The 144,179-nt window shown below is 37.8% G+C and overlaps 3 protein-coding genes across 3 annotated transcripts in view; 1 reads left to right on the forward strand and 2 right to left on the reverse strand.

The window, feature by feature from the left end:
• Window positions 1-15,690: 15,690 nt before the first annotated feature.
• Window positions 15,691-101,873, reverse strand: APLF (aprataxin and PNKP like factor). The gene is made up of 9 exons (XM_065891656.1): window positions 101,778-101,873; window positions 75,440-75,612; window positions 65,999-66,143; window positions 65,333-65,465; window positions 56,712-56,896; window positions 44,388-44,743; window positions 39,415-39,540; window positions 24,606-24,652; window positions 15,691-15,893 (listed from the first exon to the last, which is right to left on the reverse strand). The coding sequence occupies exons 1-9, from the start codon at window positions 101,871-101,873 to the stop codon at window positions 15,691-15,693; spliced, it is 1,464 nt and encodes a 487-aa protein (XP_065747728.1).
• Window positions 101,874-104,673: 2,800 nt separating this feature from the next.
• Window positions 104,674-105,581, forward strand: FBXO48 (F-box protein 48). Its single transcript, XM_065891680.1, has 2 exons — window positions 104,674-104,979; window positions 105,420-105,581. Exons 1-2 carry the CDS (start codon window positions 104,674-104,676, stop codon window positions 105,579-105,581), a joined length of 468 nt encoding a protein of 155 aa, XP_065747752.1.
• Window positions 105,582-144,075: 38,494 nt separating this feature from the next.
• PLEK (pleckstrin) overlaps window positions 144,076-144,179 on the reverse strand; it is a 23,139-nt gene continuing 23,035 nt past the window's right edge. Inside the window, exon 9 of the mRNA XM_065891269.1 lies at window positions 144,076-144,179. This exon is cut by the window's right edge and continues 181 nt beyond it. The gene's annotated coding sequence lies outside the window, so the exon portion shown is untranslated.

A 144,179-nucleotide genomic window follows, 5' to 3' on the forward strand; every position in this document is an offset into this window, starting at 1 on the left:
ATACATATTCTCCAGTCATTATGATGAGACAGAAATGCTTTCCTAGGCTAATGTCTGACAAGGAGTTAATGAGGTCTATAGAAAAGTTCAGGAATGTTCGCTAACCTGTCATCAATTCGAGAAACTACTTAAATGGCATGATTAGTCACATTTTCAATAGTTTTTCATTTTTTTCAGCATAATGATGGCCACAGAGAAGAAATGACATTTTTGAGTTAGATGGAATTAGATAAAAATGATATAACCTTAAAAAGTTTCAAATACACACCTAACACCAAATAAGGTTTTATTTTTCAGTATCTCTTACACATATGTATAATTAAAACATATTTCATTAATATGCATACAAGGTCCTCATTATTTTCATTTGAAGTTTTTTAACTTTTAATATTTCGGGTGTTATTGACGGTTATAGTAGAAATGTTTCTAAGGTTTCTTGTGTTATGGATTTCTCTTCCTCTCAGCTGACATGGCTTTGGATTCTGTTAGCTATAGTGTAAGTCAGTTTCTCTTCTAGAGCATTCATCTTCTCAAAGCCACAAGATCTAGATTCAATTCGCTGGGAAAAAAACGTATACAGCACAGGGCTAAGAACTGTGTGAGAAAAAGAGAACACAGGCCTCACCCTCAAGGAAACTGGACCCACATGACCCTCCTAGGATGACCGCCCTTCCCTGCTGGGACAGGGGCTTCAGTTAGAAATAACGAAACCCCAAAGGGTTCTGAACGCCCTGGTAACGCTTCCTCTCCCCTTCCTCAGGACATCACAAGCCTCAGCTGCCCATACTCCATGCCCTGTAACTGGAGACTGCAATTAGCCGCAATTGTCTTCCATCAGATGCATCTCACCGTGCCTCGCACCCGTTTGCCTCAGTCAAGTCTAAGGTCATTCCGCACCTAGTATCTCATACCTATGTGCTCAATACGTATACAAACTTGACTCGGTTTCTTACTCCTCCCCAGCCCCCAAACTTACCCTCTGTAAGTCACACTCTGTCATCTCCCAAGTCTGCTAGATGCTCACCTCTTCTCTGAACATCCCCATGAGCTGGCCCTCCGTGGTCTGGCTCCTGCCTCCCTCTACGAAAGGGAGAAGTCTCTTATCCCTCCTGACCTCCGACTCCTCTCAGCCTTTCTCGTTCTACCCTAAGCACTCAGGTTTTCTTGATGTTGCCGGAACTCTCTAAGCTCCTTCCTGCCTCATGGCCTTTGTACTTGTTACTTCTGTTGAGAATACTCTTCTCCCAGATCTACACGTGGCCACTGCCTTGCTTCACTTGTGTCTCTACTCAAATATCACTCCTCAGGGACACCTTCTCCTACCACTGATCTAAATTAGCCACCACCCCTCACACCCACCACAAGTCCCCACCTCACCACTCCCTATCTCTTTTTTTTATTTTTATAGCACTTATTACATTGCTATCAGCGTCTCTGTTTTGCTGGCTTATTTGCCGTTATCCTGCTAGAGAATACGCTACGTTTGGGAAAGAACATTGTGCCAAGAACAATGTCTGACTCAGTTATAGTTACTCAATAAGTATTTGTTGAATGAAGGAGTGAATGAATATTCTAGAATTTCTAGAATGCTCCAGGAAAAAAGTCATGGTTACACAGGTTTCATAAACAGTAAATACTATAAACACAATTTTGAAGATTCACAGAACAAATTCCCTTATGCAAGGCTATGACATGTCTCAGAGTGAGAGACCCTTTTAATCCAGCATTTCACAAACTTACTTCATCACTGTATTCCTTTCTGAGCTTCACCTATAAACACCCTATAGGATCAGAGCTCCACTTGGGAAAAGCTGTCGTTGGCTATGGAAATCCATTGAGGATATTTTAGAAGGGGAATGACATCTTCTGACCTTCAAGTAATCCCCTTCCTTCCAGCTCCAATTTTCTAAAGTCTCTCCTAGACCAAGAACAGAACCTCGGTCTCAGTAGTCCAGGCTCTTGCAATCTGGGACTCACATGAGAGAACAAAGAGTCTATCTGCTGGTGGCCACTTGGGAGATTTTCTTACCGAAAGAGCCACATGGAGACAAGCAGTGTGACACCCAAGCTTGTCTCACACAGGTCGCAGGAACCTTCCGTACGGCAGCATCCAATCTTGCCCAATTCCTGCTTCCTCCCAACACTGAACCACTCTCCTCGTTGGTAAGACGTGTGGGTTGAGTGACATTGTTAGGAGAATGAAGATAAATCTACTTGCCATTGCAACTTGCTACTTTCCCCAAGAAGATCATTGTATTGTCTTCCCATGAGCCTTAGTTCCAGGAAGTACTGCAGCCAGAGCCTTCGGGAGCCTTCCATAGGAAATATCTGGATCATGTTACATGCCCCCAAATTTCCATGGGGGCAAAGCGAGTGGCTGAAGACAGAGAAACACAGTCTAGAATGCTCTCTTCAACTTAATTCTAACTTCTGATGCTTAAGTGAGACCCCACCCCCAAAAAACCCTCCCAATCTTGATTGAAGCCCCCTAACAAATTCTTCCTAATTGATTACTCTTCTTACTTTCTGTCTGCTCTACAAACCCACAACCAGGTTATTCTATCTGCCTTGGTAGCAGTTTAAAAGTTCACCCGGAAATATGAGAAATTTTAAGCATGAAAGTGGTCTCCAAATGTTTTTGATCGCACACTGCATGAACAAGAAACTTTGAGCATGTGTATATTTTTTTATAAATTTTGAGCAAGCATTCATATAAATACTGGACATAAAGTATTTATATGCACCACCATATTAATATATGCACTACAAAACACACAAAAATTTTTTAATTTTAAAGGATGAGGTCAAATTGAAATAATATTTTTAACAGGATTCTTTTGTCTTCAAGTTAACTAGTATAGAGCTATGCATCACTTTCTTTTGTATTTAAGAAATCACCCCCATGTTTTATTTTCTTTGTTCTAAGACTTTTAAAGAAAGTTTTTTCAGACACACAGAAAAGTTAAAATAATAGTATAATGAACATGTGGATACTCACCACCTAAATTCAACATTAATTAACATTTTTGCCACATTATCCGTGTGTGTATATGTGTATAATGGAACCATTCGAAAATAAGCTAAATATATTATGCCACTTCAGCCATAAATACCTCAGCTTGTTATCTCCTCCAATTAAGAACATTCTTCTCCAGCATCAAAATGCTATTATTGCAGCCAAAGGAATTAACAATAATTTCCTAATATCATCTAATATTCGGTTCATATTCAAATTTCTTTGACAGTCCTAAAAATATCTATTTTTTCCAAAGAAAGATCAAATCAAGATTTATGTATTACGTGTGGTGGTTATAATTTTTTATTCTCTTTAAGTCCAGACTGGTCCCCCTACAATCTTTTTAGAACATTGTCTTTTTTTAAGAGATCAGGTAGAACATCCCACATTTTGTTTATCTGATTATTTTATTGTGGTGTCATTTACCATGTTCCTCTGCCCACTATATTTCCTGTACCCTGAGAGTTAGGTTCAAAGGCTTAATTAGATTCAATAAAATATTGTGGTCATGAACATCACTTCAGGAAGCACATAAGGTCATATTGGTGGGTGACAACTTCTCTCTCCATTGTAAAGCTACATTTTCTCATCTGTAAATTATCTGCAGGATGACACTTTTCAGGATGTGTTTGTTGATGGCCCTGGTCTGAATTCATGGGTACATTGGGGGGTTAGAAAATGGTGATTTCCTAGTTCTCTCATTTCTCCTCCTTTTATTAGCTGGCATTCTACTGTGAAAAAGAGATTTCTCTCATCTACAGGGGATGAAATACAGTTTTTCCCCAAAGGCAGGATAAATGTTTCTTCAAATTTGCAGAGTAAGAAGTTAATGAGTTTTTTCCTTCTTTTACTTTGTAAGAAATATTATTAATAGTAGTAACAGTAGTATTCTATATACTCACAAATTTGTATGTATTTAATATTTTGTTATGAATTAGAGTCACTAGTTTTTTGTTTCACTTACAACTTTGGTAGTTAAAGCTATACTTAAATCTCTAATCAGCTAAATAAATGCTGGCGCACTGGGATCTGAAGATCTGCAAGATTTTTTTTCCTTTAAGAAGACCCTGTACATATTTGAGCTTAAGAAGCATTGAAATAGTACCTGTATAAAAGAATAAACTTTGAGACTCATTACTTGACAAAATGCCAAGAAGTTCACCTTAAAGCGTTATATCAGATGTTTTAAAAGACAAACAGTATCTTTTCAACATTTCTACCTCAGTCTGCTTCCTTAAGTACTGACTTTTGGAGAAAACAGGAAAGGAAAGATCATAACAAATATTGATGGCTAAAATTCCCTTAATTAAAAAAAATTCCCTTAATTGAAAACTATAGTGTTGATTATATAGCTTAATCATAGTGTAATAATTAAAAGGGGTTTTGTTTTTTCCTTTTTTCCGGATGCAGCAGACATCAATTTTGGCTAGCTTAAGGAAAATAAAAAAGACCCTGTGGCACTTCAGACAAAGGTCTGGGGATACGCTCTCTAGACGGCCACAGTGCAATTGCCCCAGCTCCAACTCCTCCCTTCTGTTCTTATCCAGGACAAATTCTCTGGAAAGAACACCTGATGGGCCTGTGGGGTCTGGGCTCACCCTGCATCAGTGGCTGAGGTCAGAGAGGCAGGATCCTGAAGCTGGGACATGGTCCCCAGAGCCACTCTTGGGCATGTTCTCAGAGACAGCAGATCATCACCAGCGGGCAGCCTCTACTAAGGAAACTTCAGATGTTCTTTACAATGAACTGAGAGTGGCTGCCATTGGTGAGATGGTGTGTTGAGTGAAGACGTGGGAATTTCATTAACTTTGTCATTCTGATTGTGTCGATAGCTCTGTTTTGTTAAAACAACTTAGGTGATTGTGATTTTTACCGTTTAGAGGGACTATAGGTAAGGTGCCAGCTTGGAAAACAAAGTTTGGGGGAACAAACATGTATCCTTGATTAGGAAAATTTTACCTGAATATCCAGCCTGCTACTTCCAGACATTTGTTTATTTCACAGACCAGTAAACCTGCTAAGTCACAAAAGTGTCATCTCTTTATCAGGTGGCAAGGTTAATATTTAGGCATAGATGATTTGTGCCATCTTGAGATGGCAACCATTAATCAGAAATAACAAGTGTTATATCTAAGAAGAAAACAATAGGCAGATTGATCTGTGGCTATTAATTAGACACACCAAGCAACGTGATTTTATCTCCTGTCCGTTAGCACTTAGATAGCACTGTCCAAAGAATGTAAATCCCTCCAGCATGTAATCAAGGGTGTTGGAAACACAGTTTGCTTAATCTCAGTTTTGGAAGAACAAATTTCTCTTTCAAAAAAGAAGGGATGAATTCCAATTATATGCTGTCATTAAGCTAGCATTAACACAATTAGGGGATATTCTGGACTTCTCATGTAAGCACTGGGATGGGGTGGGGGTTGTTTGGAGTCTTAATTCGCTCACATTCTTCAACCTGCATTTTCTTATCCAGTGGTACCAGTAGGTGAAAACCCCCCTGGCTTTTCACCTTGCCCTGTTATAATACACAGAATAACAACGATCATGGGTGGGTGCTTGCTGACCTAATGATGCTGACACAGTGGAGGAGTCCAAGCATCAAGACATCTAGAAGAACCCGGTCACTCAGTATTTATGACAGATGTTAAACACCATGGAATGTCAAGAGATTTCCAGGAGGAGGGGTGAAGACTCCTTCCAGAATAAAGGATGAGGATGCAGCACTGAGTGGGTTCATCCCGTTTTACCTTATGATGCTCCTTCTCCAGCTTCCCCGAACTCCTCACCCAGGAGTTACATTGATAAGTGCTTGGAATTTGGAGGGAACTGGGGAAATTTAGCTGAAATTTTTTTTCTAAATCTATCAGATTTTCTAAAATCTATCAGATTTGGCATGGGGAATGCCTTGAATCCATAAAATCTCTTACATTTCTACTAGTTAAATTGTTTTTGTTTGAATTTATGTTTTGGCAAAACCCCAGGAGCCATGGGCATAGGGGGATTCGTCCTGGTCACTAAAATAGTTTTCATTGACAGAAATGTTATTGACAGCAGCAGAAATAATGCATGTGTCTGAGGGCTTTATCTTGAGACTACTGCTTATCTCTTTCACTGCCAGCCTCGATTGGGATCCTCAGCAATGATTTTTTTTGGACACAAGTGGTACTTAAATATGTTCTTGTTATAATATAATAATATACTCTGGGAATACATTAGTACATGGGCTGAATTTGACAGTCCACCCTTACTCCCCTCCCCCTCCCACATCCATTCCCATTCTCACAGGTAAGTACTATTAACAGTTACCTATACCCTGCTTTTTTTCTATTCAAATGTACATAAATACACACAGGTACTTCTTCTTTGCATAAATGCAGTCATACTGGTCTAATTATTCAATGACTTCTTTTTTTTTACAAACAGCATTTCTTGGAGAGCTCTTCATATTTGTACATAAGTCAAACACATTCTTCTTAATGGCTGCATAATACTCCACAATATGGCAGCTTCATAATTTATTCAACTATTTCCCTATTGATAGATGGAAATTTAGGTTCTTTTCTTTTTTGTTTTTCTTTCTTATTAGAGACAAGGCTACAATGGACTTTTTGGAATATTCATCTTTACACTTGGACACAAAGTTTTTTGTAGGACTGTTTCCTCAAATAGGAACCTGAGTCAAAGGGCTTGCACTTTAAATATTTGTAACTATGGCAAAATTGTCTTCCAGAAAGGCTTGACCATTGAACACTTCCTTGTTATCACTGAAAGCTGTCAATATTTGAGATTAAAACTTGGCAGTCAAGAACTCTTTCATCATGTTAATTTGTACCCATGTACAGTGAGGCTGAACGCATTTTCACATACACACTGGCAAACTGCTTATCTTCTATGAATCACCTGTTCATGTCTCTTGTCCATTTTTCTTTTACATTGTTCATAGATTTTTATGTGTATACGTTGCATATACTGCAAATATTTTCCCTCAGTCTGTTGCTCTATTAAAACAAAATTTCTTTATTTTTGAGTGACATGTGTCGTGTTTTTTCTTTATAGATTCTGAAGCGTGGGTTTTGCTTAGAAGGGCTTTCCTTAACATTAGGTTAGGGAACTATTTTACATTTCCTCCCAATATTTTATTTCCCCCATGTTTTTTCTTTAATCCATCTGAATTTTATTTTTCAGAATCTGAGGCGAGTATAATTTCATTATTTTTCAACTTGGCCCAATTGGTTTAAAATTGCACTTTTATCATAAGTTAAATTCCTATATACACATGGGTCTGTTTCTAGAATCTCTATGCTGTTTCATTCATCTGTTTGTCTCTTCCTGTATTGATAACAATTTTTTAAAAGCACGTATACCTCTATTGTTTAGATATAGACAATTTGACTAGGTGGTTGAGTCTTCTCATTGTTCTTGTTCAAAAATTATTGATTTGTGAAGTATATTTTTCTTCAAAATGAACTTTAAAATTGCAAACTTGTCAAAACTTTAGGTTGTAAAACTCTATAAAAAATACATTCAGGGCTTCCCTGGTGGCGCAGTGGTTGAGAGTCCGCCTGCCGATGCAGGGGACACGGGTTTGTGCCCCGGTCCGGGAAGATCCCACATGCCGCCAAGCGGTTGGTCCCGTGAGCCATGGCCGCTGAACCTGTGCGTCCGGAGCCTGTGCTCCGCAACGGGAGAGGCCATAACAGTGAGAGGCCCGCGTACCACAAAAAAAACATTCAAAATTTTACTTGAGATTTCATTGAATTTACTGATTAGAGAGATTTATATAGTTTTCCACTTCATTGAGGTATGATAAATAAAAATTGAATATAAGATATACAACCTGATGTTTTGACATAATATATATTGTGAAATGATTACCACATCAAATTAATTAAGGTGTCTTTCAACATTGCATTTTTAATCTAGAAATATAGTCTACATTTCCATCTATGTCAGTCTCTCATGCCCTATAAAGTTTTTAATATCTAATTCTATAGGTCTTACACATTTGTGTTAGGTTTATTACCAGGCATTTTCGACTTTGTTACTCTTCTGAATAAGATACTCATTCATTACATTTTCTAACTTGTTCCTGCAGATGTATAGGGAAGCTGTTAATTTTTGGTGATCTTGTATCTAGCCAATTTAAAAAATATCCTTGTTAGTTTTAATAATTTTTCAGTTCATGTGTTTCCTACGTAGCCAAACATGTTGCAGATAGTAACAGGTTTTGGTGGGGTTTTTTTCCTATCCAATATGGAAAACTCTTATTTCTCTTCATTTCTATTACCTGGGGAGGAAGACTCAGAAGACCATGAAACTGTAAAGGTGATCGTGGAGACCCTTGTCTTGTTTCAAACTCCTTCTCTGGGAACACTTCTAAAGTTTCCCTATGAACTGCAATGTTTGCTGTAAATTTCAAATAAACACTTTCATCAACTTAAAGTAGTTTAATTCTACTCCTAGCTTACCAAGCGTTTTCTTCTTGCTATTTTGTTTTTTGAAAAACAATGTTGAATTATCCAGTACCATTTTTGGCTTTTCAGGAGATCATGAGAAGCTGTTCCTTCTTTAACCTGTTAGTGTGATGAATCACATTAATAGATTTACTGACACTGAACTACCCTTATACGCTCAGCATAAATCCTGGTGCATCATGATATCTTAATGCACTGTTGGAGACAAGTGAGTCATTATTTAGGATATTTATGTCTATGTTCAAACTGAGGTAAGTCTGTAAGTTTTTCAGTGCTGTCTTTGGCTGATTTGAAGAATTGGAGAGTTTTCCATGTTTTTCTATACTCTGTAATAGTTCTTATAACAGGAGGACTGTATGTTGAATAAAGGTTTAATAGACTTCACTTGTAATCCCCAGCATTTAGTACCACAGTAGGGGCAGATCTTCGAATACTTTCCATTTCCTCTATAGCTATTGATCTATTCAGATTTTTAAATCTATTTTAAAGTAAATGTTGATTAAATTATATTTTTATAGAAAGTCATACATTTATCTAGATTTACAAACTTACTGACAAGAAGTTGTACATATTATCTTACAAAAATTTTACAACATTCATATGTATAGTTCTAACCATTTTTGTTTCTAATGTCTTTTTTTGCCACGTGTCTATTTTATCAGTCATTTCAAAGAATCTATTTTTGTGTATTATTGATCAAGTCTACTGCTTTTTCAAATCTTTTATTTCAAGTTTTCACTTTACTAATTCTGTCCTATTTTCCTCGGGTTTATTTTGATGCTTTTATCTTGCTTCTTGAGAAAACTTAGTTCATTTATTTGTATTCTTTTTTCCTAATATATACATTTAAGGCTATATATAACTGTAGAGGCCAAAGATTGAAGCAGGGAGCCCAAGCTGATAGCAGTGGAAGTTCAGAGATAGAGTCAGATTCTGGATATATTCTGAAAGTAGAACCATCAAGATTCTGCTGAGTGTGGGAGAAAATGGAAGGTCAAGAATAATATCAAGTTGTTTAGTCTGATCAGGAGAGGAAGGTTTGGGGGGTAGCAAGGAGGGCAGTTAGAATTCAGTATTGAACATGTAAAGTTTGAGATGTCTATCATACATTCAAGCGGAGATGTTGAGTAGACAATTGGGTATGTAAGTCTGGAATTTAGTTAGGGAAGAGGTCAGGTCTTGAGATACAAATTAAGGAGTTATCCATACATAGAAAAAACAATGAAACAAAACAGAAGATTGCATGAAATCACCAAGCAAATGAATGTAAATAGGAAAATGAAGACCAAGGACTGCTGCAGGGTACCCAGCATTAAGAGCTCATGGAAAAACTAAATACCCAGCAATGGACACTGGGAGTAAGGCAGAAAAATCTCAAGATACTCTAATTTCCTAGAAGTCAAATCAAGGAAGTGTCTCAAGGAGGTAGGAGTGACTTATTGTCTCAAATGTTGCAGAAAGTCCCAAGAAGAATGAGGGCTGAGAATTGATCACAGGATTTAGAAGCGTGATCATTGATGCTCTTGACCAAAGCAGTTGCAATGGAGAGGTGATAAGGAAAGCTTGAGTTTCAAAGGAGTAGAGGCATTGGTGACAACAAGTATAGGCAACACTCTTGGGGAATATTTCTGTTAAGGGGAGAAGAGAAATGGAGTAGTAAAGCTGTGGGGAAAAGTGATGTCAGAGGAAGATTTTCATTTGTTTTCAGGATGGAAGAAATATTCTTTATATGGTGATGGGAATGGTTCAGTATATAGGCAAAAACTGATGAGATAAGAGCAAAAGGGAGGAATTACCAGTGTGATATCCACGAGCATGAAAGAGGTGACTGAATATGGGGGACTGGCTTTAAATAGGAACACAGACAATTCAACTGTAATATCAGGAAAGACAACAGAGAATATGGGAATAGCTGGGAGATAGGTAGATAGAGGTGAGAGTCTGTAAGTTCTCATCTAATGGCTTCAATTATCTCCATGAAGTAGGAAGTCAAATGTAATCTCAGTACTTAGGCTTGTATCCATTCTGTAGCAACTGACATTGTTCGCTACTTTCTCTTTTAATAGTCCCTCAAATTTTTGCTTCTGCAACACAGCAAGTTCCCAACATCTCTCTTCTCCAATTCCTTTGAAGTCTTCTCTATCTTCCTACTCCTTAAATGCTGACACACAAGATCTTGTCTTCAACTCTCTTCTCCCTATTTATCACTCACCTTCAGTGATTGTGGACATTCCTAGTGTTCACTCCATCTTGTTCTCATCTTTTCTGGGCACCCAAACTGTACTTTCCAGGCCCCTTTCAGTGGGCAAGGCGATGTGACTACTTCTGGCCAATGGGCTGTGAGCATGAATGACACTTCCAGCATGAAGCATTTAATTAACAGGGTACAACCCTCCACTTTCTTTGTTCCCCTTGCAGTCATGATTGATAAGTTTTCATGTTCCGGTGGTGCAACTACAAGATGACAGAGGTTCTGAAAGCCTGGAATTATGAGTTGCCACATGAAAGACACTGGCCTGGAGAGTCACCCAACACAAAAAATCTTGGCTGATGAAAACTTTCCTTGTGTTCAGGCACTGTGATTTGGGGGTTATCCCACCATAACTAGCCTAGTTGAATGGCACAGTGATCTGAGTGGTTCTCAAAACATTGAGGCTTAAGACTCCTTTAACTCGTGAAAATTATTGAGGACCCTAAAGATCTTTTGTTTATGAGGGTCCTATCTATACTTACCTGTTTTGAAATTATAATTGAGAAATTTAAAATATTTACTTGCTAATGCTTTTAAAAATAATAAATCCATTATACATAAACACAAATAATATATTTTATGGAAAATAATATTTTAATTTAGTGAAATGAGTGGCATTGTTTCACATTTTTGTAATCTCTCATTTTGTAAATCTCTTTAATGCCTGTCTTAATAAAAGACAGATTCTCATGTTTGCTCTCGTTTGTTGTTTTGCTCAAAGTATATAGAGAAAATTAGGCCTTATACAGATATATACTTAGAAAAGGAAGTATTTTAATAGCCTTTTCAGATAATTGTGAATATTATTTTCAAAATGTCACCCAAAATAGACAGACAGCAGCTTCTGAGATGTTAGGTGCAATGTGTAACCTGAAATCATATTAATGAACTTTACAGACTCTGTTACACTAAGTTTCATTGGTCTATCTTATGCCTTGAATGTATCTTTTATCCATGCCTGATTTTATAACATACATTGGTCATTCGTAAAATAATGGCTTGCTCAGTTTTGTAGATCTCCTAAATGTGGACACATTTCATTGTATTATATCACCATCAATATCATCAGAAGAGTTTTAAAAGTTCTGGGAAGCTATCAAGCTCACAGCAACATACACAAGTTTTCTAAAATTCTAATTTTTTCTTTGAAAGCTCAATTTTTACAATTACAACATATACTGTTGGTTGCTTTCCTTGAAAAAATAGGCTAAGTTCATTTTTGAGGAACTGTCTGCCACATACCCAAATCTGAATAACCACAGTATGTCTGCCAGTCACTCTTGAAGATAAAAATTGTATTCCATGAAAAAAATTTGCTAGTTCAGATTGTAACTCACATCAGACAAGGGCTCTTCCTCAAGAATGAGACTGTATTTCAATATGCAGCAAGACAGGACATTTAAATTATACTCCAGCATTCCTTTCTTGGACTATTTCATTTCTACCCATTATGCTATTTGCATACTTGCCTCACTGCCTTTGTGAGCTCTCTGACTGTAGACCCCATGTCCTTTTCTTCCTTGTATTCTCCACAGTGTTCGGTAGTCACCGTTACTGAATGAATAAATATCCTATCTTCCCCAATAGACTGTAAGGACACTGAAAACAGAAACTCTGCGTTATTCTTCTTTGAATCACCAGCACCTAAGACAGGGTCTTGGGCACAACAGAGTACAACTGTGGTTGTTTATGATAATCAAGTTTATTATGTATATTATATCAAGATGGCCGGTAACAATCTCAGCAATAATTACTCTTTATCATTTTTCTTTCAATACCTACTGTAGAGGAGCAGCTTCATAAGTTAGGTTTGCAGACTGGCAGGAAGAAACCAAACACACATACACACACATGAAAGAGAAATTAATTGGAACAAGGTGGTCACACAGAGCAGGGTTGGATATAGCATGCTGGTGTGTGGTTTCTGCCTCCATGGGGTGTGTTGGTGACACTGAACTCTGCATAGATAAATCAGAAGAAAGTCACTATCCATTTATTGTCAGCTTTATATCACCATTCTGGAAAAATTATGCTCACAATCTATTTGCTTTCATTACGATGAATGTTTACAACCACTAGGATCGTCTAGTTCTAGAAACCAACAGTATCAACAAGGCCATCCTCAACCTGGGAGAAAAGCAGAATCAGCGCCCATGTGTCACTGAAAAATCTTCATCTCTCCAGCTTCCCAAGGTCCCAGAAAACCCACCTCCCTTCAAGAAGTGAACAAAAAATATCTGCTTTTAGAATTAAACATGTAGGTGAGAAATGTATATGTGATCATTTTTAGCTTGAAGGAGGAGGCTGGGATATAGTTTAAATTCCATGAACATCACGATAGGGAGAGTTGGCTCTTTTCCACGTTCAGGACAGCAATTAATTAAAGAATCAAGTTTTTGTTAATATTGCTTTTGAGCCCACAAATGTCATCAGTTTTCCCTCTATTTTGAGAATCACAGACTTAAATATAGTCCAATTACAAGTGGCAAATTTTTCTTACACTTTAGTCAACTGAGTTACATATTTATACGTTTGTTATACTCAAAAGTGTCTTCAGGATGATTATGAAAGGCACATCAAACTATCCTTAAAAAACAGCTACCATGAGTTATCATATTACTCTACTTCCAGGAAGAATATATTCTGATATTGAATGCTTTTTTTCTTTCTAAAAGACGAGTGTCACCTTTTGCATTCTTTTTTTTATAATACCCTTATTGAGATATGTAATTCATATGCCATAAAATTCCCCCTTAGAAAGTGTATAATTCAGTGGGTTTTAGTAAATTTACAGAATTTTGCATCATCACCACTAATTTTAGGATATTTTTATCAATTCATAAAGAAAGTCTCCTATGCATTAGGAGTCACGCCCTAGCCCCCTCCCTCCTCTAGACCCTGGCAACCACTGATCTACTTTCTGGCTCTATGGATTTGCCTATTTTGGATATTTCATATAAAAGAGTTTATACAATCTGTGGCCCTTTGTGTCTGTCTTCTTTCACTTACCATAAGGTTTCCAAGGTTTATCCATGCCGTAGCATGTTTCAATCCTTCAGTTCTTTTTTATGGCCAAAAACTATTTGATTGTAGAGGAAGACCACATTTTGTTTATCCATTCATCAGCTAATGGATATTTAGGTGTCTCCACTTTTTGACTATTACGAATAATGCGTCTATGGACATTGTGTACAAGTTTTTACGTGGACACGTTTTTAATTCCTTTGGGATAGATCTGTAAGTGGATCAAGAAACACTTTGAGGATTAAGTTAGTGCAAAATGAGAATAAGTTCAAAGAATTTTTTTCACAGGTTTTTCAAGCCCCCAAGACTAAAGGGACATTAGGAAAGAACATTAGTTCCTAAATAACAACAGAGAGAAAATCAGAATAATAGACAATAGAGAAATACTTACCTTTTCCTTGCTGTAATTTAAGTAAATTTTAATATTATACAATTTCTTGAAAACAAATTTAAAGACACTAAGAAAACAATTATAAATCTGTCTTGCTCTTTCTAGATATACATTTTTAGGTTCTTTTGGAATAGAAAATATTAGTGTTTAACAAGAAAACTTTTGGTTTATGATTTATGATTTCAATACTGTATCTACTGCGTTGTGTACATACCCAAATTAAAGATTCTAAACTATATTTCAAAGATTCTAAGTCATCTAAAATGAAGAGTATTACAGAGCCTAAAGTAGTTTAACAACAGAGATACAGGGAGTTCCCTGGTGGCACAATGGTTGGGAATCCTTCTGCCAGTGTGGGGGACGTGGGTTTGATCCCGGGTCCGGGAAGATCCCACATGCCACGGAGCAACTGGGCCCGTGCGCCACAACTACTGAGCCTGCTCTCTAGAGCCCGCATGCCACAACTACTGAAGCCTGCACACCTAGAGCCTGTGCTCTGCAACAAGAGAAGCCACCTCAATAAGAAGCCTGTGCACCGCAACAGAGTAGCCCCCGCTCACCACATCTAACGCAGCCAAAATTAATTAATTTAAAAAAAAAAGATACACTACATAAAATTGGAGAAGAAGAAGTTTCTTCTTGAAATAAAAGGCCAGCATCTTGAATGCTGGCAGACAACTTGCTACTTTCATCTGAGGATAAAAGAACAAATATCGTTTGAGAAAATTATGGTTAAAAATACTGTCTTTATTCTTAATATAAGGACAGCACATTGAGAGCTAAAATAATCAGGCAGGACTTCAGTTTGTAAAAGAAATGGTCAAATTCTTTGAGTTTTCCTAAAAACTTTTAAACTCAGACATACAGTAAATTACAGAATTGGGACACAAAATAACATCCCCAACATGGTGGACATTTCTCTTCTACAGTCTAGTTGAATCTATTTGCAGTATCCATTTGGTACTGATTTCCCTGTTTCAAAGAATAAAAGTGCTAAATGAAATTGCAAAGCTCACATCTAGGGTTCTAGAAAAAATAACAGCCATTATATGATGGCTGTTATTTTTTAAAGCCTGGTTCTGCTTGAAGAATTACTTTAATAGGAATGAAAGAAGCATGCTTTCCCACTAATTATGCAATCTGCCTGGTTATACTGGCGTAAGTATTCTATATAAAGACAGAATCTTTGGAAAAAAGAAAAGAGACCAATGTTTTGTGCAACCTATGGCTTTTAGTTTTATTATAAACACAAAAAGTGCATGAAAAATATCAATTATTTCTTTTTAACTCTCTGTCTGCTTATTATTTCCAGATGCTTTAAATAGGACAGAAAAGCAAAGCAACAAAACAAATTCCATCCACTACACTGAAGGTTGACATTTCAGTGTTTCACTTGTAAAGAGTCAATAGTAAAGTCATAACTATAAAAAGAAGGAAAACAATTATCACTTAAGTGCTTCCGTGGTTCCTGAATTATTTTTCCACAAAGAAATGGTAAATATGAGCCATATATTACTGCAGAGAAGAGTTACTTTTTTCTTTTCATAAACCTTTTCGCTTCTTTCAAAAGCCCTTCCACATCTTCCTTTTCTAGGTCTTCCTTTCCTGGTTCCCAGTCGGAATCTTCATCTGTTGGCTCATATCCTTCTCCCTCATCATCTGTAACGCTGTCATGCAGGTTGTACTCACTGGGTTGGCCAACACTGTCATCTTCATCTGAAATGTTTCTCACTGAAAAACAGTTTAGTACATGACACAACAATTGCCACTCAACCTGGGATTAGAAACATCTAACTGTAAAATATCCTTTTCTGCCAAGAAGAATTAATTTTACTTAACACAAAGCTAACTACTACAAATTTCTAGAAAGGGGGCTAAAGCTCTCATTTGTTATAATTCTAACTTTTTTTTTTAACATCTGCTTAATTCTCACTTTTCCTACCATGAGGCTCCCAAGACTAAAATGTCCTCTGAGATTCATAATGGTTCCTTAATAATATCATAATCATATTCATGCTACCCTACCTTCCACTGTGGTAGAATGTATTTTTGTCCCAGTTATTCACTGTCGCTCCCTGTGATGTGATTCTATATACCCATCCCCACTGACATCAGACTTGGCCAAAGAAAAGTGAGTGGAAGTAACAGCTTCCATGGAGAAGCCTTAAGGGCCTTTCTGTGGTTCTGCTATTGCCATTTCCCCTCTGCTAGGAGAACAGTGTGTCCCAGACAGAGGTTGATCCTTCAGCCTGGAGTTAGGATGAGAACACACATGAGACAGAGCCACAGCCAACATGCAGCTGCATGCATGTAACATGAAGGAGAAATACACCTATTTATCGTTGTAAAGCACTAAAATTTGAGGACTGTTTGTTATCGCTGCAAACCTAGCACAATCTGATTGACACACCAGGGTTGTGACCAAATGAGGAAATATAAGCTTACAAACTTTGGAAAATTTAGCTCATGCTTCAATAAGACTAGGATTACTATGGTAACAGCCATTAGACTTTACAGATTTCTAAATAACATTATAATAGTAGAATTACAATTCTAGAATTCTTTTGTCTCAAAACTCATTTCTTCCCTCATCCCACTCTGTTTTATTTTCTTTCCACAGTGAGCAACAGAGTGGGTTTAAAATGAGGCAGTAAGAGACTCTAGGATGATGTAGAGCATTTAAGAAACAGGTAGGAAGATTCTATCTGGAAGTCTTCTGAATGGCAGACAATCCCTGTGATGCAGAGCAAATGTATAGGTTAAAAATGTTTGTACTTTTGTATATGCTTTAGCTAACTTCTTCCTAAAATGTTCATATATAATAGATATAATGTAAATGAAAGTTAAGAAATTTGACGGGGAAAAAATTTGATGGGAGAAATGATGACAAAAGAAGTAATTTATCTGTCTTCTTAACTTCCATAGCCCAGACGATTATATTTTTCTTAATAATCACTAGTCATTCCAAGAGGATTTGAGATAGCTTATAACAGTAATAATGAGACAATAAAAATACAAATAAAAGTAGAAACTAAGAACAAAGAAAGCAGAATATAAGTATGTCAACCTCAATTTTTAACGTAATTCATATAAATTGAGCATCAAATTTCTCCCCGAGTTTCTTGGTAGCCAAGGCTAAAAAGGCTACAGAGTAATTCACACAATTCTCATTGGCATAAGCAGCACACCAGTTCCTTAAGGGAAGTCTGGCGTTATATTTATTTTTGTACACTTATCATCTCCTGTAAGCATCCTGAGGGCATGTTTTATGTCTAACTAATCTCGACTCCCCATATAACTTTTATGATAGAATACAATTAAAAAAACATTTAGAGGGTAGTCTGCAGATGGGGAAGGGAGTTAGGAGGGAAGAACAGCAGTATTTCTGTTCTTGTCCATTTTACTCTTGGAAGTATGTCGTATATATAACTAATGACATCTCAATAAAGAGCTTCCTTTCAAATTCTGAAATTATCTTAGCAGATTTATAAGAAAAAAATATATAAAGCTGAAACAACGTCAGGTTCTCCTACTTTATTGGCTGTTCCTTCTCCATTTCCTTTGCTGTATCTTCCTCATCTTTCCAACCACTAAATTTTGGAGTGCCCAAATTTCAGGTTGGGATCTCTTCTCTAACATACTCCTTAGATGATTTCACCTAGTTATATATCCTACATTCCCGAATTTGTTATACCTTAAGCTCTGACCATTGCCGAAATTCCAGACTCATTTATCTCACTGCCTATGTATTATCTCTACTTGGTGACTAACAGAAATCTGAAACCCAACATTTCCAGAACAAAACTCTTGAGGTACTTCACCCAAATCTGGTCATTCTCTTATCAATCCTGAATGATGACTCCTCCAACTTTCTAACCTTCCAGCTGCTTTGGCAAGAAACCTTGGAGTCACCCTTGAATATCCTCTGTAATATTTAATATGTCAAAAGATCCTATTGGCTGTACTGTCAAAATACATCCACCACTTCTCACATCACTCCAATACCCTGGTCCCTATACCACCATTTTCTTCCTGGTCTAATCCAATATCCTCCTAACTGGGTTCCCTACTTCCACTCTTATCTGTTCTCCACAAAGAAGCCAGAAAACCTTCCTATAGCTTTTTATCTCACTCTAAATAAGATCTGAAGTCCTCATCTGTAGCTCTTGGCCTCCAAGACCCTACAAAACTGGTTCACTTCTGGCTTTTCTGATCTCATCTACCATTCTTCACTTACACTTCATTCCAATCCTACCCTCTCTTCGTTGCTCCTTGAATAGTCCAAGCAGGATCATCTCCAGGGCTTTTGAAGCACCATTCCCATTGCCTGGCATACTCCTCCCTCAGAGAATCACCTGCTTGCTCTCTCCTTCAGCCTTCTGCTCTGATGTCAAATTAACAGTCTTTCTTTTACTGTTCTATCTGAAATGGGACCTGCCCCCACCCCCATGCACACCCTTGCCATTCTGTCCTCTTACAAAGCTTTATTTTTCTTCTTAGCAATTATCACTACATGACATCATATAATTGTTAACATGTGCACTGTCCACTTTTGTGAAATACTACAAAAGCAAGGCTTCGTCTCTATTGTATCCTCAGCTCCTACAACAGTGCCTAACACGTATAAGGTACTTTATATACATATGTTTGTTAAATATATGAATGAACAAATGAACCATTTGTGAATCAACTGCTGAACAGCTTTAGTTTACAGAAACCCTTCTTATTTCAATCTACACTTTTAATCACGAGCCTGCCTGTTAACACAATGTATTACATTAAAGACTTTTATTTAAACCCTGCTAATTGAAGGAGCTTTAAGCCTCCATGAACACTGGAAATCTTTAGCAACTTAACTGGGTAGGCTCATTTGTTCAAGTGATAAGGATGTATTTATCAGAAGACTTACACTTGTTTCATCAAAAATTTGTTTTTCTCTATCAAATCTTCATTACACTTGATGTTTACATAAACATCACATTTATGTTCTTTTAACAGGAGGTTCAGAATCTGAAAAAACCATAGGTAACAGAACTCAATGTAGCTGGTAGTCAAATTCCAGAACGGGTACTTTGTGCTTTAAGTGAAAGCACCTAAAGAGCCAAAGTCATGAGAAGGGCAAGTCAGTTCCGGAACTCAGCTCTGTGTCCTTTGTTAGTGGTCCCAGGTCGACATTTCAGGATTTTGAATGCTGACATCTTTGTGGAATCTTAATAAATGGGCCCTCTTGTAGCAAATTCTGTAGTAGTGACTTTAAATATCCCACAATACAAATGCCACCTAGGTGGGAGGGTTTGTTTGTTTTTAAGTGCTGAAGGTATTTTTAGAGAAATAAGTTTCTGCCTTTCAGTGTAACTGGGCCATAGAGATAACGAAACTTTCCTTACTTGGAAAATGCTCTGAATCAGCGCACCTGTTGATCTGAATTATTTCATCATTTCCTGAATCGTGGGAATAATCTCAGGAGGCATGGTTCTGAAATAAATGTGACTAGCACCTAACCTAGGAATAAAATACCTGTCTTTACCATAACAATTAATACGTTTTTATGCAAAGGGAATTCAGAGAAACCAAGAAAAAACACCCATGCAAGTATTTTCTGAGCAAGCTGAAGCATGGTATCTGAATACCTGGATTTAAAGTGATGAAGCCAGTAAAGTTCATATAAACCCTCCTGTTTGCTACACAAAAACTTCAAAGAAAGTCTCTCACACAAGGAAGCTTGTTGGTTAGAAAATCAGACAACTCAGTCATGGGAGTCACATCATAGAAGATCCCAAGCCCAGACCCCAAAACTGTACACAGGACACCACGGTTAGTGAAAAGCTTATTGAAGTACAAAACTAACAGGAGAGGGAGTAGTAACTGTTTAATATTTTTAATCAATAGCAAAAAATAATTTTTGTAGTTTTATTTTTTGTAGTTGTAACTTCCAATAGATTTCCATACAATTAAATAGCGTAATACCGTTTTTGAAAAAATAAGAGCCTACATTTAGCATTTTCTTACACTGCAGCTACCTTATTTGAAATATAATTGTTGAGCATGTCTAAGAAATCAGAAGTGAGCTTGTTTCTTCCAAATCAAGGTGAGCTTGGAAGGAATAATTTTTCCTCTATCTTCACATAAGTCACTTTTAAGTTTCTAGCTGCTAGTTTTTGCTGTTTTTATGTGGTGTTCCATTCCCCTCACCCAACAAGAAGTCTCTTTAAAAAATAGCATGGTTTAAGAAAAAGAGACTAGGAGGGTAGAAGTATAAAGATCTGCGTCATGAAGCCCATGACAATGAACAAGGGATTTAATGGAATTTATCTTTTTATCTGTGAATCAAAGGATGTTGATTAAATGACCTCAAAGATCCTTTCCAACTCCAAAGTTCTAATTTTAAGGACAAAACAGGAATTTTCATTTTCTCTACAGGAATATGAAATGCAGAGACAGGCTGACAGCTTGACTACTTGAAAGCAGCACAAGAGAAATAAGCTGTCACTTTTTTAAAAAAACTGATGGGTAACACTGTTCTACCATAATAATGAAAAATAACAACCTCTAGAAAAAGTAACAAACTCTTTAACATATTTGAAACAACATGCTATTAACTATTTGGTATTAGGATATGGTAATTTCTGACTTTTCTACTTATGCAGAGGAATTTATAATAACAGAATGACAACTCTGAAGTTTGTATCCAATATTTCCTGTACAATTTAAAATTTCACCATCAAAGTCTTATCCCAAGAACCAAGTCTGCAGAGCTACTGAAGAGTATACTGTGTCACATACATGCTGGAAGATTTTTACATGGAGAAAAAAATCTTTCCAAATTGCTGATTTTCTCCAAATAGTTTTCTGGTAATAGGCAATAATAAGACAGATGTCTCGTTACAGCTTAACATCAATAATTCTTCAGGTTTTATTTTCCTTTCTTTTCCAGTATATCTTAGGACTAGTTAGGATATTAATTTTCATTTAAGTGAAAAAATACTTTAGCCCAGCATCTCTAAAGATGAAAGCTTACTACATACTATAAGAATATACATTTTTAAATGCCTCATTTTACTACTAAAGACCAAGCTACTAGTTGGGTATTCATATTTTTAACTTTGGGAAAGCAGTTTGTGCAGGTCTGATCCACTTTAGTATACGTTAAGTTTATTTCTTTTTTAAAACACCATTGCGTTAGCCTTTTATATGTTCCAAAATCTCTCAGGTTTCTTCACAGTAAGCAGCAGTTTAAAGAATCTCATTTAAGTTTCACCAACCTTCCTTAATAGCTTTCTTTCTAGATCTTTTAATTTCTACTTCTGAAAAGAAAAAAGTCTACATAAGCACATGTGTGCATACAACTGCAGAACTAGAGAAATATGAAAATAGCTATCAGTAGGACATTCTAAATTTTGAGTCATGAATGGTACTGATCACCTAGAATCATGACTAGCGCATAATAATCAAAGCCAGAAAGAATGACTCCAATAATCAGGTAATAAAATGCTGACGACAATTTCTTTCAAATGCTGTCAACAAGCAAGGCAGCTAAGAAAGTTTAAAATAAAATTTTCCTGGCATTAATTACTCTTGTATTCAATATGTTGTGCTAAAACTGCAGCACTATGAAAAAGTGTGGAAAGTTAGTGAAATTTTAAACCAATTAGATATACAAGAAGCTTAACAGATGATAGCAGTCAAACCTACAAAAATTGGAATACACTGCATAAACTGTTACATGTGTGGAAGAACTTTACAAACTGAAGTGTTCTAGGAGTGCTACAAATCAGAAATTAAATAAGGATTTCATGTAGTTATTCTGTATTATAAAATTCTATAGTATTTGGTATATAGTATATGGGTCTATATTAACTTTTACTGTTTTATTATGTATTTATGATACCCCCACCTCAAATTTAACATGTGTTAAAAAAAAAAAACCCACAAACTACCTAGTTCTTCCTCCTGATCTCTATTATCATCTCCAGCCTCCTGATAATCTGTACTTTAATTTTCAGTCATTCCTATTTCCTTTACCTCATCCCACCCCCCACACCACAACCAATCAGTTGGCAAATCCTACTGACGCTTAGTTCAAAATCTCACTTGTATCCAATCTTATCTTCCTACTCTCATGGTAGCCTAGTTCTGGTCCTTTATTCAACTACCTAACTGATCTCCTGAAGGCTTCCCCTACTCTAATTCAGACTGCTCATCATCAGGGGTAAAATACTGGCTCACCATTGTTTGTCAGTGCACAATACCTCTTTGGTCTAGCTTTCAAGAGCTTCTATAATCTGACTTCAATACATCCCTTTAGTATCATTCACAGTAACTATAGAGACTCTCCCTGTCAGTTAAAATGATCCACCTTCTAACTCCAAACGCAACTTTCCATTTTCTACTCAATGTCCTTGACTCATCTATTATTCACTTTGTCTGGGATGTCCTATACCCACCCACGCAAAGCTAAGAAACAAAGATAATTGAAATCCTACCATTGTAAAGAACAACTTAAAATTCCCTTATCAAGTCCACCCTGATAAACCCTGGCAAAAAGTGCTCCATCCCTTTCCTCCAAGATTTTAGAGCATCTCACCCCAAGCATGTAGAGCCAGAGCTGGTTCTCACGTATCTCTGTAACTCTGCTCACTTGGAAGACACATAATAAATGAATAAATGAGTGAATGAGTGTTACATAAATCAGATTAAGATCTTGGGTAATGTTAAACTTTAAATATTTGGGAAATAAGAAAAACAAGTATGTTAGCATTTTATTTTAGATATCTCTAAATTAAGAAATATGAGACCTCAACATTTAATACTTAAATACCCCAGACACCTTAATTTATAGGTTTTTAGAGTAGGAAGAGATATTCTGACTATATTGCCACATAACAACTCTTGAAAGTACATTAAATATATAAGGCTAAACTGTTACATTAAAATATCATACTTAAAAAAAAACCACAACTGTCTTTCCAACAAAATAAACAGTTTTTTTTAAGAAAAGTTAATTGTTCTAAAAATACGTTCTTCATTCAGAAGACACTTCAATGATAATTCAAAGAGATTTTTCAAAGAAAATTCAGATACTTTTAACTATGCCATATGATGCATATTGTCGGTTTTAGGAAAATGGTTCCTAGTTCTGTAAAGATATACAAATGTGTCAAATGCTCTTTCATGGGGCAGTGCTGAAATCTGTCAATAAAATAGAGTTTTAATCAAATATTATTACATTATTGTTCAAAGGAAAGTTAATTTAACAACCATAAAAGCTATAGCTTGAGATACAGCCCCAATAAAGAAAAGGATAACATATAAACTCCATACCATATTAGCTCAGAGAAAGTGATTAAATCTGTATCCACAGTATTAAAGCACTGAAGTGTGTTTCAATAAGAAATAGCAAATAGAATTCCCTTGTGGTGAAATTAATTATTTTTATCACTTGGTTACAAGTTGGCTGTGTTTATACATATACAAAGGCAAGTGGGCATAGCCTGGATAGTACATTTTATTCTCTCACTCTGTGGGCAGAAATACTGGATGCTGAATTGGCCTCTGCATTATATAAATGATACGAAGAAGCCAGAATTTGTTAACGGGAAAAAATATTAGAGTTCAGAAGCAGGGGAAACAGAAGGTAAAACAGACTGATGTAAACAGGAATGACGGTCATTCGATAGTTGCATCTCTGGTGTCTATCTCCCCTTCTCCTTCCCCAAAGCTAGCTTCTACTGGGGATCTCTGTGGTTCTGAAGAAAGGGACTCTGCCTTGGTTCCAAGCATGGAACAAACTAATCAGTGGTCACAGTGATTAATTCAAGAATAAGAATGTAACCTAAGCCAGTTTCAAAAAAGTTAATTTTATGATTTTTCCTAGGAATAGCAAGAGTCAAAGTTGTTCTCTCTCTCTCCTTACATATAAACATGGGGAGTTTACCATGTTAAATGGAGTCTAGCCAGTTGAATAAGGATGCATACAGTTCCTTGGTGGGGAGAGGAGCCAGTCTTAGGATAAAAATCACCCCTCTAAAGACAGGATGATGGAAGGAAATTGGGTGTTGGTAACATTATTGACATTATTAATGAGCCAAAGCAACAAATCTTGTCCAATCTAGCCTTGCTTCTGGACTTTTCAGTTATAGAAGACAACATGATCTCTTTATTGTTCAGGCCAGTTTGAGATTTTGTTTTAAGGTACCTGCAAACAAAAGAATCATAACAGATACCAAGGCAAATATATACTGTTGGACAATGATTGTAGAAAACATCTGCTATATAAAAACTCATCAGTTATTAAATCTAAGAAAATTATTAAAATCAGCAATTCAACAAATTCACAGAAGCAGAGATTTTAAAAATTCACAATAACTGGAAACTGTATCTAGGTTTAACAGGAGAATCCATTTGAAGGTTTCATTTGGAGTTTCCTGAAGGAAAATTACTTACCTGGAAATGTACTATGTCTATATTCTATCTTGTGCTGGGGATTCTTCCTTAAAAAAAAAAAAAAGGGAAAAAAAAAGAAAGAAAGCAAATATAAGGTCTAGTTTGACAATCACTGAAAAGGAATAGGACTGTTTAAATTAAACTAGAGCACTCACTAACCTATGAATAAAATTAGCAGTAAACCTCTCACTGAAAAGCATTTGCTTTGTTATTGTTGTTGCTGTTAACTATAGTCACCATGCTGTACAAAGCATTTGCTTTTTAATTACATTTACTGAGTGCCTACTCCATGCCAGGCATACTTCTAGATGCAAAGACAGAGTGATGAACCAGATAAAGTGCTACCCTCATGACTGACATCCTACAGAAAAGCAGTATGAGACAAATAAAATATAATACAATATACTGTATTTCTAAACTGTCAATGCCACATATCACATATATAAAGATGTGAGGTAAATTAGTATATAAAGTATATAACACAAAATATCAAATTGTGTGTGTAATATCTAAAAGGATACTTCTAAGGCTCTTCTAGAATCCAAAGACAAAAGCATGTAAGTCATGTCTCTCCAAAGAATACCAATCAACTGTTATGAGAAAACAAGAAAGTCAGTTTGCATCGAGAAATTTATAATAACATATCTCAAAGTCAAACAGAAACTACTGTTTGAATATCTACTTTTGATTATATATATTGATGAGCGCTTCTATCATTTCATTAAACAAATGTTTGGGTACACTGTGTATACAACACATTCTCCACAAAGTACAAAACTACCCAGGCAGCAGAACCCCAAAGCAGCAACTGGTTTATCATGATCCACTTGGTGGGTACCTTTCTCTTAGGGCACTGACAAAGGAGAGCTGGGGAGCGCTGACAGAAGACATGTGCTGAGGTATACAGTTCACATGAAGCTGTTGTGAGGATCCAGGAGTAATACACAATAAGTCCTCAGTTTAAGGGCGCAGTAGGTGGTAAGTAATTAATCTTAGCCATTGATTCATTCATCAGTGGTCCAACTAATAGGCATGAGCCACTTATTACATGCCAGGCTCTGTGTCAGGTGTCAGCGATGTTTCTTATATCTCTAATATCTCTCCTTTTGGGGTAACTTCTCCTACGATATGAGCATTAAACACAGTACAAGAGTGCAACCACACAATTAACTGGGGTCATAACTCAATAGTTTTGAAAACTGGAAAAAAGATTGTGTGTTTGGGGTAATTAACCCAAATTTGACCTTTTGATGGAAAAGAAACTTCAAAGTTGAAAGAAATAAACTGGATAACTTAAACGTGATGAAGGGAGCTGCAAATGAACAAAGCTGCCATGATGCTTCGTGGGAAGATCTTTCCTCACTGAACATGCTGGCACAGGTAATTAACTTGTTTAATTCAGTCTTTATTAAAGTACAATTAATGTTGGACATCAGGGGAGGAAGAACAGAAAAATGGGGGACATTAATACCAAAGGTATTTTCATCAATAATCTGGATAAAATTGCTGATCCTTTGAGATTGTTTTTGGTAACCATTTTAAAATCTTTTTTTTTTTATTGTGGTAAAATATACTAGTAAGTTTTTATTTTGAAAAAATGTCAAACTACTGAAAAGTGGCAAGATTCGTACACAGAAATTCCATATATCTTCATCAAGATCCTTCAAGTGTTAACATTCTACACAGATGCCTCATTATTATTATTATCTATCTATCTACAGTCATTTGAGATTTAAAGGCTTTTTCCTCCTTCCTTTTAATACATGTTTGCTTCAGGTACCTAGAAGTCCTAACCTTTTCCTGTTTTGCCCTTAACAGAGCAGGATTATTGAAAAGTTCAATATGGTCTTAATTGTTTGCTACTGGAGCCTCCTTCAAAAGCTGCTTTAGAAACTCTCAAGTAACTAAATGTCAGACTTTAAAAACAAGTATAGAGGGCTTCCCTGGTGGCGCAGTGGTTGAGAGTCCGCCTGCCGATGCAGGGGACACGGGTTCGTGCCCCGGTCCGGGAAGATCCCACATGCCGCCAAGCGGCTGGGCCCGTGAGCCATGGCCACTGAGCCTGCGCATCCTGAGCCTGTGCTCCGCAACGGGAGAAGCCACAACAGTGAGAGGCCCGCGTACCGCAAAAAAAAAAAAAAAAAAAAGTATAGAAATGAAACTAAGTGAGTTAATGGAGACAAGTACAGTTTGTGTACCAAACACCAGTTAAAAGACTGTGGACATCCACTGTCAGGCTAGCAAGACTGAAAGGAAGAGTAACTTTTTTAAAAGGCCAAATGAAGACACAGTATCAGGATTGACATATATGTATTAATATGTATAAAATAGATAACCATTGAGAACATGCTGTATAGCACAGGGAACTCTACTTCACTGTACAGTAGAAACTAACACAACATTGTAAAACAAATATACCCCAATTGAAAAAAAAAAAAGAAACCACAGTGGGGATGGAGGTAATGGTTCAATCCCAAAGTTGCAGAAGGTAAGGTTCCCCATCATCTTGGAACACATACACAGTTGCACTCACATACTCCATTTACATTATCTAACCTCACACACTACCTAGGAAAAGGCAAGCCATTTCAGAATAAACGAATAGGGAAAAAAGTTTACCCTGGTATATTACAAAAAGGAAGAGCAGAAATATGTGTTATGAAATTCTGTGCTCAGAAAATTTCAGCTCCATGTGCAGATTCTCATCTGCCTTAGAGGGGAAAAAGCTGTTTCTCTGAGGTTCTGCTAATAGTTTCCATCCTTTCCTAGGAGAACTTGCTATTTTTATTAAAAGGCAGGTGTTAAGACTGCAATGTAGACCAGAAGAAACTAGCTGGGTTGGTACTTTTCCACATTTAACTTAGAGATCAAACTTCCCATTTAAAACAAAAGTATTAATTAATTAATATCAATAGAGATTCTGCTAGTTAATTCATTGAAAATGAAGAAAAAATATCCTCTGGGACAGGTTCAAAAGTTTCCTGTTTTGGGGTATTTTCAAAAATACTTTATTCTTTCTTGATGCTGTAACTCACAGAATAGATAGACTTCAATATGAAAATGAGCCAAAGCAGAAACAAAAATGTATCATCACATTTATGCGCAAAAGCACACACTCAAAAACAAATTTTAGGCATGTTTTGTTTACAGAGCAATTTAAATGTAAAGAAGTTAAGTATTCTGAATGTTAAATTATCCTCTCCTTCAAGGTCCCTCCACCTTTATTTGCAGCCCAATCCTTCATTTCTACGTCGGGGGAAAAAAGGTTTTGATTTTTTGCCATTGATAGGCACTTGCTCACCGCCTTTTTTTTTTTTTTAACATCTTTATTGGAGTATAATTGCTTTACAATGGTGTGTTAGTTTCTGCTTTATAACAAAGTGAATCAGTTATACATACACAAATATCCCCATATCTCTTCCCTCTCGCTTCTCCCTCTCTCTCACTCTCCCTATCCCACCCCTCTAGGTGGTCACAAAGCACCAAGCTGATCTCCCTGTGCTATGCGGCTGCTTCCCACTAGCTATCTATTTTACATTTGGTAGTGTATATATGTCCATGTCACTCTCTCTCACTTTGTCCCAGCTTACCCTTTCCCCTCCCCGTGTCCTCAAGTCCATTCTCCAGTAGGTCTGTGTCTTTATTCCCATCTTGCCCCTAGGTTCTTCCTGGCCTTTTTTTTTAGATTCCATATATATGTTAGCATACGGTATTTGTTTTTCTCTTTCTGACTTACTTCACTCTGCATGACAGACTCTAGGTCCATCCACCTCTCTACAAATAACTCAATTCCGTTTCTTTTTATGACTAATATTCCATTGTATATATGTGCCACATCTTCTTTATCCATTCATCTGTTGATGGACACTTAGGTTGCTTCCATGTCGTGGCTATTGTAAATAGAGCTGCAGTGAACATTGTGGTACATGACTCTTTTTGAATTATGGTTTTCTCGGGGTATATGCCAGGTAGTGGGACTGCTGGGTCGTATAGTAGTTCTATTTTTAGTTTTTTAAGGAATCTCCATACTGCTCACAGCCTTTTTGCCAAGAATATTCTTCTAACTCTACACTGCTTGTCTAAGTACCTTGCGCAGGAAAACAACTCTGATAATTACTGGGAAATATCTCCAGAACATCTTGTCCATATCCACCATTTGGTACTTATCACATAATTTCTTATACTGTCATCTAAATTTTCAACACAAATGTTTGTGTTTGTGTGTGTGTGTGTGTGTGTGTGTGTGTGTGTGTGTATTATCATCTGTCAAATGAGCTGCTGGAGGTCATGAGTTTTTCTTACATTTTTAAATATCTTTTATAGCACTTACAAGAGTACCTTTTACAAGGTGGCATTCAACTATATTTTTCATAAATTATCTACCTACTACAATATAATCAACTCTTTTCCTTCAAAAAGAGGTTTTTTTAAAATTGGGCTTTACATGAGTTTCCAAAATGATGAAATCTTTTCTATTTTCCTATTTAAGAGGAAAAAAGGCCCTTGTTTTTGCTACCTATACTATTATTTCTTAAGAAAATGATTGTTGAAAAGAGCTTGAAAGAATCATTTGTGGGACTTCCTTGGTGGCGCAGTGGTTAAGAATCCACCTGCCAATGCAAGGGACACGGGTTTGATCCCTGGTCTGGGAAGATTCCACATGCCGCAGAGCAACTAGGCCCGTGTACTATAACTACCGAGCCAGCGCTCTAGAGCCCACATGCCACAACTACTGAGCCTTCGCTCTAGAGCCTGTGCTCCGCAACAAGAGAAGCTGCCGCAATGAGAAGCCCGCGCACCACAATGAAGAGTAGTAGGCCCCGTTCCTAGAGTAGGCCCCGCAACTAGAGATCAATAAGGATCATACAGGATCAATTAAGTAGTAGGCCCCGCAACTAGAGAAAGCCCGCGCACAGCAAAGAAGACCCAACGGAGCCAAATAAATAAAATAAAATAAAAATGCCAATCTTTTAAAAAAAAAAAAAACATTTGCAATAAAATTCTCATTGGCTGGTACAAAACACGATTTCTAATAACTTCTAGACTGATGAGTTTTCTTACATTAATGTTAATTTTTTTTTTGGAAATTGTAATCCATGGATCGTGATGTTTTCAGAAGTCTATCCTTTGAAAGGCAGTTTTTCTGTTGGATATAAGCCAAAGAATGCCTATTCTCATTAGGCTGAAAAGAATGTCAATGTGCTGAAATTGCTCTGCATTCACACCTACAAAGTTAATAATCAAAGTGCTCACGGAAGCTTTTTACACAAACCTAGGACTGAAATATGTTAGAATTTCCTGCCATTAACAATTCATATTACTTCCCCAGGAAACAATGAAAATCCGACAACCATATTAAGCAGACACCACTGCAATCAGGTTCCTGAGATACTGACTGCTCAGCATCATAGGACACTTAGCTCTAGTCAATCAGTCACTCCAGTTAACAGGAACACAGAGTGTGTCCCTCACAAACGCTTAAGAGGCAGATGCCACTGTGACTTGGACCAGTCCTCATCTGGCTTGTTAAACTTTAGATCACCAGCATTATGTTGTGGAAGGGGTTCAGGTTTCGAGAGCAGAAGAACCGAGTCTGAATTCAAACTACAGTTTACTGGTTATGTGATTCAGGGCAAGTCCTGTGACCAAGTCTCCACTTCCTCATCTGTAAAGCAGGGAAAATACTGCTTGCCTCACACAGCGTTGTTTGAAGCATTAAATGAAGTGATGTGCATAAACATTTGTAGGCCATTAAGCATTTTACAGGTGTCAACTATTTTTATAGAAACAGAAATCAATTTTACTTTAAGATAGCCAACAGGGCTTCCCTGGTGGCGCAGTGGTTGAGAATCTGCCTGCCGATGCAGGGGACACGGGTTCGAGCCCTGGTCTGGGAAGGTCCCACATGCTGCGGAGCAACTAGGCCCGTGAGCCACAACTACTGAGCCTGCACGTCTGGAGCTTGTGCTCTGCAACAAGAGAGGCCCCGACAGTGAGAGGCCTGCGCACCGCAATGGAGAGCGGCCCCCGCTCGCCGCAACTAGAGAAAGCCCGCGTGCAGAAATGAAGACCCAACACAGCCATAAATAAATTAAAAAAAAAAAGATAGCCAACAATGTCTAAAAATTCTATATGCCAGTAAAAGTAACTGCCAACTAACACTAGAAAGCTGAATTTTTCCTTCAATAATACATATAATTATTATTGTTGAATATTTCCCCAATTGCATTTCACATATTTATAGAATATTTTATAACATTTGCCCGTGCATATCCTATTTTTAAAAATCAGTTATTAATAATAAAGCAGAAAGTCTTTTTCATATAACCCTGGGTTAACGCTAAGTGGCAATACTGTACAGCTCTTTGGGGACATATGAACATCTGAAATAACTTTCAAGGACAATGCAAAATTCCACCCAGGACTTTTTCCTAATAATGAATGGAAATACTTAGAATTCATTCATAAAAGATTTACATCAACCTTTTCCACAAATAGCATTTTCTGTAACTCAGCAGGCCTCAAAATCCTGTTTTTGGACTTTTTTTAAATCTTTGGGTTCTAAAGGTAGACGTATACACCCATAACTACACCAGGTTTTTATGAGCTGTTACATTTTAAAATATACGTTTTCAAAAGCATTTCTGGTGTTAATGACATAGACACATGAATAACAAATACATATCTGAAGGAAGAACACTCAGTAAGAGAAAATTAAAAATGTCTTCAAATTTGCCATGGCCATAGGGTATTTGGAAAAATAAAGATTTGTATAGCTCAAGGAGAATGAGGGAGAAGGAAAAGAAGTCCTGAATGAAGTCAGAGAAGAACCTGTAAGCCATGGGAAAGAGTTTTGTGGGAGGCTATCGGATGATTCTGAGTAAGAAATCAACATGATATGACTTATTTTTAGAGAACCGCTCTCGTTGCTGTGTGGAAAATGAACTATTAAGGGGCAAGAAAAGAAACAAGGATATCAGTTAAGAAGCTACTGCAGTACACCAGGTCAGAGATGACGGTGGTTATGACTAAGACGACTGAAGTAGAGGAAGTAGGAAATGGTCAGGTTCTTAATGTATTTAAAGGTTGAAATGGCAAGAACTGCTGATGGATTGAATGCGTGATGTGAAGAAAAGAGAAGAATCAAGGGCATGTCTTGGTTTGGGGCCTAAACACTATGTGAATGGTGAAGTCATTTACAAAGGTGGAGAACACTTGGGAAAGAGTTGTTTTCATGACCAAAATCAAGAGGTCTGTTTCTGATACAAGTTTGACCTATTTTACAACCAAGTGCAGGCATTTAAACATTTGAGTCTGAAGCCATTACCCTGAATTAGCTCACCTAGGGAATAAACAGAACAGAGAAGGGAAAGGATCAAAGAACTGAACCCTAAGGCTCAGCAATAATTACAGCTGGGAAAAAGGAGACAGCAAAGGCGGCTAAGGAAGAGTAGCCATGAATGTAACTGATCTGACTTTATGAATATGACTATATTTCTCTCTGTTCTAGATTTCCCCACTATTGAATGGAGGCCCCCAGAGCACAAATGATCCAACCTTCTTGTTTTCATGAGGAGCTGAAGCCGACGACATTGAAAGTTTTGTCGTTTGAATCAAACGACATTGAAAGTTTTGCTACAGAATTGGCATAACCATAACTAGAACCTAAGTCTGCTGATTTCAAAACCCATTCTCTCTCCATCATAAAGAGCTACCTGAAAGAGCTACCTGAAGATTAACTAGGCAGTAACAAGAACAGAATAATTTTTATTTTTGTTTACTTCTGAAAAGTGGATAACTTAATACCAAACCTACCACTCAAAATTTAAAAATGAACCTAAAGTACTGTTTTACATCAACTTCTACAAAACTGACTAGTACGTCAGATGCTCAACATTCACTCAATGAATAAATGATCATACTATATGTTTTCATTCCAAAATAATTTATCCTGCACTTCTGAAATTCAACACTTATTTTAAAACCTAAAGCAAAAACATGAATCCTATGTTTTCAAATATCTAAGTCTCAAATTTAGGAGAAAAAGGAAAATTAACAAATATGGTCTTTATCAAATACTGAAAGAGTAAGCCAGCATAAAATAAGAGAAAGTAGTCAATCTGCTAATTGAAAATCGTTACAATTTACTATCTCTGCCAAGAGAGCTCTGAAAATTTGTATACATGTGCAATTAACACTAAATATAACAAAGAAAAACAAACATTAATATGAAAGGGAACGTATATTCAAATGAAGGAGAAAGAAAAACAAAACCACAGAAGACACTCCAGCACATTTTGTCAAGGCTATATGACACATTACATGTCAAGTAGCAATGTTGTTACTGCTACTTCTTTTTTGTTGCTGTTACTGCTATTTCTAAATGAAGTTAAACAAAAATGTATAGCCAAGTCTCAGGTAAAACTGTGCAGCCAGTGATTAACATTTACTTTAAGATACTTTCTTCTAAGATTGTATTCTTACATATGATTAAAGAACCGTAAGCGTGGCAAGTGATGACAGGTTACTTCCTATATATGCAGATCCTATAAAAATGTGATCAACTTTGATTATTCTTAACTACAAATAAAATAATCGACAGCCTCACATGACTGCTTCTGGGAATCTCAACTACGAGGCAATTAGAGTTTCCCTATTAAAACCTATTTATTTTGCCTCAAATAATATAATATGAATTTACACTAAACACACACATTCCTATTTTTTTAATTAAGCAGCTTCTAAAGATCAGTATCTTGTAGTTTAAGGTGTACATTTGCATACAGGATCAATTAAGATAATACTGCAATAACTTGGAACACTTTGAAAATAAAAGAGAAAATAGGAAAAGACTAGATCATAGCTATAAATCTGGATCAACAAATAAAAACAGATAGTAATTTTAATATCAACGAATTATGCCTGCGGCAAAAACACTTATGTTTTTTCACACTATACAGATCATATTGCAGATTCACTACAATGAGAGCACTTATAGTTGATGACTGATACACTTCCTTATGTCATCCCTCTTAGAAGGTATTATAATTAATATTAAAAAAAATGGGGCATTGGCTTCTAGAAAACATGAAGGCAACAACACTTTCATTTGTATAATACATGCCTGCCTAAGGTTTTGTAAATCTAAGACAATATACGTGTTTGACTTGACATTTTTACACTAAGCTGGTTGAAGATGGATTCTGTTTATTTTAGTGTATATATATCTTAAGTTTAGTGCTTAATTTAACAAATAAGAACAGGAGTAATGCACTGAATAAAATCCTATTATGCACCAGAGGAGGTGGGTCAGAGGCAAGCACAGCAATCACTGGATTATCCTGGACATTAAGTATCTAATGTTCTAATTTAGACAAGTACCTTAAGCTAATCAAATGCATTAAACAGAACGAGTCTTCTGACAGGCTGCAGTGTATAGCGCAAAGGGAAGAAAACTGGTTAAATGAGTGAGATACTGAAAATGATAACAACTAGTTCTTTCAAATTATCATTTTTCAAGTTGATTTAACTTTGTTAGAGTTTTAAAAGTATAATGTCAGAGAAAATATTAATAATGCCTGTAGTTTTAGAAGAAATAAAATTTAATAATTAAAGGTCCTTTTTTCAACATCAACCTCCTATATTATATGGGCTATGGGAATCTTTATTTTACTATAGATTCAGATTCAGAACTTAAGTCTCTCAGACCTCCCAGGAACTCAGCAAATATTTCTTGGGAAAAATCAGCCTTGTGTTTGGGGTTCCTTTAGTTTCTAGACTGTTGTGACAACACCATGAGATCATGATAAGTTGTACTAGCTGATAGAGTATAAGATTAAGATTATTTAATGTTTTATACAACATTTGAGATCACCTAGATTTATCAAAACGAGAAACTGACTTGGACACGTTCAAGGGATTAGAAGGTAAGATTGGGAAGCAAACAAATTAAAAGCCAACCTAGTATTTCACTTGAGAGAATACTTGTTTTAACTTGAGAATAATTCTTATCCTGTTTTGTGAAGGCAAATTTTTAAAGATAAAAAGCAAACAAAGATGTTTTATCCCATGAATTTCATCTCTCTTCCAAATGTGTCAACCATCATGGAATACAGGCTTATCACAACTCTACTTTTAAAACATATATATCTTTACTTTTCTAAATATATTAATTTCTGGGTGATTTCGTGGGTTATTTTATGATCCGTGAGGCTTCAATACTTTTCTTCTATGGCTACAGGGAAAACCTGACATGCATTTACCTAAAAACTTGCTTTTAAGCAAGCTAATTTAGAACATTTTATCATTCTGATACAGTAGGCTTATATTCTAGCGCTACTGAAACAAACATCTAGGACCAAGATGGAGCCTGCCTAGGGTGCCATGTCAGCAAACTGAAACTTAAGATAACTTTCAGGTCCCTGTAAATGCTCTGCTTGACCAGAGACACCGTGTATCCAGTCAGCCAATCCCCACAGGCCAAACCAATTCTCGGCTCTATACTTATTTCTTTGTTCCTTCTCACCCCAAACAAGGTTGACTATGGGGCCCCAGCCAATCAGACATTTTCTATTTTTCTCTTCCTTGTTCTTTATTCTTCATCCTATAAAAACTTCCTGTCTTCTGCCCCATGTTGCACTTCTCCAAATGGAGACTGTTTCATAAAGTGTTAAAGTTAATTTGTATCACCCAAACTGTCTTCTTTAAATCATTTTCTAACAGCACTAAACAGTATATGGCTAAAAAAATAATTTATTCTTGCAAATCAATATTGTTAAAGAAAAAACAGCTCATGACATTATATCAATTTAGTTATAGAAATGATACAACATAAATTTACTAGATCTGTTTTTTTGCCTAACTAAAAATGATAATGTGACAAGAAAGGACATATAAATATATATCATGCTTCTACAATCTAGTTTCTAGTATCTTGTTGATTTGAAAAATTCACGATTTCTTTAAGGTACTTTATCTGGGTCTGGTTTTTTTTTTTTAACTCCAAAATATTATTTTGCTATGTAGCTAAAAAGACAAGCACTATCAATACTTTAGAAGCGCTAACAATGGTGGAATCAGGCCACAACACAGAGAAATGCTGGACTGGAGGAGAGAGGAGACTTGGTTTTGAGCTCACTAGCTTTGGAGTCTTAGGCAACTCAATCTTTCTTTGTTTCCATTCCCTTATTTGCAAAACAGTAGTCAGAGTAAGCAATCATATCTAACATTCTCCAAGAGTCTCTCTAAACTGTAATTAAAATTAATGAGGGAGAAAAAAATCTTACGATTTTATCTTCAAGTGGAAACAGTGACACCAAGCAGCTCAACAGATGAAAAAGAAAAATACAATATACATACATATAAATATATTTAGATATAGATATGAAAGTTTCTACTAGTACATGTGAGTCACTGGCCTTTGAGTAATTTCTCTTGACTACTCCCTACTCTGCCCCCATTTAAAGAGACTGACGAAATAACGGCAGCAATTTTTGACATCATTATTCTTAGCAAGGCTTTGCATTTTGTTTTTATTCTCCTCGAGAATAGGCATATTTGTATTTTGCTTCTGAAAAGGGTGCAGGACATCATGGCAGACAGATACTCTTGTTTTAACAACTAGAAAAAAAACCCTTGATAAATGGTTAAAAATATATTTATGAGAGAATTGTGGGAGCAACGAGAATTTTATATTATCTAAAATTCCAAAGAGGAAAAAGTCCTTCCTAGGTGAGCTGACAGTAACTGGCTTCTTTCTTCCGCAGAAGCCTTTGACAATTCTTAGTGTGGGCTAAGGATAAGATTTGGACCAAGTGGAGGCCCACTATCTTAGGAAAGAGAAATTAGTACAGCTTATCATGATCTCACGGTGTTGTCACAACAGTCTAGAAACTAAAGGATCCCCAAACACAAGGCTGATTTTTCCCAAGAAATATTTGCTGAGTTCCTGGGAGGTCTGAGAGACTTAAGTTCTGAATCTGAATCTTCAAAAAGGCAGAGTGAGATCTCTAACTCAGGTAGTGTTTCAGAGACAAAGTACTACTAGAAGTAAGAGATCTGTAACAAACACATAACTAGCTTCTAACAATCAATTATGAGGAAATACAAGGGAACATAATGAATGACAATTTCGTAATGCAATCAGCAAAATACAGACTAAGGGATACTCCTCAGTACAAATGGTCAGCTTTCTTACACAAATATATTGCAAGGGAAAAAACAAAGAGGAACCTATTGATTAAATAACTTAATAAACATGGCCACTTTTTATCATACATGGACCTTAACTGGATCTGAATGCAAAGATACAAAAGGAAAAAAAAATATTATGAGACTGTAAGGGAACAGGGATATCTGACAGAATATTGAGATATTAAAGATTTATTTAATAATGGTATCATAGTATTGGGTTGGCCAAAAAGCTCCTTCGGTGTTTAAAGTAAAACTAAAAGACGATTTTTCATTTTCACCAGGAACCTTACTGAACAACATATTCACCGTTTTGTTCCACTACCATCTGCCATTTTCCAGGCAACTTCATAATTCTACCTTCTCAAAACCTTTTATCTTTTTGAGCAAAGAACTGTTCCAGGTGCCTTTTACAGTCTTCCAGGGAACTGAAATTTTTTCCATTAAGAGAATTTTGTAAAGACCGAAATGAATGGAAATCTGAAGGTGCAATGTCTGGTGAATATGGCAGATGAATCAGAACTTCCCAGCCAAGCTCTAACAGTTCTTGCCTGGTCATCAAAGAAACGTGCAGTCATGTATTATCCTGAAGGAAGATTATGTGTTTTCTGTTGACTAATTCCGGATGCTTTTTGTCGAGTGCTGTTTTCAGTTGGTCTAATTGGGAGCAGTACTTGTTTGAATTAATCATTTGGTTTTCCGGAAGGTGCTCATAATAGAGGACTCTCATCATATACACAACATCACCTTCTTTGGATGAAGACCAGCCTTTGGTGTGGTTGGTGGTGGTTCATTTCACTTGACCCACGATTTCTTCCGTCCCACATTATCGTACAGTATCCACTGTACAAAAAAAAAGTGTACAGTGTACACTTTTCATTGCCCGTCACAATTTGTTTTAAAAATGAAACGTTTTTGTTACGTTTAAGTAGAGAATTGCACGCGGAAATATGGTCAAGGATTTTTTCGCTTAACTTACGTGGAACCCGAATAAGGTGACATATGGCCACCTTATCTTTGATAAAGGAGGCAAGAATACACAATGGAGCTCAATATCAAAAAAAAAAAAACTACCCAATCAAAAAATGGGCAGAAGATCTAAATAGGCATTTCAGCAAAGAAGACATACAGATGGCCAAGAGGCACATGAAAAGATGTTCAACATCACTAATTATTAGAGAAATGCAAAGCAAAACTACAATGAGGTATCTATCACCTCGCACCAGCCAGAATAGCCGTCACCAAAACATCTACAAACAATAAGTGCTGGAGAGGGTGTGAAGAAAAGGGAACCCTTCTGCACTGTTGGTGGGAATGTAAATTCAGCCACTATGGAGAACAGTATGGAGTATGGAGGTTCCTTAAAAAACTAAAAATAGAGCTACCATATGACCCAGCAATCCCACTACTGGGCATATACCCTGCCTTCTTATTGAAAACCAAATCATAGAAATAGCAACAATTTCAAAAACGGCAGTAGGCTCAGTAACCTGTATTCCAAAATTATCTAAGAAAGACAGTTGTCTAGAATTAAAGCTCTCTAAGAATGGAATCCTACTTCTTTCTTTGGTAGTTTGATTTATTTCAAGTTCATTTATTCATTCAACAAAGTTGCAGATAAAATAGTCCTTACTGGAGGGCCTTCCCTGGTGGTCCAGTGGTAAAGAATCTGCCTTCTAATGCAGGGTTCAATCCCTGGTCAGGGAACTAAGATCCTACATGCCACGGGGCAACTAAGCCCACATGCCATGACTACTGAGCTTGCGCTCCTCAATGAGAGCCCACGTACTGCAAACTACAGAGCCCATGCGCTCTGTACCCTGCGTGCCACAACTACAGAGCCCACATACCCTGGAGCCTGAGCGCCACAACTAGAGAGAGAAAACCCGTACTCTACAACTAGAGAAGCCCGCGCGCCACGACGAAGAGCCCACACCGCAACAGAAGATCCCGTACGCCTCAACAAATACCCCAATGCTGCAACTAAAACCCAATGCAGCCAAAAAAATAAAGAAAATAAATAAATAAAAAGGAAATAAATTAAAAAAGAAATAAAGATGCTTAAAAAAAGAAGTCCTTACTGTCAAGGAACTTACTCTCTGGAGGGGAAGCCAATCCAGGAAAGAATTAAACACAATCTCATGAGATAAATTCTACTGTGCATGATACAGACAAGTACAAGATGCTATGGAAGGAGAGAGGGGAGGTACCGTTTCCTTTTAGGATTGAGTTTCATGTGCTGGCAAGAATGGTGGCCTGGTAGGCGTTGAGGGAAGCAGAGATAACATCCTGAATTGATTTATGTCAAACTAAGGAGTCTGGATAGAAGGTATAATGGGGTAGCACTGACAGCTTTTCAATTACCTGATTTACACTTTAGAAAGTTAGAAATGAGGAAAAATTTTAGGCATTTATAATGTTAATAACTTCAACAATTTAGAATTATCTAAAAGAAACATTACAATCCTACCTATTAACAAAATGAAAACCTATTATCTATGGAAGTTTAAAAACTAAAAGTTAAAGGCTTGAGATGAGAAACTTGCCTGCAGTTTCTCCTGAATAAGTAACAGAGATTAAGCAGAAAAGGAGTATAACCAAACACTTCAGGTTTACGTACCTATAACAAGATGCTCCATAGGGACATTCGGGCCGGTCATCAGCCTCACCTTGACACGTGATGTGTACACCTCCATAATCACTATCACCAGGGTGACTGAAGTGTTGAAAATGGACAGGATTCTTCCTATGAGAGTGATAAACATACTGTCAGAAAAAAGAATTAATAGGATATAGCAGACTTCTAGATAAACTAGAAAAAAATAATTAATAGGATATAGCAGGAAACCAAACAATACACATGTGATTATTCTAGAACGTGGACCAACATGCTACATGACATTTAGTCAGTGCGGAACTCTCATGGTAGCAAATTAAATTTCTGGTGACATGGGGAAGACCATGAATGTCAACGGACAATCTGAAAACAGTACTTTATATAGGCTATATACAACAGAATATACAGGATAATATAAATAGTATAAGCATACAGAGCTTTTAAAGACTTTTAATAAAGTGAACACATCTACACTCCCTCTGCTAAGATAAAAAACAATATTACCAACATTCTAGAAGCCCTGCATGTCCCCTTCGAATCATTAAACCCATTTTACTACCCAAAGCTAACCACTATCCTGTCATCCGCAACAGTGTTTCCCAAACTTTTCAGTCTCAGGAAAAAAACTATTAAAACTCCAGAGGACTTTTATTTATGTGGGTTATTTAACCTATTAGAAATTAAAAATGAGAAATTTAAAAAATAAGTTTACTTTATAATAGTAATAAACCCTTTACATATTATGATAAATAGCACATCTTAATGTAAATACCTATTTTCCAAACAAATTCGTGGAGACATTGTTTTATACTTTGGAAATTTCTTTAATGTCTGGCTTAAAAGAGGGCATCCGAATTCTCCTCCTATCTGCTTCTGCATTCAATCATTAACACAAATCATGTAGCCTCTGGGAATACTGTACACTTGTGAGTGAGAGAATCAGAGTGAAAAAGGCACACACACACAAAGTATTACTATGAAAATGGTTTTGGCCCAACAGGTTTCCTAAAAGCATCTTGGGGACCAGGACCTGCAAGGGCCTCTGGAACATACTTTCAGAAGCAATGTTACAAACAACATATTAGTTTTTCCTGTATTTGAATTAAAATGGAAATATGTAGTATGTACTTCTTTGAGAATGACTTTTTATGTTTGTATGATTACTCCACATTACTGCATGTAACAGTAGTATACTTTTATTACTGTGTAACATTCCACTGTATGAAAGTGCTATAATTTATTTGTCCATTCTACTATTAATAGACTTTTGGATTCATTCTAGTTATTGGTTTTTATAAATAATACTGCTGTGAACATTCTACTTTTGGCGTACTGTTAGAAGTAATAAACTAATTCAGCAAAGTTGGAGGATACAAAAATCAACACCCAAAAACCAGTTGTGTTCCTATATACTTGCAATGAACAATCCCGAAAGGAAATTAAGAAAACAATTCAATTTAAAAAAACATTTAAAAATAAAATAGTTAGGAAATAAGCTTAAGGAGGTGAAAGACATACACAGGTTTAATTTCTATTAAAGAAGACACAAATACATGGAAAGACATCCCATGTTCATGGAATGGAAGACTTAATATTGTTAAGATGTAAATACTACCCAAGGCAATCTACAGATTTAAAGCAATCCCTATTAAAATCCCAATGACATTTTTTTGCAGAAATAGAAAACTCCATCCTAAAATTCATGTGAAATCTCAAGGAACCTCAAATGGACAAAACAATCCTGAAAAAGTTGAAGGTTTCACACTTCCTGATTTCAAAACTTATTACAAAACTACAGTTATCAAAACAGTGTTGTACTAACATAAAGACAGTCATATAATATAGACACATGGAAGAGAACAGACAGCCCAAAATAAACTCTTGCTTATATGGTCAAATGATTTTTCAACAAAGTTGCCAAGACCATTCCAAAAGGAAAGAATACTCTTTTCAACAAATGGTGCTGGAAAAAGAGGATATTCACTTGCAAAAGAATGAAGTTGGACCCTTCCCTTACACCATAAACAAAATTAACTCAAAATGTATCCAAGACATAAAAGTAAGACCTAAAATATAAAACTTCTAGAAGAAAACAGGGGGAAAGCTTCATGACATTGGATTTGTCAAAGATTTCTTGCCAAATGCAAAGGCAAGAAATGTAAAAGTTGCCTAAGTTCCATGAGACTGCCCCAAACTCTGCCTGTCCTCTTAGCCCTCAGTCTGAAACACTAAAAAATTGGCAAATGTCACAAGAGAAAAAGAAGCCTCAAGGTCCTGACTGCCTCTAATGTTCTCAAGCATGAGTGTTCCGCTTTGCTAGTTGTTTTCAGTGGGAGCTTTGGTCCTCAATAAGACACATCACCTTTACTAGAGATAAAACGCTTATTTTATAGATTATTAACTCATAATTTATATGACCTTATGGAGATAAAATCTACAAGTTTTAATTAAGGTATAAATTTCTTACAAGTTAATAAGAGACATTTCAATTTCTATCCAATTTTTAAAAGCAGTTTACTAATGGAATCATATGCTATTAAACAGAAAAACTATATGGCCCCAAAAGAACAAAATTTTCAAAAAGAATTTTTTGGAAGCAACAGTTTCTATAAAGTTAAATGCTATTTTGTTGTTTTTTTGTTTCACAAAGGATTGAAATAAGATGTGACTGCTTTAGACAGGTTGAATTTGAAGTGCCTGTGATTTAAGTGGTGATTATCTGGACCTAAAATTTAGTACAGAAATCTGTGTTGGAGATACAGACTTGGGAGTTAATACCATAACATCAAGGGAGTGAATAAGACTACCCCTGAGTAATAATTTTCTATTAAGACGGAACATGTAAATAAAGAATTAGAAATCAATGATTAGATAGTAAATATCAGATCTAATATCAAATATTAGAAAGCGTATGAGGAAATGTTGTGTAGAATAGAAGATGAGCAATTTAGGGAAGAATGAACATGTTAAAAAAGGGCTAAGAAAGGAACTGAATGTGTCTTTAAGCAGGACAGGAGACAGGAGAAGGGAACAACACATCCAAAGGACCTAACAACGGCATGACAGCATGGTGCATCCAAAGAATTACTGGGAGTTCAGGGTCTTCTAGACTATGCTAAGAAATCTGGCCTTTAGCCACTGAAGGATTCTGTAAAGGAGAGTAATATTGTCAGATTTTTTTCTCTCTCTTCTTTTTTACCTTTGTTTTTATTTTCTTAGCCAGATCATTCAGGCAACAATGAGGAAGGAATATGAACCTGACGGAAAGTTTGGAGACTTAGGAGATTATTCACTTGTCCCAGAGAGATCACTGCATGAGCTAAAGCAGTAGCATTGAGGCTGCAGAAAAGATACATTTAACTAATTGTTAAGATGCACGTATATAACAAGAACTCAATATAGGTTATTTTCCCCCTTTGTTACAAATATAAACATTTTGTTTTCAAGATTTCAGTGGCAAATATTTCTCAGGTATTAATTATGTGTATCAAAATTAGTGAAGAAGTAAAATAAACTATTCATAAGCTATGACTGGTTAAAACTAACGTGTATCATCATCAAATATGTATGAATTCATTATGATCTTGATAAAAGATTCAATCACATTTAACAAAGACAAGTACCAGCCAAACACCGTTATGGACTGAATTGTGTTCCCTACCCCCAAATTTATATGTTCAAGCCCTAACCCCTAATGTGACTATATTTGGAGACAGAGCCTTTAAAGAGATAATTCAGATTAAATAAGGTCATGAGGGTAGGGCTTTAATCCAAAATGACTGATGTCCTTATAAGATGAGGAAGAGACGCCAAAGATGTGCATGTACAGAGAAAAGGCCATGTGAGGACGCCATGAGAAGGCACTGTCTGCAAGCCAAGGAGAGAGCCTGCAGGAGAAACCCAACCTGCCAACACCTTGATCATAGGCTTTCAGCCTCCAGAACTGTGAGATAATAAATTTCTGCTGTTTAAACCACCCAATCTGTGGCATTTTGTTATAGCAGCTCTAGTGAACTGATACAGATACCAAACAGGATTTTTCAAAAATCCAAAATAATAGAAGGTTTATATACTTCCATTTCACAAGTTTATAAATTATGTTCCATATGCAGGACTAAGGCCATTGCAAATAGACAAAATTGTGAATAAACGCATAAATTATAATGGTTGAAATTGAAAAATATAATTATTCAGGTGTTATAATGGCACTGCATTTTAAAGAGAGATACAATGAATGAGAAATTAACAGAATATGTGATATAAATATGCTATCGAATAGAAGACAAACTGTACTAGAATGTACTGATAAGATACTTGGTTTGATAAGTTGGAATGGCAAAGAAATACTTCTGAAATAGGGCTAGGTAATTATAAGCATGCTAGAATAAACAGAGAGAAACTATAGCCTAAAACTAATTCACAAAGCATGAAATTAGAAAATATGGTACAGTGTTATCAAATGAAGTAAGTATAGGAGTAACCAATCAATCCAGAAAATATATATTTAGTTGTTTTAGAAGGCATCACGGTGACTCAGAAGCACCATTAGAAAAATATAAAGGAAAATGCACAAATATCAGATGCTTAAGCACAACTTAGAATTCTCTTGAGAGTTATACTGTATACAGCAACTATTTATGAAGGCATCTTTCCAACAGCTAAATAAGACATTACATAAGCAGGTATTTTGATCTGAGTGATTCTGTTTTCAAGTCTGGATTCCCCAGTTCAGATCCCTGTATTAATCAGCATATCTACAATGAAACATTTAATCCCCCACAATATTTTAAAAGCCTCTAGCAGGATTTGCTAGAATGCATACTGAGAAAGTGCAAACCAGGAGAAACATGAAAAATCTCCTAACCTTTAGGCCAATGGGTTTTATTAGGCTTTTAACACACTATAGCATGTATCTACATAGCTATTATGCTGTTGAAATAATGGAATTATATGCTAGCTGTAATTTCACTTCATACCTGTAGCAGTTTGCCCCATACATGCAGGATGTCCTCTTGACCTTGTTTTCTTCAGAACCCTGTGGAACTGAATCAGCTGCCTTTGCATGCAAAGTTTCAGGATTGGAGGGATCAGAGCCAGACTCAGGATGAGATCTTTCAGGCTCGTCATGGAAGGACTTGCCTTGGGCACTCAAACAACTCTCAGAACCACTCCTCGCCTTGCTGTCTTTATCTGGTGTTCCCTTAGTGGTGATTTTATGTTCAGGAACCTTACCAAGTTCCTCTACTGGGATTTCATTTCTCTGTGCATTAGTCTTCATGTTATTTACCTCTGTGTTATCTAACGTGATTGCAGAAAATGACTGTGACATTTCCTATAACACAAATCAGAAAGTAAATAATAAAACATGTTTCAAAAGAAATATGTAAATTTAAGCATAAAAGCGTGAAACTACAAGATTCATGCAATATGTATATTTTAAAACTTTAAGATTCACATTTTAAAGTTATTAAAAATACCATTATCTCTGTCTCTAATTTAATAACTTTGAAATGGTCTACCGTTATCAGAAAAGGAACTTATAGCTGTATCAAACCTTTACAATTGTGTCAAACATTCAGTGACAAATAACCAGAAAAATACAAACGAAACATAAGAGAACACAACAGCTGCTTTCGTTTGAATATAATCTTTCCCAAAAAACCTACTAGGCTCTTAAATTTCCTGTTCAAGAATGTGTCACACTTTTATGCCCTGTTCTGTTAATTTCTTAGAAGTTACTGTAATACTTTATTTCTACCCTCTAAATATAATCATGATTTTTTTTTCCTACAGCTGCATGATGAAATTGCTCCTCCTTCACAGAAAAATTTGCATTAAGTTATGAGCAACTTAGAAAATAAATGATTCCTTTGAAGTGGTAGGAATAACAGTTTCAGTTTAACCAATTAAAGGCATCTTGAATCAAGTAAATATTCTCATTAGCACTACAGAACCTTTTTTAATGTGTACTTACCACCAGTAAGTACAACGAATAAGCCTAGTCTTATCCTATTAAAAATGACCTATTAATTACTTATACTTCCTGTGGAGTGAAAACATTGCTCAGATAAACCCCAGTCCTCCTGGTAAGGATGTGATGACCACGTTCTAGATACACGTGAATGTTCACTCCCATGTATAACTAAGAACTCATGTATGCTGGCTGTCTTCTGGGAAAAGCTGGTTTTAATGTTATGTGATATCCAACAGCTCAAATTTCTTGAGAAGGTATTAGCATGACTTTTTTTTAGACTAATTACTTAGGTGTTTTGATAGTTTTTTCTTTTCTAGCACAGTATGCCAACCTTAAAATGTTATCCAAACTGACTAAAGACCTTGCAAAAAGAACCTAGAACTAATCATGGCTCTCGTATAGTAGGTAATAGATAACCAATCATGTGACTACCTCTTGGAGCTGGCCCTCAGGTAGTGGCATTCATGCCACATCCCGCTAACATATACACTATTTCCTCCGAAGCTGCTCAAGTACACCCCAATCTCATCTCCCTCTGCTATAAGACCAACTAACACATGCCAGGATCTGGACCTGGGGGTGGGTGGGGTAACAGAGCAATTCTGATCCACCTCCCCACTTGGCAGTCCACACACTGGGTCAACTCTCACCAGTTTTCTTTTTTTCTGTTCGGACAGTAATGGGGTAAGTCAGCAAATCCACTGGCTAAGCAGGTCCAATAAAATGTCAGTCTCTTCTTCCTGTTGGCATCTCGAAATGCTACAATAAATTCTCTTAGAGCACATCTCTTCTCTTGATTTTAGAAAGGGAGAAAATAACTTCTTCCCCCAAACACAGCCTTCTCCCAGATCTTAAAACCTCCTTGTCTCTCAGTTCTCTTTGTATAAAGCCTGAGGGTGGAACAGTGAATACTTCTCACCCCTTTCAATAAGCCCCACAGGGAAAGTCTAGCTCTCACTGCTGGGGTGCTCCTTTCAAACATGAGATACTTAACAGTACTTCTGTCCTCAGTGTTGGGCCTCAGCAACAGTTTTGTTGACAATAGGGAAAAATATCCCATTCAACGTCCTGTCACATTTAGTATAGGGGAAAAAATACAACACAACTAGGGAAATGGTTAAATAAAGTAGAACACATTCTTACCATGAAACACTGTGCAGAGGTTGAGAAGAATGAGGTAGATCTATATATATATCTAACGATTTTTTAAATTAAACAATATATATATACTATGATTCCATCTAGCTTGTAAAAAAAAATTCCCTATATATCTATGTGAGTACTTACTTGTGTAAATCCACATGAAAAGATTTAGAAGGATGCAAACCGAAATACCAGTAGGCAATAGGACTGAAGGATGAGGCAAATCAAGATTTCCATTTTACTTCACATGTGTCTGAATAGTCTAATTTTTGACAATAAGCATCTACTATACTACCACTTAAAATATGAAAAGCAAACCAAAGAAATGAAATAAAAGATATAAAGTGTAAAGCATCATATTTCAACTCCCTCTACTTCCATGAAATGTAAAGAAGGATTTGTTTTTTTAATATCTTCACAAGGAATATGTTGAACATGTTAATTTATTCCAAAAGAGAAAGGAGTAATAAAGTCACAGATATCAATACTATGGATCAGGGGTTCTCAAATATTTTAAGAGGCATAAAAACTGGAATTCATAATGTTCTTTATGGAACTCCATGAAATATTGATATTCAGTAGGCCCCTGGCCTTTAACATTCGTGGTTTCAATTATTCATAAACGGTCTCAAAAATCTATTACATGCAGTATTTTGTAAGTTTGCTGAGACATAAATTCGTACTGTGCCAATTATAAAACTCATGAGCCAGAGCAAGTCACTGAACTGGCAAATGAGAGAAGAGGAAAGATGGAGGGTGCTCTGTACTTGGAAGAAGTAGGGGAAGGCAGAGCTCCACATTTTATGGCACCCACATGGCTTATGTCCTAGATGAGATGAAAATGTGAAGAATGAAGTGTGGCAGGCTAGAGATTCATGACAGAAGAGGCAGATCTACACTTTGTAAAAATACATGCTAGAGACCTCAGGGATCGGGGAGCATGGAGCTAATGGAAGGTGGCCCTGGTGCTTGAAGGTGGCTAAAATGTACCATATTAAGGCTATTAAAGTAGCCTGTTAACTTGCCCAATAAGCCCTCCCTCGTCCCTCAACCATCTGAAGTTGTTTTTTTTTTTTTGGCCCCGCCATGCAGCCTGTAGGATCTTAGCTCCCCAACCAGGGACTGAACCAGTGCCCATGGCAATGAAAGCACAGACTCTTAACCACTGGACTGCCAGGGAATTCCCCATCTGAAGTTTTAATACACTACAAGGGATAGGATAAAGAACTTTCCCCGATACAAGTTCAATGAAGTAATTTGTTGTTGTTTCCAAGCTGCCCTTGGAAAGAATGTCTGTGCTGATAAATTGGCTTAAAAGTCCTGCATCAATCCCATTAGCACCCACATGCTAAGGACTAAAAAATCCTAAACTCCAGCCCCAGCCTCACTCTTGAGCTTCAAACTCATATATTCAACCACTAGCTAGACATTCCTTCCTCAATATTCTATGCAACTCAAACTCAAAATGTCAAAATTGAAATCCTCCCTCTGTATTCTGGCCATAGTTTTGGCCAACATAATTTATCTATTCATTCTAGCCAGAACCTTGGAAGTCTATCTTTCATTTCTTCTTTCCTTCACTTTCCCCAGATCTAAGCAACAAGTGCTGCAGTTTGTTTCTTAAATATTTCTCTAATCCAGTGCCTTTGCATCATCCTTAATGTCAGTGCCTTGGGTCAGATTCTCGTCATTTCATGACACTGTCAGTGCCCTTATCCCCCGTTTTTATCTTATTCTCTTCCAATCTCTCCTCTGAAGAGCTGGCTTATGTAGTCCTCCTCAAGGCTCCCATAAAAATCAATGTGCTGTCACTTTATTTTAGGATTTGAATCATGTCCCCCATAAGACTATTTGCTTCTTATCAACTATATCTTATTCATCTTTATTCATTGAATTCCATATTCTAGCATACTGCCTTGCATATAACAGAAAGACTGCTTTAGTGTAATGATTATTAGAATGGTCTTTGAAATAAAAGAATCAGATTTTGAATATCAGCTTTGCTATTTCCTAACCTTTGACCTTGAACAAGTTGATTTAAACTTTCAGACTCCCCTGGTCTGTAAACCAGGGATATTATCAACCAACTTTACAGGATTTTCTAAAAATTAAATGAAATAAGTATATCTTAGTACTGGCTATAGCCGATAAAAAAGGCTCAATAAATGACTGTGGGTGTTTTTTCAGTTGTTGTTGTTAATAGCATTATTAATGCCACCATATTACTACTATTTGCTTAGTGAGCGCTTGTTAAATGAATGAATGATTAAATGAATGAAAAGGTGCTTCTGTGGGACTGATCAGAGACATGCTATAAATGGTACAACCTAAATGGCCGATCAGGAGCAAAGGATATAGGATTCTTTGATGCAGTAAACAAACACTAAGAAGCTCTGGGGGATACAGTCTTACTTAAGAGATAGCTACGTAAGTAAGAGTTACACTCTTCACCTCTCCTGTTATTTTGGTCAGCCAAGCCAAGAATCTAGTGTACTCAAGACAAATGAAGATACTCTTAAAATATCACCTCCCTACCAGCTTTCAGGAATAAACAACCTATTTTTGGTAATGTTTCAAAGATTTTATTGAACATCTAGATCTTTTGATATTCCTGATAACTTAAAATGTTTTCTTTCTGAATAACCTTGATTGCAGTCCTTACAGTTGGCAGAAAAGGTCTGACCTTTCTTAAAGGTTCACTTGTGATTATCAAACTTTATGGGTTGGTATAAACATAGGAAAACGTGTAGACTACAGATTTTTCTCTGAAAAAAAATTTCTCTTCTTGGAAAAAAAAAGGGTAGTTATATTGATATTGTAAAAAATCAATAAAAAGAAACCTCAATTAAATAGAGTCAGGATACCAGAAGATGGAGCTCTCATGCCCTGTGATGAGAGCAAAGCCCAACAGAAAGAAGACTCCTCTTCTTTCCTGGCAATGATTCAGCCAATAAAAAGCCATGGAATCTTAGTTTACTATAGTCCGCCAACCTCCTTTTCCTCTCTATAAAAGAGTTCTCCTTCCCTTGTAAAGCGAGAACTTGCAGCACATGGCTTGCCATGGTTATAGACCTCGAATTGCTGATCACAAATAAAACCATTTGTTTTAGGTCAACATTTTGGTGGCCTGTATGGGGATCACAGAAGACCCCCAATAGCTCCAGGGCTGGTGAGCAAACAGGTGCAGTCCCCACAATTGAGTCCACTGTGCTCACTGATTTTTCTCGCAGACCCTGGAGTTCGCAGACTCATGTTTCTCCAGGATCCGAGCTCATATCCTCTTTGCATTTGAAGCTCTCCAGGCTTTATCTGGAATCTATTTTAAGGTTCTGTCTTCCAGGTTAAGGCCTTGTTCTGCATGAGGGTACTCATTTGGCACTTTGGTCCGACTGTGAGATCAGATTGTTTTAACTGAAGCTGGCTGAGAAGCCTCTAGCCTGGCTTCTCCAGGACCAAACTGTTTCCTTAGAACTGTCTGGTATTAGACCTGCGAGCTGTTTGAGTTGCGAGCTGTTTGAATTGAGCTGTTTAAGCTGTTTGAAAATTGTTCTTTTATTATAGAGAAAAACCTCTGAGAACTGGGACCCAGTTATCTAAATATTTTGAGGGCAACCCACCCCCACAACAGGTACTTCAGCTGATTTTGTGTTTAAAAACCACAGTCCTTCCTCACGGGCATTTCCAACTAAATGGACCAACCTGACCAAAGGCAATTTAGAATATCAATGGCCATTATGGGAAACTTTTGAAATCCCCAAATTAATTTTCTTAAAACCAAGCTGGATTACAATAGCTCAAAAACTTCCAGAACTGAACGGAATGACTATTTTGATTTGAAATTTTGAGGCTTCCCAACGTTATCAGAAATCTAAAATTGCCTCTCTGCAAAATAAGATTTTAAGATTAACTGAGGCAAATGATTAAAGAAAAACAAAATAGCTTCTGAAGCTTCAGGCTCGTCTTCCTTAGCTTCTTCATCTCAGGTTCCACCTCAGGTGCCATCTTGTCTTTCTCCCTCAGCTCCTATGGTCAGACTCTGCCTCTGGCACAAACCTCCTCCTTCCTTTTATACTGTCTATACCTCCTCTGTACCCTCAGTGCCCCCATACTAATTTTCTTGCTAAACTTCCCCTTTTGTCTGAAACTCTCCCTACTCCCTCTTCCTTTGAAATTGCCAGAACCTGTTGCTTTAAAATTAAGCCTTCTGAGGAGCCAGAGGCTAAACCCTTAATTTCTTATATTCCCTGGACTAAAGCTGACTGTGAGCAATAGTCAAAGGTTTTCCCAAAGTAACAGAAGATCTTCATAGATTTGCTGAGGAATTTAATACAGTCATTCAAACTTGACAACCTGGTTTCTCTGACTTACATCACCTAGTTCATATATTTGTCAGTGAAGGCCAGGCCCAGCATTGGATAAAAACTACTAATTGGGAAAATCTTGAAAGGTCTCTAGCATTACAAGTGGGAGACCAGCCCAGTAACTTATTATATGATCACACTTAAGCAATCATGAGGCGACTTCATCAGGTAATTCCTACGGCTTTTCCAAAGCCTGTTGATTGGAACAAAATGCAGGCTTGCACACAAAAATCTGATAATCCTGTTTATGACTATTACAATCAACTTCAGATTGTTTTAAAAGAAAATTCTGCTCTTCTTTCAGATGTGGATTCCACCTGGGTAACTGTTAACTCTATGTTTATTACTGGGCTGAACTGGGTCCTTTCCTTTCTAGTAAAAAGGAGCAGGATAGAATGGAAAACAATGTCCACTCCAGATTTAGCTAACCTGGCAAACCAGCTCTCTCCAACTCTAGGTGGGTAACCCTGCCCCACCCCCCAAAAAAAAGACTACTAAAATTCTTAATCTTCAAATCCAGCAACTAAAAGACTCCTAAACAAAAACAAAACCCTCCTAGTTTCTGCTATTATTGTGAAGAGCCAGGACATTGGAAAGAGACTGTTAACAAGTATAAGTACTTCAGGCCTTCAGCCCTCTAACCAGCCTTTCCAACATCTGCCCAATTCTCAATGACAGGACTCTGATAAACTACAGGGGCTCTTCCCAATCCTCCCTCTCAATCGACTTGGAGAAACATTTCTCCAGATTGAGGATGAATCTCTTCTAGTCTTAACTGACCCTGGAGCCATACTCTCAATGCTCAACCCCGCTACTATAAAGCAGTCCCTAAAACAGCTCAAATAGTGGGACTTCTAAACAGCCTCAAGAGTTTCCTCTCCCTGAGCCTATTCCCTTTTGTTTAGACCCTTTGAGAGATGCACACCCTTTTCTCCTTAGTTCCTCTGCCCCTATTCATTTATTAGGCTGAGACTTCTTAAAGAAGTATCATGCTGGAATTTCTTTCTCCCAAAAGGGGGAAATAATTCTAGAATTTGACAATAGTCATCAAAGTAACCAATCAGGTGAATTAAGTGATCCTTTGACATCTTTTATTTGTTTTGCCTCTGATGGCACTAGAGCTAATTCTGGAAACACTGATCATTTGTCCCTAGTGAATCAGCTCCCACCCTCCTTATGGGCAAAAACTCCAACTGATACTGGCAAAATTCACAGCGCACCTCCCATCAAGATTCAAATAGAGCCCTCAAAACCACTTCCAGAATTAATATTCCATAAGAAAAGAAGGACTTAAAGGCATAAAGCCATAAAAGAACATTACAAGGCTCAAGGTCTCATTATCCCTTACACCAGTCTGGTAAGAAAACCTAACGGCTGAGGGTGGAGGTTCATCCAGAATCTCTGAGCAGTAAACAACATTGTTATCCCTTGACACCCTGCTGTTCCTAATCCCCGTACATTACTAACATCCATTCTTACTGGAAGTAAATTCTCTACTGTTACTGATTTATGTAGTCCATTCTTTAATATTCCAGTTGATGAAGCTGGCCAATACCTTTTTGCTCTCACTTGGGAAGAAAAACAATTCCCCTGGACAGTAATGTCCCAGGGTTTTGCTGAGGGTCCTTCTTATTTCTCACAAATCCCAAAGGCTGATCTGGATTATATAAAGTTCCCTAGAGGTTCTACTATGTGGATGATTTGCTTCTTTGCTCTACTTCTCAATCATCCTCACAGGAAGACAGTATTCACTTGCCAAAGTTTTTAGCCTGAAAGGGACATAAGGTTGTCAAAGAAAATCTGCAGTTTGCCCAAACCTGGGTTCGATATTTAGGGCATCTGATATCAGAACAAAAGCTACATGTAGATCCAGATACACTTCATGATGCCCTAAGTTTTCCCAAACTCCAAACTAACCGCCAACTGCAAAGTTTTCTCAGGATAGTTGGTTACTGCCAAAATTGAATTCCAAATTTCTCTCTTACGGCCAAACCTCTGTATGCCTTAGTAAACAATAACAACCATGACTCAAACTTATGGGAAGAACCAAACAATATAGCCTTTAAGGCCTTAAAGTTGAGTCTGATGAACCCGCCTGCCCTTGAGAATCCCAATTATCAAATTCCCTCTTTTCCTTTTTGTATATGAAAAAGAAGAGAATGTCCTTGGCGTACTCACCCAAAACCACGGGGTCCACCATCAACCCACACTGCATTATCGCCAATAACCGGACCCTGTGGCACAGGGATATCCTGCTTGCCTTAAAGCCATTATGGCCACTGCCCTTTGGGTTAAGGCCCCCAAGAAAACTGTGGGATCCCCTCTAACTATTTTTGTACTTCATGCAGTAGAAGCCCGCCTGAATTCTCATCACCCTCAATATTCCTCAGCCAGCTGCCTGACCTCCTATGAAGGGAGTCCTTTTGTTGACTGCTCCTCGCGTAACTCTTTTACGCTATAACCCTAACCCTGCCCCCCCCCCCCCGTCACGAAAGAAGTCCCCCTTGACTGCTTAACACTGACTGATCACCTCCCGACTCCTCGTGGTGACTACAGGAAAGATCTCTCAGTAACACTGACTTCTCGTGGTTCACTGATGTTCTTATTTAAAGGGTAACAATGGCAAATATTATGTTGGGTGTGCTTTGCAACTCCTTTTCATGTTGCTGAGGCAGCAGCTGTATCAATGGTTACTTTGGCCCAACAGGCTGAATTATACACTCTCAAATGGGCTTGTACTTCAGCTAAGGGCAAAACTGCCAATATTTATACTGATGGTACACACTTTAAGAGTAGCTCATGATTTTGGAATACTGTGGAAGCAACGTGGCTTCCTTACTTCCAGCAGAAATAAAATTTTAAATGGCTCTTACGTTCAGGAATGCAATAGTTTTATCTGCCACTTTAGCTATTACTAATATTCCAGGGCATTCTAAACTTTACTCTCTGGAAGCTAAGGGAAATCACTTTGCTGACATTTTTGCAGGGAATGCTGCCCTGAAAGGGGCTAACAGCCTTCTGTTGGTCCAAAGGAACATTTCCCCAGATGATAACTTAGAAAAACTGGCTAAAGAAGGCCAACAACTGGCCTCAGAAAAGGAAAAACAAGATTAGAAATTCAAAAATTGTTGGTTTGATAAAAAGAGAAAGCTCTGGTTTAGACTAACTAACAACCCAGTCCTACTGGAGACTCTAAAATCCCCATTCATCACCCCTGTACAGGCATCAGACCACTGGTCTACTGACAAAATGACAGCATTCATGAATCAGTATTGATGGGGAAACACTGACAAATCCACCAAAAGTATCTACCTCACTTGTCCCACTTGCCTGAAATACAACCCAAAGAAGTCTGTTTGTACTGCTCCTAAACAACTTAAACTGTCCAATGGACCACTCAAGGTCTGACAACTTGCTCTGGCTCACGGATATAAATGTTTTAGCAATGGTCTATGTGTTTTCACATACAGACAGGCCTCCCTTGCAGACAGGCTACTGCTTCTTCTGTGGTTAAGGTCCTTTTAGAAAAGAGTATCCCTACCTGGGGAATTCCTCTCAAATTTCATGGTGATCAAGGAACACATTTTACTGATCAGGCCCTTCAAGTCTGCTATTTAGCCAGTTTTATAACACTTTCACGGTGCTTTCCACTCTCAATTCTCCTTTAGGTGAATGCACTAATGGCATTATTATGACTCAATTGGCAAAATTTGTAAAGGCCCTCCAGATACCTCGCCACTGGTCCTTCTAAATCTCAGATCCACCCCTTTTGGAACTCAGAAAGCTCTCACCCTTTAAGACAGCCACAGGATGCTCAATGCACTTGGCTCTTGCTTCTTCTGACTCACAACTGATACGAGGAGAGATCCTCCAATATTGCAAAGGCCTAATTGCTTCTATTAAAAATAACCATGTTTTGGTAGAGCAATCTTTTCATAGTGTACTTGTGGGAGATGATGACCTTAAACATCACCTGGCAACCTGGATATTTTGTCTATTGGAAAGAAACACCTCCAGAAGAACTCTCTTCAACCTCACTGGAAAGGCCCCTATCAGGTACTGCAAACCAGCCCTTGTGCTGCCAAACTCCAAGGAGTGGACTCTTGGATTAATGTGACACACTAAAAACTGCACTGAACCCTGACTGGCCCTGCACATCATCTGATGACCTGAAGGTAAAGATTTCCCGTAATTGAAGCCACATCTGATGAGACAGCTTTCCCTAGATATCCAGACCAGGCCCGTTGGAACCTTGTCTGCCAAACCTTTGATGATGACATAACACTTCAGATGCTCTCCAATCTCTATGATCTTTATAACATAGAGACTTTAGATTAAAAGTGCCTGAAAGTTCTTCCTCCTACCTCTCCTTGATACTTGAATGTGACTTCAATAGGTTTCCAATCTGTACTTTCTCTCCAATGTGAGACACCACACCCAGCAAAGGCCCCTCCTGGCATTAAGGGACAAAAAGCCACTGAAACCAGAAAACCTGATTCTTGATCAGCAGTGCTTTCAGAGAAAGACCGTGATCAAAAGGGGTAACACGTAAAATATTAACAAACAGAAACTTCAATTAAATAGAGTTGGGAGACCAGAAGGCAGAGCTCTCGCGCCCTGTGATGATAGCAGAGCACAACATGAAAAAGAAATACTCCTCTTCCTTCCTGGCAAGGACTCAGCCAATGAAAAACCATGGACTCTGTTTACTATAGCCCTCCCAACTTCCTTTTCCCCTCTCTAAAAGCATTCTCCTTCCCTTGCTGTGCAGGAACTTGCACGTGGCTCATCCATGGCTGCAGACCCCAAACTGCACTGATGACCTTATTAAGTCTTTATAGCCAATATATGAGTCAGAACACATTTTGTTTTCATTTATTAAACTTGACTCCATAAGTAAGCAAAGGAGTTGAGCCTATAGTGATTATACCCCACTTCTCTAGCTTGAGGAAAGGATCCAGTGAGAAGCAGGATCTCCTCTAATGGGAGAGGAGGCAAGAGTGAGGGGAGAACTATAAAAGGTCTGACTCTCTGGGATAACTGCTGTAATTTCCATCAATCCAGTGCATGCTATTCTAAAACCAATCCTACTCCTATGGCTCTCAATGAGACTAAATAGATGGGGACCCACAAAGCTTAGCCATCGGTCTACAAGGATCATGAAAACTGTCATCTAAAGCCACCCTACTCCGGAAAGGAAGAATACCTGATCTTTTTGTCCTAGGGCCATCTCTCTCTCTTTTTTTCCCCCTTCTCTCTCTCTTCTTAAATTCATCCAATAAATAGACCTCATTTTCTTAGAGTATCCAGTACCAAAGAATGCTTCAGTCAGCCAAACAATTCTAGTGACTTAGCAAAAACTGAAAGAGGAAAGAAGAGATTTATAAATACTGCAAGTTAGTCCAGAAGTAATCCTGCAACAGGCTGTTAAGAACTACTCATTTGTTGTTCCTCTCTTCACACTTATCAAAAAGAAGGTAGTTACAGGCAGTCTGAGAATGACCAATAGAATAGAAGAAACCAGATTTTCAAAATGGAGGTACCAAACTATGACCAAAGTCAAGTGGTCTCCACCTTTTTTTCAGTCTGAAAATGTCTAAATTAAATAGCTTTGTTTTCTACATTGCAAGTGCTATATTAAAGATTAGTTTCAGCAAGCCAAAAACAAACAAAAGAAAAACTAGGCCTAGTTTTTATCTTGATAAACTCAATATAAAAAGCATTTTTGGTTTTTCCTTGATATATACAGCATATAACTATTCCTAACTAGAACACCTGATGAAGAAAATAAACAATCAAATTATGAATTTTTAAAAAATCACCTTGGATGAAATGATAGACTCTTCCTGGTCAGCATTTTTGCACTTTTTTCCTGTGTCTTGCTCTGCTGATATACTTTCTGTACTTCCTGATGAAATTAATCGCTTTCTTCCTTGCTGTGTGATGTTTACTTGGGTTTTGTCTTTGCAGATTCCTTCTTTTCCACTTTCTCGGATTACATTATTATCTTAATCACACACAAGTACATAAATACAAAGAAAAAGAAGAAGAAAATTATCTCCTGTACCTTCAAATGTCAATAATCCATGCCAAAAAAAAAAAAAAAAGACAGAAGGAAAGAAAAAGGATAAAAGAGCAAGTAAATTTAAAGTTCTATTTATATTAAGGCCAATCTCCAATCTGAAAATGCATATTTGCAAATCTCAAAAAGTATTAAGCAGCACCATGGCCAAGAGCTCCAGCCCTGAAGTCACCCTGGCCAAGATGCTAATGTGGGCAGGCTCCATCCTTTAACTGTTTCACCTCACCTCTCTCAACTTTGGTTTCATCATCTGGAAAAAGGGAGTTATAATAATAACTGATGGAGTTATTAGGAGGAGTAAATGAGGTAAGATATATAAACTCTCAGAGTACCACATGTATGTTAGTTATCGTATACATTTTTTAAAATTTTGGCATTGAATTTCTCTAACAGAAAATCTGACATATAGCTATCCAATGAATTTTACATATACTTACTGAGCCTCTATCATCCACAGTGAGGAATACAACTTAAGTTACCTTAAATACAGATTAAGTACCTAAAATAACTGAAAAGGAAGAGCAACCTCTACAAACTTCACTGATAAAGAAAACAAGTCTCAACAACAATGGACACTGCATTGTCATAATACTTATTCAAGGTTCAATGTAGTGGGGAAACTTAAATCAGCATCATATTTTGTTAACAAATTCATGAATTGTCTAATCAGAAAAGAAAAAAGATCTGCTTATTTTAAGAGGAAAATCTTCATGGTTAGTTGTCTTTCTCCTCTACTTCATGAGGGCAGAGACTTTCTGTGCCTTGTTCATTGTCCCCCATTTTGTGTCTCTAGTATCTAGACCTATACCTAACACAAAACTGATACTCAATGAATATGTCTGAGTAATTGAATTGTTAGCACACACAGAAATTGTCCAAAGATCCTTTGAGAGACTGGATACAGGTATGTAAGGCAATCTGTAGTCACTATTTTAATGTTCTAAAGCAAAGGTTAGCCAACTTCTGTAAAAAGCCAGAGAATAAATATTTTAAGCACTGTGAACCATATAATATTTGTCACAACTATCCAACTCTGCCTTGTAGTGTGAAACCAGCCATAGACAATACATACATGGATGAGTATGGCTATGTTCCAATAAAACTTTCTTTACAGAGACAGGCAGTGGGCTGAATTTGGCTCATGGGCTGTAGTTTGCTCAGAGCTGTTCTAAAGGATATTCAAATGCCCTGAAATGACACACCCTCATTAAATTCAGAAAAGAAATACTAATAGAATATTGTCCATATTATTGAACAGGAAAATCACTGAACCAATATAAAAGTAATGTATTTATCAAAGGAAACTTATGAAAAAACTATCTAATAACTAAACTCAGCCTCAATTATTTAAATCTTTGTTTTGAATCTAAATTAGGGAACATTTCACATCATTTTAGAAACTGGCAGAAATAGGACTAAATAAAACTGACTATACAGTTTGGTGAAGCAAATGACCAAATATTATAACAGTTATGAATTAGTGAAACCAAGGGAAATAATCAACTGTGATACTGTTTACTATGCTAGGAACTAAAAAACTGTATATTAAATAAGGCACAGCTTTTCCACAAATGAGAGTTCACCACATTCCAAGTGTCACAGATGTATATAAAATTCTAAAATTAAATATATATATATTTAAAATATCCAATTCTTTAAAATTCCAAATGATATACTACAAATATCCCTTCTAGGGACCAGAGCTCATTTTTTTTTTTTTTTTTTTGCATAGGAAGAAGTCATTTTGATATTGTTAAAATGTTCTTCACAAAGTGTATATAAAATATGTAAGTTAACTGGCTCGTAACAATCTTTATATCTGGCATATAAAATATTTTTCTAAATCCAGGATAGGTATACTTAAATGATAGAAATATAAAAGAAATTAGCTATTAGAGCAAATCAGTTTATTTTAAACAATTACTAACTGCATTTACTTACATGATCAGTTACACTAATACTATATGAATACTAGCTCAACTATATGCATATATGTCATTAAAATCACAACCATCCAATTTTATCCTCCAAAGAAACCACTTCTAACAGTTATAGTAACAATTTGATGCGTATCCTTCTCAACTTTTTCCTAAGAATAAGCAAATATATTTACAAATACATAAATATATACAGGGCTAAAAGTATACATGCTATTATTTCTCTGGGATAAATACCTAGAACTGGAATTTCTGGACCAAAATGTGTTATACATTTAAAGATTTAAGAGATATTGGCAAATATCTCTATTTAATGTCTCTAAATAACTTTAAAAGGCTATACCAACTTATACTTCCACCAACCACGTTTGCTGATACCCATTTTGGTCAGTACTGAATATTATCAATTACTGAGATTTTGATGAGCTTAATAAACAGAAACTGGTATCTGGTTGTTTTAATTTACATTTCCCTATCTGATAGTAGTCATATATTTATTGGCTGTTTCTATTTATTCTTCTGTAGTACAGCATATACAATGCCCCAAATTTCTACCAAGTTCTTTCTTTTGTGTTACTAAGTAGACAATTATTAAAAACCTTCTATCTATTTTATAACTGTGACAGATAATATCTCCCAGTATATTGTTTGTCAGTCTGCTATTTGCCTCTGACTTTGTTTACAGTGTCTTTTGCATTAAAATTTTTTTTTTACCTTTAATCTAAATAGATCTGCCAAATTTTCCCTTATGGTTCTAGGCTCCTCATCATCTTAAGACCATTTCCCAGAAGTAATAAAAAATATTTCCCCATATTTTCTTCAAATGCCTTAATAGTTTCAATTTTTACATTGGTTATTAATTCAATAGAAGTTTATTTATGAATATGGCATGAGCAGTGAGTGCTCTATTATTATTTCTTCCAAATGGAAAGCTAATTCTCCCAACATATTTAAAAATGATGCATCCTTTCCCCATCAATTTAACTGATAATTTCTTATATATTAAATGTGTGTTATTCTAATCTGCTTTGGGGTGTTTCACTCTTTTTTACTGGTCTAACTTACCTATTCCTATGCCAGAACTATCAACTACTAAAAGTAGGCACGAGCCTAGATTGTGAAAAAGGAAAGTTCTATAAAGAAATGAATATTTCTGTCATTCAAACTGTCCTTGAGCATATATAAAAAATCTCCTAATGCACTTTATACAATGCTGACATAGCTCTAATGTCAAAATCTGACATGGATGGCACAAATGGAGAAAAATACTAACCACACTTATGAATATAGATACAAACGTCCTAAACTAAATATCAGCAAATCTAGCACAGCATGAAAATAATAAGTCACCACAGTAAAATTAACTTATTCCAGGAACACAAGCATGGTACAACATTAGGAAATCTACCAACATCATTAATTTCATTATCATATGAAAATGCAGGACTGTTTCTATAACAAAATTTCTTTTCAAAGAATTCAACAGTTATTCCTAAAGGAATCAGTCAATCACACTAAACATGATAAGTATCAGAACCAAATACCAATCATATTAAATGCTGAAACACTAACAGAATTACTGTTAAAATCAGGAATACAGATGCCAATTTTATCCATTTTTATTTAAAATTTATAGGATCTAACTTATGAAATAAGAAATGTTTTTAAAAGCAGTAAATAGATCAGAAGAGCCAAAATTATCATAATTCTGTAGATATGACTATACAGCTAGAAAATCCAAGAGGCTAAAAAATGATTAGAATTAATTAGATCATTTAACAAGGATGCTTAAAATAAAGTAAATGTTTATAAAGAATAAGAAGAGCTTTAAGTAAACTGAACCATAATCAAATTAAACAATGTCAGTTAAATATTTATAATCTGTATTGTGTTGTCATACAGAAAATATTCAGAGTACAAAATTAAGTGTAAACTAAATGGTTTGGGGATTACTTACTACTTCAACCTTATCAGCATGTGCCATTTTTCATAACTCCATGTTGGAGGATTAGAAGATGGGGAAAGAAGAATACTAAAGGGTTGCATGATAACCAGTGAAAATACAAAAGCTGCCTTTTCAATCTAGCAAGAGTGTCATACCCTAGGAGTTCTAACTTGTCCTGGGGTCTAGAAGGTTGAGGAAGCAAATGGAAGCAAAGAGAGGGGAGGCTCTAATACCCTTTGCCCAAATATTTATATTCACTTACCAATCACTAAGGGGCATGGAAAAATTTTAGCCCAGGCCTGAGGAGCTCATGATAACATCTAAGGGCTAGTACCTGGGGACCCAGAAAAGTAAATAAATTAGAAGTATACTGGTTGAAAGACAGAAAGGATAGCCTGATCACAGCAAACAGTCACGTACATATAAGAATTAAACTAACAGTTAAACTGAGAAAACATCTAGAAGAGAATGCAAGGGCATATTAAGAAAATAAAAAGCAAAAACCAAACCAAACCAAACCCCCAAAGCATACAGAGGGTAAATTTAGGCGGCCATCCAGGTATAGTGATATGGTTCAGAGCATGGGCTTTAGAGCCAGACAGAACTAGGTCTCAATTATAGCTCTGGCATTTATTATGATCTTAAAAAAGGTAGTTAACATCAGTTAACATTATTATTTGTCCTGTAATTAATGTCACAGATGGTTCCAAAATATCAAGATGGTTTCAGATAGTCTAAATAAAGATCAATGAACACAATAGAGTACTAAAGCTGCAAAAGACATAAGAAAGTATCCTACATCTAAATGAGCCTAAAATGCATCTTGGAAATTGATTTTTCAAAATCATTAGCATCAGTCTATTGACCTGGATGATATATTACTTAAACAAACAGAACAATAACAATAAAAACTACACAGCAGAAAAAGTCAAATTATTCCAACCTTTAATTAGCTGGATTCAAGTACGAAACTGTCCTTTACTTCTAAATCTTTCTGTCTTTAAAGGAGTTAAGTAACCTAACTTCACTTTTTTAAGTATTCCCCCAAAGTCTGAATTTTTAAGACATGCCTGAATGCAAAGACTTTTTAATCTTATTTTGAAGCTTTAGCATTTTAAGTATATTATGTACTATATAATATTCCTGTCCAAATCAATGTCAAATTACTCATTTGTATTTTCAAGGTGAGGTGCCCAAAAAAGTGCTTCTTATTTTATATGGTGCATTTATCAAGTGAAAATTAATGGATATTTGCTTCAAATTTATAATTTGAAGCAAATATATTTTAGACGATTATAAGTCATGTAATAATGGTAGTACAGAAGCAGATAGAGTACAAAATAACTCTGAAAGAAAAGAACTTGTTTGCAAGGAGGCAGTTCACACTGGTCCAATTTTTGGTCAAATAATATTCTTTCTATATTAGAGAAAAGGTTCTACTGAGGGAAAGTGCTGCCCCCTCTCCACTACCATCCCCCATTCCCGTCCTGCAAACTGAGAAGAACCACACTTAATGAGAAATGTTACTGATAAAAATATATTATACACGTAATGATGGGGGGTGGGGGATTGAAAACCACTGTCCTGGAATAAAACACTTAGCAGGAAATCTTAGATTTAAATACGAAAATTCTCTAGACTAAATCACATCTCCCTCACCACATGATATATAAGCTATTTTTGCCACAAGATCACTCTGATCCTACTACAACCTAAATTAGCATCAAATAAGGAATATTCTGTACACAACATATTTGATCAAAAACTTTAGAAGACTTCTATGACCACTATGCTGAACATGAGAAATAGTAAGAGTCGGAACATTCAACTAACATATATTGTGCTGTTAATTGTACTGTCAATTGTGCTGTTAATTTATAAAAGACAATGTTCAAGGTAAAAAGGCAGATTGACTGAACTGATCATCCCAAACAAAACCATTACAAATTTTAGACAAAGTATTTTTTTAAAAAAAATAACTATTTGAAGGCACTAGAGAATAACCAAAAAGGCAGAAATGAAGAGTCTGACCTTGAAAAATTAAACTACAGTCTGTGAGGTTTATCAATTTATGACTTTTTCCCTGAGGGCATCCCCCAATTCGCAGGTGACAGAAAGCTGCAGCCTTACTGGCTTAAGTGGTCAGAGGGCTGAGTTTGAGGCTAACAGAGTAGGTAGAAAGTTAAAGACAAAATTCCAGAAGGAAGAAAGGCTTAGAGAGCCAAGAACCAAAATCTACATTTAAAACTGACCCAAATCCCTGGCTGGTTGCTAAACTACATGCGCAGAGACTGCAGCTGCTGTCTACACGGAGGAAACAGAGTTCAGGGCCTGAATTAAATGCCCATTAAGAAAACAGGAAGTAAATTTCCCATTAGGCCCAGTTAATTGCCTATTAGAATAAAAATATTTATACAGAGGGATATAAAATCAAAGTCTCTATACTCTATCATTCATAACATCCAAGAGCATAAACAAGAAAATGTGAGCCATATAAAGGAAAATAAGCAGCCAATAGAAACTAAACCTGAGATGACTGAAAAGTTGCAAATAAAATGCAGACTGAATAATACAATGTAGCAAACATTTTAATAATCTTGAATCAATGGGAATACCCAGCAGATGACATAAATCATTGTGGTATCTGCTATAACAGTGAACTATGCTAGGACACTGGTCTCATCTTCTTTGACTCCTTCAGCACGTACCATTGTGTGCCTGTAGTTTTTTGTTTAATTAAATAATTAAATTAATTTTAAACACTCTTACTGTGCTTGTCTTTTACCTTAGACATGACCCCAACAGGTCTGTTTGAAAACTTACTTTAATAAGTCATCTGTATTGCTTTCAGTATTAAAATGAATAGTATTTTTCTACATATGTAAATGGCACATATTGTAATGGGTGAAACCTAGAGTTGACCAGGGAACAATTTTTCGAAAGTTTTTTTTCCACTGTAGTATAAAGGGAGTGCTTTAGCAACATATATCATGATCCTTTAATATTTACACTTTTTGATAAACTAATTTCCTTTCTACAATTTATACCATAGTAATAATAAGAGTAGACTTCTAAGATATTCACGATTTTTAATCGCACTTATTAATGACACTGCAATTTGAGACAGTGAATAAATATTCAGTAATAAGATAATTCTTAAATGACGATGTATTAAGACCATGTATTACTGTGGTTGGCAGAATTCTAAAATGAACCCTCCCCAAGATTTCCTGCCCTAATCCCCAGGACTGTGAATAAGATGAGATATCATGCCCATGATTACGCTAGGTTATATGGCAAAATAAATGTTGCACCTATTTTTAAGGTTACAAATCAGTTTATCTTGGGTTAATTAAATGGGAGACCATGTACATGGGCCTGATCTAGTCAACAAATCCTTTAGAGCAGAGAGTTTTCTCAGCTAGCCAACGAGGGGAAATTAGAGAGCCGCAAAGCTGGAGAAAGGTCTGTTGTGTTATGCTGGCCTTGAAAATGAAGTGCAAGAACAGAAAAATGCCCTCTAGGAGCAGAGTGAGCTCCAGCCAACAGTCAGCAGGAAAACAAGTCCTTTAGTCCTCCAACTGCAAGGAAGCAAATTCTCCACAATTGGAATAATCTTCTAAGGGGATTCTCTCATGACACCCAGGTCAGAACCCAGCCTGACAGACACTTCGATTTCTCTTGTGAAAATCTCAACAAACAACTCAGTTGAATCTGCCTGGACTTCTCATCTTTAAAACTGTGAGCTAGGGCTTCCCTGGTGGCACAGTGGTTGAGAGTCCGTCTGCCGAGCCCCGGTCCGGGAGGATCCCACATGCCGCAGAGCGGCTGGGCCCGTGAGCCATGGCCCCTGAGCCTGCGTGTCCGGAGCCTGTGCTCCACAACGGGAGAGGCCACAACAGTGAGAGGCCCGCATACCACAAACAAAACAAAACAAAAAAAACTGTGAGCTAGGGCTTCCCTGGTGGTGCAGTGGTTAAGAATCTGCCTGCCAATGCAGAGGGCACGGGTTCGAGCCTTGGTCCGGGAAGATCCCACATGCTACTGAGCACCGAAGCCAGTGTGCCACAACTACTGAGCCTGAGCTCTAGAGCCCACGAGCCACAACTACTGAAGCCCGCATGCCTAGAGCCCATACTCTGCAACAAGAGAAGCCATCGCATTGAGAAGCCCGGGCACTGCAACGAAGACCCAATGCAGCCGTAAATAAATAAATAAACAAATTTATTTTTAAAAAACCTGTGAGCTAATAAATGGGTACTGTTTTAAGCCACTAAAAAATAATCATAATCATAATAATTAGCAGAATGGTGTTCGATAAATGGCATAAAATAAAAGTTTATGTTTAAAATTAGACTTCATGAACACATCTAAAGAAATGTTAGGCTAAGTTATACACTTACATAACTGCTATTCTGTCTTCATTTGTTCAGAAAAACTTTCAAATTCTGTTAAATATTTTCTTGAAACAAAACCTACCTCCACTGATGACTGGTAATGAAAGGTTCTGATCACTTAGATTTTCTGTTAACATCCACGCTGGAAGGATTCTTTTCCTCTGGGAAGGGTCTGGCTGTTGCTTACTCAAGTCTCTACTTTCATCTAGGAAAGACTAAAAAGGCACCTATATATTAATTGCTAAAAATAATCCTGCATCCTTAATAAAACCATAAAAATTATTTACTTGCAGAAAACTACCATTAAAAAAATCCATCTGGGGCTTCCCTGGTGGCACAGTGGTTGAGAGTCCGCCTGCCGATGCAGGGGACACAGGTTCGTGCCCCGGTCCAGGAGGGTCCCACATGCCGCGAAGCGGCTGGGCCCGTGAGCCATGGCCGCTGAGTCTGCACGTCCGGAGGCTGCGCTCCGCAGCGGGAGAGGCCACAACAGTGAGAGGCCCGCGTACCGCAAAAAAAAAGAAATCCATCTGCAACTGTGGACTGAGTTGCTCAAAGTTCTCAAAGAAAGAAATTCAATATCTCTATTAGTTGAAGTGTTGGTCGAGTGTGATATTCTCTAGAGCTTAACTTACAAAGAGCAGAAGCAGATCAATGCTATAAATTTTGTCATGATATGTCTAATACCAGTTGTCTTTTCTTTCCTTAAGGAACATGTTATAAATGGATGAGATCTTAAATTTCTTACCACACTATTTGCAGCGGTCTGGGTCTTTCCTATTTCTGTGCTTCTTTCCAGCTGTGGGGAATCAGGTGTCTCATCAGGCAAATCAATCGAGGAAGATTTTGGCGTTTCATTCAATACATCATCTTCATCAAGTATTTGACTGTTTCTATGAAATACAATTGAAATTCATTTATTAATCACTTAAATTTGAAACATTTCTATTGCCTACCATGCCATCATTAAGTGATTCTCCCAAGTACATCTAACTAATGGGTTATGCTACTTTTCTCAGACTTAGGAAGACAAAAAAGCAGATTATAGTATGCTAGAATAAAATACATAGACTAGAATATGTTCCTCATCTTCTGCCCACTCTATCACCATAAAATACATTAATCTTTCCAAAACATGGGCCTAGAAACCACAGCTACTTATAAGATGGGCAATGGCCATCTCTATGAAGGCTTAAGAGTTATTTACTTACTATATAGTATTTGTTCGGATTGTCCATAAAAGTTAAGATCTCCTCCAAGTATCCAAAAAGAAAATGCAAACTGTAAGAACATCAGCTAAGCTAGTTAGGCTCTTGAAGAAAAAAGAAATAAAATCCTGAGGTCAAGTTCACACACAGCTGCTACTGGGGTCCTGGCCAGTGCAGCCACTTGTGAAATCTCCCCAAACTTGTCGTCTGACACAGGAGCATCCACGGTCACATGTGGAACATACTAGCAGAACCAATTACCTCCTACTTGCTGCAAAGTGTGGTAAGATCATCCAAAGTTCTGGATCATTATTCTTTATGTATGCATAGAGATGATCCAACAGACTTATCTTTTTCTTGTTTTTTCATTTTTTTGTTTTTTTTGCGGTACGCGGGTCTCTCACTGCTGTGCCTCCCCCCCGTCGCGGAGCACAGGCTCCAGATGCGCAGGCTCAGCGGCCATGGCTCACGGGCCCAGCCGCTCCGCGGCACGCGGGATCCCCCCAGACCAGGGCATGAACCTGCATCCCCTGCGTCGGCAGGTGGACTCTCAACCACTGTGCCACCAGGGAAGCCCCAGACTTATCTTTTTGAAAATTTGAAAATATAGATGGAAATACCACTCAGAAATAAAAAGGAAAAAAGTATGATATGTACATCAACTTGGATGAATCTCAAAGGCAGTTTGCTAAGTGAAAGAAGCCAGACACAAAAAGTACATATCGTATGAATCCATGCATATGTCATTCTGAAGAGGTAAAGCTACAAGGACAGAAATCAGATCAGAAGTCACCAGAAACAGTGGGTGGCGGAGGGGAATGACCACAAAGAGGCAAGAGGGAATTTTCTGGGGAAATGAAAATGTTCTATATCTCACTGTGGTGGTACTTACATGACTACACAAATTTGTCAAAGTGCATTGAATTATACATTTAAAAGGGGTGAATTTTACTATGGGTAAAATGTTCCTCAGTAACACTAACATTAAAAAACTTTGTCTAGCTGAGAAAAGAATAATTAATGGCTTGTTTTATTTGTTTTAGTGTATCTTATAGGAATAACCTCCTTCAAAGGCAGACTCGAATTCATGGCAGGAATCAGTCAAAAGAGAACAACTTACTTAGACTAAATATCCCTACAACACCACTGTTTTAGTTCATTCAATAAATATTTTTTAAATACCTAGGGTGTGTCAGACACTGTGCCAGGCACTGGGGACTCAGAGTTGAAAATGTATGATTGCATGAAATTGCACTCCCATCACAATATTCAAATCCATTTTACTCACAACACACAGGTGTGCTTCCAAATTCTGATTTTTTCCTCAAACTTTCTTAATATTTAATTTGAAAAATATTAAGAAACACTCCAGAGAAATGCAATGGCTTTTTACAACTTACAGTGTTACAAATTAAGCAACATCATCCATTCCATTTCTAGTTTTTCTATTCTGGCATAAATTCAAGACTAATACACACACATCCTATAGCCATAGGGAATTTTTATTAATATTTACCAAGAATAAATATAACAACAAAAAAAATCCTATCCCAGAACAAAATTCCAACATTTAGTTTCAAATAGATCAAAGTGCAAATTATTCTCTTATACTTTTATTTAAATATAAATATTGTCACTGTGATATGGACATATTCTTAAATTATCTTCAAATACTTCCTCCTCAAGCAATCAACTATCACAGATTTATAATACAGTGTAATCAGAATTTGTTAAAAAATAAAAACTTGGAATTTAATCTAAATACAATATAACAAAGGTAAATGAGTTACCCTTTTCTTTGGTAATAGCTATCAAGACATAATTCACATAATCATGAAATTCATGCTGTTAAAGTATAAAATTCAATAGTTTTAGTATAGTGCAAAGTTATACAATGATCACCAATATCTAATTTTGGAACATATTCATCACCTCAAAAAGAAATCCCATATGCATCAGCAGTCACTTCCCATTCTCTTCTCCAGCCCCAGCAACTGCTAATCTACTTTCTGTCTCTAGAGATTTACATTTTCAGAAACTTCATATAGATGGAATCATACAAGTTGTTTGTATACAGATGTTTTCAATTCTTTTGGGTACATTCCTAGGAGTGCAATTGCTGTGTCACATGTAATTCTGCGTTTAAAATTTTGAGGAACTGCCAGAATATGTTCCAAAGAGGCATTAACACTTTACAACCCACTACCAAAGCATAAGAGTTCCAATCTCTCCACAACCTCATCAACACTTGTTATTATGTCTTTTTTACCATAGCTACCCTACTGAACGTGAAATGGTATCTCATTGTGGCTCTGATTAGCATTTCATGTTGAGCATCTTTTCATGTGCTTATTGGCCAGTCGGGTATTTTCCCTGAAGAAACGTCTACTCAAATTTAGTATGCATTTTGAAATTGGGTTGTCTTTTTATTACTGTGCTGTAAAAGTTCTTTACATATTCTAGATAGAAGTCCCCTATCAGATATATGATTTGCAAATGTTTTCTCTCCTGTGGGTTGTCTTTTCACTTCCTTGATGGTATCCTTAGAAGCACAGAAGTTTTTAACTGTGATGAAGTCCAATTTATCTATTTTGTTTGCTTGTGCTTTTGTTCTTATATCTAAGAAATCATTGCCTAATCCAAGGTCACAAAAATTTATACTTGTGTTTTTTTCTAAGCATTTCATAGTTTTAGCTCTTATATTAGGTCTCTGGTGCATTTTAAGTTTATTTTTTCTATGTTGTGAGGTAGGAGTCTAACTTCATTCTTTTGCATTTGTCCCAGCACCACTTATTGAGAAGGCTACTCTTTTCTCCATTTAAATGTTTTGGCACTCTTGTAGAAAATTAACTGGCCATAGTGTAAGGGTTTATATCTGGACCCTCAACTGTATTCCACTGGCCTGTATGTCTTTCTTCACACCAGTACTACACTGTTTTGATTACTGTAGCTTTGTAGCAGGTTTTGAAATTATGAAGTGTGAATCTTCCAACTCTTTTCTTCTTTTTAAAGACTGTTTTGGCAATTAAGTTATTCTTAACTCTTAAAGATACATTCCAAGTTATATTTAAATATAAGTTATATATTTTGTCTTTAATACAAAATGTACTGCTAATATGTATGAGCTGGATCTAAAAGTAAGTTTTAAAATAATTATAAATGAATTGTAAACATGCACACTTTCATATTACAATGGCATTTTCATCAACATTTTATTGTTTTGTCCTGTCCAAAATTAAAGTGATTAAAATTAGCTATTTACATGGAATCTAAGTATTAAGAACTTTAACAATTTGAAAGAAAAATGTAATTTGGTACAAAAGATTTACTTTCCTTTCCTCAACAGTGTTTTAAAGAAAATAATCCCTCTAGAGAGAGAATGTTATACTTCCTTATCAGCAATGAAATTCAGATAAAGAAAATGTTATACAATATTTCATTCATGTATTCAAGAAGCCAATGCCTGCTAAGCACCCACTACTGGGGAAGCAATAGGAATGCAAAATTAATGTTGGTCCTTCTATATGAAATACGTCAAAATTTAATTAGCTAAAATCTAAAACTTTTTTTTGGCTTTCTTACTTCGACTTCTCAAAAAAGTATGGATTTTAGTACTTCTCACAGAATAATTTCATAGAAACATATACAGAAAAGAGTGAAAAATGAACACACTAGAGCTGATATATACAGACCCATATGCTCTCATTGAGTTCATTATGAAGGGGATTTATTATACAGAATGTAAACACTACATGAAAAGCATGTTGACATGAGTGAAGTGAGAACCTAAAGAAATGACAAGCTTTTGTACGGTTGTTTTGTTGTTCAAATCTCTTTCTTAAATTCATAACTGGTTGGAAGAAAAAATTTACAATGATGTCAGGGGTCCTTACAACTGACACAAAGCACATAGGTTTTCTTTTCTGTTCTTATTCAAATTTAAAAATATTTCAACATGTAGAAATATAGAGAAAATATAATGTATATATTCTATCTACCTATCTATTAATATAAATACTTCTGTATCCACCACCCAAAGAGAAACATTTTGTCATATTTGCTCCAGATTAATTATAAATACAATCAAAGCTTCCTCTGTGTCCAGCCTCAATCTTGTTCCTCTCCCTCTCATCCCTTCTTTGAAGGAAAATTATTCTGATTTTATTATTCACATGCATGTCCTTATACTTTTACTACTATATGTATACATCCATTACTTGTGTATATATATATATATATATATATATATATACACACATAATATATATATTATTCATGAAGTAATCCAAATAATCCATAATACACAGGTATAATATGTAATATATATCTATATACAAACGGTGTATGCTTTATATATATGTAATCTTTTTGTTTGTTTTTTTCCTCAACATTACATTGTGGAGATTTATCCACATTTCAACCTGGAGCTCTCTCTAGTTCATTCACTTTCACTCCATTTTAAAACTACACCAAATTTATTTAGCCACTCTTCAAGTGTCTTCACTATTAGAATGACTGCTATAGTAAGCTTTCTTATACAGTCAGGGAAGTCAGTAAGAGCTATAGTCCTAGTCAGCTTGTATTTGAATTCTCTGTCACATATTAGCTATGAGACCTTGGGCAAGTCTCAAACCTTCTGTGTCTCAGTTTCCTTATCTGTAATATAGGGATTTTAACAGTACCTATTCCTTATAAAGATGGTTGTGAAGATTAAAAACTTCATACGTGTAAATCTTACACAACAGTACAACGGTGTTTTTATGAGGTAGACACTACAAAATGGAGCTAGTTCTAAAATATATGAGAATCCCAATGGTATCAAAAAATGTCTAAAATATATTTCAATACTTCCCCAGTCTAAGACATGGTTCACTCCCCCTTGCTAGAGGATAGCAGCCTTTCTTTGTCTGGAGACCAGGCAGCTGCCTCCTAATGGTATACCTGTCATGATAATACTTGCCTTCCTCAAGACCTGCCCTCCCACCCCTCGTGGCTTCTACTCCAATAACCAAGGTCAACTCATCATTACCTGACTAGAAAAGTACTGTCCCTACTTCAACAGGAAAGCAAATATTTACTAAAGAGCTACAGGACCTGGCTAATATGTACTGACAGAAACCAGAAGAGCATGCCCAAGCATAGATCTTGAAGATGCTAAAACAGGGGATGCAGAATAAAACTGGAAAAAAAACACTGCAACCTGTCCTGCAACCTGGGATTTAAGATACTGGCAAGGACACCTGAAGCCAGTCCTAATATACAGCTGAAATGGCTTGTTCATGCTTGGAAAAAGAATATGTTTACAGTAAATAGGGTAGAAATAGAGAATGCCCTGGCATGATACTGAAAAGGGGGTCAATAGGCTCTAAGAGGTGGGCATGCTAAAATGGACTTATTACATGAGACTAGAGAATCCCCCACCTGACCATGTTCCCCAGAAGGGCCCAGAACACTAAGCTATAAGGTACATACTAGTGAGGCAGTGTTGAAGAGCTCAATGGTAACTGCCTCTATAGGTCAATGTTGATGGTAGGACAGGCTGCCAAGAACAAGGCTCTTTAGCATCAATGGAGATGACAGCATTCTAGAATTGTAGAGGCCAGGTGGTTAGCATTTAACCATCAGAGGCTAAGTGGACATTATTTGCATAACAGTCAGCAAAGTGGTAATGGCACTGATCTATAAGCACCTTTAACAATGGCTATCCACCCAGCTAGAGATTACATTGCCCAGCTTTCCTTGCAACTCCGTGTAGCCATGTGCCAAACAACCCGATCAAAACGTGGGCAGAAGACTTAAATAGGCATTTTTCCAAAGGAAACATATAGATTACTAACAGGAACATGAAAAGTTGCTTAACATCACTAATTATTAGAGAAATGCAAATAAAACACCATGAGATATCACTTCACACCTGTCAGAATGGCTATCATCAAAACGTGTACAAATAACAAGTGTTGGTGAGGCTGTGGAGAAAAGGGAACCCTTGTGCACTGTTTAAGACTACAAATTGGTGCAGCCACTACGGAAAACACTACAGAGGTTCCGCAAAAAACTAAAAATAGAACTACCATATGATCCAGCAATTCCATTCCTGGCTATGTATCCTAGAAAAACAAAAACACTAATTCGAAAAGATACATGCACCCTGATGTTCATAGCAGCACTATTTACAACAGCCAAGATATGGAAGCAGCCCAAGTGCCCATCAACAGATGAATGGCCTGTTGTTATACAAAGATACATATATATACATATACATACACACACGTACACACACACACACACACACAATGGAATATTACTCATCCATAAAAAAGAATAAAATTCTGCCATTTGCAACAAGATGCAGGGACCTAGAGAGTTTTACATTAGTGAAATAAGTCAGACAGGGAAAGACAAATACTGTACGTTATCACTTATATGTGGAATCTAAAAAATACAACAAATGAATGTATATAGCAAAACAGAAAGAGACTCACAGATATAGAAAACAAACTAGTGTATACCACTAGGGAGAGGGAAGGGAGATGAGCAAGATAGTGTTATGGGATTAAGAGATAAAAACTACTGTGAATAAAATGGATAAGCGAAAGGATATATTGTACAGCACAGGGAATTACAGCCATCTCTCAGTAATAACTTTAAACGGAGTATAATCTATAAAAATACTGAATCACTATGCTGTACACCTGAAACTAATATAATATTATAAATCAACTATAATTTTTAAAACGACAGAGAATATATCCATCACCCCCAAAAAGTTCCCTTGTGGTCCCCCTTCCTAGTCAATCCTCCAGAAATAAACATTGATGGATTAGTTTTCTTATACTAGAACGTAATATAAATGTCACTATACAGTAGGTATTGTTTTGTGCCTTGCTTCCTCAGGATTTTCTAAATAGACAATCATGTCATCTGCAAATAAAGTCAGTTTTGCTTCTTTCTTTCCAGTATGATGCACTTTATTTCTTTTTCTTGCTTTACTGGACTGGCTAGGACCTCCAGTCAACATGGAATAGAAGTTGTGCAAATGGATATCTTTGTTTTGTTCCCAACTGTAGGGAGAGAACTTTTCAATACTTCACTACTAAGTATTTTTTTATAGGAAGGAAATTTCCTTCTTTTCCTAGTTTTCTCTAAGGTTTTTTTAACAGGTATTAAATTTTTGTCACAATTGTTTTTAGGCATCTACTGGAATGACAGTTCTTTAATCTGTTATAGTGAATTTCACTGATTGGTTTTTTTTTATATATATATGATAAATTCACCTTGCATTTCTTAGACAAATTTCACTTGGTCATAGTGTATTAAAATCCATTTCACACATTGTTGGGTTTGACTTCTAAATATTTTGTTATAAGCAATGTGGGTTTGTATTTACTTTTCTTGTAATGTTCTTGTCTGATTTTGGTATCAGGATTATGGAAGCTTCATAAAATGAGTGGGGAAGTGTACTCTCTTCTATTTTGGAGAACAAAGTATAATATTGGTATTATTTGTACCTTGTAAGTTTAAGAGAAATCACTAGTGAAGTTCCTTGCAGGAAATTCTTAAATCGGGAACTCAATTTCTTTAATGGACATAAGATTCATCAGATATTCTATTTCTTCCTGTATCAGTTTTGGTAAATTGTGTTTTTCAAGGAATGCATCCATTCATTTAGGCTATCAGTTTTACTGGCATAAAGTTTTACATAATTATTTCTTCATTATTCTTTTAAGGTCTGCAGGATCAGTAGTGATATTGCCTCTTCCATTCCTGATATTGATAATTTGTGTTTTCCAGCTTCTTTTTCTTGGTAAGCCTTGTCAATTTTATCAATTTTATTAGTCTTTTCAGAAAACTAACTTTAGGCTTTGTTGATCTTCTTTGTTATTTGTCTATGTTCTATTTCGTTGATTTCTAGTCCTATTCTTATTGTTTCCTTTTTTTTTTCTGCCTATTTTGGGATTAATTTACTCCTGTTTGTCTATCTTCTTAAAATAGAAGCAAAGGGCATCATTTTTACCTCTTTCTTCTCTTCTAATATAGGCATTTAGTATAAATTTCCCTCAAAGGACTACTTTAGATATATTTCACAAATGTTTTTGTTATGTTTTCAGTATTATTCTGTTCAAAATGTTTTCTAATTGCCCTTGTGATTTCTCTTGGATCCAGAGGTTACCTAGGTATGTGCTGTTTAATTTCAAAACACTTGAAGAGGGCTTCCCTGGTGGCGCAGTGATTGAGAGTCCGCCTGCCGATGCAGGGGACACGGGTTCGTGCCCCGGTCCAAGAAGATCCCACATGCTTGCGTACAGCAAAAAAAAAAAAAACACTTGAAGATTTTCCTAGATATTGTATTTTTATTGATTTTTAAATTTAATACCAGTGCCGTCAAAGAACACACTCTATATAATTTTGTCTATCTACTTCTATAGGTCCAGTTTAAGTATTCTATAATTTAAAAGCTAAAACAAAGGCGAATAATCTGCTAATGACTGCCTCAACAAAACTAGTGCATTAATTTCAATTTTACATCAGCTATTTATTGTAACCTCATTTCATCCGTTTCCCTATTCTATATTTTCTGTTATTTTTATAAGAAATAAGAGTTATACAAGCATAATCTAAAACAGAGGTTAATACCTTAAGAAAATTTTAAAAACTAAAAAAAAAGATTAAGAAAATGTAGTCAGTTTCAAATTAACTATCCTGGTTATTGTCAGATGCGAAATATATTCTAAACACAATGGTAAAAGATAAAACATATGGAAGCAATCACTATTGAGGCATAAGTTTCCAAAATCTAATGTTTTCTAGAAACACACACACACACACACACACACACACACACACACGCACGCGCTCACCATGTAAGACCTATCGCCAATACAGTTGAATTCTAGAGTGGTTTCTACTGAAGGTTTTGTGGATGACTGAGGAATTAGATTACAAATACCATTACTTAATTGCATTTCATCAGGCAATCTTACCTTAAAGTACATTCCACTTCCATTTCAGAATGTGTAGACAAAACACGAAAAATGTATTTGTCAACTAATAAAGAGAAACTATCTCCAGGATTCAACCAGTGCCATAGATTTGTCTTCAATGGTAAGAGCTGGCTCTTCTCAGAAGACTGATAAAAGCACGGATTTGTATGTATCTAACAAATTAAAGAAAAAGAATACAGTGATGTAGTAACTCAAAATCATGACAAAACTACAACTAAATATGAACTGATTCAAAATTTGTGTCAAAACAATTCTAAGTATAAACTTACACTTAAAAGTCTAATAAATCTGGCACTTCTAAGTATCATAATTATTATCTAAACATAAAAAATAGTTGTAACATACCTCCCATTTCTCTAGGAATCAAAGAAAAAAGCAAAGTTATCAATTAACTGGTTAAAAGATACTTCTATTTTGTTTGAGAGATGACTGGACATTGGAAAGAGAAACATGAAAAATAATTATCAGTATGGAAACTGAGTCCCCCAATTTTGATATCCAAAATTCACTAATCTCTTGAAAATTCTCTTCTGCTTATTTTCCCCTAATAATTTCTTACTATGATTAAAAAATGAGAAACTATGGGAAGGAAATTCTTGATCAAAGTTCTCAAGCAAACAACATACCTTTTTTCTTTACTCCTCACAGAGGAATCTTCTTATTTTGTTTAAATGAAATTCCCCTCTGAAGATCATCATCCATATTCAAATTGCAAGAGGTAAATATATCTCAATGTCAAAGCTATTACAATATCCCCTATTTTGAATTATGTTTCCACTGATCACCTCATGTTAGCAAAGATAATGAGAGTTGCCTCCATAATTAACACCTATTGAAAGGCATCTTAAAAATTCTAATTAAAATCAAGCTGAATTTAGCCATCTCCAGAATAGCCTTCTTGTCATCTAAACCACTGGGCCTTTTAATAAGCTTTAGCATATACCAAAGCAATCCACATTAATGCAGATCTTCAGTTTTTTAAAAGAATTTTACATAGAGCAACTCCCTCTACCACCCATTCATCTGTCTACTTCATCAGTATAAATGACTTTTTTCTAGAGACATCAACCATCTCTCCATTTAAAGCAAGGTAAATGTCACCCTGAGATTGGACATATGACAAACATTCTCAGTTCTTCTATTTGTACTTCATTAAAGTATCTTGAGATACAACTAAATTTTCACACATCAAAACTTTTTCTGGGGCTTCCCTGGTGGCACAGTGGTTGAGGGTCCGCCTGCCGATGCAGGGGACACAGGTTCATGCCCCGGTCAGGAAGATCCCACATGCCGCGGAGCGGCTGGTCCCATGAGCCATGGCCGCTGAGCCTGCGCATCCGGAGCCTGTGCTCCGCAACGGGAGAGGCCACAACAGTGAGAGGCCCGCGTACCGCAAAAAAAACAAAACAAAAACAAACAAACAAAAAAAAACTTTTTCTGATCCCAACCATTTAATATATCTATAGGTGTTAAGACACGTTTTATTCACCCTGAGTTTGAACTGACTAGAAATGAGTATAAATTCAGTAGGTAAAAACTTCTGTTCCTACTGTAAAAAATATTCATTATGGAAAAATTAAGGAAGCTTATAATAGTCCTCTTTTTAATGTATTTTGAAATTCTAGAAATGCATCAGTATTTTTTTTCTTTTTACCCCTCAAAAATTTTTCTTTTCATTGGGAAACTTGGTTAAAATTTTTATTAAATATAGTTACTTACATTTTTAAAAAATCTTAATCATTTATGGAATATAAACTAAGTAAGATATAAACAAGTCTAGAATATTGTTATAAAACATGAAGCAAATAATGTCGTTAAGTTAGGTAGATTACTTTGCATTATAATTTATTTTTCATTTGTTTTTATTTCTTAAAATGTCTATTTCTATGGAAAAAGCATAGGGTATTTCAAGCGTAAATACAGGATATTCTGATTTAGTTTCGATTATATATTAAAACACACCAAAATATCCACAAACTTTTACTGAACATCTACAACATTCTTTCATCCCATTCAAATGTCAAGTCCCAGATCATTTACCTCTGAAGTATCCCGAGTCCATCTCTCTTTAGCATTTGCAGTCACTGCCCTAGTTCAAACTCTTACCCACTGCTTGCATTTCTTGCTTATGCTAACATCATATCAAGTCTCCCTGATTTCCTTTACCTCACTGCTTCCTAAGTTATTTTTTTACATTTCCCTACATAAGGCCTCTGATGCTTCTCCAATATAAGCAAAGCATAGCAGTGGAGGCTCTTTATAAATCTACAGTGGTTTGCAACCTCATCTTTCACCTTCATACACCAAAATCTTCACCCCATACATACAATCTTTGATCCAATCATCGAGACCTACTCAAAAATGCTCTTTTGTTTACTACAGCCTCAGTAATGTCTTATCCCACCCCACCTTTCTGCTTGAACCATTGGAACCAGTCCCTATCAGTTCAAAGACAGTCATCTGATAAATCACCACTAGACTCCAAGGTCCATGGGTGCAGATAACTACCTAACACAGTTCTAACAGTCTAAGATTAAAATGACTACAGAAGCCTGTAGCAGCAGGAAGAATCAACGATATTTCAACTGTCAATCAGTGAATAATCTCAGGAACGGTTCCAAATAGTGTACTATAAGAAGTGAGGCTTGAAGTCTAATGTACTTAATAAAAATGCTACCTGTTGAATCACTTAAATAGAGTCACCCCTAAAACTGTTTGACTGCATTCTCTATAAGATGTCATATTAAATGATTTTTTAAAATTATAATCGGTACAATTAGGTAAACTAAATTTCAAACAGAATCCACTTTCATCTGCTAAAAAGCTCCTGGAAGCAAGCAGCTCGGCACGTGAGCTTACTGGCTTTCAAAATCCCAAGAAAATCACAAAAGTAACTTTAGCTGTCACTTCACATGACTTCTTCTGATCAAATACCATAATATACTTTTTTAAAAAAATTATTTACTTATTTATTTTCATTTGATGACTTGAATTATATATATATTTTATACAGAAGGTTCTTATTAGTCATCCTTTTTATGAGCATCAGTATATACATGTCAATCCCAATCACCCAATTCATCACACCACCACCCCCACCACCCGCTGCTTTCCCCTCTTGGTGTCCGTACGTTTGTTGTCTACATCTGTGTCTCAATTTCTGTCCTGCACACCAGTTCATCTGTACCATTTTTCTAGGTTCCACATATGTGCGTTAATATACGATATTTGTTTTTCTCTTTCTGACTTACTTCACTCTGTATGACAGTCTCTAGATCCATCCACGTCTCAACAAATGACCCAATTTGTTCCTTTTTATGGCTGAGTAATATGCCATTGTATATATGTACCACATCTTCATTATCCATTCATCTGTTGATGGGCAGTTAGGTTGCTTCCACAACCTGGCTATTGTAAATAGTGCTGCAATGAACATTGGGGTGCATGTGTTTTTTTTTTTTTTTTTTTTTTTTTTGTGGTACACAGGCCTCTCACTGTTGTGGCCTCTCCCATTGCGGAGCACAGGCTCTGGACGTGCAGGCTTAGTGGCCATGGCTCACGGGCCCAGCCACTCCACGGCACGTGGGATCATCCCAGACCGGGGCACGAACCCATGTCCCCTGCATCTGCAGACGGACTCTCAACCACTGCGCCACCAGGGAAGCCCTACATGTATCTTTTTGAATTATGGTTTTCTCTGGGTATATGCCCAGTAGTGGGATTGCTGGGTCATATGGTAATTCTATTTTTAGTTTTTGGAGGAACCTCCATACTGTTCTCCATAGTGGCTGTATCAATTTACATTCCCACCAACCGTGCAAGAGGGTTCCCTTTTCTCCACATCCTCTCCAGCATTTGTTGTTCGCAGATTTTCTGATGATGCCCTTTCTAACTGGTGTGAGGTGATACCTCATTGTAGTTTTGGTTTGCATTTCTCTAATAATTAGTGATGTTGAGCAGTTTTTCATGTGCTTCTTGGCCATCTGTATGTCTTCTTTGGAGAAATGTCTATTTAAGTCTTCTGCCCATTTTTGGATTGGGTTGTTTGTTTTTTTAATATTGAGCTCCATGAGCTGTTTATATATTTTGGAGATTAATCCTTTGCCCGTTGATTCATTTGCAAATATTTTCTCCCATTCTGAGGGTTGTCTTTTCGTCTTGTTTATGATTTCCTTTGCTGTGCAAAAGCTTTTAAGTTTCATTAGGTCCCATTTGTTTATTTTTGTTTTTATTTCCATTACTCTAGGAGGTGGATCAAAAAAGATCTTGCTGTGATTTATGTCAAAGAGTGTTCTTTCTATGTTTTCCTCTAAGAGTTTTATAGTGTCTGGTCTTACATTTAGGTCTCTAATCCATTTTGAGTTTATTTTTGTGCATGGTGTTAGGGAGTGTTCTAATTTCATTCTTTTACCTGTAGCTGTCCAGTTTTCCCAGCACCACTTACTGAAGAGACTGTCTTTTCTCCATTGTATATCCTTGCCTCCTTTGTCATAGATTAGTTGACCATAGGTGCATGGGTTTATCTCTGGGCTTTCTATCTTGTTTCATTGATCTATGTTTCTGTTTTTGTGCCAGTACCATATTGTCTTGATTACTGTAGTTTTATAGTATAGTCTGAACTCAGGGAGTCTGATTCCTCCAGCTCCGTTTTTTTCCCTCAAGACCGCTTTGGCTATTCAGGGTCTTTTGGGTCTCCATACAAATTTTAAGATTTTTTGTTCTAGTTCCATAAAAAATGCCATTGGTAACTTGATAGGGATTGCATTGAATCTGTAGATTGCTTTGGGTAGTATAGTCATTTTCACAATACTGATTCTTCTAATCCAAGAGCATACGATAATATACTTTTAAATTAACCACAGAATCATGGAATTTGGGGAAAGGAACCAAAAACTACTTAGCTAAATTAGGAAAGAAAATAACTACATTTTAGACGCTAAACCATCTAAACAGTACATTTAACCAAGGCCTGGGGCAGGCCGGTGAGACTAATACAGAATAGGGAATGTTAAAGCAAAAGCTGCCAGGAAAATAAGCACTGTTACCTACATGCTCAAATTAAAGAAAAAGGAAAAAAAGACAATTCTGAAAGCTGCAATGAATATAGTCTATCTAGTTCTGGCAATTAAAATTCATGAGGATCTGGTTAAGTCCTTCCTAGGTGTTTCTGCAATTGGAAACATTTCTATTTCCTTTAAGTCTGTGTTAAAGAAAGCAGTAAAATAAAATTTGGAGAGAAAGGGTAGAAGTAGAAGTTAAAAACAGAGGCTATATAAATTTGGTAGGCAATTATTTCATTGGTCAGTCATTTTATAAACTATATTAATATAAAATTTTATAAACAAGATGGCATAACAATGGAGATGCAGTGTAATTTATGCAACATCATATTCCTAAAAAGAGCTGTGAATTGATTTTTTTTTAAGTTATAACTGAAATGTAATGTTTAGAAACCTTTCATTATGTTATCAGCCACCCCTAATTTATCTCTCAATGTGGCTCTCTGGCATATGGCAAGAGCTTTTGAGTGTTTTTGCACGTTGTTGGTCTTGGAAATGTTCCCTGTTACTCCTCAGCCTTTAAAGTGAAGCCTCCCCTTCCTCGGGTATATGCCATGGTCACCCATGAGGAATGGTGGGTAGCAGGAAGGACAAAAGTCAAAACAGGAATATACATATCTTCTGCCTGAACCCTGAATATTCTCTAAATGAGGTTTCCTTCTTATAAGCTAAGAGAAGACCATGTTCTTATTCATGAGTATTTTAAAGATTCAAATGAATCTCTAAACAATATTAAATAATGATATACTCCTAAGTTTATAAAAGCTAAGATGTTAAATACAAAGGCATAAAATTGTAAGAGAAGAAAAGGTAAAATACTTAAGAAAGGAAAATGATTACGTTTCTTTAAAAACACATCACAAACCCAAAGTCAAGAAAACAGTCAGTTTGAGTATTTTTTCCTCAGCTGAAAGCACTTAATATTTAAATGATAGGTGGTTAAATATTAGGCATTTAGCAAATCATCCACAAAGAAAGTGGACCAATCTGTGTGCTCCGTGATCATCTTTTTCTTTTTCTAAAAATGTTCATACAGGAGATCCCAGAACTAACAGCAAAAATGACATACCAAGAAATCTGATGTTCGCTCCTAAAACTCACATCTAAATAACTATTACTCATTGAGTAAGCTTTTTTAAAAAATCTATATCAAACAATATACACTCCAACTAAAAAGCCACACATACAAGAAGTCCAAAAGGTTGTTTCTTAAAAGTTATAAAATGACAAAAATTTATCAATATTTATAAAAAAGGAGAAGACAGACACAACATTTTCTGCCTCTATTCAAAAAGAGTCATGTACCACAATGTTCACTGCAGCTCTATTTACAATAGCCAGGACATGGAAGCAACTTGAGTGTCCATCAACAGATGAATGGATAAAGAAGATGTGGCACATATATACAATGGAATATTACTTAGCCATAAAAAGGAACGAAACTGAGTTATCTGTAGTGAGGTGGATGGATCTAGAATCTGTCATACAGAGTGAAGTCAGTCAGAGAAAAACAAATACCGTACGCTAACACATATATAAGGAATCAAAAAAACAAAAGAAAAAAAATGGCCATGAAGAACCTAGGGGCAAGATGGGAATAAAGACACAGACCTACTAGAGAATGGACTTGAGGACACGGGGAGGGGAAAGGGTAAGCTGGCTGGGACAAAGTGAGAGAGTGGCATGGACATATATACACTACCAAATGTAAAAGATAGCTAGTGGGAAGCAGCCGCATAGCACAGGGAGATCAGCTCGGTGCTTTGTGACCACCTAGAGGGGTGGGATAGGGAGGGAGGGAGGGAGGGAGATGCAAGAGGGAAGAGATATGAGGACATATGTATATGTATAACTGATTCAGTTTGTTATATAGCAGAAATTAACACACCATTGTAAAGCAATTATACTCCAATAAAGACGTTAAAAAAAAAAAAGAAATGGTGCAAAGGATGCATTATCCCTGAAGGACTAGAACTAAAATGCAAATCAATTTTCTATAGCTTTCTATTGGAATTATCATTAAATATTAAACAAAGATTGATGTATACCGAAAAAAAGCGCTCCCTCTTATTTTGTGTTTTTTTAATTTGGAAAGCATTTTTTTAAAAAACAAAATGAGTTGTGGAAAAGCTATTTTAGTATTTTATAGTTATTTTACAAGTGCACCCATAATTTCATGGGAAGTAAAACAATCACAACTCAGAAATTTCATTGTGCAATAGAAAAGATACAATCACCCAAAGCTGCATATTTTGAGAATTAATACCAAATGGCAAAAAATACATATCTTTTGCAATTTATACACAGTTTAGAACTACTCTCTCAATCATCCAAGAACCAAAGAGTAAGTTTTTATTAAAATGAAATAAAAGCACTGACAGGGCTTCCCTGGTGGCGCAGTGGTTGAGAGTCTGCCTGCCGATGCAGGGGACGTGGGTTCGTGCCCCGGTCCGGGAAGATCCCACATGCCGCGAAGCGGCTGGGCCCGTGAGCCACGGCCGCTGAGCCTGCACGTACTGAGCCTGTGCTCCGCAACGGGAGAGGCCACAACAGTGAGAGGCCCGCGTACCGCAAAAAAAAAAGAAAAAAAGCATTGACAGCTATAAATTCACCCTGATGACATAACTAACCACTGGTGATACAGTCATTTACAAAGAACATCATCATTTTGCCTTCAGAATGCATTTTCTCCCTGCTGATACCAGACTGTACATCAAATTTAAACGACACACAAAAAAGCGAACATCATCTCCCCATGAGCTAATGTTATCTCCTCATGCACTATTTCCAAGAACTGCTAAGAGCTAGAGGCTTTTCTAAAGGGAAATATTAGAGCAGGAAAAAAAGACAAATTCATCCAATTTAAAAGTCCAAATTAGTTACTCCCCTAATTGCATTCATCTATCATTGTCAAAGCTACTTTTTTATTTACTTAGATTTCTAATTTGAGGGAAAGCAAAAAAACATTTAATTACTTAAACATAAAGTGGAGTATACAGCATACAGAAGGGATCATCAAAATATCTGCTATATTTATTTATATAATTTTACAAAGTTTTTTAAACTAAAACTTCTCTCTCAACACTTTATTACAGTTGTATATATAATTTGCTTTAGCAGATCAAATAATTTGTGATTGACTAGAACAGAGAATAAGTGATATTTAGCACACATTATGATAAAATGAATAAACTGGAAGTTATCTGTCCATCTCATACTCATTACTTCTAATCTTAAACTTCCATTAACAAAGTCAGTGTTAGAATTCCTCTAAACTTCTCTAAATTGCATCTTGAAGGTGCAGCTACAATAAGATGCTGATTAAATAAATAAATCTATTTCAAGGGGATAGGTATTTTATTGAAACTATATTAATATAAACAAGAAATCAAGCATTACATAAAGCAAAGAACCCATACGTATATCACTAAGTCCAAGAAGCAGCTTTCCTTCAACTAATATAAAGTGAATTTCGTAACTCTTGGAATAAAATCCAAAACCCAGTTAAATATTTTTCTAAAAGAGCAATCAAATTCTAGTACTAGAACTGCACATTTCCTTAAAAAAACATTTTTAATGTCTTCCAATGTTTGGTAGTTTGGCATTACAGAAATAACTGCAATATACTGTACTATTCTTTACCCTTTTTTCATGTTATAAATATTCCATAATAATTTTTTAGAGACATAATACATGTAAGATATTATGTGTGGACCCAGTTTAAGAATGTTACCATTACCTTTGATGTTACCAAGGAGTCTTTACCTAACCACTCTCTTCTCAGTTTCCTCAGATGTAATTATCCTGATTTTTGTGTTTATCAGTTCCTTGATTTTCTTTATGGTTTCACCACCTATGTTTATGACCCTGAATATATTGTTTACTTTGTAGGATTTTTAATCTTACATAAATGAAGCCACACTGTAAATATTCTTCCAACGCTTGCTTTCATCATTCAGTATTATGTTCCTGATTTTAATCCATGCTTTTTCAGCTTTCACAGTACTGTATCTTCACTGTTGTACTACATTTCATTAAATTAATATATCACAATATATTTATTGATTTTACTGTTGGTGGAAATTTATGTTGCTTCTAGTGTTTTGCTATCATATAAACAATTTTGCTCTTCAGGCTCTTGTACATATCTATTGGTACCTGTGTGTGCGTGAGGTCTGCCTGCAGGGAATACAAGCCTTCATCTTCAGGAAATAGCGTCAAGCTATTTTCCAAAGTGGCTGCACCATCTAAGCTCCCAGCCACAGCTCATAACTATTCCACTTGTTCTACTGCTCCCCCAACACTTGAAATTGTTAGACTCTTCATTTTTGCCCATCTGTTGGGTGTGGAATCGTATCTCATTGTGGTTTCATTTATTTCTCCATCTAATAAGAAGGCTGAGCACCTGCTTTTCATGTTTACTAGCCAGTCAAGTTTCCATTTCTGCAATGTGCCACTCAAATCTTCAGCCCATTTTTCTATTGGATTATCTTCTTCTCATTGACTGAAAGCATTTGCTATAAATTCTGGATATCATTCCTTTGTCAATTATATGTTTTAAGTATCTTCTCCCATTGTATTTTTCATTTTCATTATAGTGTCTTTTGATCAGCAAAGGTTCTTAATTTTAATGTAATTGGCTTTTTTTCAATCTTTCTTTTACAGTTTCTGCTTTTTATATCTTATTTTAAAACCTTTCCCTACTCTAAGGTCATAGAGGTTTTATCCTACGTTATCTTCTAACAGTTTTACAGTTTTGACTTTCACATTAATCTATCTGGAATTGATTTTTGTGTATGGTTTGAGGTAGGGGTCTAATTATTTTTTTAATTTTCTTGCCCAAACAAACAACAAACTGTCCCAGTACCATTTACTGATAAAAAGTTCTCTTCTCCATTTACATGCAATGCCAGCTCTGGCCCAAATCAAATTCCCACATACAAAAGCCTGAATCTAAGATTGCTTTCAGTTCTAAAGTTCTACTCAACTGAAGGCACTAAAACGTCTTGTGAAGATAAGTTGAAACAATTAGTTTTAACTTCAAGAATTTTTTTTAAAGAAGAGAACATGGCAAAAGAATCCTGACTTGGAAAATGTGATAAAAAAAAAAAATACTGCAGAGGGTGCAAAGAACCTGAGTTCTAATTCTCATTTAACAACTTGCTGACTATGTAGAATTAGACATTCTAAGTTGTCAAAAATAATAGTACCAAGAAAAGGGTAAAAACACTTACCTTTTCCCTATGTATATAAGGTCACTTACTAAAAGTTCATAAAATTATACTAAACAATATTTAAAAGATAAATATAAACAAAGGTATAATTTAAATGTATAAATATAAACAAAGGTATAATTTAAATAAAGGTAAATTATACAAAGGTATAATTTAAATAAAAAATAATTTAAATTAAATATTTATTTAATAATTTAAATAAAATAAAGGGTAAAAACACTTACCTTTTCCCTATGTATATAAGGTCACTTACTAAAAGTTCATAAAATTATACTAAACAATATTTAAAAGATAAATATAAACAAAGGTATAATTTAAATAAAATGTTACCATCCCAAATTTTAGTTTTAAAAGTCTATAATCTAATGTGGAATTTTTGCTCTAACTTCTAATTTTGTATCTACCACAGTTTGGTGCTCAAAAGACACTTGTTGACTTATATCAACACAATCTAATTAAAGACCAAGCAAGGTAAAGAATGTTTTCTAAAAGGTGTCTTCTTTGTTTGAACATTGTTAAACACCCATACAGAAATCTGACCCACTTCATAAGGGATAAAGTTTAACCTGAAGAAAGAATTTTCCATTAATAAAATCACCTTTAAGTATATTTATTTTATATTATCGATACTCTTTTAAATAGTCACAGAAGTTCAAAATACACCTGAATACTTTTCATCCAAGTATAGACATGACTCCAATTAAGCATCTCTATTAAGCCAATTTGGAAAATACTCTAGGTACAGAAATCTATTGAAACAAGTCTATAACACTTAAGTGACTTTGGTTGCTAACCCATCCCCCAAAAGCCAACCATTACACAGTTATGGACTTTCTTATAGAATCTTATTTGTAATATCTACTCATGAACAAAATCATGATGTACACATGAACTGGTAGTCACCTTTCATTAAGATTCTAACTACATAAATGTAGCACTGCCCCATGGGAAAAAAAAAGTAGCTTAAACAGTTTAGATCTTTATCTCCCAATTATCTTCTGGCAATAAGAAAAACATATTCCGACATTAATTCCCTATTTTCATAACCTTAAAAATAAGCCCCTCCAATCAGGAGCTGGAAGCACGTGAGAGAGAAAATGTTAAAATAAATCATCAATAACATATTACCGGTTTGATTCGAAGCTGACCACCCACCACTTCAAGAATGGCATGTCTTCTGGACACTCTCTTATCTGTTATCTACAGGAGAAAAAAAATTAAAATTTCAAACACAGCCACCTGTCTAAAAAACAATAACAACAACAAACCCCACAGCAACGTTTCTGAAATCAGTAGGCTATATATGAAATCTATTATTTATTCAACAACTGTATATTGAAATGACTGTCCTCACTGAACAAATAACGAAACAACTCAGAGATTAAGGGACCTTAATCACAGAAAAATAAACAGTGAAGCAGAGACTCAAGGCTGGAAACTAAGAGATCCCAAAACCTTTCATGATGGTTTCCATTCAAGACAGACATTTAGTAGGGATTCTTATCAATAAAATTCATAAAATGAGAAAAAAAAATCTATATAATATGTACTTATCAGGAAGCATTCCAAATACAGATAAGATAAATTATGTTATAATGACAGAAGGTCTCAAAAAGCAGCAGTCTGGTAAATGTAAAAGGTAAGACTACAAGCTTTGGTGTCAAGCAGACCCAGGTCAGGCAGACCTGCATTTGAGCTCAGGGCCATCAGCAGTAGTTAAGAGAACAGGAAGGTAGGAGAGGGAGCAGTGAAAACCGAGTATTTACAGTGAAGAAAAAAATTTTAATTATATATTTGCTTCCTGTTTTGAGCCAACACTGTTCTACTTACTCTCACAATCACTTCTGCACACCAATGATTAAAAATTGAGGACTTCCCAGGTGGCGCAGTGGATAAGACTCCACACTCCCAATGCAGGAGGCCTGGGTTCGATCCCTGGTCAGGGAACTAGATCCCATACACATGCCGCAACTAAGAGTTCACATGGCACAACTAAGGAGCCCGCCTGCCGCAACTAAGACCTAGTGCAACCAAATAAATAAATAAATATTTAAATAATGATAATAATAAAATAAATTGCAACCTTCACTTCTGCACTTTCTATCTCCCCTCTCCACAATTAAAAAAAAAAATTGCTTGCACTTTCAATGTTGAAATTGCCAATCAAGCCTTCCCTGCATGGCTATTAACAGAACAGTTAAGATTACCTTTGTAATTTGTGACTTTATGTAATGAAAACATTTTAATCACCAATTTTACTTAGCACCATAATTATCCGGCCTACCTCTTCATTACCTTAGTATCTATCACTTCATCTCTGACCTTATCCACATCAGGACCAAAATTATCAGTAAAAGCAGACTGTAGCAAAGCCTAAATTCAAGTAAACCCATTGGTTCTACAAAAACTTGCAAAAATATGAAACTTCCAGGAATCAGTACTCATTTTTTTAGCCAACGACTAATTCCACGCTTAAGGCTGTGACTATATAAAAACAGTAACATCAAGCATAGCAGTGGAATAAATTCCACATAGTGAATATTCCACACAGCTACAGTTGATTTTTAGAACATTTTCTAAAATAAAATATCTTAAAGGTAGCCTATTTAAAATATATCCACTATTAGCCACAATGGCTATTTCAGAAAATTAAATATAAACTAGTAGCCTATTCAATCAGAAAAGAGAGGACAGAAATTTGGAGGTTCCTATATTCTTCCCATAATGTGCCTTAGTGGGCCCAAAATAGCAGTTATCTAATAATCCACTTTACCATTTGCACAAACTTAATCATTTGCATAGAACTTTCACTTAAATATTGAGCTTCACCCTAATACTGTCATAGCTATTATTCACATTTTACATATTTGGAAGCTGAAAGTCCAGAGAATTTAAGTTGCCTGTGTAGGTTACTCTTCAAGCAGGTAGGACTCCAAATCCATACTTATTAACAAAAATAAATACCTGAGAAAAACAGTCATATATTACTCTACACCTACCTGTAATCATTCAGAAGTAGTTTCAAGAACTGCAAATTATTGTGTGGTGAGGAGTAAGAAGTTTCTATTTATAACTTGGAGAGTAATATCTCATTGTTAACTTCAATAATACAAATTGATTTTCTAACCAACAGAGTAAGAAACTGTCCAATATAAAACCATGACATATAAGCATGGTTCCTGTAATAGTCCAGCTTGGGTTTCTTTCTTTTTCAAACCATATTTTTGCAGGAAGCTATAACATAAAAGTATAATGTGACCTCTAGTGGACACATGTTTCTACAACAATGTAATTTCATCACAAGCTGTGCATTTCTATAGTACTAACAAAAGTGTTTTAGAGTCTTTGAAATTAACATCATTCAGTCATTTAGCTATACCTGTCCCTTTTAAACCACACCTCTAAATAATGAGTAAGTTACAAAATAATAATTTATGCTTTTTCAATGGAAAGTTTAGAGATTTAACAAATTATCATTAAAGCTTATTTGAATTTCAGGATGCGGATGGTGAGAAGTGGGTAAGATCACAAACAGATCCTAAAGATCTGATGACCTGCTTTATGTAACAGCAATCACTGCTCCTTGTGCAGAGTAAATATTCATACATTCTTATTAACATACTAACTGTAATGGCAATTATTTATCAAGACCAAGGCACTGTTCTATATTTATCACATATATCTTTTTCATCTTCACAAAACCTGTGGAAGATACTACTATCTTTGTTTTTCAGGTGAGAAATGGAAGTGCAGAGAAGTTAAGGAACTACTTAAAGTTACACAGCCAATAAGCAGCAGGACCAGGATTTGTGATTCTAAAGACATCTTTGTTCTTGGTACTGTACTGCTTCCCTCATTATCATTAGGTAAAATATCATTTTTAGATGATTTAACATCAGCTTGACTGTAAACTAAAGTATACTAAAAAACTGGAAATAAGGAAGAATGGCTATTTATTAAGCAAACAGACATTCTAAGAAAAATCAAGCCCTAAATAAAGCTCCAAGAGGCCTTCAGGCTTTCACGTGGTCCTGTTTATTCTAAGATCACCCCCAAGTCTAATGAGATGAGTTTTCTGAATTCCCAGCTGTCTATTCACAGCAGATAATAAAGTGCATAGGGTTTAGTAGTCAGTGCATTAACAATGATGTTGGTCTGCAGGTGGAAAGAAAAAGGCTGTAGAAAAACAAAGAAACATAAAGACTCAAAGGAGTACACTGGCTAGAGACTCCTGGGAGTAGGACGAATGGCATAACATCCTTCTCAAGGTACTAAAGGCTTATCTGAGTTAACTTACTGATTACCAAGAGTCATCAGGTTTAAACAAAAACTTCATTTGAAAGTCAGACATTTCGCATCTTAGAAAACCATAGAAGTAGTTAAAATAGAGGAATTCCAGCGTCCTACCAAATAATTGTAGCCACCTAACTTCTAATCACACCACACATCCTCCAAAAAATCAGAGATCAACAAATACAGCAAATAAAACCACCTATTTTCCACATCTAAAGCACAACTAGGAGACAGGCTACCACTAACTTTAATTTACATGTAAGAGGGGAAAGAAATGCCAAATGCGGATGAAGCTTCAGGATCGATGCTGGAACAGAATTTAAGTGGCAATTCGGAGGAAGAGAGAAGACGGGAGCGAGAACCACAAAAAAGTCACCCCTTGAGTGGGAAAGGCTGAAAATGCATCCCACATCCAAGAGCTCAGAGATCCGGCAAAATTGAAAATAGTGTGGGCATCAATATGAATAATAACAATAATGGAATATAACACACTCAATACAAAATAATCCATGAGTTCATACTGAACTCAAGAAAGGGGCTGCGGTCAGGGCTGGGAGAAAAAGCCTTTCTTTATAAAAGAATGACAGCTAACATAGAAGAAATGATGGAATGAGGAAATCACAATTTTGTAACTACTAACATTAACTGACTCAGTAAAGTAACAATGGATGTTAATTTTCAGGTGAAAGCTTGATGGGAAGCAGAATACTCCTGAAGTCTCAAAGCATCACTCAGATTACTCACAAAAAGAATAGCATCGTCTCTGGAGAAGTCTGATAGACACCACCTTCCGCAAGTGATCACATTTATAACCACCAACAACAGGACAAAGAGAGAGAGACCTGGGCCTCCTGACATGCTCCTCTAAGTTCATATCACCGATGGAATGTTCTTGCCCAAAGTGTTTAACCTGAATCTAATTATGTGGAAACAATCAGACAAATCAAAATTCTGGGCATTCTATGAAACAACTGGCCTGGACTGCTAAAAGCATTAATGCCATGAAAGACAGCTCTAGATTAAAGAAGATAATATATATTTGATTGGATCCTAAATTTTTTTAATGCTGAAAAGGGCATTATTTGAAAGTTGGGTAAAACTGAATATGGAATATTAAAATTTACTGCACCATTACAAATTTCTCGAGTATAATTTATATAACTTACATATATAATGTATATAGAAATGTCCTTGTTTTTAGGTGATACATGTTGGCATATTTGGGGATGAAGTGCCATGCAATGTACTTTCAAATGAGTTCAGGAGAAAGAGGGAAAAAAAGTGTGTGTATATATATATATATATATATATATATATATATATATTTATACATATGAGAGATAAAGAAAAAGTAAATGGGACAAAATGTTAACCATTAACTAACCTAAGTTAAGGATACATAGGTGTTAGTTGTACTAGTCTTTCAACTTTTCTGCAGGTCTGCAATCTTTCGAAATGAAAAGTTGAGGCAAAAATAGTTAAAATTTCAAAAATATTGGTACATTTTTGCTTGGTACTAAAAGGGTTATCATCAGGTAATGGAAAATGTAGTGTACACGACTGCTAAATAACATAACTGAAGTGTGATTTAATTTACACCTGTTCCAGTGAAATTAATAACCCTCTATTTTCTACATGCTCTATTTTCTACATTTCTATATGCTGTTTTAAAATATTCCTTTGATTTAGACTAAGCACCACAAACTGGTAGCCAACACACCACAAATCACTCAGACAGTATCTTTTTTAATTTTTACTTTGAAGAGTGTATGTACCCTCCACCTGCCCAGAGTGCCCAGCACTCCCTATAATCTTCCACTTAGCCGGCTTCACTCTTTATTGCATACCGGGCCTCTGCAGGCACGTGAATTTGTAAGTCATGATTTAAACTACACCTATACTTTTCAGATGCTAATTCTTCACGCATGACACTGTGTACCAGATGCTACTAGTTGCTTAATCAATATCTATTCATTTCTTCTTTCATACTACTATTACTTCAATTTTGTTTAGGGTAACAATGTACCCAGTTAAAAACATCCAAATGCCAGAATTCCTCATAGCTATGGATGGCCGAGACACAATTCTAGCCAAGCACATAAGGAAGAGTGTGTATTAACCATGTTTTATAGTTTCTGTATCTGATGCCTTGATAGCTAAGACTTTGCTGACTAGAGAAAGGCTACCCCTCCCAGGGTTACTGATTCTAAGAAACAGTAAATGACTCACCCGCAAGTGCACCTTTCATATGCAAACAAACCCATCCAAAGCCACACCCCCAATGATGGCTTTACCTAGTCCTTACACTGCCCTAACCACCCTAGGACTAGGCATCCGACAACTAGGCGTGGCCCCTAAAGCCCAGAGCCCCATAAGATTATTCAAACTAGATCATCCTCTGTTTACAATGCCTTGCCCCTTCACTCCAAAGAGAACCACAATAAAGGCTTTCCTGCAGTTCCCCTAGCTCTCTCTGCCTTCCACCAACCTTGTGTGGCCCTGTGTGGCATGCTGTGTCCTTACTTCTCTCCGGAACTATGAGTAATTAGTTTTTCAACAATAATCATCTCCTGGTCCGCTGGCCTCACCATACCTAACAAAACAATAAGACTACATTTCAAAATATACTGGAGCTTCTGGGAAGATTAGTGTCTTCCTGATAAAAAGGAACAGGCTCAACTGGCCTGTACCTTTTTCCCTCTGCCTTTCTCTTTTTCTTCCAGCTTATGTGTAACACCTCAAGGTACAGCAGCCATCTTATGAGTACAGATGCGAAAGCCATACGCAAAGGATGACCAAGGAGGAGCACGGAAAAGCCTGTTCCTTGAGCAGCTGCACCAGCCCTGCACCGACTGCCCAAGATTCTGTTACAGAAGAAAAATTAATCTGATTAAGCTGCCGTTTGTCACATTTCTGTTACTTGCAGCCGAAGCAATTACGATTAACACACACTACTCTAACAACTGTTATTATTGATACTGGACACTAATAGCAAATTCGTTTATGCTCAGCCAGTGAGAGAAGGAGTATTAGAAAACAGAAAAGCTAAGTAAATTAAGCATTCAAATACAAGAACATTTAATATTAAAAGAACTGCACAGCATACAGCAGGAGCTTAGAAAAGAAATTCTGAAGGATACACAGACTGAAGAATTACACTGAAATCACTCCTATCTCTTGTTAGCAACAGCTAAAATGACAGTAATTTTTCTTCAGACACTATAGAAAAAACCCTTTTTACTTGAATTCTTCAGACTGTGTCTTGAATGGGGACAGGGATCTCTGTTGTTTTTTTTTTTGCGGTACGCGGTCCTCTCACTGCTGTGGCCTCTCCCGTTGCGGAGCACAGGCTCCGGACGCGCAAGCCCAGCGGCCATGGCTCACGGGCCCAGCCGCTCCACGGCACGTGGGATCTTCCCGGACCGGGGCACGAACCTGTGTCCCCTGCATCGGCAGGCGGACTCTCAACCACTGCGCCACCAGGGAAGCCCGGGATCTCTGTTTTTATATGACTTTTGTATTAATACAATGTGGATCCCTTATCTTTGATTTTCTGGTTTTCAATTGGATATTTCATGTGTTATGACACACGTACAAGTTTTCTCCATTTTTAAGACATGGAGTTTGTGGTAGAAGAAAAGACATGAAAACATAAAAGAACTGTTTGTGATTTGTTTGCCAAATATTTATTTTTGGCATTTACTGAAGTCAGACAAAATGAAGATTTTCTTACACTATCAGCAGAAATGTTTAGATATTTTGAACCAAGGTCTCTGACCTATTTGTTTATTATGTCCAAAATCCTAAAAGTAAAAAATAAACCTGAATAAAGTAAAAGTAGAAAAGCTACTGGACCTTTCATTTCATTTTTGTCCATATATAATATTTACTAAAAAACCAACATCAGTTAATTTTTCTGACAATGTCTTCCCAGAGAAATTTCTGAATATCAGACAGGAATAATATATCTCATGAATTCAGTGTTCCCATTTAGCCTGGTTCCTATAAATGGAAAAACAGAGAAGAGGAAAAATTTGTTTTTTTCAGAATAAGCTACATAACAAACCACAGGCTAAGATAATAACAATTTTCTTGTACAATACTTTATAATTTACAGTGCTATCACATAAGATTATCTGGTTTGCTCTATCAACAACAGACAAATTCAAACTTTCATAGTAGAGAAAAACAGAAAATCATCTGCTATGGGATTTAAGCCTGTATTATGAGAAAATGCCTAAACCTAAAGAAGCATGGGATCTATTTTAGGCATAATTTCCATAAAATTCTGTCCCCAAACTTATATTGTGGGGCAAATAAGCAAAATCTAAAATTAAGACCTGAAATTCACAGCAAGATCCTTTTTGACCCACCTCCTAGAGAAATGGAAATAAAAGCAAAAATAAACAAATGGGACCTAATGAAACTTAAAAGCTTTTGCACAGCAAAGGAAACCATAAACAAGATGAAAAGACAACCCTCAGAATGGGAGAAAATATTTGCAAATGAAGCAACTGACAAAGGATTAATCTCCAAAACATACAAGCAACTCACGCAGCTCAATATCAAAAAAACAAACAACCCAATCCAAAAATGGGCAGAAGACCTAAACAGACATTTCTTCAAAGAAGATATACAGATTGCCAACAAACACATGAAAGGATGCTCAACATCATTAATCATTAGAGAAATGCAAATCAAAACTACAATGAGATATCATCTCACACCGGTCAGAATGGCCATCATCAAAAAATCTACAAATAAATGCTGGAGAGGGTGTGGAGAAAAGGGAACACTCTTGCACTGTTGGTGGGAATGTAAATTGATACAGCCACTATGGAGAACAGTATGAAGGTTCCTTAAAAAACTAAAAATAGAACTACCCTACGACCCAGCAATCCCATTACTGGGCATATACCCTGAGAAAACCATAATTCAAAAAGAGTCACGTACCACAATGTTCATTGTAGCTCTATTTACAACAGCCAGGACATGAAAGCAACCTAAGTGTCCATCAACAGATGAATGGATAAAGAAGATGTGGCACATATATACAATGGAATGTTACTCAGCCATAAAAAGGAACGAACCTGAGTTATCTGTAATGAGGTGGATGGACCTAGAGTCTGTCATACAGAGTGAAGTTAAGTCAGAAAGAGAAAAACAAATACCATATTCCCACACATATATATGGAATCTAAAAAAGAAAATGGACAGAAGAACCTAGGGGCAAGACGGGAATAAAGATGCAGATCTACTAGAGAATGGACTTGAAGATACGGGGGCGGGGAAAGGTAAGCTGTGACAAAGTGAGAGAGTGGCATGGACATATATACACTACCAAATGTAAAACAGATAGCTAGTGGGAAGCAGCCGCATAGCACAGGGAGATCAGCTCGGTGCTTTGTGACCACCTAGAGGGGTGGGATAGGGAGGGTGGGGGAGAGGGAGATGCAAGAGGTAAGAGATATGGGGACATATGTATATGTATAACTGATTCACTCTGTTATAAAGCAGAAACTGACACACCACTGTAAAGCAATTATACTCTAACAAAGATGTTTAAAAAAATAAAAAAGATAAAAATAAAATTAAGACCTGAATTGAAGAGAGACTGGTTACTGTAAACCAGTTGACAAACCATAAACTTTTCTTACCTAGAGTGATCCCCAGTATTGGGTCCAGCCCACACTCCAGAGGTCAGACATCAACACTAAGGCTGCCATGATATTAGATGATAAGTAGACCTTATTTCTGAACAGAGCAAAAGCTAGCTGACACAAGCTGTTTAACATCATCCCACGTGGAATGTATCAAAGTGCAATTTCTGATACTAAGAAAAGACAAGTTCGAGGAAATGGACTTGATTTTGACCAGAGGCTCTCTAGGCAGACTCCAACTTATGCATGATCTCTCTTTATAAGGTTATTAATATACTGGATGTGGTCTTTGAAACTTGTGAATATACTTTCTCACATGAATAATGATGTAAATAAGAGGTAGGTTATCAGACTACCTCACAAACACCCATGTAATCCACAATACTAATGAAATATGGATCATTTAGACTTTTAAAAGTAAAATCCAATACTTTCTGAGCTCCTACTTCAAGGTTGCCGAATTGTTAGCCAATATGATGAAATTGTGCTGACTCACTGCCACTGAAATTTCAACTCACTCAATCCGTTTGGCTTGCAATTCTGCTTGCACAGTGAATGCTATACAAATGTGAGAACATCATCCTCAACTTTAATATATTATGACAGAGGCAACATAGTGAGTAAAAATATAAGCACAGCTTAGTAAGATAAAACTGGGTCTAAATCCCCACTTGGGACTTTGGTAAATGAAGCTTTCTAAATACATTTAGTTCAGGTCAGCAGACATTTCTTAAAGACCCATTCTGTGCCAAGCATTCCACTTAGTGTGTCTAAAAGTAGTTTTCAAATCTGGTTTCTCGTATTCACATTGAGCGGTACCCGGCAGATGACAATTTAAAGAATTAAATTGGAAAATACGTATGAAAAGCAATTTACTACACACCTATTAGAATGGCCAAAATCTAAAACACTGACAACACCAAATGCCGACAAGGATGTGGAAGAACAGGAACTCTCATCCACTGACAGTGGGAATGAAAAATGGTACAGTCACTTTGGAAGACAGTTGGCAGTTTCTTACAACACTGAACACACTCTCGCCATACTATCCAGCCATTGTACTCCTTATTATTTACCCAAAAGAACTGAAAACTTATGTTCAAACAAAATCCTGCACATGGATGTTTATAACAGCTTTATTCATAATTGCCAAAATGTGCAAGTAACCTAGATATCCTTCAGTAGACACATGGATAAACTGTGGAACATCCAGACTGTGAAATATTACTCATCACTAAAAAAACAGGAAAAGACATGGAAGAACCTTAAATACATACTACTGAATGAAAAGAAGCCAATCTGAAAAAAAGTCTACATATACATACTGTATGATTCCAACTATACGATACTCTGGAAAAGGTAAAACTATGCAGATGGTTAAAAAGTTCAGTAGTTGCTAGGGCTTGCAGGGGAGAGGAAAGATGAACAGACAGAACATTGAGATTTTTAGGGCAGTACTCTGTAACACTACAATGGTGGATACATGTCATTACACAGTTGTCAAAACCTATAGAATGTACACCAAGAGTGAACCCTAGTGTAAACTGTGGGCTTTGGGTGATAATGACATGTCAATACAGGTTCATCAAATATACCACTGTGGTCGGGGATGTTGATAGGGGAGGTTTTATTTTTAAGAAAAATAAAAAGCCTATTTTTAAAAAAGAAAGAAAACTAGTACATGTTGTAAAAGCAATGTCTGTAAAAGCTAAACAGAATCACTGATGTAATGTGATCGTCCCACAAGTCTACTCAACGCTTATCCAATTATCCAATATGCCTTACCCTTTCCAACCTTAGAGCCTTAAATCATTCATTTAGCCTTAAGGGCCCTTCCCTTCCTGTCTACTCTTGACCTATCAAAATTCTAACTGTTCTAACACTTTAAAGTCAGCTCAATATGTCAGTGAGTTCACGAAGCCTTCTCTGAGCCCTCATCTTAATTGTGGGTTCATTCCTACACCTCTCTGTATCACGTTACATCCTTCTGTTTGGCTCAAAGTATTGAAACAAAACTTTTAATGTGAGCTTTTAAAAATCAGAGGTTATATCTAAAAATCTAGATTTCTTACTACTTTTGAGAAAAGTGATATGACACTTACTAGGTAGGAATGGGGGTGAGTAGCAGAAACTGCATTACACAGTTCTCTCCCTGTGGCCTCAACACTGAGGCAGTTGTCATTTACGACACCGCTGTCATCTATCAGTGTGTCCCTGTGTTATTTTTCTTACTCTCTCCCACTTCACTCACTGGAGGTGCCTGCCTAGCTCCCCTTTCTAGTTACTTGCTTCTATGTCTCTCATACCTACTAACTATAAGTTTCCTGAGAGCAAGGACTTATTTCTCCTTCATTCCTCCCACCTAACTATAGTATATATTCATTAGCTATTTTCTGAATTTACTAATTAGTCAATAAAATAGAAAAAATGCTAACACAATCCACCATGAATGTTGCTCCTTAAGCTTTAGCAGTTGGTAGCACTGCCTCGTTACTATATTTATATTCACTTTAAAACTCTACGCTCTCCTTTTTACACCTAGGTTGCAAGTAGGCTCTTTATGAGGGTTGGAAGAGTGAGGCTGAGATGCAGAAAAGGAAGAGATCATGTGCTGAAGGCCTACCATACGTCAGGAATTGTACTAGGCTTAATAACTGAGGGCAGGGCAAAGCTAGGAGTGCTTGGCACGTCCCTAGGGACAAACCTTGTCAGACCAGACAGCCGCAGCAGGTGAAGTCTGGCAACAAGTAGGAACAGTGCAGAGTTGCCAGGCCTGGGAGTGCTTACTTTGTATAAACTTTGTGGGACACTTACAACAGTCTTAGAAGTGGTGAACTGATGCCTGGTGAAGAGTCTGCACTAGAGCCCAGGACTAACTCCATCCCCACCTGGGGGCCCTTTCTCTTTTTAATTAGAGCAGTAGCTTCAATCACATCTGCCTTTAGGAAATCGCACTAGGTACCAGGTGCTGTCCTACTTCCTTGGAGGAAAATAGATCATAAAGGAATGGGTCCTATAATCCCTGCTATCAAAACAGAATAAGGAAACTTTGAAATCAGAAAGAGCAGTTTTCATTTAAGAGCAAAATCGGATTTAATTCAAGAAAAACCATAAAGCAAATAATTGGGCCTAATGGTATTCTGTTGTTTGAGATGCTGTAAAATCTTTTTTTTAACTAATTTTTTTACTTAAGATAGTTGTAGATTCATGGTTAAAAGATACATTACAGAAAGATCTCTTGTACTGTTTACTCTTTCCCCCAGCAGTAACATCTTGCAAAACTACAGTACAGTATCACAACCAGATATTGATATTGACACAGTCAAGACACAAAACAAATCCCTCATTGTTGTTTTACAGGCATACCCAATTCCCTCCTGCTCCCCTCACCTCTTCGTTAAGCCCTGGGAACCACTAAGTTGGTCCCCATCTTTATAATTTTGTCATTTCAATAACAGTATGTAAATTAAATCATACAATATGTGACCTTTGGAATTGTTTGTTTTCACCTAGGAAAACTCCCTGGAGATTCATCCTGCTGTAAAACCTTTTAAATGGTGATCAGGAAACAGAATTACAACTTAGTTAAATAAAGACCTTGGGTTCCCTGATGACAACTTAGTTAAATAAAGACCTTGGGTTCCCTGATGACTTACACTAAAGCAAAGGGAACAAGAAAATGAAATTTCACTGTGCTCTGTTGTCTACAAATGTTCTCTATAAGGGTTTTCCTGCCACTGTAAAGACACGAAGGCATTCCCACGGTCAAATTGTTTTACCACAAAGAATGCTTTACACATTGGAATTATGAACCTAAAGGTTGTGGCCATGAAGGTTCGTGAAACTTGTCTCCAAAAGACATGGCTAGTTAAGAGAGTTCAAAAATCATCCTGATTATTACTAATCACTTCAGATAGATACGAATTTACAATAAACTCCCTGAGTTTACTAAGTCTGCTCTCTCACACACTACAAACAAAACACACCAACCAACTCACTGGAATTGCTGTTGTTTGAAACAGCAGCCCTCAGGTGGAGTTTAAACCACTGCAGAGAAGAAACACCTGTCTGTCAGCTCCAAAATCTTGAGAACCACAAGGTAATTTGTTTTTCAAGGTTTTCCTTCCACACATCTAGTATAGTTCGTAACCACTTCTAATAACCTGCCTTGGCAACTTAAATCTCATCACTGAATGACTATTCAAAAAGGAAAATCCTGACCAGATAATTGACTTTCTATTCCTTACCATTCTTAAAAAGAGAAACGGGGCTTCCCTGGTGGCGCAGTGGTTGAGAGTCCGCCTGCTGACACAGGGGACACGGGTTCGTGCCCCGGTCCGCGGCTGGGCCCGTGAGCCATGGCCGCTGGGCCTGCGCGTCTGGAGCCTGTGCTCCGCAACAGGAGAGGCCGCAACAGTGAAAGGCCCCGCGTACAGAAAAAAAAAAAAAAAAAAAGAGAGAGAAACCAAATAGGCTCCTCTCGCATTAGCAAGCCTATAACACAAAGATCAAGCTACAAATAATGAATCGGTCTGTGACCCGATGTCAAGTTTATAAAACAGAGGCCTAAAATTCATCCATCATTTAACCGGCACTCGGTGTTAGTCATACAGTATGTTAAGGAAATTAAAACTCATTAGTAATCAGACATAACATTTCTAGATGAAGCACATACTCTGTTTCTCACTGAGATAAAGTGAGAGAGAGAGAAAAACAGGGGGAGGGAGGGGAGGAGGAACGAAAAGGGGAAGGAAGGAAGAAAGGAAGGATGGAAAGAAGGGAGGAAGGGAGGGAGGAAACCTCCAGACAGTTCCACCAAACGTATGTATAGGTTAATAAACTTTGAAGAAAAATAACAAACATTTAAGTAAAAACAAAACAAAACAAAAAACCCCACAAACAAACCGGCAAGTGAACTTGGAACTTTCTCAAAAATCTTACCACATACACATATATGTACGCACACATACACTCACACCCCTTTAGAACTGACTTCCCCATCACCACCTTGAACCACCACTCCTTTTCCTGCTTGGAGAGGAGTCCTAAGGCTAATACCTATGGTTCTATTTAGACACTGGAGGTTAACCAGGGTAACAGACAACACTCCCTACTCCCTGGTATTGGCTCACTGACACAGGTGTGTCGGGACAGTCCAAGAGAAAACTGGAGGGCAAGGACCCATTCATCCCTGTGTGCCCCGCAGTGCTAGGGTCTGCACGACATGCTGCGCAAAGCAGGCACTAAACAAGACATGCTGAATGTTGAGAAAACAATATATGTGTATTTAGGGAGAGATCTACAAAATTCCAGAATGGTACAGGCAAGTTTTCTAACTCCTAAACATCCCAGAGGAAGAATACATAGCCCAATGGCACTCTGCGTCCAAAAGCTTGTGTGTGCCCTTTAAATAACCAATCCATAGCTCAATTTTCTCATCTGAACAATGAAGATAATAAGAGCACCTAATTCATAGGGTTTGGAAAGGATTAAGAAGTTGGTATGGGTAAAGTCCTTAGATCAATGCCTGGAATACTACACACTACAGAAGGGTGAGCCACTGTTGCTGAAAAAGGCTACTACAATAAAAGTAAAGCCGACACAGTACCACCAAAGGAGCCAAAGCTTAAAAGAAATTATTCTAGAAAAGCTAAGATCAGAGGTTGGCAAGCTTTTTCTGTAAAGGGCCAGAAACTACTGTAAACACTGTGGCTTACCAAGCCAAGAGGCAATATCCCCAACCCTTAGAGCAATTATTCTCCCTGAAACGCTTAACATGGATTTTTTGTTTACGTTTTACATTTTAAAATTTGAGAATTCTTAGTATGTGGGTCCAAACAAAAGCTGGCTGGATTTGGAGCCAGAGCCACAGTTTGCCGACCCCCGGGTAAGATTATAATGACGATAACCCAAGTCAAGTTGACTGAAAAACGTGCTGCCCCCAAACTTCTAAAATCCAGACAGGCCTGGCCGGCGCGGCGGGGAACAGGCGCAGGACCCCGAGTAGGGCCTCAAGAGCCGGCCAGGATCTCGCGGCTCTCCGGGGCCGCCGAGCCTCCGCCACACTTACTCCCAGCAGCGGCCCGCGGCCGACCACCGTCTCCCCCGGCGCCAGGGCCACCCGGGGGCCGCCGTCCTGCGGCTGCAGCTCGAAGACCCGGGACATGGCCGCAAGGATTAGACCCCTTCGCGAGGAGCCGGACCCCGCAGCCGTTTCCGCCTTCCATGGACGGGCGCCGGGCCTACGCAGGCCCCCGGAAAACACAGGGGGAGGTGGAGCAAAGACTGCCCCTGAGTGTGACCAGGCCGCGCGGAGCTGGGGCCCCAGCGCGGGTACGGAGTCCCGCCCCTCCACTCAGACCAGCGACTAGCTCAGGGATATCCCCCTTCACGCCGCCTCCAAACTATTGTTTAAAAGCCCCGGTTAACCCCCCCACCCAGCCCTTCTCACCGCCCACCTGTCTCGGAGGACACCGGTCCTTGTAGTCCGTGGCGCCTCCACTTCTCCTCGTTTGCCGAGCTGAGACGCCCTGGGAAAACTACCAATCCCAAGAGGCAATGCGCGCTCCTCTCTGCGCCTGTGCGAAATACTAGTCAGCAAGGCGGGGTTAGAGTGGGCTGGACGTGAGGGACTTGAAGGAGAAGGGTTCGAAGTCCGGAAGGTTTAAATCGTTGAAGGAGAGGTCGCCACGGCCCAGTAGGTAGGAGGGTCTTCGCTTCCGGCTGACTTCGGGCGGGCGTGCTCGGGGGCGCGGCCCTGGCGCTAGCACAAGCGTCCGCTTAGCCGGCCGGAGCTGCGGTGACATTTGGTGCTGACGGTTGTCAATTGTTGTTTACTTGTCAGTGCCCCATATGGTTTGGACTCCGGCAAATGCAGTCTGGGCGGGACACGCCAGGAGGGTGGCTCAGAAAGGACGTGGGGTCATTCCTTCCAACCTGCGGGGTCCGCAGGGGGTGAGGGCTCCCCGAGAGCCGGGCGTCTGCGCTGCCTTCCGATCCCTCCCTCCGTGTGACACCCGAAAGAGGGGCGATCTGTCACCTAACTAGAGAGGTAATTCAGCAAAGTTTGGTTCAGAAAGAAGAAGGGGCAGAAGAGGATAGGTTTCTAGGCATCCAGGCAAAACTGGACTTAAAAGAAGAAAAATGCCTAGTGAGATTTTAGGAACCTCACCAAGGCACCCCCACCTGTTAAATTCAAAAGCTTTCATCTGCCTCCTGTGGTTTAACTGTAAAGGCAGGACGCATTTTATCCCCAGTGAGATCTTGGGAGAAGTAACAAATGTGCAATTAAATGCACGGTAACTTTTTCCTAATATGAGATAGAGTAGTTTGGCTTTGGTTTATATTAATGGGGCAGGAGGGTGGGGGTGACAAAAACTTGACTCATGAACTTGTTTTTACCAGTTTGCTTTCTTACTTACCCAGACTCTCAAGAGGAAGTCCTCTGCTGAACTCAGACATTAAAATCCTAACCACCAGAACTAATTTGGATCATAAACCACCAAGTGAATGGGATCGTCTGTGGTCTTGGCAAGTACAGAAACATATAGGTGAGTAGCACATCTGGAAAGGGGAATTTGTCATTCCCCTTTGTCAGCTAATTTGTCATTAGCTGAGCTAGAAGAAGTATTTAGCTGTATCTGAAACCTCTCCTGTGATGCCACCCCTCATTATAAAAGGAAGTGCAAAATGGAATAAACTGATTTTAAGTAAATATGAACTGTCTTTATATGCCAAAATAGCTCCATGCTTTCAACTGATTTCAGAAGCCTGCACCATGCACCTTAGGTAAATTAGCTGAAACTGGACTTTAAATTTTTAGTCACGTGCTATACCTCGATGAGTTATAAACATTGTTCATAGTTGTTAGTCACTGTTGCTTGATGGCCTCAGTGACCGTTATCTTAATTCATAATTGACTATGCATGTAGTGTAGCTTCAAAAAGCCATTTCTAGGGGCTTCCCTGGTGGCGCAGTGGTTGCGAATCTGCCTGCCAATGCAGGGGACACGGGTTCGAGCTCTGCCTGGGAAGATCCCACATGCCGCGGAGCAACTGGGCCCGTGAGTCACAACTACTGAGCCTGCGCCTGGAGCCTGTGCTCCGCAACAAGAGAGGCCACGACAGTGAGAGGCCCACGCACCGCGATGAAGAGTGGCCCCCGCTCCCTGCAACTAGAGAAAGCCCTCGCACAGAAACGAAGACCCAACACAGCCAAGAATAAATAAAAGCCATTTTAAAACACTACTCTTATTGAATATTTGAAATTTTGTCAGTATAACCCAGACCTCAACTTCTTGTCTATTTCAGTTAGTATTTGTGTCAAATGTGAGCACCTACCCATTAGATGTAAGTAGATAAACAATTCTTATATAAACTACTAAAAGTTGATCAAGTTTATGATTAAGTCACAAACTGTAGGTGAAGAATTCAATGACAAGGCGTTGGTTCCCACAGACAAATATTAATGAGTTAAATAGAATCGAATACTTTTCAAAAGTATTTTCAATCAGTACTTGGAATCGAATGTGTTCTCACAATATTCGTTTCTACTGCTAAAAATAAATTATAGTCTGACTGTGAAGAATCACTTCTCTTTTTTAAGATAATGTTCTTTGGGAGTAAAAAAAAACCAAATATTTAGAAACAAACCCATTTACCAAAAATGTCTAAAAAGAAGAAAGGAAGTAACATGTGTTGGGTGCCTCCCACACGCAATTCAGATGTGGGGCTAGATGTTTTACACATTATCCCTGTTTATGCTTGCAAGAACACACCCCAGAGAAGCATCATTGGCCCCATTTTACAGACTGAGAAGCTCAAGTCAAGAAAGTTAAAGTTCATTAAATCATACCCAGAAAGTATCTGGCTCAGAGTAGGATCTATAGTCTGATCTAAAGGGAGTGAGTCTTTTTAACTTTTGCCTTTTAGCTTACTTATGAGGATAATTCACTAAAACATCAAGCTATGAAGAAAAACTCCAAGAGGAACCACAGTTCAAGGGTTTCTGACCTAGAATTGAACTCTGCGGATGCTGAGAAGGAAAAAAAAGAGCGTCAGAATAACTTTGTTGAACTGCTGCCTCCAGAAGTTACTTTTAAAATTTTCAGTCAGCTGGACATCTGGAGTTTGTGCAGGGCTTCAGTGACGTGCAGGAGCTGGAATCACACAATAAGACACAGCGATGCCTTGTGGAAACCTCATTGCCTGACTGTGAGAGCTGTATGCCAAAGAGAGATAGATGATGATCTAGAGAGTGGTTATCCCTGGAGGGTAAGTTTAACCTATGGAGTCTGCAGTGTTCTTGACAATATGGTGGTCAGTTTGAGCCCAAGCCCACCTTCTGCTTGGAAGAGGGAGGATTTCATATCCAGAATGACATACAGAGTTTGTTGGCTTTGGGAGTTAAAGTTGAATTTTATTATTCTTTTCCTGCAAACCACGCTATCTCCCATCCATCTTTTTACATTTTGGGGGCATTTACCTCTGTTAACCACAATAGCTACTTCATTTCACTCTACCTTATCCAAAACCCCCGGGAGACTCTGTGAGTCACTCTGTTCTGTACACACACACACACACTTATTAGTATATGTGTGTATATCGATGTAAATAATCTTTTCAGCCCTCTCAATCAGCTTCTCTAGTTTCAAACAAACTCACTCACCAACCACTGACTACCTTCTTTAACAATGGTGGTTTACCTCTTTCAGGTAATACTACTGAGGAATTACCAGAAGAGTAAAGTGAAACATGAATGGCTAAGTGGCAGATATAGCAACATATGTTCTCCTATCAGCCTACCAGAAAAAATCATGTACCCAATGGATGCAGACACATGGGGGGAAATTCTAGAAGCAGAACTGGAAAGATAAGCAGAAAAATCACACACAGATCTCCTAACTTTGAGAGTTTAAAACTAAAGTGACTCTTAGTTTATAAAAGGTATATCTTTAGCCGTCCATTATTTTGTTTGCCTTTTTACTATTTAACATTTAAAAGAAAACTAAGTAGAACATATTATAAAAATATAGCTTTGATTTTATTTTGCACTTTAGTTAAAAATACGTTTCTGGTTTTACTGTAATGTGGAAAAATCATGAAATTCTATTTATGTAAAAAAACTATACTGATAGAGTGATTTCAAAGTGTATTGTTTCATGTATTTGTGTTACTCTGTTGCAGTTTAATGATAAGAGAGCTTGATTGATATTTTCTGCTTAATGATAATTTGAAAATTCAGGAAACCATTTGAAGAAACTGACTTAGAGATTTTTTTTTTTTTTTTGCGGTACGCGGGCCTCTCACTGTTGTGGCCTCTCCCGTTGCGGGAGAGCGTTGCGCAGGCTCAGCGGCCGTGGCTCACGGGCCCAGCCACTCTGCGGCATGTGGGATCTTCCCGGACCAGGGCGCGAACCCATGTCCTCTGCAACGGCAGGTGGACTCTCAACCACTGTGCCACCAGGGAAGCCCTAGAGATTTATTAATTAGTAGACATAACTAGACTCATGGGGAGATTCCCTAAATGAAATTAATAGCAACGTGTTTAAATGTATAATAAATTTGTATTTCAATAACTTTAAAATTTACATTTCAGTGGAATCAGATTGAATTGTCAAACACTGAAACCATTTTGTGTTAAACTTGTGGTTTAATTTAAAATGAATCTGACCAGAGGGCTAAAGCTTATGAGATTAAGATTCCCGTTACTTGCCTACAAACCTAGAATTGCTCTCAGGGACTGAAAATATATGGAAAGTTTTCAGCACACATAACGGCCATCAGAACCTCCACACTATTTTTCTTGGTGAAACTTACCTTCTTTTTGACAGCCTTATAGCACCATCTAGTGTACTCCTTGTAGATAACCAAGACAAAGGACTGGCTCCTTTCTGTTTTCTCCACAACTGAAGAGAAAGAAAAATATTATTTTCGAGAAACCTGTATACTTTGTTGAAGTTTAGAGCTTTATAGGAGTCTTTAACTTTCATTCTCTTTTTCTTAAAAGTAGATGATATAATATTCACTATTCCAGATTCTTCATTCTGAATCTGTGATCAGCACCATAGGTAAAGTGTCTACAAAACCTTTAGTTAGCATGGGATTTTCTTCTTAAATGGTGCTCTATAGCATGAAAAAGTGAGTCCAGGAAATCGGTATTCCACGAGTAGGCAAATGTCAGGAAGGTGCCCCACTCTATACAAATTCCCTTTGTTGGATCAAGTAGATGATGATTGATTGTCTCCTACTGTCTTCTTGGGCTTGGAAGGGGCCTTGAAGATCAGGCAGTCCAGTCCCTAGGACTATTCAGTCATCCCTGCTATAGGAATGTTCTTCTTCTCACCCACCATTACTTCTTTTCTTGGCAAATTCTTTTGTAAAATATGTCATCCCGACCTGGAAACCATCTCAAACTTCTACCATTCTGGATTAAGTGACCCTCTTAAGGTTCCCCTAGTTCTTTGTACATACCGTTCTCAAAGCTGCATACTACATTAAATTGTCTGTTTTATTTGTCTATCTCCCCTTTTAGGCTGTGAGCTTCTTAATAGCAGGGTCCATTTATTTATTTTTGTGTTCCCAAACCTGGAACATAGTTCCATAAAGATTTGTTAAATTATTTCTATATTATTTATTTTAATCCTACCCAGAATGTAAAATAAAAGTAAGTTAACATATTGTTAGTGGATAAGATTGTATTGAAATGCAATGTACAACCTATAAGATATATGGGATGCTTAATATTAATGCTAATATATGAAGAAATATTCTTGTTTTCTCAAAAGCTGTAAGAGAAAAATAGGAAAAGTTGAAATATTTTTTTTAAATTCTTTGAATAAACACTTGCAAATAAACTTCACCCAAAAGTTTCACTTATTTTTAATTATTGGGTCACCCCAATCAGTCTTAAGTATTATTTTGTTATATGAATACTCTTTAGTTTGGTTTTTGTTTTAGTATTATACCACTAAAATAATTCTATGTATAATAAGTTATAAACTATGATCACAGTCTACACTGAAAGGAAAGTTTTGGAACTTAATGACAAATTTACAGAATGGGCTTAGAATGAATTATACATTTATCAGACCAAGCCATTGGCATCTGAGGACATGTGTGTGTGGAGTAGAATGAAAGGAAGGAGTGCTTTCACTCACAGATAACATGGTACATATGCACAGTTTGTAAAAAGAGTTAAGGTTATTGGGGATAGAGGATTAAAGAATTTCCAATGTTGTATAATATTTGATCAGCTCAAGACCTAGTTTCTTTGTTTGTTTTTAGAAACCTTTCCTTAGTTGCTTCTAGTTTATAACCCAATCTTAAACCAAGATAATCATTAATAAAATCTATGGGAATATAAACTTTAGACCTTAGAATAGTCATGTATAGAAGCCTAATTTGAAAAATATACCCCTAACCAGTTTAATTTCATCTTTGCTTTGACTTTACATGATATCTTCTCTCCAAAACTTCCAGTGCCCTAATAATATTAACAAAAATAAGATGAGTATTAACACTAGGAAATGGCTTGGGAAGAATATATAAGATGGAAGATCACACATTTTTATTTAAAGTAGAGTTGAAAGAACAAAACCATCAGATGGATGAAATTAGGTCAACAATGGACAAAGTTGATTAATTACAATAGCCAACATTTATTGAATGCCTACTCTGCCCCAAGCATTGTGCTTATGTGGGGGGCACTCTAACTCTATATCCATTTTATGCATGAAGGAACTGAAAATTAGAGAATGATCTTATCTGTCTAGTTCAACCCCACTCCTCAGCACCTGTAAGAGTAATACATAATAGGTGCTCATTAAATTTTTATTTTGAACAAATAAAAACTAATCTGAGAACAAGTAACTCAAATGAAAGAGCCAAGAATGTTCCTTCAACTTTTTATTTTGAAAAATTTCAAACCCCCAGAAAAGTAATAATACATGACAAAAAACTCGTACATGGGAGGAGCTTCAAGATAGTGGAAGAGTAAGACGCGGAGATCACCTTCCTCCCCACAGATACATCAAAAGACTCTTACATGTATATCTTCACCTAGATATACCAGTTGTTAACGTTTCCACATTTATTATTTATTTTTGCTGAAACATTTGAAAATAAGTTGCAGACGTGATACTTCACTCCTAAATACTTCAGCATGCATCTCCTAAGAATAAGTACAGTCTCCTAAGTACAATTTCATTAGCACATTTTTTTTTTTTTTTTTTTTTTTTTGCGGTACGCGGGCCTCTCACTGCTGTGGCCTCTCCTGTTGCGGAGCACAGGATCCAGACGCTCAGGCTCAGCGGCCATGGCTCCTGGGACCAGCTGCTCCGCGGCATGTGGGATCCTCCCAGACCGGGGCACGAACCCATGTCCCCTGCATCGGCAGGCGGACTCTCTACCACTGCGCCACCAGGGAAGCCCAGCACATCTATTTTTTTATATTAATTCAATAATATCATCTAATTTACAATCCCTATTTAAATTTACTCAGTGGTTCCAAAAATATCTTTTATAGATTTTTTTTCCCCAATTCAAGATCCAGACAAGGTTTACATATGCATATCATTTTTTATGTTCCTTTAATCTCTTTTAATCAGAAGCATCTCCCTGCCCTTTGATTTTTTTTTTCAGGATATTGACTTGTTTTTTGTTTTTGATTTTTTTTTTAAGAATTCAGACTGGTTATCTTATAGAATGTTCTGTAATTGATTTGTCTTAGTCTCCCTTTATGATCTGATTCAGGTAAAACACATTCAGCAATTAGACTACATAGGTGATGTAATATACTTCTTATTGTACTACATTAAGAGGCACATAATGTCTGATCACTTTACAGTGTGAGAGGGTAATCTGATCATTTGCTTGAGATGATAATCACCAAATCTCTCTATTTAAAGTGTTATTTTTTCCCTGGAGCTAAGATTTCTTTTTTCAACAACGTGTTTCTAGATTATTCCCCCATGGCTGCCCTATGCTAAATACTTTATAATTTCATCTTCACAATTAATTAGATTTTTAAAGAGCATAGGAAATCATCACCAAGTTCTTTGCCAGGTAATCTAAAACATAAGTATAAAAAGAAAATGAAAACCTACTATTTGAACACAAATCTCTTTGATTTTAGAGAACAAGCTTTTAACCACTAGAGTAAAGTATCTTTTATAAATTCAGCACTTTGTTCTTATGTTGAGACAACATGACAGACTAAGACTAACATGAAACATCTCCCATTACAAGTATAAAGAGAATCTATGGGAAATTAATATTAAATATATAGAACTTACATTTCTACTAATGGCAGAACAGATAATTCTGACAAGATATCCTACTCAGGACAACTCGAAAACCTGGGGGTGAAATTAATCTATTTGAAGGCATCCCAGAGCTAATAAGATAGAAAAGAAATATTGGACCCGTTTCTGGGGAAAGAAAGAGAACCAAAGAGGTGAGTCAATAATTGAGGTTAATCTTGCCATGAAGCATTTGCTAGTTTCTGCAGGAGTAGCTGAGAGATTAAGTAGATTTTGAAAGCCTGCAAGGCCACGAGGACAATGAGCAGAATCTAGGATTCACTAAGAGAAAGGGAACCAGTAAACCCTCTCCTTAGTAATCTACCTTCTTGTGGTTTGGGACCCAGAAGGACAGCATCCTAGGAATGGAAGTGACCTGGAAGTACATAGTACCTCACAGGAAAACCATGCACCTTCAAAACATCTCAACCTCTGAAACTGCAGTGAGAGGATCCCAGAAGAATAATGCCCTAGACAGCTGGCAGAAGCAAAAAAAAAAAAAAAAGTCCTCCCTGGAGAAACATATCAACATTTTAGGCTTTATATTATCTCTACAAGCATTTTAAAAAATCAGTGTCTGATGTGCATACACACACACACACACACACACACACACACACACACATATGAGGAGACATTATAATGAATAAAATCAAAGAGAAAAACACAATGGAAAAGACCCACAGTTGGAATTATCAGATGCAGTCTCCAAAATAACAAAGCTTGAGGTAACCAATGACATAAAAAGCAAGTTGAGAATTTCATCAGAGAAATAAAAATAATAAAAAGAGCCAAATGGGAATTATACAAGTAAAAAGTAAAATGACATGCTAAGAAAGCAATAGATGGATTTAACAGCAGATTAAGCACAGCTAAGAGAGGAGAAAGTGTTAATGAATCTGAAGATAAGTACAAAGAAAATATCCAGAATGAAGCAAAAAGAAAGAAAGGATGAAAAATACAGAAAAGAGAATAGTGGAAAAACATTTGTAATGAAGTGAGAAGCTCTATATGTGTGTAATTAGAGTTCAAAAAGACAAGGAGAGATAGAATGAGGTAGAAGCAATTTTGAAGCAATGACAGCTAAGAATTTCCTCAAATTTTTGAAAGACCTTAAGTCGCAGATTCAAGAAGCCATAAAGTCTGCAAACATGCTAAATAAAATATATACCCCCTCTTAAGCTACATATGCTGAAAAGTAAAGACAAAGAGAAAAATGAAAGCAGTCAAAGAAAAAGGACAAACTACCATTGGATGAACAATAATTGAATGATTTCTTCTTAACAAGAACAAAAGGTTGTTATCTTCAAAAAGCTTTCCAAAGAAGAAAAGTACCAACTGAGAATTCCGTACCCAGAGGAGATACTTTTCAAGAAGAAAAGTGAAGCAAAGACATGCTCAGGAAAACAAAAACTGGGAGAGTTCTTCATGCATGGACTTGAACTAAAGTATATATTGAAAAGGTAAAAAGAATATGTTCCCAGATTTAATCTGGTTGGAATACAGGAATGAATAGAAAGCAAGAAAAGTGGTAAATATGTGGACAAATCTCAATGAATGCCAAGTATAAGGCAATAATAAAATCTGCAATGGAAAGACAAAGATATTAGACTGGATTTTTTTTTTTAACTGTGTTACCAAACTGAACTTGGGTCTGCTTGCCTGATGCACAGCAAAGCCAATTTACTGACACCAGGTTGTGGTGAAAGAAAATACAGCATTTATTTCAGGTGCCAAGCAAGGAGTACAGGCAGCTTATGCTCAAAAGACCCAAACTCCCTGATGGCTTTCTGGGAAGCATTTTTAAAGGCAACATTTGGGGTTGAGGGTTTCAGGATGCATGAATTTCTTCTGATTCGTTTGTGGTGGGGTAACAGGGTGGTTTTCAGAAATCTTAATCATCAACTTTCTGGTTCCAACCAGTCTGGAGTACCATCCTCCACCTGAGTGAGGGAGGGGAGCCTTAGTTCCTGAAGAACAACTTAAAAATATCCATATCTATCAGATTTTGTAGGTATCTAGATATCTATAATATCTGATAGATTATGATATCTGATAGATTATGATATCTATCATATCCTTTGAGAAGGAACTAGGACTCTGTTTTATTGCTGAATTATTGCCATTGCTTTTCTTGTTTAATTGCTTTTCCTTTGTTTCTGCATTCCCTCACTTCCCTAATTAGTAACTGCCTGTGCCTGCTCTTTAGAACTCAGGGAAGGCCTTGGAGACTAAAGTTTTTTTCTACAAACAAGAAACAGGGGACACAGAAGGGCTTTTGTACCCAGGAGGGCCCCAAAGTGTCCTGCTCAGTTTCATTCCCCTTTTCTTTGGTACTCCTCAATCTTGAGGGGAACAGGTGTGGGACAAGAAAGGGAGTAAAGTTTTGTATAGAGAGGTTAATCATAAACTCAGCAGAGGAACTCAGTTTTAGGGGGACTTGTTTTCAACTATACGCATCTTACAAGAGACACATCAAAACTTAAGGATATAAAAAAGTGTTAAGTAGAAGGATGGAAAACTATATGCTATGCAAACACTGACAAAAGAAAACAGTTGATGTATCTAATATCAGACAAATTAAACTTTAAGGAAAAATATATAACTGGAGTATTTTTTACAGAACTATACAATTATAAAAAACACAATTCACCATGAAGATTGTCTTTTCTATTTGTATGAATTTAATAATACAGCGTGAAAATATAGAAATAAAAATTAACTACAAGAACAAGTAGAAGAATCCATAATCACAGTAGGACATTTTATCACACCTCTGTCAGCAATTGATAGAAAAAACACAAAAAATATAATAATGATATATAAGAGCAATGCTACTGCCTCAAATAAGTAGAAAAGACATAAAACAGAAAACATCAACAGAAAGGTAATGGAGAGTTGCCAAAGCAACCAGAGCTAGAGGGACCAAGATTCTGGAGAAGGATGGACCTGGAGAGGTAAGTTGATATTCTGCAGTTTTCTTTTCCCTGAAAACATTTGGCAATTCCAGGTGTGATGCCAAAAAACTGAGAATCTGGCCTTTGTTAAGATAGAGGACCTTGGCAGAGGAGGCAGGGAATCTAGCAGAGCTGTGGGTGGTCTCAAGAGGACTGAAGAGAGAAAATTGGAGACTTGAAGCCTCAACCAGAAGGGAGAGGCGGAGAGCTAAGTCTTAGGACATTTGCCAAACTCTGAAGCTCTGCAGAATTGGAGGTTAAGAAGCGAAGCAGAGAGCCTCTGAGAAACAGAGCAGAGTTTTCACACGGTCTCACACTGCCAAGGAAACTAATTAGAGTTGGGGTCCACCCAACAGAGGGGCCCAGGTGAGCATCCAGGTTCTCAGTTTAAACCCCTGGAGGGCTCCACAAAAAAGTCTCCAGCCTCAATTCAGCTAAATCTCTAATTTGATTAAGATGAGCAAACCCCTGGGCCTAGCAGAAGACACTTCCTCTTTAGAGGAAGATAATATCACTTGGAGCCTCTATAGGTTATAATATACAAAGTCTACATACAATAAAAAGTTACCAGGCGTACTAAAAGACAGAATTAAATGATGGAAAGTCAAGAGAAAGGACCCAAGTCAAAGGGAATTAGTGGAGTTTGCCAACAAGGACTTCACAATAACTATGTTTAATAAGTCCAAGTAAATGGAAGAAAAGAGATAACAATGAAGAATTTTACCAGAAAATTCTAGAATAAAAAAGAACTAAATGGAAATTCTAGAACTAAAAAGTACAACAGCAGACAGGAAAACTCAGTATGTTGTTTTAATGGCAGATTAGAACACTGCAGAAAAAAGACATTTGTGAGCTGAGAAATAGAACAATAGAAAAATGTTTTGAGCCAAAGCACAGAGAGAAAAATTATTTTTAAAAAATAATGATTTAGAAATTATGAGTCAGAATACAAAACTTTAGTATATTTATAATTGGACTTCCAGAAGCAATGGAGAGAGAGAAGTAACCCTCAAGTTTCCTCAGCTCAGTGGGACACGCAGGAGACCATTGAAAAGGATCCCATGCTCCGTGAGAGGGCTATAGAAGTAGCTGAAAAATAAGGCAAAAGGACCCCAAAGTAGAACCCTGGGATTGACAACCGAAACCAGGAGCCAAATAGAGAAGGCCACAGAGTTCTTACAGCACCATCAGTGCAGTAAGATTTGCAGTGGGCCAAAGGCAGCAGTGGGAGGACACCCATGCCCTGAGCCCTGATCACTCCCAGAGAAGAGACTGCAAATTACAGGGACAAAGGATACAGTGTGAGGAAAAGCTACTGCCCACAGGGAAAGAGGCCTTTCAGGAGGCTGTTAGAAGTGAAGGCCTCACTTGGTTCGCAGGGCAACCACAGGCTTTGCCCTTGACGCTGTTACTCAAGCTTCCTGCTCTGCCTGGATGCCAGGAAAGGGGAAGGAGAAAGGAAAAAGGAAAGAGGAACTCCAAATAGGATTGCCAGATTTAGCAAATAAAAACACAAGGTGCCCAGTTAAATTTTTATTTTAGATAAACAACAAATCATTTTACTATACTGAATAGGATATACTTACACTAAAACATAAATTGTTCCTTTTTTATCTGAAATCCAAATTTAACTAGGCATCTGTTTTTTCCCTGGCAACCCTAACCCTGAAAGACGGAGTAAGGTGCTGGGCCTGAGTTAACCTGGAAATGACTGGAGAACGTTTAATAGGCAAGGTTAGGTCTCACGGCATGTCCCATCCCCCCTCCCAACTCCACACCCCTCAATGAACACAAAATGGTTGCTGACGAAGCCATGACCCTGTAAGGTAACCCAGCCTCTTCTCAGGCCCACTCTGCCTAAGCACCCACCTGCAGCATGCCCCTTGCCACTCCCCTGCTGCTGCCTCATGCTGTTATAGGACACAGGAGTTCTCCCAGGTTTGGGGAGGAATATAGAATGTTCTGCCGTGAAATCCCTCAAACATGTCTGGGATTGGGGGTTCCACTCTCAGAGAATGTAGGAGCAGGACTCTCAGAGGCGCCCCATATAGACATCCTTTAGTCTTCTCTGATTTTCTTCCTTCCACCAACTGGCAAACATCTCAATTGCTTTTTGAGTGGGAATGCCGAACTTTAGTTGTATCTTGCATCCTTCCTATCATATGGTAGTTCATTTAGGAAACACTGTTCTAGATTTATTTAAAGTGAATCTTTTGGAATTCAGAACACCCTTCTCAAGTGCCTGGGTCTTTGCATTGAAAGCCTGACTATGAAAACCTTTGTGTCCTCTGTGCTTTTTTTTTTTTTTCTTTTAGTCTTTTGAAATTCAAAGCAGCTCTGACTCCTTTGTTCTTAGCCAAATCCACTCTCCCCACAAAGCTCTGGAGGCCTGCCTTCACAGGTGGAGAGCGGCAGAGAAATAAGACTCACTGGGAGTGGAAAGTACAGTGCAAAGTGTTACCAAAAAATCAACTCATTCTATTATTACTCTACACAATAAAACAATTCGGGAAAAGGAAGAAAGATTAAGAACAACAGAGACTGAAATGAGACCAAAGAAGGTCATAGTACAAATGAAGGATGCAAGTCAGGTCTGATTAAAGCTCAGCATTTTTGTATTCAGCCCTACTATAAATAAACCCACTTTTTTACTAAACCCATTTCGCATTTTTCCAACACCTCCCTAGTCCCTGACAGGCAGAATGGATGGTAAAATAAGATAAAACTAGAGGTTTGCAAACCACACCAATTATGCTGTGTTACCATAAACATTAACTTGTCAAGGAAAATTTTTTTAATATCCATTTTCTAAGGCCTGTTTTTCAGCTATGGGTCTTCTGAGTCATGTAGAGAAGAAACCGACTGCTGGTTTCCCAATCTGCTTGTTTTGATTTAGTTTTAATAGGACAAAATTATCTATTTGAACATCAGTGAAAGCCTGGGAGAAAATATTTACATAAACACATAAAAGAAGTTTTCTAAAAATCACATTTGAAATTTTCCCAACTTAATGTGATGTCCTGTGGTTTTTGTTGCCAATAAGTAGATTAGGCAGAATTTTCTGTCTTTTCTTTATTCTCATAAGAATAAGAATAATAAAAGAATTTTTACCATTGTTTTTCCATGTGTGGCCTATTGTTTTAATCAGTTCAGCTTCTTTTTTCTCTCCTAGACTTCTTTTATTATATATTTATGAAATTTACCTTTTCCGTAAATGTTTTGTTGAAAAAATCCAAACATACAGAGACTTGAAAGAATAAGGTAATCGTACAATCACCTAGATTATCCAGTCGTTAACTTTAGCCACATCTGCGTTATCTATACCAGGTTTCAAAACCTTGGCACTATTGACATTATGGGTTCTTTAGGGGGCTGTCCTGTACTTTGTAGGATGTTTAACAGCATCCCTGGCCTCTACTCATTAGACGCCTGGAGTACCCGTTCCCAAGTAGTGACACAAAACTGTCTCCAAACATTGCCAAATGTCCCTGATATAGAACTGGTCTATGATAAAAATACATACCACTTCCGTTGAGCTGAAGTATTTGAAAGTAGGTTTTCAGGCCTCATACTTTACCCATAAATACTGCAGTATGTTTTTCCTCAGGACACACACATACACACTCCTACAAAATCACAGCCCCATAATCACACCCAAGAAATTTAACTTTCATACAATAATATATCATCTAATACCCCCAGCTCAGATCCAAATTTCACTCCGTTGATCACAGAAAAGTATGATTTCAAGCTTTTGAACGCTCGTCAATCTGTTAGTAAGAAATGATATCTTCATGTAGCTTTTTGCAATGATTTATTACGAACTTTTTCAAACATACAGTAAAGCTGAAAGAACTTTCTCACTGTAGAGTTGATTTGCATTTCTCTTGTCAAAACAAAGTTCATATGTTTAAAGGTGCTTATATTTTTGGTGTGTCTGAATCTTTGCTTTTCTCGACTTCTGAGTGCTTTGTAAATAGGGAAAGTTAGTTCTTTATCTGTGGTATATGTTGCAGCTATATTTCTCCCAGTTTGTCACTTGTCTTTTGATTTTGCTTGTAGCGCTTTTTCCATAAAACTTCTTTCTATTAACATAGTCAATTTTGCTGATTCTTTCTGCTATTGCATCTGGATGATGAGTGTATTTTAAAAGTTTCCCCCCACAGCAAGACTATGAATAAATTAACTTGGGGTTTTTTTCCTAGTGCATTTTTGGCTCATTTTGTCATTTGAAGTATGAAATATGAAGTGTCTTGTGGATCCCAAATTTTTTTTTCAAATAGCTGTGCAGTTGTCCTAACAGCATTTTTATAAAGTCTGTCTTTAACCCAGTGATTTGAGATGCCACTTTACTCATTAATAAAGTTTACTTGGTTCTATTTCTGAATTTTCAGTTATGTTCCTGATCTATCCATCTATTCGTGCCATATTGTTTTAGTTATAGAGGATTTATAGTGTATTTGTATTTAACAGGGTGATCTCTCCTCACTGACCCTTTTTTCCCACAGATTTTCCTATATATGTGTGTTCATTTTTCCATGCAAATTTAGAATCAATTTGTCTAGTTTCTAGAAAAATGCTTGTTGGAATTTTATGGAAGTAGTGTTAAATTAAGGGTAAGTTACATCTTTTTGATGTCAAGTTATCTTATCCAAGACCAAGGAATTTGTCTTTCAGGAATGTTTTACATTTTTCCTAGACATTTCTTTTTAAGTTTATTTTTCAAGTATTTTTCTCTTTTATGCTGTTATTGTAAATGGGATTTTCTCTTATTTTATCTTCTAATTGGTTACCATTACAAACACACACACACACAAACGCACACACACTATTAATTTTTGTACGTTAGTTTTGTAGCCTGCTAACTTACTGAATTCTTTTGTTCATATCAGTATTGGGTTTTCCAGATGTATTATTATATCACTTGCAAATGGAATTTTCCTTTTTTTCTGATATTTATATATATTTTTTCCCTTAATGAGTACACTGACTAATGCATCCAGTATGTTGTTAAACAGTGAACATCTCTGCATTGTTCCTTACCTCAGTAGGAATGCTTCCAGTATTTCTCCATCATAACATTCCCTCTCTTATCATATATATATATATATATATATGTGTGTGTGTGTGTGTGTGTGTGTGTGTGTGTGTGTGTGTGTGTGTGTCATACATATATAATATGTATAATCATGTTGGGGGAATATCCATTGATTTCTATTTCATCTAATACTCTCATTAGGAATGCATACTGTATTTTATTAAAGGACTTCGGGGCATCTATAATTTAAGTTATGCATTTCTCACTTGAGAATTTTTAAGAACTTTACACATGTTATGTTAATATTCTATACACTATAAGGATAGCTTCTTAGGTTGACATAACACATGTATGTTTTCTCAGATCCAGAAAACCAACAGTATTGAAGATCATATATTACAACTTTGAAAAACTTGCTGAACAAGCTGGCTTTCTTCTCCAAAAGTGTCTTATACCTTTCACTTGTTAAGTACCTTTTATGTGGCCATTTACCCATAAAACAGTCTTGAAAGGTAGTCTTTTTAACGTTACTATTTTAAAGATGCAAAAATCAAGGCTCATAAGAGCAAAGTAACTTGAGTAGTATCAAACAGCTTTTACATGGAGGAGAGACACCCTGACCCTAGGTCTGACTCCAACTGTTTCTGCCGCACAATCCTTGAGAGCTGGTCAATGCTAACCGGCTGCCAGCAGAGGGAGCAATGTTTCTATTGAAACCTAGACAGACAAAGAACTTGAGTCAGAGAGCAAAGAGCTCATTTCAACCCTGTTTGCTGATTGGAAAATTTCAGACATCAGAATTTGTCCAAACGCTTTTAGTTGCAAATGACAGAATTAAAACTAGTCCTGCCCATCCCAGGTGAGAGGGATGGACTGAGAGTGAAGTGGAGTCTTTCCTGGAAGAGAACATTTGTCGATCCAAAAATGACAAACAGATTCTACAGCTAGAAAGTTAAGATGTCAGGAAACATAATACTCCAATGAAGAGAATTCTCATCCTAGACCATCCTCCACTCCTGGCCTGACCATGCAAAGGGTTTCTACCTTAATCTAGAAAGGCACAATTAAGAACATTTGAATCCAACTTTTTTTTTTTGTCAAAAAAAAATGTCCAAGCCATTATTCCGTGTAGATGTTTTTCCATAGGGGTATTATTTCATTTTCCATGGGTTTGTTCTCCAAATCTCCAGTTCAGTGCCTCCACTGATTCTGTAGCTCTTTGAGGTTGAGCTGTAGTAGTGAGTATATTATACTGAAGTAATGAATGCAAGCTCTGAGGTTGTTGGCTCTAAGAGCTTAGAATTAACATTCATGGTTTAACAGTCTTTAGGTGTAAAGAAATTTCTCACCATTTTACTAACATTGTGAATAAATTCCACTCCCATATATGAAAAGACTATAAAAGGAATTCACCCAGAGGTCAAAACTCTTCTAGAATCATGTTTGATTCTTTCCCTTTGAAACTTACTTGGGCAGATAGAGTGAGCCAGGGACATTGAGGGGCTGAGCAAGGCAATCAAAATTCACATGCAAGAGTCCATTTCATTTGAAAACACACCTATCATATGTAAGTTCTGAAATTCATCTCCTGAATTACACACTTTATTATGAATACAATATCCACATCTCAAAAGGGAAAGCAAATGTGCCCAAGTATGTAGAATTTCGTCTCAATATGACTTAGTTTTGACTCAATATGACTACTTTCCTGACCTTGCTTAAAGCACAGTGTATTTGTGATACAAAAGTCACCACTCAAGTTTAATGCATAGATATTTATAGCTACCCTAAGGTGTGTGCTTACTATGGAGAAGGTATCCTCCCAACAACCCTTGAAGGTATTTCATTCCTGCAACTGTCCCCTATTAACTATGTGGGCAATTTGTGTATACTTCTGATTTTCATCTATAAAATGAAAATTACAAAAGTGTCCACCTCATGGAGCTGCTATGAGGGTTAGCAGTGATGTCCCATCTCCCCAGACTTCCTGCTCTGCCTCAACCACTACAAATCTACTTTCTGTCTCTATAGCTTTGCCTATTCTGGACATTTCATTTCGAGTTAATTTCTTGATACATTTGACCCTTGAACAACATGGGCTTGAACTGCAAGTCTCCACTTACACTCGAATTTTTTTACTAAATATGCACTATAGAACTGCATGATCCAAGTTGGTCAAATCCATGGATGTGGAATACAGAGGACAGACTATAAAGTTTTGTGTGGATTTTGGGCTGTGCGGAGAGGGGGCACCCCTAACCCTTTCGTTGTTCAAGGCAACTGTATAGTATGAATTAGGGGACTTCATTCTTTTGGACCTCACTCTCTGGTTGTCTGGGCACCATTTGTTTAAAAAACTGTTTCTTCCCCATTGAGTGGTCTTGGCATCCTTGTTGAAAATCAGATGACCATAAAAGAATGGGTTCATTTCTGGACTTTCAATTCTTCTCCACTGATCTATATATCCTTATGCTTTATCTTGATTACTGTAACTTTGTACTAAGCATTGAAATCAGGAAGTGTGAGTCCTCCAACTTTGTTCTTTTTAAAGATTGTTTTGACTATTCTGTGTCCCAGGAGGATACTTTGTTTTTGTTTTTTGTTTTTTTAACTTCACCTTAGTTGGCTGAGTGTTTCATAAAGAGGAGAGAGAAAAACTGTCCCCCGAAAAACAAAACAAAAAAAACTTCCAAGTGATTGAGCTGTCTTTCCCGCCAATCTCAACCTCTAGTATATCTCTTTTGTAGCTGAAGTTGCAAAGTCATTAACAATTCACTGATACTCAAGGCATATTGTCCTTCTGGTATTTTCTATATTACACACTTCTGTGCAGTAATAAATAGGAGCAGAGTTAGGGCAATACAAATATTACTAACACTAGTTAGTAGTGACACTTCAGGCTGATTACTTGCTGTCGACCCATAGCTGCTGGCACTAGAGGCACTTGAGGAATCACAGACCCTGACAATTCAGGTCATCTTGACCTTCTAGATGCTCTGCTAGAGACCCCAGCCCACGGGAATAACTTCAGCCCAGAGGTCGGTCACTCTGAGTAACTCATGTCACTTGTCAGCTTTGTTGTTTTTTTTTTTTAAGTAACGGGAACTTACTTTTCCAGACCTTCGTTCCACAAATACTTGGGGACTTGGAGTTAGATTTTAACAGGTTGTAACATTTCGATTTTATACTGTATACGTCTTCCTTTGGTCTTTTGTCACCTTTTTATTTTTGTTCTCTGTATTCATCATTTAGCTTATTTTAGCTTTGTCATGATTTTACCCTTTTAAATCTTGGGATCTAGAATTTTTACCTTTTACCGTGTCTATTTTTGACTTTATAGTGTATATTTTATCCTGTTTATATTCTTTTTTATTTAGCCCTAATTTTTATCCTTAATTTGTGCTTCACTTTTAGTTATGTCCAATTTCATCTTTCCTTTTTATTTTTTAAAAATTTCAGCCAAATATATTACTTTAATTTTCTGATTCATTCTGGGCTCAGACCTCTTATTTATAGTTCTTTTTTTTTAATTCTTTTAACTTAAATTTCTGCTCACATGTTTTTCTTTTTAAATGTTTTCTCTTGTGTCCACAGTAATTTTAAAATCTTTTATTCTTTTTTTTAACTCTCAAGCTATAATGGTGGGCAGGATTTATGGGTCTAGGAATAACATAGCTGTGGCGAGGTCCACACCACAAACAGAAGTGTTGAATACTCTTTTCCTTCTAGCTGTCTCTACGCTTACCTCTCTGGCTCTGCTTGGCAGATCATCTGTCTTAGTCAGTATTTTTCTCCAAAAACAAATGTTAACTGGGTCATACCAGAAACTCAGGAATGAGAACTCCTTCACGTGCCTCTAAACTTCCTACTTATGTAAAAAGCATATTTGAAATGCTGGAATGAGGGCCCTTTATAAGGAGCTACATGTTCTAAAATCTATGGTCTATGACATATATAGCTAGTCAATACATGGAGTAGAGATTTAGGCCGAAAATACCTCTTCTTCCTCCAATTTTCCCTTTAGCAGTAAATCAGGTACCAGATGCTCAAGCCAGAACCCCGTGAGACATCCCTCAGCAAATTCTATCCATTCTGCCTCCATACATCGCACATTTGTCCCCTTCTCTTCAACTTCACTGCTCACCTGGGCTACTGTCATATCATCCCAACTTTGCTTCTAAATTTGACCCCTTCTATTCATATAGCAGCCAAAGTGATTTATTAATGTATCAAATCATATCACTCCCTGAGTAAAACCTGCCAATATCTATTTTCCCATTGTACCTCAAATAAATCAGTACTCTTTACGAGAGCCTCCACTTGGTGACCTGGTCCCTGGCTGTCTCTTCCCCCTCAGCTTGTTCTTTGAGCTTCCTCCCTGAGCAGCCATCCTGGTTTGCCCAGGTCTAAAGGGATTCCAGGGATGCAGGACTTTTAGCTTTAAAACCAAGAAAGTCCTGAACAAACTGTGTCCGTCAAATTGATCATTTATTTTCAAGTCTCAGCTCAAGTATCATTCCTTAGCAAAGCTTTCCAGGCCCATGATGTCCTCAGCGGGTTCCCACCCAAACACCCATTAGTTCTCATTTCAACGTACTGGTGCCTTCACAAGGAGGACATACTACGTATACTTTGCACTTACTTTATGTATGTCTCTATTTGCTTTCTCTTTGTCTCATTCCCAAATGTCTAAGCAACATGGGGTACCAACCTGCCTGTCTTACTCCCCATAATATCTCCAGTGCGCAGCATGGGCCAGGCACACATTTGTTGAATGAAAGAATGGAAAAAGGAAGGATGAAAGGAAAGAAGAGGGAGGACCCCTTATCTTAACACTCAGGCTTACTTTTGTAAGGAACCGTATAATGTTTAACCTTCCCCCAAAGCCCTATGGAACCAGGCAAACCCATTCTTCACAAGCCTACTTCTGTGTATTTTAATCGGATTTGTGTCCACTTTCTAGGGAATTACTAAAAGAACCTTTCAATGTCTGAATTTAGTGTGTGGGTTTTCTTCACTCTCCGCCCTTTGAATTCCTTTCAGAGTCAAGTAGCTCCTGAAGAGTCATTTGATTTCTTTATATACAGAAATTATAAACCCCAAATGCCCTCAGGAGCCAAACTGGCAATATACAGGAATGAAGCAGACTGAACGTAAGAAAAGTCAACTGAGGAAGCACGTACATATTTTGTTTTTATTCGGCTGTGGCTTAAGCACACAATCTCATACACATTTGTAAAATATTGGAAATTTTATTTGAAAAATGAAATGGAAATCCAACCCAAACAATGAAAAATAGAAATGTAATTATCCTGAATCCTGCCACAGGTTTTACATAACTTATATACACCTAGAATGGTGTTTTTCCTGTATTTAGCTCAGTGGTCCCCAACATTTTTCTATGGGGGGAATGGTTCAGGTGGTAATGCGAGTGATGGTTCAGGGGGTAATCTGAGCGATGGGGAGCGGCAGATGAAGCTTTGCTCACTCACCCGCCGCTCACGTCCTGCTGTGCAGCCTGGCTCCTAACAGTCTGCGGACCAGTACCGATCTGTGGCCCAGGGGTTGGGGACCCCTGATTTGGCTGATATAACTGTGTTCCTTGCAAGCCCCTACCTCTGAGTTTCAGAAGGGGAAAGATTTACTGTCCAATCCATTGTTTAAACCTTAGACCAATCCAATAACAGAAAGTATTATTAAATTTCAGACTTTTGAGAAAAATGCTCATTACCTTGTATTTCCATCGCTTTCTACACTACTGTCATTCAAAATGGTAAAGGATTCTTGGGGACAGAGGGATTCACGTGATTTTTGCACCAGAAGAAGTCAGGTGACATCTGTTCTCCTGTCATCTGGTCTTATGGCTGCTGAAGCATACATAGTTGACTGGGACTGTCCAAGGGCTTTCTACTGGCATCTGCTACTGATATACATCTACTGCATACATGGTCTTTTCTCTGCAGTCTCATGCTGCTCAGGTCTACCTTTGGCTATCGCTTGGCTTAGACCTGAGAGTCTCCTCCAGGTCTCCCACACAGTCTCATAGCCAGTTGGTTTCCCACCCTCAATATCTGCTGTGGGACAACCTGCTCCTACCAATGGCAGGCGTGATGACAAGCCCCCTGGCTCTCAGCATGGAACCAAGAGAGACTCGGTGTCTAAACTAGAGCTACTGTCTTCTTGGCCATGCCCAGCAGCTCTCTTGGATGTGTTGGTTCACCCATATTGGCATGGAGCCTCTACACAGGAGTCTCCTCCAGAATCTCAAACTGGAGCAGGAAAAGCCACTCTCCCTTCAATTTATCTGAGTCTTGCCACCGTCCACACCAAGACCCAAAGATGGGCAATCACAACACACTCCCTCTATCCCTCCTGATTCTTTCTCTCTGCCTTTCCCCACAATCCCAGAGCTAGAATGGGTGGGTTTCCACGACCACCAGTGCTTTCTGTGCTCTAGCTTCACCACCTCACCATCCCAGCAGTGTCTTCTTTACAGTAATGATCTCAGTGTTCAGACCTTAAAAAAACTTAAACCCTTTCTCTCTCACCTTTAACTGGATTTTAAGCCTACTGTCTTGCAGTAAGTTTCAAAGAATGTCATGAAAGGAATATTACCTTATTCTTACTCTCACATTGCTTCTGTAACAGATCAAGGTTAACCAGGGAAATGATCATATACTAGAAAAGGCACAATAATACTTTTCTCTAAATGTCACCTCTGTTAAGTTACATTTTTAAAAAAATACGTTACTCCTTTAATTTGGAACTAAAATCTCACACATTTCCTTCCTCACTAAGGCATCACTGTCAGGTTTGTATTTCTTGTTACAGTTTGCAATGCAGAATTTAGCCTTAAATCCTTTAAGTAAGGGAGATACTCATTTTTATTCATAATGAAATCTGCCGACCACAAAAATAGGTATTTCCAAATATGGATATAATTTTTGCCCCATGGTTTTCATATCTAGACTAACCACTCAAGATATTTGTAAAATTCTGTTCTTCTGAAATCCCCTTATTTCTTCTTTATGATTTTGTTTAACTGCAATTTAGTAACTTCCCTTTGTAGCAACTTTCCACACTATCAATATTCAGTTAGACGGTAAAAATAACAGTTTTAGCTCATTTTCATAAAGTTTTAAATCGGAGAACTTTTTGAAATTTAGTTCTTGGTTTCACAATTATACTTCATATGATGATTTCTATTTTTGGAGACTGAATTCAGTGTAGCAAAGTGGGTCAGATTATTATGCACCAGTTGAGTTTCCTCAAGAAAGACTTCTCCAGGAATGAGTAGATTACATAATATGTTTATGTCACCACTAAGGATGCCCAGGCAGGATAATATTCAGTGTGATGAGTTGAAATGTCAACTGAATGGCCAAGCCTTTGATCCAATCTTGCTGGTTATTTAAGGTAGGGATTCTTTTTTAATGGCATAAAACAAGTTGGTTTGTTTGCTTTGTTTTGTTTTACATTTTAAACAAGTCTCTTCAACATTCTTCAGAACTAAATCATTCAATTGCTGCTGTCACATTTTGCAGCTCATTTATTAAGCAGAGTATAGAATTATTTGGGTATTAAGCGATGGGGCCATGTTAGTTCATAGTGATGCTTTCATAGTGCTTTCCACATTTTATTTTAAAGACACAGTATTCTTGATGACTCTGTAATGGACATCCGAATGCATCAGATCCATGCAAAATAGTTTGTCTCTGAATTTAAGTTTTGTAATAAGTCCAGCGTTAACACCAACCTTCGCAGGAGCATAATCATTTTGATCAGCTTACATTGAAACATTTAATTCACATTAATTACATTAAAACATTTTCACAACACAGGATTAAGTAGATAAGGTCCAAGGATTGAGCCCTGAGACACCCCATGACTCAGAAACGAAGAGGATGAAGAGGAGACAGCAAAGGAGACTGAGAAGTGAAGCAGGGGGAAAACTAGGAAGTAAAGTGAAATACTTTAAGGAGGTAGGTGGAATCAATGACGTCAGGTGCCACTGATAAGTCACATAATAGGACCACTGGGACCATTGGTTTGAACAATGTGGAGGTCACTTATGTGTCTAAGAAACTGATAGGTGTAATTTATTGCATTTATAAATCTAATTGGAAATATTGTTGCTCAAGAGTTGAGAAAATGCCTGAGAACTTATAGGACACATTGCATGGAAATGTTCACTTATTTGTGGTATTTCCTAAAATGGTCCCATATGACCTGGACTCCACTGATGCTCTGACCTTACCTTCAGGACCTTTTTCTCCCCCACCTCCCACTCATATTTGCCTTTGCTGTACTGGCATCCTTGATGTTCCTCAAGCATACTCCCACCTCATGGCCTTTGCACTTGCTGTTCCCTCTATCTAGAATGCTTTTCCTCCAGATATCACCACGGCTCAATTTCTTCCTTTATGTTTCTGCTCCAATGCCATCTTATTGAAGAGGATTTCCCTGACTCCTTTCACTAAAAGAGTACGCCTGACCACTGAACCCCCAACCGTTTATTCCTATTAGCTAACTTTTTATGTAACAATTATTGCCATATTATAATTTATCAAGAATATAAACTCAATGAGATCAGAAGCCAAAACAGTGCCTGACACAGTGGTTATTCAATAAATATTTTGAATGAACATTAATTAAATAAATGAAATGAATGAAAAATAACTGGCCAGGATATTTTCACAGTAACTAGATACAGCATAATTATTCATCTGCCAAGAACGGTGAAAACACCAACTTTGGTTAAGGGGCATATTTTTAGAATCTACAAGGCAAATGTCTTGCAAACATCCCCACACACACACTTTTATCTATCAAGATGTAAATGGCTACCTGAGAGAATTCTCTTCAAAGCTCTAGTGTGAATTCTTTCCCATTTTCTGAATACCATCCAGTAACAACTGTTTCTGAAGTTTGTGATTCCATTTAGAATGAATAAGAAAATATATACTATATAAGCTTTTGTTTAAACACTGGTTAATAGAAGAATTATACAATAATAATGCCTATATATTCCTTTCAATTTTCTTTCTTTTTAAATGGTAATTTGCCTAAGTTAACTCTTTAAAAAACTATACATCCAATATTTTATTCAGAGGCTTCACTATAATAGCTTCCTTTTAACTTTTTACTTCACTTTTTTTTGGGGGGGTATGGGGCCTCTCACTGCTGTGGCTTCTCCCGTTGCGGAGCACAGGCTCCGGACGCGCAGGCTCAGCGGCCATGGCTCACGGGCCTAGTCGCTTCGCGGCATGTGGTATCTTCCCGTACTGGGACACGAACCAGTGTCCCCTGCCTCGGCAGACGGACTCTCAACCACTGCGCCAGCAGGGAAGCCCATGCCATAAGCTCTTTTAAAAAAAGAAGCTTAAGTCAAATCCAAGCTTAGGATTTTTTCAGCCTTCATCCCATTGCCTTATTTGTGATCAAACTGCGTGTTGGTTGTCTACTTCTAAATTACACAGGATTACAAAATTACCGTCATAATAGCGGTGCTTCACCGATGGAACATTCGAGATCCTACATAGTTAAGAGAATGAGGACCAGTCAACCTTGCTTAAAATTAAATGCAACATAAACAACCTTAATTGTGTGTCTTATCTTACCCAGAAAATATGTTTTTTATTAAGTGTTGTCTAAAAATTTGGAAACTGCCCCATATATACTGAATCATTACCATTGAAGAACTTTTGCTGGACTGTCTCACCAGGAGAATGGCATAACAGGCAAAGGGCATAAGTCCCAGAAAACAAAGGCCCAGTCCACACCAAGGACAGAGCCAGCCTTCTGGGTTAGTCAAGGAGGTCGCTGCGTATTTGTGATGCTTCTGGAAAGGTCCTTCTCCATCAAAAGGAAAATAAAACTATTTGAGCGTTGAGTTGAACTTGGTGCTTCTTGAAATGGAAGTCACAACCGATTTTTCTTTCTTGATGTACATTTTGCCATTCTTTTCCCCACAGAAACCTATGTTTCTTATTCTTTATAGCTGAATTTTCTCTATCATATTTCAAAGAATGGCCAGGACAAGGAGATTGGATGGTCATGAGGCATGTTATCAACATGAGAGCACTAAGTAAGAGGACTCTTTTATCCAAGAATAATCGGTACTAGGAAAAGCCCATTTAAGGAGATGCCACTTGAAAATGGGATCAAATTTGATGGTGAATAGTTAAGAAATTTTTTTGATTGGGACTTTACCTTGAAAACTTTAATTATAAAGTAAGAAACTATCATAGAATAATAATTGTGGTAGGCAGGATAAGAGCCCCTTCAAAGACATTCATATCCTATTCCCTGGAACCTGTGAATATATTAGGCTACTTGGTGAGACTCTGAAATAGAGAGACCACTGGATTATTCAGGTGGGCCCAATGCAATCACAAGGGTACTTAACTGGGGAAGCAGAAGACAGAAGAGTCAGAAGCAGGCAGATGGCATCAAGTGGCCATTTTTGGCTTTGAAAACGGAAAGGGATTCTGAGCCAGAGAATGTGAGAAGCCTCCAGAAATTCAAAAAGGCAAAATAAAACACAGCTTGTCCCCCTAAAGCCTCCAGAAAGGAACGCTGCCCTGCCAACACCTTGATTTTAGCCCAGTGAGGCTCATCTGGGGCTTCCAACCTCCAGAATTATAAGATAATAAATTTGTGCTATTTTATTTGTTTTGATTTTTTTTTTTTTTTTTGCGGTACGCGGGCCTCTCACTGTTGTGGCCTCTCCCGCCGCGGTGCACAGGCTCCGGACGCGCAGGCTCAGCGGCCATGGCTCACGGGCCCAGCCGCTCCGCGGCATGTGGGATCTTCCCGGACCGGGGCACGAACCCGCGTCCCCTGCATCGGCAGGCGGACTCTCCACCACTGCGCCACCAGGGAAGCCCTGTGCTATTTTAAACCATTAAATTTGTGGTAATTTATTACAATAGCAACAGGAAACTAATATAATAAATTTTTATTGAAAGGCAACATACAATTAAATTCAAAAAGCACATTAATCTTAAGTGTGCAGATCAAAATTTTGTCTTCCCCATATTAATACACAACTCCCAGTTATAGAACATTCCAGCATCCTATAAGATTCCGTCCTGCAATTTCCCAGATTATATACCACCCCCCTAAAAGCAATCAATATTCTGACTTTCATGAACATTAATTTTGCCTGATCTTAGACTTCACATAAAGAGAATCATACAGTATATATTCTTTGGGGGCCAGTTTCTTTCATGCAACATAATATCTATGAGGTTAATCCATGCAGGGTAATAATTTGAAATATTGTCAGAGCACATTTTATTCCTGGCAATTTTTATTACTCCCTTAGGCTCTTCAGAGGGGTGAGCAGAACCCAGCTACAGAAAAGGGAAACAGTGTTCAGCTTTTAGTTTCAAACTAGGCTTTCGATACCCATTTTCGAGATAATAGTTACGAAAGCCAATGTTTTCATTAGCAAGTGCTCGGTTTTATTGGGAGAAGAAAGGAATTTTATGTTCGATTGAGTCAAAGCTGCAAGATGAGATGGAGTTCATTTAAAAGTTAAGTAGACACAAGGGAAATCTCAGGGTAAGATATAGAAGGACATTTTCTGAAATGCTTTTTCAAAAATCCATATAGACCAAATACCTTTCCCCAACTGCTGTGATGGTACGTAGACACCACAGCCCTCACACAGGCAGATATGACCTTAGGGAGAGGCAGGGAAACAGCCCTGAGTCTGAATCTTGAATATTTAGAGCAAATGAAAAGAGAATCCAGGGATGATTCTTTTTTTTTTTTTTTTTTTTTTTTTTTTTCTTTTTCCTTGCGGTACGCGGGCCTGTCACTGCTGTGGCCTCTCCTGTTGCGGAGCACAGGCTCCGGACGCGCAGGCTCAGCGGCCATGGCTCACGGGCCCAGCCGCTCTGCGGCATGTGGGATCCTCCCGGACCAGGGCACGAACCCGCGTCCCCCGCAACGGCAGGCGGACTCCCAACCACTGCGCCACCAGGGAATCCCGGGATGATTCTTTTTTAAGGACCTAATTTTTGTGACTAAAGAGTATGTTTGCATAACACAAGATCCTTCTTTTCAGTTTACTTTTTCAGCGTGAACTTAAGGTGTTCTGTAGAAATCTTTGTGGCCTCAACATTTTGATCTTCAAATCATTCTCTTTTGAAGTGTCTACCTCGCATCAACGCCGCTGAATTTTGCATCTTCCAGTATAATCTTTTTTTAACATCTTTATTAAAGTATAATTGCTTTACAATGGTGTGTCAGTTTCTGCTTTATAACAAAGTGAATCAGTTATACATATACATATGTCCCCATATCTCTTACCTCTTGCCTCACCCTCCCTATCCCACCCCTCTAGGTGGTCACAAAGCACTGAGCTGATCTCCCTGTGCCATGCGGCTGCTTCCTACTAGCTATCTATTTTACGTTTGATAGTGTATATATGTCCATGCCACTCTCTCACTTTGTCACCGCTTACCCTTCCCCCACCCCATATCCTCAAGTCCATTCTCTAGTAGGTCTGCATCTTTATTCCCGTCTTGCCTCTAGGTTCTTTATCGCTAGCTTTCACATTCTTTGAGCCACTGTTGAAACGCCTTTATCGGTCTCCTAGAACCCTGCATCCTTTGGGATTCCTGCAATTTTATTTTTCACTCTATTACCAGATATTTATCCCAGCCAACATCCTGGCTGACCAACAATACACTCATGTGATGTGAGGCCATGGACATTAATATCAAGTGGGAAGGATGTTTGAGAGGGGCATAATTTTATAAATGGTCTGCTTTCTAGTTAAATTTTTGTGTCGTATTGGGTTTGTATCCAGTAGAACCTCCTGGATTTGGTGATTGAAATAAGCAGTGCTTGACTAACGAGGACTCCCCATAGTTCACTAGTGTTTATCACAGGGTTTAAGCAAGGGAATGGTTAGAGATGAGGCTGAGACTTGGGAAACGGGTGGGATTAAATTTTCAAGAGTCCTTCATCCTAAGTGGAGGAGTTTAGAGTTAAAATAATTGACTCTGTAGGTACAGAAAATATGTTGTAGGGAGCCAATAACAAGACAGCAAAACCAGTTAGGAGGCTCTTGACAAAATCCAGGCAAGCTAATGACAGAATTGTGAAGATGGAGAAAAGAGGGTAGCTTCAACCTACATCTAGTTCTCTGCACCATCAAGAGTCTTGAAAGAAGAGTCTATACTCCTGTTTGTCATTAAAGTACTGACCCAGGCTGCACTCACATTTCTTCAGTTACCACGAAGTGGGCACACAGTAAACATTGAATGTGTGAGTGAATGAATACATGGGCTCTTGTTCTCCCTGGACATTCTCATTCATTATTACAACTTCAAAGGTACATAGACAAGCTCATGACGCCAAAACCTCAAATTCTGCTTTGACCCTTCTTCTCTGCTCCTGTCCTGTAGATCCCTAACTGCTACTGGGCAGTCATTCCTAGATTCTAAGTAGGACTTTAAATTCAGTATTTTTGTATCTAAATAGAAAAATTATCCTTTCCACGAACTAGGCTGGAGTGTTTTTGTATTTCTTACACTCATCAATGAAATGATCATCTTCCAGGTCGCTAAGTCAGAAACTGGAAATCATCTTATATTTCTTACCTTCCTGTTGGTTCTTCCTCCTAAGTATCTGTCAAATCTGTCTCCTACACTCTTTGCCTACTAAATCTTATCCATCCTTCAAAACTTCACTCAGTTATCATGATCTCCAGGAAGTGTTCCCTAAACAGCCCATTTCCCCTTCTTTATCCACCCATAATAGCACTCAGCAATCACAGGGTATTGAAATCATCAGCTTAGGGGCTCTCTGAGGGCAGAGAGTAAGGCTAGGCTACTTCTCATGCCAGCACAACTCCAGATATATGATGGACCTTTTGTAAATATTTGTCCAACTGTTGACTGAAATGGACTCTCACCAGCTTTACCTTCACGTGAGGCTGTGATTCAGTTACCTCTCACCTGGATTACGATAACAGGCTAGACTGCCACTGTTCTCTCAGGGATACTCAGCTCCAAATACCCTCCACACTGCGGTCAGAATGAGCTTGCAAAATGCGAATGCAAACACTTCACAGAGAGGGTCTAGAGAGCAAGAGGAATAGGAAGGGAGGCATAACAGAAAGAGTGGGCTGTTTATCCAACTGGGTCACTCACTGTGGCAGGAAACAAATGACCAAACTGGGACACTGAGTTTTCTGGCCTTATGTTGACCTCATTTACTAACCCAAAGACGAGACAAGTGGAAGGTTATCTTCCTGTGCGTTAAGACACTGCCAAAAAAGAAAAATCCACACAACGTTATTGGATTTGCCATTCTCTTCTAAATGACTGCTAGACCAGAGTCCACTTCAGAAGACAAGGAAAATCCTAAAAGATTCTGACATTTCTGGTCATTGATCATGGAGATGTGGAGTTCAAAGAAGAAAAAAAAAGACTTTCATGGAAATTTGAGAGGATAGGAGAGTCAGGAAATTCTCTTCTGCTGCCTTTTCTCTTCCATGTTGGCCCAATCAGAACAGCTAGGTTACTAATGCTGCCATAACAAACAACCCCAAACCCCAATGGTTTAAAAGAGCAAACTTTTCTTTCTTGCTTATATTACACATTCATTATGGGTTGACTGTAGGAGTTTCTCCATGTTTTTGACATCTGCACTTTAGGAATCCTCCAGCCTGATGGAGGAAACACACTATCCAATAAAAACATTATGCACTTTGCTGTAGAGCAGAAATTAACACAACACTGTAAATCAACTATACTTCAATAAAATAAATTTTTTAAAAACATAATGCAAGTCACATGTATATTTAAAATTTTCTCATAGCCATGTTTTAAATAGTAAAAAGAAACAGATGAAATTACTTTAAGGATATTTTCATTCAACCCACTATATTCAAAATAGTATCTTTTCAACAAGTAACAAATGTAAAAATTATTAGTGAGATATTTACAAGAATTTTGGGGCTATTAAGTCCTTGAAATCTGATATGTCTTTTACACTCACATCTCAGTTTGGACTGGTCACTTTCGGGTGCTCAGGGGTTCCATGTCACTACACAGTGGCTACAGGGTGGATGTGGACATTGATAGAGAAAAGAGAACTCTGGAGGGTCTTACACCACAATGAAATGCTCAACCCAGAGCAAGTCACATGACAATACCCAACCCCAAGGGGCTGGGAAATGGCAATCCTACCAGGTTCCTGGAAAAGAGAGAGCTGGGACTATGCAGTGAACAGCCTTCAGGACTGTCACATACACCTTCAGGAATAATATCTTCCTGTCATAACCATAGCTACTGTAACCATTATGTTGGAAAGCTGGTCTCGTAAGAAGCAATCAGAATAAGTCTTTATTTTTTCTCTCCCATAACCCATTCATATCAATTCTCTGTTTACAACAAATGCTAAAGGAACTTCTCTAGGTGGGAAACACAAGAGAAAAAGACTTACAAAAACAAACCTTAAACAATTAAGAAAATAGTAATAGGAACATACAAATCCATAGTCACCTTAAATGTAAATGCTCCAACCAAAAGACATAGACTGGCTGAAGGGACCCGTATATATGCTGTTTACAAGAGATCCACTCCAGACCTAGAGACACATACAGACTGAAAGTGAGGGGATGGAAAAAGATACTCCATGCAAATGGAAATCAAAAGAAACCTGGAGTAGCAATACTCATATCAGACAAAATAGACTTTAAAATAAAGGCTGTTACAAGGGACAAGGAAGGACACTACATAATGATCAAGGGGATCAATCCAAGAAGAAGATATAACAATTGTAAATATTTATGCACCCAACATAGGAGCACCTCAATACATAAGGCAAATGCTAACAGCCATAAAAGGGGAAATTGACAGTAACACAATAATAGTGGGGGACTTTAACACCCCACTTACACCAAAGGACAGATCATCCAGGTGGAAAATTAATAAGGAAACACAAGCCTTAAATGACACATTAAACCAGATAGACTTAATTGATATTTATAGGACATTTTATCCGAAAGCAGCAGAATATACTTTCTTCTCAAGTGCACACGGAACATTCTCCAGGATAGATCACATCTTGGGTCACAAATCAAGCCTTGGTAAATTTAAGAAAATTGAAATCGTGTCAAGCATCTTTTCCGACCACAACGCTATGAGATTAGAAATCAATTACAGGAAAATAAACTGTAAAAAACACAAATCAGTTCTCTGGGGCTAGAACTTTCCCCACCCTGGATGGACTCAGGCCGGTTCCATCAGATTTTCAGTCTCTGGGGTAAAGAAAAGTCCTCCAGTCACTTCAAGTCACAAAACCATCTCAACTGGGTAATTAAAATGTAGCCTTCTGTACAATACTCTAAAACGCATTTAGAGGTAAGGAGTCTGCCTTTCACGGATCAGGCCTGGGGGCCTTGAGAACCCTGCAGGAGAAAGGGTGACAGTATGGCAAGTTCTGCTCCATTTCCCTGCCTCGTACCCCTGCCCCTGCTTCTTCCAGCTCCTCCAGAAGTAAAAAGGGTTGGGAGAGGGGTGGCGAGGAAGGCAAGGGACAGGAAAGGTTCTACTTTCCTGTTACCAACCTTATCTTGTGTTACTCTCCTCTCAACTTGTGCAAGTTCAAAGCTGCCCCTTCAGGGAGGTTTTGGTGGGTTCCCAAAGACACTGCCCCCCATCTACCCCAAGCAGCATTAAGATGCACTTCTCATGAGGCTGGCCACGTGTGTTCCCATGGCTGGCTGCCTGCATTTTCTCCTTCAGCCCCTGAGGATCCGATGGTCCATTCCATTTGTTGAGGTCATATCCCTCCTGTTCAGGCAGTCCTCTCTGGCAGAATTTTTTAAAGCCCCACGTGGCCCTCTCTTGCCTGTGGCTCACACTGGGATGCACTCATTCAAACAGGCTTTGCCCCAACAATCCAGGAGTAGAGGCTGATTCCAGAGTAGCCTCTGTTCCTTGCCTCTGCCACCAGGGCACACCAGTCACAGCCTCTGGACTTAGGCTGTTTCCAGGCGTGATCTGCCACTAGCCACTGGGCTACATGGATTGCATCGGATACAGGTCAAGGTCAGAGACTTCTTGAAGCCTTCCACGGTCTACTTAGGCTGAAGGGAAATACCCTCACGCCACCCCCATGGAGTCAAAAGGAAAATTCCATTGCATTGCAAGTGCTTTCCCCAAAGAAACAGTCTCCCTGATTTCCAACTGATCTCTCCAAATTCTTCTCATTTAGATCTTCCAGATGGGAGAAGAGCAAAGTGTCTCGTACATCTGGCTTTTATCCTTCCTTTGCAAGTCCCATGTTGTTTTGTTTGTTTGTTTGTTTTTGCGGTATGTGGGCCTCTCTCTGTTGTGGCCTCTCCCATTGCGGAGCACAGGCTCCGGATGCGCAGGCTCAGCGGCCATGGCTCACGGGCCCAGCCGCTCCGCGGCACGTGGGACCTTCCCGGACCAGGGCACGAACCCCTGTCCCCTGCATCGGCAGGCGGACTCTCAACCACTGCGCCACCAGGGAAGCCCCCCATGTTGTTTTGATGTGTGAGTACCTGGACTTTTTAAGGGTATCAGCCAAATAGAGAAAAAAAGAATCCCATTTTAACATCTTGCTAAACTATTGTATGTTGACCATCCATGCCCGCCTAAGTCATTTTACTTCCATGATCTCATTTAATCCTCAGGTCAACGGTGCAGTGTTGGTGCCAGCCTCCCTATATTACAGATGCATATGGAAGGCTCAAAGAGGTTAGTTAGGAACTTGTGAAGGAGGTCTGGCATTTGATCTGCCTACTGACTAGGAGATAAAACTCCCTTCTGTAGTAGGGGTAGAAAAATTCAGTCATTTAAAATTATTCGACTTCAGTGGGTTGATCTTCTGTCAAAAGTGCCCTGTTAGAAGGAACTACAGTCTTCTTTGTCTGAACATGAAGCCAACCACACTTCAATTTTAATGTGAGCTCATCAGCTAAGCCATCATTTTTTCTGTCATTCTGGCCTTTCTTGGAAGTGCGTTCAGCTTCACAGATTTGCACACATCAGACAATCTATTTCCTCTGAGCTGCCATTCAAAGGGAAATTTGATTATGGGAATTATAGGAAACACTTGACTGGACGAGACCCAACTGATCAGAACTCCAAAATAACAGGAACTTTCTTCTATATTACAGTTTAAAATAAAGACGCAAGTCACAAGACAGCAGGTCAATGTGAGAGATTGGGGGCGGAGAGGGGGCATGGGGTGTTTCAGAGAAAGCTTCCTAGTGGTGCCCTGACTCTGTCCAGTTGCAAACACTTCCTTCCGCATTCGCCCATTCCCTTCTCCTGCCCCACCCCCGGCAATGGTAGCTGAAGCCCAGAAGGCCCACCTCCAGTAAGGCAAGCTCCTGAGTCAGCAAAGAGAATCTCAGGCAGCTTCACTGCACTTCTTAGGAAGGCAGGAGCCTGGCCTTACAGCTTTAGGAAGGTTATCAAGTTAAACACTTGATATTAGGAAGCTGCCCGCTTAATATGCAAAGAGCAAGAAATCTGCATTCGCCGGAACACTCCCAAAGCATTCTGGGTATCCAGATTGTACTGTCAGCTGCTCCTCGTTCCACTGGGGAAGGAAACAAGGGAAGGTGCTTTAAATTCCGCTGACTTCTGAACTAGCCCCTCAGGAGTGCTGAGAGCAGGGGGGTCCAGCTAAAAAAGTCACGAGCAGCTACTCATGCTACAGGACACTTGTGTCTGCCAAACCCCAAATATAAAGCCTCTCATGTGTGAAGCATGGCTTTATTGAGATAAAACTGACATACAAGGAGCTGCGTACATGTAAAGTACACAGCTCGGTAAGTTTTGACCTATGTATGTGCCTGCGAAACCATCACCACAATCAAGATAAATGGACACATCCATCGCTCTCAAAAATGTCCTTTTCCCTTTGAAATTCTTATCCACCTCCACTCCTCTCTGCCCTCCTCCGCATCCCCAGGCCACCACTGTTCTCTGTCACTGTAGATTCATTTGCATTTTGTAGAACTTTATATCAATCCAGACGTACTCTTTTTTGTCTGGCTTTTTTCACTCACCAGAAATGAAATGAATATTCATTTCTTTTTATTGCTGAGTAATATTCCCTTGTATAAATATACATCATTTGTCTCTTTATTAACCTTTTATTGTGTATTTGGGTTGTTTCCAGTTTTTGATTATTACATTCCTGTATACGCTTTACATAGTCATATGCTTTCATTTCTCTTGAAATATATCCAGGAGTGGAATGGCTGGCGTATGCTTAAGTGTCTTAGAAACTCTCAAACTGTTCTCCAAAGTGGTTGCAACTATTTTTCTTTCCCACCAGCAGCCTACGAGAGTTTCAGTTCCTCTGCACTTTTGCCCACACCCGGAGTGGTCAGTCTTTGTAATTCTGGACATCCTACTAGGCCTGCCTTGGCATCTCATTGCAGTTTTAATTTGCGTTTCCCTCATGACTAATGACGTTGAGCACCTTTCCATGTGCTTATCTGCCAACCACATGCCTTCAGTAAAATGTCCCCCTTTTTATTATGTTTTGCCTTCTTATTATTGACAAAACATGGCTTTTGACCACATAGCAGTTTTTCCTGTGATACACCCGGTGATATCAGTAGAGTTAGGTTAAAAAAGTTTAAATACACAAATAAGCGCACAAGTATATATGTGTGTGTATATACACACACATATATAGACACATACACAGTAATCAACTCAGGAAAATGTTTTGCCACATGTAACATTAGAGGATAAAATCCTCAGAAGCCTCAAAACCAATATCAAGAGGGCAGAGCTATTTGCATAGCTGTATCTAACCACAGAGGTTTCCCTTTAGATAAAGAAAAGCCTAGAGGGGGGCCCTGGCCTAACAGGAAATGTTGCTGCGGCTGACAGAGCATGCGTGGTGGGTGTAGTAAGCTGGGTGTTCCCATGGCAACAAGATAGCGAGTCAAATGGTGGTCAGAGCCAGATATATATCCACGACAGAGCAGAGCACTTAAGCAGCAGGATTCAGAAGCCAGGCTGACCTGTGTTTGAATCTCATTGGGCGACCAGCTTGGGGCCCTTGAGCAATATGATTAACCTCATTTCCTTCATTTGCAAACTGGGGACACAACCCAACAAATGTCTACCCCATTTCCAATTGTTCCTCCACTCTCTGCCAACGGCATCACTTCTATGGCATGCAACTTCTCTCTTTCCCTGCCGCCCTTCTTTCCAATCAAAATAATGCCCTCGGGCTTCCCTGGTGGCGCAGTGGTTGAGAGTCCGCCTGCCGATGCAGGGGACGTGGGTTCGTGCCCCGGTCCGGGAAGATCCCACATGCCGCGGAGCGGCTGGGCCCGTGAGCCATGGCCGCTGAGCCTGCGCGTCCGGAGCCTGTGCTCCGGAATGGGAGAGGCCACGACAGTGAGAGGCCCGCGTACCGCCAAGAAAACAAAACAACAACAAAAATAATAATAATAATGCCCTCCATTACCTGTAAATTAAGTATAAGGAAGCTAATATTTATCAAGAGCTTAGCAGATTAATTCGGAAAAGATGATGCAAAATAGCCTTCATCTAGACAAAGGCAGATATGGAATCACAACATGGTTGGGTTAATTCTAAGTGGGGTCATTCTACCATAAACTGCTACTAACTATAGTGAAATGATGCAAGTTAAAATCAGAACCTGGACTCAAATATATCTCCCAGTTTTTTTTAAAAAATCGATTGTTGTACAAATTAAGTGAAAAACTTGTGTGGTATGTAGCCAAGTTCCTAGCACTCATAGTCAGCACTAATTAAACTTCAGCTCTTATGAAGGGGAAGTCTAAAGTAGGGGTTAAAAGCATGAACTCTGGGGTCAACCAGAGCTGGCTAGAAGTTCAACTCTGACAATTTCTAGCTGTGTGTCCTTGGACAAGTCCCTTCACCTCTCTGGGCCACAATGTTCTCATCCGTAAAATGGGAATAATATGGGATAAATGTCCTAGAGTTATTATGAACATTAACTGAGTTCATGTCTGCAAAGTCCTTAGAATGGTGGTAGCAGACAGGAATTGTTTGCTGTTACAGCTTCAGTGATCTCCCTAAGCTCAAGGCAATGTATCAGCAGCCTCCCGAATGTGACTAGTGATTACTTCATTCACATTACTTAACCAACAGCTATTTATAGTGTGCCTGCTATGCAAACCACTCAACTAGATGTTAGGAGGCATTGAAAGAGTTGTAAGACACAGGTACGTTTCTTACCCCAAAGAACACAAACCCTAAATCAGGAAGCATGGTTGGTAACTTCAAGCAACACGGTATGCAACTGTTCCTAAATGCTTGATTCAAAAGATGATGGAGAATTTCAGAGGCGAAAGGTCTACCATGGACTTGGAGAGAAGGACAAGGGAGAGGCGTGGGGAGCTAAGGCAGGGCATCGAGCTGGAACTTGAAGGAGGAATAAGAATGAGAGAGCGGGGCTTGCCTGGTGGCGCAGTGGTTGAGAGTCCGCCTGCCGATGCGGGGAACGCGGGTTCGTGCCCCGGTCCGGGAGGATCCCACATGCCGCGGAGCGGCTGGGCCCGTGAGCCATGGCCGCTGAGCCTGCGCGTCCGGAGCCTGTGCTCCGCAACGGGAGAGGCCGCAACAGTGAGAGGCCCACGTACCGCAAAAAAAAAAAAAGAAAAAAAAAATGAGAGCGCCAAAGAGACAGGGAGCAGAGTGCTCTATGCCTCAGGGGTGCCCTTGGGGGTGCTGGTCTCCCAAGGACCAGAGAGAGGGCAGGTGGAGATTAGGGGGCAAAGGAGCAATCAGTTAGGAAAGGTAGGTGGAGGCCAGTTCTTGAAAAGTCTTTAAAGCTAGGCTATTGCTTCAATGTCTACACTAGAAGCAGTGGGGATTGAAGGACTTTATTGGTAGCTTTTAACTTTAATGTTGATTAAAATTACACGTCTCGTTTTTGTTGAAAAGTAGAAGTGCAAACTTACAGATCCCACTGCACACTTGGGAAATCAGAATCCCTGACACTGAGGCTCAGACAAAGAATTCCACAGGCTGTTCTGACATTATTCGAAAGTTGAAAGCCGTTGCTACAGAGCCTTGAAAACCTGGATTACCACGAACAGCTTCTATGGCAGAAAGGTCAGAAGGAAGGAAACTAGGATTTGCTGAGTGCCCACACGTGCCAGGGGACTGACAGGTATTCTTTCACTGAGTCCTAACAACAGTCCTATTAGGGGGACGCTATGATTCTCATTTTAGGGATAAAGAAGCCAATAGTTGGATGTGTTGCAAACACAGTAAGCCACAGACAGGGCTTTCAAACCCAGGTCCCAGGCTCCAGGATGACTGTACTTCCCACTGTATCACCTGATTGCCCCAGAAACACCCATGTGCGTCTTTCTCCTGAAGCTTAGTGCAGGTCAGACAAAGTCCAGTAGCAAATGTGGCGTCATAAGCACTCTTCTCCCATCCTCATTTCTCTCCTCCAGTGAAATCTGAATTTACCTTCCCTTTGCCCTGAAGCTGGGCCAAAATCACCGAGGGCCATCATTTCAAGTGGAGTTCGTTCTTGCTACCGAGCTTCTTCTAACTTTCTTTTTCCTCCGCCCTTTCCTCTGTGGTGTCTCCCAATTCACCCTGTGCAGTTTTGTTTTCTTTTATAAGTTTCAGGTGTACAGCATTACAGTGTAAAGTAAAGCTCTGGAGAACATCAAAGGAAAATGGCCATGCATTCGCTCTTTAGTGTGTTCCTACGGTATATTAAAATAAAAACAAATTATCAGTCTCTTCACAAGTAGTAATTTATATTCTCTGGATTCTTTCAGCCCACAACAACTGGATTCTCTTTTCTGTACACCCCACAGAGTGACCACCATGAGTCTAGTTACCATCCATCACCTCTTCACCCATTTTGCCCCCTTCCCCTCTGGTAACCGCTAATCAGATCTCTGTATGTAAGAGTTTGTTTTTGTTTTATTTTGCTTGTTCATTTTTTTTTTGGTTCCACATATGAGTGAGATCAGACAGTATTTGTCTTTCTCTGACTTATTTCAATCAGCATAATATCTTCAGTGTGTACCCATGTTGTCGCAAATGACAAGATTTCATTCCTTTTCATGTCTGAGTAGTATTTCACTATACATCTATATCTATATATATACACACACACATACATACATATACACACACCATATCTTTATTCATCCATCAATGGGCACTTAGGTTGCTTCCATATCTTGGTTATTGTAAATAATGCTGCAGTAAACGTGGGGGCCAGCACCCTATGCAGTTCTGAAACTCCTCATTCATAGCAGAACACAACATGAAATCTTAAATAATTCCTTTTGTGGTTTCCTTTTTACCCTAAGGGTGACATGGGGTGGCAGCCGGCGGTGGAGGAGGGTTTGTCCATAGGAGGCTTCCCTTGAAATCCACAGGAAATGATGTGGATGCGCTGTTTAGCTTTCTCGAACGTCTACAAACAAGCACTGGGACACTGGTTGGTATTTTCAGCTAAGCAAGTTCCTCGTTCTGCTTTCGAAAGCCGTCTCCCTTTGGTAGGATTTTAGTCACTGTATGTGTGTCTATGAGACACTTAACGTCTTCCCTTAAATTAGTACTCTGTTCTCCACCTGAGCGGAAGATTTTCACCTTACAAGGCCTCCTTCTACTTTTTTTTTTTCCCAAAAGGGTGTTAGATTTATCAGATTTAATGCTTTGTTTTTCTGACTTGTTATCATCACATGACGCAAGAAGCCATTTCCCCCCTTTATATATTCTTTCCTAATTCTCCCATAAATGATTCTCTTCCAATTTATTTTTCTCCCCACTCTAAACTGGAACCCTGGGTAAATGCTGAGCAGCCCTCTTTCCAGCTTCTAATGTTCTTCAAATGGAATTGACAGGTAGTACTTTCCTTGACCCATATCACTGAGGGCAATCTCTGTCTCTCTGGGGCTCAGCCCCGTGTGGGTTTGCTTATTTCTGTGCTGAAGGGGCCTGAATATGATTTCTAAGCCAAAGGGGTTCAGACATAATATCTATACCTATACTCTAAGTATTTACTTTGGCAAGTGACACCTTCATTCCAGTTGTCCCTGTTAGGAAGCCATAATGATGCTTTGAATTCTCTGCAGATCACAATATATAAATGTGCAGATTGTACAATGCAAATCCCAAGAGGTGACAATCACCTAGACCACAGTGTGACTAATGCTCCCTGGAGTTAAGCAGTGCACAACCTGCACTACCATACTTAGCAACATTTCAGTGGGAAACTTCTTTTCCTCTAATGTAAATCATTTTCTGCATTCTTAAAAATAATGGCCATTTATAGACTCTTTTGCTTGCCTAAACATTATAATCAAGGTCTCATAAATTTAAAATTACTGATAAAGACTTAGGGAATAGGAAGATATACTGTCTGTATATCTTCCTTTTCCCTATGCCTTATCTTTATTTTCCCCATATTTTATTTTCTCTATAATCTTGCTCCCTAGAATACACTAACTTTGTTTTTTAAAAAATTGCAAAGTCATTGGGATAACTTGAGAGATGACAGATGGTGTTATCCTCAGTAAGGGAAAGTAGGTGGTAAAAAGGGGGAGTCACTAATGTCAGGCAAAACATCAGAGTCATGATACCAAGAAGACGCTAAACATGGTAACATTTATTTCAAAACTCAAAACTGATTCCATATTAATAAATACTTTTAACACTGAATATAGAAAAACTACTATGCATGTTCTAATACAGTTTACTAAAGAATCAGAGAAAAGGTAGTCTTTCATCTCTCAGCCACTGAGAAAACAATCTGGAGGTAGGAATAGCTTCAAGGATATTGTGTAGAATTGGGGGAGGGAAAGAGAGGAGCTGATAAAACCAGGAAGAATTTTCTACTCTCTTTTCCTTACTAGGGCCTTAAAATTAAAAATCTGAAGTTGGAAAATACACCTGCACAACATACCAGATTTCCTTCTCAATTTTGGTTTAGAATCACTAGTTGGTGGATGGGGTCAAAAATTGAAAACAGGTACCCAATTTGAATCTAGGTCAGATCTCGCTGGCTGATGATGGGTCCATGAGGCCCCTCAGAGGCCAAGCAGGAGACCGGACAGCTTGTCCTTAAAGCATATGCTTTAAGGCACAACCACAGTATCTTTAACTCAAGAATTGAAGGCATGGCACAATGTGACGGCCACCTCCACGTGCTGTCTAGATGTAAGTCCTTTCAGAGCTGTCTTTGTATAAACTCATCAGCCAATCAGCTGGCCTGTGATCCAGCCCCTCCACCCTCTGGAGCTGGGGGGGACACTTCAGGCGGGCAGCTGTCCAGCCCCTTCACCCATGGAGAGACCCCATAGAGAAAACCCCTCTGGCCACTTTTTTCTGTAAACACTCAAATGAAACAGAATCTTGCAGATTTGGAGTTCCTGCTCCTAATTAGAAAAAATGGTAGAGAAATGCTCTGGAAAGGGACAAAGATAGCCCCGAGTCAGATCAGTCTCCAGTGCGAGTGGAACACGTCTGCTTTGGGCAGCTTCAGGACGTGGAGAGGACCCTGGTTTCCTCGGGTCTTTTTCTCAGAAGACATAATTTTCCAGGCTGTCGTCACAAGGCTTCAAGCTAAAGCCACCACTGCGGCGCTGGCTCTCAGGAAGTTTCTGGGTAGGGCAAGGAAGGAGGAGGGTTCTCCTTGACCGTGATACATGATCTTGTGGCCAAGAGCAAGAGAAGGCAGCAAAAGGGAAAAAAAGAGGTTTGTACCTAGTGCTCTTAGTACAGATGGGCAACAGTTTTAAAGGGAAGAGTTGTTTCAGGTTCTGAAGGCCACAGAGGGACTCCGGCTGCACTGCCATGGGTACTAGAATCGCGGGGCTTTTGAAGCTAGGGGGGACCTCAGGGCTCTCCTAGTTCAACTCCTTCATTTTCCAGAGGAGGAACCTGAGGCCTTGGAGAGGGTAAGCAACGTCCCCAGGCCACACAGCTTGTCATATCTGCCTGGGGGGACACAGAGAGTGGCAGAGAGGCGTCAGTGAGCAATGCGGTCGGTGTAAGCGAACATCACGCAGCACGTGGTTAGTTACATTCAGGACCCCCGAAGATGACAATGTCCCACCCCGGGCCCTTTCTCATTGATCTGTCGCAGAAGTGGCCAGGTCCTGGACCGAGCTTATCCATG

The sequence above is a fragment of the Phocoena phocoena genome, chromosome 14, assembly GCF_963924675.1.
Source record: "Phocoena phocoena chromosome 14, mPhoPho1.1, whole genome shotgun sequence".
NCBI classification, from domain to species: Eukaryota; Metazoa; Chordata; class Mammalia; order Artiodactyla; family Phocoenidae; genus Phocoena; species Phocoena phocoena.

Excerpts from the sequence above, each read along its gene's own strand:
- APLF (XM_065891656.1), bottom strand. The coding sequence starts at position 101,873 with ATGTCCCGGGTCTTCGAGCTGCAGCCGCAGGACGGCGGCCCCCGGGTG. Across the intron at positions 56,897-65,332 it reads ATTACCAGTCATCAGTGGAG|ATAATAATGTAATCCGAGAA; the intron begins GTAGGTTTTGTT and ends TGTGTGATTAAG. Across the intron at positions 24,653-39,414 it reads TATGGAGCATCTTGTTATAG|GAAGAATCCCCAGCACAAGA; the intron begins GTACGTAAACCT and ends TTTTTTTTTAAG.
- FBXO48 (XM_065891680.1), top strand. The coding sequence starts at position 104,674 with ATGAAGAAAAACTCCAAGAGGAACCACAGTTCAAGGGTTTCTGACCTA. Across the intron at positions 104,980-105,419 it reads AGAGTGGTTATCCCTGGAGG|GTAATACTACTGAGGAATTA; the intron begins GTAAGTTTAACC and ends TACCTCTTTCAG.